This window comes from Amblyomma americanum, chromosome 6 (assembly GCF_052857255.1).
Source record: "Amblyomma americanum isolate KBUSLIRL-KWMA chromosome 6, ASM5285725v1, whole genome shotgun sequence".
Lineage (NCBI taxonomy): Eukaryota > Metazoa > Arthropoda > Arachnida > Ixodida > Ixodidae > Amblyomma > Amblyomma americanum.
Genome location: NC_135502.1, coordinates 17,611,921 through 17,756,099, shown reverse-complemented (window position 1 = coordinate 17,756,099; position 144,179 = coordinate 17,611,921). Strand labels below are relative to the sequence as shown.

The 144,179-nt window shown below is 46.2% G+C and overlaps 5 protein-coding genes across 6 annotated transcripts in view; 2 read left to right on the top strand and 3 right to left on the bottom strand.

Annotated features, from left to right (window-relative positions):
* Positions 1-6,191: 6,191 nt before the first annotated feature.
* Positions 6,192-41,861, top strand: Lac (septate junction protein lachesin). Its single transcript, XM_077668680.1, has 6 exons — positions 6,192-6,536; positions 34,016-34,125; positions 35,014-35,245; positions 36,184-36,456; positions 37,384-37,671; positions 38,541-41,861. The coding sequence occupies exons 1-6, from the start codon at positions 6,485-6,487 to the stop codon at positions 38,675-38,677; spliced, it is 1,092 nt and encodes a 363-aa protein (XP_077524806.1). The 5' UTR covers positions 6,192-6,484; the 3' UTR covers positions 38,678-41,861.
* A 12,240-nt stretch (positions 41,862-54,101) lies between these two features.
* On the bottom strand, positions 54,102-116,331 carry LOC144136393 (uncharacterized). The gene is made up of 9 exons (XM_077668678.1): positions 115,940-116,331; positions 111,260-111,527; positions 108,965-109,157; positions 80,063-80,394; positions 72,612-74,401; positions 62,997-64,365; positions 62,458-62,615; positions 58,550-58,662; positions 54,102-54,700 (listed from the first exon to the last, which is right to left on the bottom strand). Exons 2-9 carry the CDS (start codon positions 111,423-111,425, stop codon positions 54,613-54,615), a joined length of 4,209 nt encoding a protein of 1,402 aa, XP_077524804.1. The 5' UTR covers positions 111,426-111,527; positions 115,940-116,331; the 3' UTR covers positions 54,102-54,612.
* An 88-nt stretch (positions 116,332-116,419) lies between these two features.
* Positions 116,420-120,571, top strand: LOC144136394 (protein transport protein Sec61 subunit gamma). The gene is made up of 4 exons (XM_077668679.1): positions 116,420-116,571; positions 116,762-116,861; positions 117,228-117,330; positions 120,475-120,571. Exons 2-4 carry the CDS (start codon positions 116,768-116,770, stop codon positions 120,482-120,484), a joined length of 207 nt encoding a protein of 68 aa, XP_077524805.1. The 5' UTR covers positions 116,420-116,571; positions 116,762-116,767; the 3' UTR covers positions 120,485-120,571.
* Positions 120,572-127,667: 7,096 nt separating this feature from the next.
* Positions 127,668-130,458, bottom strand: LOC144094577 (uncharacterized). Its single transcript, XM_077628496.1, is given in 5 exon segments — positions 127,668-127,986; positions 127,988-128,112; positions 128,974-129,173; positions 129,790-129,889; positions 130,339-130,458. Coding segments are annotated over 5 exon segments (864 nt in total).
* A 5,817-nt stretch (positions 130,459-136,275) lies between these two features.
* LOC144136392 (synaptic vesicle glycoprotein 2C-like) overlaps positions 136,276-144,179 on the bottom strand; it is a 176,577-nt gene continuing 168,673 nt past the window's right edge. For both annotated transcript variants that reach the window (XM_077668675.1, XM_077668677.1), the window contains 3 exons: positions 143,042-143,325; positions 141,721-141,880; positions 136,276-140,884 (listed from right to left, as the gene is read on the bottom strand). In XM_077668675.1, coding sequence (XP_077524801.1) covers positions 140,704-140,884; positions 141,721-141,880; positions 143,042-143,325 — 625 coding nt within the window. In that variant the 3' untranslated portion in view covers positions 136,276-140,703. The remainder of the gene's footprint in view (positions 140,885-141,720; positions 141,881-143,041; positions 143,326-144,179) is intronic.

Genomic DNA, 144,179 nt, shown 5'->3' with positions numbered 1-144,179 from the left:
TGCAAGTGGCGAGGGACATCGCAAAGGAGTCCTTAAAGAAAGCGGCGAAGCGCAGGAAGGAGGTGCACGATCGCAGTGCTAGAGACGCGCCGTTTGATGTGGGGGACAGCGTGTACATTGAAAACTGCCAGAGGCAGATTGGGCTAGCTCGTAAGTTCCAGACGAAGTGGAGAGGACCGTGCGAGGTTGTCGAGAAGCTTTCTCCGGTAAACTTCAGAGTCCGAGACGTGAACCGGCGTTTGATAAGGATACACGCAAATCGCCTCAAGTCGGCACCGGTTCAGTATTCACGAAATGAGGAAAGGGAAAGCGCGGATTTTGATGGGGACAGAAGTGAAGCGGAGCGCGCAGATAGTTCGCAAGAAACGCCCTCTCCTGCATTTGTTCGGCAGGCGCCCGAGGTGACGGCCGGAATGCCACCGGATTTACTTCATGCATTGCTAGAAGAAGAAGCGCGCGAGGTTGCCGCGCAGATAACGCCAGGAGAGGCTCCTGCCACGAGCCCTCGCGAGTCCCAAAGCAGACAAAGGGGCACAGACTTACTTAGTATGACTCATGAAGGCCGATATCCGCTGCGAAATCGGAAAGCTAAGTCGGACTAATGGCGTAAACAGAGCGGAGTTGTGAACTGGTTAGAATTGTGTAATGCCGCAGCTCATAACATTGCTATATGCGTATGTGTTAAGTTATCGGAGTTAATAGTTAAACCTTTCTGTCATTAAGTAACACCTTCACAGGAGAGCATGCGGAGCGCATGCAGAACCTGCCCTACTTCCTTTTGTTATCTATATTTTTGTCTGTGCCGTGATCGTGCTAGAAGTGGGAGCTCCTTTGTAACTGTGGTAAATTTATTTCGTCCAGTTTGGACTAGAAAGGAGAGGCTTGGGTGCTGAGTTTCATGTTTATCTGTAAAAGAAGATCAGTGCTGCCCCTGGAGACGCCAGTATTGACAGCGGAGGCATATGGTGTTGTGCAGTGGTGTTGAGTGCAGCGAAAAGTGTTTTGTCGGACGCACTGTGCGAGGCGATTCAGAAAGACAAGGGGAGCTGCGTGGACTCAAATGTTCGGAGAACATTCTTCTGGAGGGTGAGCGAGTGTGACATTCCGTGTGTGCTACGAGGATCCACGTTCGACGGCGCGGCGTAGACGGAGACCCGTGACAGCGGCATCATCAATTACCCAGCCATGCTCTTTGAGTGACGACCAGAACAACCGGACCCGCCGCCGCCCCGGGGAAACAGGCTTTATCCTCCCCAATTTCCGGGCACATTCCAGGACAAGGGAGCTGTCAGCGGGCCAGAGCGCGCCGTACCACAGCCGACGCTATGCGCTACCGCGAAGACAACATTCTTTCCCTCCTTCCCCTTTCGACGTGGGCTATCGCCGGGAAGGCACCCACAGCTTCCCGCCGTGCCTCGTGAACAAAAGCGCATTCCCAGAAGGGCCGTGACGGACACCTGTCATGGCGGACAGGCAGTACTCGCCAAGAATGTGGAAAGACAGGCGCTAGTGAATTAGCTCCGAAGAGAGAGCCTGTGTATACTCTCACTTGAGAGAGAGTGGTGGCGTTTTTGTTGTTTATTTAGTTTGTATTGTTAACAGACTCTGGGTTCGAGGCTAAGCCCAACCCAAGGGGTGGTCCCCATCTCGCATGTTATTTTGGATTGGAGAATTGATGCTTTGGGCGGGCCACTGGAAATGACCGCCCTTAGTCCTTTGTTAATCAAGTGCTTAAAAGCACATGTAAACGAATGCAGTCGAGTCTGAGCTGAGGACGACATCGTTCGCCAAGAGGGCCTTCAGCGCCGAAGCCCGACGGCGTGCAGCTTCTGCCAGCAACCGCTCGAGCCCAACTCCGGAGCCACTCCATCGCCCCCATGAAGTCGTCGGCACGTAAGCTCGGACGCCCCAGCCTCTGATGTATAACCTTAATCATGTGTAATTATTGAATATACCTGTTTGTTTAAACTGAGCCATACGGTGTCTCTTTGCCTCTCCGTCCCGTGTGGACCTGCGCATTATGGGGGTCATCACAACGCGGTATACCTGTCGCTCATGAAAGCGTAAGGAGAGAGGGACAGGCGTGCCTACCTAAGATGTGCCGAACGTCCTTTAAGAAGGAACGGGAAGAAGTTATAGTTTTCGTTTTCTTACTTCATCGTCCCTACAGCCCCTTTCCCCTTTCTGCTATAGTCCTATAGTTGCTGCTTTTCGTGCTATAGCGTGTCTTACTCCTCGACGAGCTTCGAGAATGAAGACAATAAGGATCACGCTTCACAGGCCTTCACACCCTGCTGGCATTCCACACACACTTTGTTTACATTACAAGGGTCAAAACATAGGCCTGAGTGGCACTTGCACCGCTCGGCCTATCGCAAACGCTCGTTCGGCGGTTAACGTTTGCCTAAGCGAAATCTCTGTCCGAGGGTCCCCCCTGGGCGCCAAAAAGTAGCCCCTTGACTATATTTTAGTAAGATAGTGAGGAAATATTCTTCAACCAGTAGAAAACGACCTTCTTAGCCAAACGGAAGGGTATTATTAAAGTTGAATGCACAAAGAACACACCGGCGCACGCGAGGTTGTTGACAAGCGTGCAGTAACTCAGTGAAGCCGCTTAAGCGTTTCCGCTCATGGTTACAGCGCACAAACAGCTACAGTTGTAACAGAAAGAGACGAACACGCTGCCGGGACCGCGCATATCGCTCCAACTGCCTCCGAGTTTGAATCTGAGTGGCGGAAGAAATTACTCCAACTTTGAATCTAAATTTCCTAGAAATGAATGCTTCTTTTGCTGCAGGATACAAACGATAACAAAGACACGAAATGCCGAACCATCGAATCTAGCTGACCACATCAATTCGATACAGCGGTCCTCAGCGTCCCTTAATCCCGAGCTGAGGCATCTGGACTTGCACGGTATCCGTCCCTACCGCAGCGATTAGCCCGGCGTGCTAATCCGCCCCCCATTATTACTCGTCAGTCCTTCCGACCCACCGCAGTGGCTGGCTCAATGGCTTTGGCGGTCTGCTGATACTAAGGTCGCGGGTTCGATCCCGGACGTGGAGGCCGTATTCTAATGGAGGTGAAGAAAAAAATACAGCTGTGTGCTGTGCGATGTCAGCGCACATTAAAAAACTTCGAGTGGCCAAAATTAGTCCGTAGCCCTCTGTCGCACATTCCCCTCGTCTGCCGGGTGGCACAAAAGCGGCCGCGTGGGATTCCTGTAGTTCCTCACTAGGAAGGGGTCGGCGATCCACAGAAGCATGGAACTACTTGTCGCAGCTTCACGTGTACCAGAGAACGGTATGTTGCTGTACATATCTTAATTCGAGAAGCCTCGTTCGAAAGGCCCTCTTAGATTTCTGCGCCCTACTAATTCGTTTCAGTCTTCTTTGATTATTTTATTCCCGTGCTTCTAAAATCAGCGATTAACACTGTCCTCAAGAATCATTCCAATATTACAACGTTAATAGCTTTCCTGATGTGACAAGTGCTCAATAAGCTACGGTTAATGCGTACTGCCTAGCAAATTAATTTCCTCAAATTACGGTGCACGATGCTGTACGTGAAGTTTTAGCAGAATTGATCAGGGTTATTTTGCAGAATCAGGAGATGAGTACTGAGAGAGAGAGAGAGAGAGAGTAAGGTCTTTAACAAAAAAGCAGAGCCCTTGCCGGTGTGTAAAAGCCGTCGGAATGCTGTACTGCGCATCGGAGATCAGTATTAGATCGGTAACACTCTTCTGTATTACTGTAAATACTAAGATCTATTGTAAATACTGCAATACTGTAATGTATGAGATCTGTAATACTCTTCGTCTTGCATCTCTTCGAGTTTCTCCGCTGGCGCGCCATTTTACAGTGACACCTGTACTAAACAAGTCAATTTCTTCCCCATAGACATTCTGGTGGATTTTTGGGGGTAAAGCTTTTCGACACTTTGACGAAGCCCGGGAACCACTAACAAAAACAGCGTCATCGTAAAGTCACAAATTCCTGCCGACCGCATTTACTAGCTTGCTAGCTAATGACAACATTATTTCGGTTTGTGTGGACCATGTAGCCATCTGGGCCCTTGAAAGGACGGTGTAGAGCTATGGTGGCACCTACTACCGCCCCGATTCAAAGGGAACGCTCTTACCGTCCATACATCCGTAGGGCAGCTATCACTGTCACATCCACATCCTCCCCTCTGAGGAGGTCAAAATTTCCGGCAGTATTATTTTACTCATCAGCTGTACCCGAGGCAACAAACAGCAGAATAAAGTAGAATATAATGATCCCTTTTTACAGCGTTGAACAGAAAGAGCGCTGTAGCCTGCAGGATGGGGCTAACAATCAAACTCGAAAGTGAGCTTCACTCATGGGTGTTCCCGCACTAAAGGAATGCAGTTAAATGCCACTTAAGCGAACTTCAGGGAAGATTAAAATTTTGGCACACGTTAATTTCTTTAAATTGATATCAAAAAGAAGCTATCTATTTTGCTCAACCGCAGTAAGCTTCAAGAGTCATGTGATTTTTTACAACATTTATTTTACAATATACTGAAGCTTCACAGATGTTGTCTGCACAATACGTTTGTGAGGGTTTCACTATTTCCTGATTAACTTTTGTATTCACCATTGACAACTTCATAAATTGGGAGAGTTCATCTGTGCTTTAACTGGCGGCAAAACCTTTCAGCTACCTTTACGGATTGCATTAGTGCTTCTCTTACTAAAATCTCACGCAATGTTTAAAAACAAAAAAACGATTTTCCTTAACCTCTAGATAATGTGAGTGTGGTAAGCGCCAGCCAGCATGCTCGGCCACTGCTCAAGCAACACGATACCGGCGCAGCCATGCCAGACTAAAGCAGACATTGAATTACGAAGTTTTGCAGGTGAAACTATGGCGCTGCGAAGTTTCGTAAGCTCCGCACTTTCAGAACTGAAGTGTCCGAAGTTTAATTATGCATTTTGATACATAAATAATACACTAATACATTTATCAAACTAAATGTTCGCTGAAATGATAGTTGCCACGTTCTGAAAATCATTGAACTGATACACTTCTGCGCTGTATGCTGCGAGTTCTCGGCGGCTGATTTCACAAACGTTCTCTTAGCTGAAAAGTTCTGTCAATTGACGTTCGTCTGAGTGGTATTCACTACACTCTCTGGCTCATCTATGCGGACAGCTTCTGCGCCAGCATCTGCTGGTCTGTTATCTAAGGTTCCCTTCAGAACTGAACGTTGATGCAGGTCAAACAGCTGTCGCACTGACACTAATAAATGCTATGCTTCTCTTGTGCTGTTGTGGTATTAGATGGCCGGAAGGTCCACATTCAACTTTTTTTTTATTTTCCGTGAAAACTAAAAGTCAGCCAAACCACCACACTCGAAGTGCGCAACCAAAAGAGTGACCCTGATGTCCTTTACTGGACCGCGCGGTTCTTTCAACCCCTGGGCCCTTACACCATCACGCAACGAAGAGCCCCAGAGCGGAAACGCGATGACCGTATCCCCGCGTGGCCCACACGCTCTTTATGACCGACACATTGCCTCTAGCAACTTGAACCGGAGTCGGTGTCGCCGGCCGTACGCTCACTCGGCACCTGATTTCGAGAGTTGTTTCAAAAGGCGCAAATCACGCCCTGCGACGAGACCGGAAGCGCACGTCTCCGGCAGCAGTGCGCTAAAGGCGCGAGCGGGACGGGGACAGGGACGAGCCAGCCGGCTGCACTGCTTTCCCACGAAGAGCCTTCCGTCGAGCAAAACACGCTAGTGCGAAAGCATGTAAAACTCCGCTTTCCCCCGCTACTCCTCGCTGAGCAGATGTTTTTCACGACATCGTTTCCAGACGGCGCCACCCGTCTTCTGCCGTTTCGAACAGGTGGCAACTGGCTGCTTGCTCACGGCGAAATGCCCTCTGGCAGCAGTCTAGCTTCCTTCCCCTGTTTCCCACTTTCCGGCAGGCTACATTTCTGTGTGCGCGTTCATTCTCCCACTCCTCTGCCGCTCGCGGGGCCAACTCAAACTCGTATTGCTTTGCCTTCCTCCAAAACACCTCGCTCTCCTATTTTTCTCTCCGCCTCTTCCAGCTGGGCTTTTATGCATTCTCCCCTCTTTGTCCTCCTCGCTTTCAACGCGCACAACTCGCCCTGGCCTCTCGCTTGTCACGTGACTCACAGGTACGCGAGTCACGTGATCCGTTCGATTTTTTGCCGTGTCTTTGCTTTGGAGCCATCGCTACGTCTCCGCTGGGAGAGAGAAAGCCGCACAGCGGATCGCTAGCGTGCGTGTACGCGAGGAAGAGAAGAGAGAGGAGGAAATTGGCGGTGAGTCGGCGGCCTGCACAACGACGCCGTCGGGCAACCGCGAGAAGCGCACGAACGCAAACGATACACGGCCGTTGCCGCTCCTGCTGCTATAGCGCACAGCGGCGAGACGCTACCTTGTGACGACGACGCCGATTGCTCATTATTGGGACGTGCTCGGAACTTCATGTGTGCCATGGCTCAAGTAATCCTCTACTTCGCGGCGTTGGTGGCCTTAGGTGAGTACACGACTGCCGTGTACCGAAGAACGCCGTGCGGTGCGCGCAGCTTGCATGGCCATTGTGGCTTCCAAGCAGGCTCGGACCGGTGGTTTTCGCGGCAGGAGGGAGGGGACCCCCCTTCTTCTTCATGGTGGCCGGTGTGAGCGGTCTCTGTTGTTGTGGAACTCCGAACGATGGCCGTGGTGGCACCAGGAGCGTGGACAAAGAGGCCCAGGGCGCTCCAACAGCTCCGGCCTCTCGCTGCGGTCCTGCCCTGCTTTTTCCGCCAGCTTCGGCGTACACGTTGGGGCGTTTGGAATGCGCGCCTCGCGGACGTTATGCGCGCCACCTCGGGACCTTTCGAAATGTCCCCATCGTTGCATGTTCTGCCGTCCATGTCTGTCTTGTCGAATATTTCTTCTTCCACAGCGATAGTTGTGTTGCTGGTGTTCGCAACGGACGTTTCCCGTAACGGTTTGCAAGCGTCATTGTACTATAGCGATTGTATGTGAGCACGCTGCACCAGGCAGGTCAACCAAAAGTTCGAATCGTGCGGCGAACGTTGCGTGGGGACCTACTTTTGCGACCAGGGGTGTGTTCCCTGCGCTTGCTGTCTTGTGCCTGTCTGGCAGGTTCCGCTAACGTAGCCAACGCCTTGTTTACCTCGAGCACTTGGCACCGTTTTGAGATGTCTTCGGGGTCGAAAAGGCTTGAACTATGGCGCGTACTTTTAAACAGGTGGCAACGCCCCGGAGAGGTGAGAAAGCCGCCGCGTTGCCCTCAGTCTTTCCGGTTGAAATCGTTAGCTGCGGCTATTGTATTCTGTCGCTTGATGAGCAGGAGGGTAGGTTTCCCGGTGCCTTCTCATCTAATCCTATTGAATCGTGGTTGTCGCTGCTTGATCTGATGTCCAGGAAATCTGACATTTTCTGTTTTCGTTGTGACGTCTGCGTAATATTTCCGGAGATATGACGGTTCAATTTCTACCTCCTGTCACTTGTAAAAATTCTGACCTTGTCGCTGCCTCCAAAAAATATATCGCTCTTTGTGATGATGTGAGCGTGTTCACTTTTAGCCTGGTTCGCCTAGTTAGCCTTTTGTCTTCTGACAGATGCCCGTTATACTCAGCGGCAAGGGCCGGAACCCGTTATCTTATTTTTCCATTCTCACCATGTTATTTGTCTTCTGACAGCGGGCACAACAAAGAACTTAGCGGTGTCCCGTCTCGGTCAGAAAGCACAGACTATTTCGTGCCAGTGTTGTTTCGTTATTGTTTGCCGACATTCGGCTCCCGACCTCTGCAACAGGAAGCTGGTCGGCAAAGCGTGGTCTTGACAAATATCCTGTCCCTCAATCATCACCTTAGCTTGTTTGAAGGGGAATCGACTGCTTATGTATCTGGCACTGACCCAATGAGAAGCTGATAGAGCCACACACTTTCGCCGTTCTATGGCCCCATTCCCGTAGCATGTCCCATGGCTGCCGACAGCAAAGTCAACGACCTTATAGACCGCAACACGCATCTTCCTCCCCGCTGAAATGACAGCGGCAGCTGTCGTTCAGGTCATATATTCCTGCTCTTATACTCCATCACTGTGCGATTTTCACAAGTATCTAACACGAAAAAGCCACAGCTATGTCCATCTATAGGCTGTGAGAAATATCTTGCCTGCGGCAGAGATTCGGCTCTCTGTTACAACAGTAGGCGGAAGAAGTATACATATAAACGTTTCAGCTAAACATCTATTATTGATCAATGTTCCCAGTTGATGCTGCTAACACGTAGCATGCTTATCTATCCCCCAAGCGACAAAATAGGGCAGCTCTCTTGGAGCTGTATGGGCGCCTTGTATTACTTCTGCCATTTTTAGAGCTAAGTCCTGCGAACGAGGTGATTTCACATATGTCAATTACGAAATTAGTTTACATCCATCCTTGCTCGGGAAGCATGTTGGCTTCAGTATTACCGTGTATGAGGACACTTGCTCCAACACTGCTCTTCCACTGAAAGGGTGCTACCGTAAACGCGCCGATGAATTAAATAAAAAAAAATTCTAAGGACGATTACTATTCTTCCTAATGCGAAATTTTAGCGCAGCTCTGTCGGTGTCTCAGGCTCTGTAGGCTCAATATTTTGCTTTGTTGGGTCGTCGACACGTCTGGCGACGATATTAATTCGATAAGTAGTATCAGTTGATGAAGACGACGATGTGCAATGCACAGCGCGAGAGTGTGTTGCAGTTTAAGACCAGGCGGGATCGGCTGCGGCGACAGCCAAGTGCTCTCGTGCAGTGGACAGAGAAGCTGATCTGTTGATGGCGCCGCGCGTTTGAATCCCAGTCGCGGCAGTGCTTCTTTTTATTTATTTATTTATTTATTTATTTATTTATTATTTGGCTCGGTTACACCGACGGCGGTGACATAGCTCAACCCACAAACAGGCGCTTAAGAGCTGCGTTCAAAAATCTTGTTCCACGCCGGTCAAGATGTGCGAGAATTTCTGCTGTTAAGGTGTTTGAACAGTCGGAGTCACTTGCAGCGACTTTAAAAGTGATAGTCACGTGTTTTTCTTCCCGTACGCCTAGGATACGCAGCTTCTCCGAAGTCTGATAATTGTCTTTCAGTCAGCATATAGTAGCAGCAACTTTCGAAAATCACCTATTCGCGCTGGAAACAAATTGAACAGTCAGAATATTAACGGCGCATATGAGAAAACCGCCCCTAATTCCATTCAGAACTGTTCGCAGTATAAATAAAGATCGCAGTATAAATAGGAAAAAGTTTAACACAGCAACCCCAACGACGTGCGCGCACTGTGGTGGTCCACAGGGGAACCCGCTAACATATATTCGCGTATTGTGACACTGATCACCAGTGAGTCGATGCCCTTAAAAAACGGCGAAGGGCTGTTTAACCGGTAATCCAGAGGTACGGTATATGCCGACACTGTATGTTCCCCGGACGCACTTCACTCGTAGGGGAACCTGCTCTGCCAAGGTGGCACTGCAATTGTTCCATTCGGTGACTCAAAACTGCTTTTGTCAGCCGCTTGGGCCGCTGCCAACGCGAGAACACATTCTGCGCGATTCGATACCCGCGTTTGGCTGACAGCATTCATTGCCTAGTCTCTCTCGGCGTAGCCCAGATAGCTGACGCACGGCACGTGCGCTTTCGACAGAGCGCGGAGGCTCACGCCAATAAGCGCCTGAAGGTGGCGCGGAAAAGTAGTAAGAGTACTACCCAAAACTGCTTGCTCTTCTCGCCAGGCAGTGTGTTATGGCGCTGCAGTCGGAACCGCAAACTTCAGCGCAACTTCCCCATACTGAGAGAAAAGCACGCATGAAGAGGCAAAGCCTGAAGTGTGTGCATCTCGTGTTTTAGAACGACCGCGTGAATCACGTACTGCTCTTGTTTTTCTGGATGCGTGACTCTCGGCTTCATCGGCTTGAACTGCTCCGACGCTTTGCGACAGCACTTTGAAGACTGCCCAGCTTCCTCACTCCCGTGACAATATGCACGAAAAGCGTCAAAGGTTTCGCCTACTCAGCTCCTTGTTTGCTCCGGTTATAACGTACAGAAAAGCAGAACACACATTAAAGATGCCCGAGCTTTGATACTGATCTGATTGAAGTGGTTTTGCAAAACCCGCGAGGATTCGCTTTTTGGTTTAAGTGCCATTTCTGCATCGACAGGTGGTGCTCTGTGCTATAGCGTTCCTGACTGCTTTATTTTGCACCATCCCTCGTTCTTCATTCATGCACATTACAAGCAACCATCCGCACCGACCGGCTCGAATACCTGTCATGCCGATTTGCGCCTATCTTATAAGCGGCTTTTCTCTGCGTCCCCATTCAGCAAGGTTACTTGCAGCACAAGGTTCTACGCATATCTGTGTTACTATCATTTTATTATTTTTAAGAAGAGCATGACGTGGCGTTTACCTATCCTTGCACACTAGCGTTTTCTCTTTCCGTTCCATGATAGCTGTTTTATTTTTTTTTTCGTTGCAATAATGATAACGAAAAATGAAAGTAGTCTTTTTGCGGCCGGGAAGGACGCAGCTTTATACCGCTTTAGGGACGCCCACATGTGTTTCTATGCAGCTGTATCCGCCTGTACAAATTCCTTTGAAGTGCTTGATGCAGAGCTTGGGCTGCCATCATGGCGGTTGCGTTCAGACGCGTGCGTTCGAGCCTGTGCATTTCCTATAATTTTAGCCGGGAGGAAAGCATGGAATGTCGGGATGCATTGAATACCGTTATATTGTTACCCCCTCCCCCAATTCCTATTATGTTAGAAAGGAAAAGAAACAGCTTATGTCGTAGCTGGATGTGGAACTAAGCATGGAATGGCTAGACAATGCAACAGTATTATAACACACTTCGCCTTCGTTCCATGCATAGTCGTCACCTGTTTTCACTGCGTCATCGTCGCCTGTTTTCACTGCGAAATCGGACAATTTTTTTCGTCCTTTGGCATGCACTCCGCGATTCGCCATAGCATTAGCTCCAGTGAGAGCGCGAGACCCAAACGTCGAATGTTTAACTGACGGAACATGGATGTAATGTGTACCACTGGCTGGGCAATGAATAAATAGCTTGATTAATTCATGGCAGATGAATGGCTAGTTGCTGGAGATTGCAAGAGCCCGAATGAAACATCGTTGACGATGGCTGCAGTGTATTTCTCGCTTCAGATTGTGTCTTTCGATGTGCTGCAGTAGCTAATACAAGTTGCAAGGATCGCGAGGAAGCCTCTGCAGTGCACCCAGCAAGAGGAGCTACTAGGCGCGAAAACGTGACCCTCGGAAAGCTGAAGTACGCGAAAACATTTGCAGCGACAATCGTTTTGAGCGCAGGCGACGAAGCGTGCATTTTAACCACGGTGAGACCTGCGTTGCATCGGATGGTCCTTACGCAAGGCTTGAAGTAAAATCGGTGCAGGGGCTCTTCCATAGCGACGTCACTGGTTATGACCTTGGCACAAGTGAAGCCGGTAAACGGACGGTAACGCTTAAACGTAAAAGGAAACGCTGCGAGCGAGCGCCTGTCAGTGAACTTGACAACTGTAGTGTACGTACATTTGACGCTGCACGTCGCCGTGCCTCTTGCTTTGAACAAATAAACGTTTTTAGCATACCGGAGACGTACTACCGGCGACGTATACCGGTTTACCGGACGCCGGCTGCGCATGCCCAGTGGCTCCCCATCACCCCAACAATGCCTCTGCGCATGCGCAAGAGGGGTCCGGTAAACCGGTATACGTCTCCGGTAGTACGTCTCCGGTATGCTAAAAACGTCTATTGTCCAGCACATCACAGACCGGTGAAGGCGTCGGCTTCCGGAGTGGAGTCAAATTGTACCGCAAAGAATGGCTATATGGGAGAGTTGCTGCTGGTTCATCCCAAGAGAGACACAGCGTGCAAAAACGGAACTATAAGACGGTAGCAGCGCATATCAAGTGAGATTCGTCAGATATTTAACTGTGCCCCGCAGGTAGTTATCGATAAAAGCAAACTATTTTTCTTTCAAGAAAACGAAATGTAGGTTGACTCACTCACGTGTCACCGCACTTTCCGATATGAAGTGCCCCAGCTAACTCACGCGTCACCTGATCACAGTGTCTCAGTTACAGGCAGGCTCTTTGAATCCGGGGAACAGCCGCGGAAGGCGCAGGCTAAGTGCATGAATGGGCGTTTTGGGAAGAAGCAAAAAATGCTGCCGCAGTCATTTATTCCCGTTTACGGGACGCGTGTCTTTTTTTAAAAAAAATCATTGTGGCACTGCGTCGCAGCGAAATCGTCTGGTATTGTTTCCAGCGTACACGTGCCTTTGAACCTTAAAATAGATTTCATGCGATTGGCTTAGGAAACTGTGCTGATATAATTTTTTTTCCCCGCACGCCAGCATCCAGTAAACTTGTTGCCTATACCTATTGCATGATGATGACTTTTTATGGCGCAAGGGCATCCGTGGCCAAAGGGCTCCATAGCACAAGGTTCTTTCTTCTACTAAGGTGAGGTAAAAGACCCATTTCCCAAGCATTTCACCCTAAGCTGAGGGCCAGGCAGGGGAAGGCTTGTACCCATTGTATCACCGGTGGGTACCCGGCGGCACTGGGGATCTACACCCGCACCCCCCGCATGCGAGACAGATGTTCAAACGACTTGGCCACCGCTGTAGTCTACCCCAGGAAAAGTAAGAGGACCGCGGAAGCCGGTTTAAAATTTTCGAAACTTTTCATAGCAGTAACTGTTTACTTGAAAGACTGCGCTTGTATACGCTACAATCGTTTCCTGACTGCAGCGCTTAGCTGTACCGCAGTAAAGCTTAAAACCGTTTTCTTGGTCCACTTAGTTTTCTTGCCGAATGGGCCGATTGTTTGTTAAGCCTACTGCCGCACTTTTTCCGGACAGGGATACGAGGGAATTGCTGCACCCCAGCATACATGCTGCTGCACAGCAGATGTTGGAAGTTAGGCCGAATTCCGCACTGTCTCTGAGCGCATACGTCAGAACGGTAGGTCTGTGGCTTGAAATGATGCTTCGCAACAGATTTGACTGCAGTGCTGACTGTAGCACTCTGTGGGCGTAGAGATACGGCCAGAAGTGTGGGGTCATGACATTGGTTCAAAGTGACTCACACGACGACTCTTCCGCCAGCTCAGTATCTGCTCAGGAACGAGAGCAGGAAATGCGGCGCTCGATCGTTCTGATTGCGCAGCTAATGAGCAAAGCTTTCCACAGCGAGAGCGGGTGTAACTCCGTGTTGTTTGCACGACTGTTCGCTGCTGTATAGCGGCCGAAATCGTATATAACGGCGCAAACGTTTTATTTCAGTCACGTTGAGCCAACATACCCTGATCCTGCACTATACTGTCTTGTCTCCTAGGCGAGAGTGTTGCCGTGGCAACAGTTCATCTCTGGTGCGATTCGAGCTGGCGGGCAAATGATTTCTTTCAATGATGTATCAATAGTTCGGGCTTAGGCGTTACAAGGGACATCTTTCGGAGACTAGACATTCATGAGAACAGCTTCGCAATCATAGCGATACAAAGTTGTGTATCGTTCTGATAAAAATCATCCTTTTACAAGCTCTTTTTCTTTACCGCGTTTTATTGGGTCAGTTACTCAATTTTCTTTATCGATGTTGTTAACCGTGTAGTCTACAGCCACCTGCGATACTAAGCGAATGACATTCAGCCGTAAAGCCTGACGTGATTAAAACGCACATTATTCATGTTATCGTTGCCCTTATATAGAGCACCTGTGACAAAATTAGTTCGGCTATAGAGCAGGCAATGTTCGATTTCTGTCCAGTGTTAATTATCCAGACAAATGGGCTTCAATGAGACCATGCGTCGGAACTCGCAGGGAAGCGTCTGGGGCGCGATGCCAGCTAAGTCACAGTGAAGTTCTGGAGTTTACCGGTCTACCCAAGCGACACTACTATGCGCGTAGACAATAACGCAGCCCATTTCGTGATGCCCCTCTTCGTTCTTCGCTGCCGTGTTCGGTGCGATGTTAGAGCACGTTCAAGGACCACAGGTGGTCGAAATTAATCCGGAGCCCTGCGCTACGGCGTCCTTCTTAGCTCAAGTGCTCGTTCGGGACGTTAAAACGCACATATCGTATAATACTGTTGATCGCTTTCCGCCAAGCCACACAAAGCCATGCTTCGTCACGGTTAGGCCGCGTTTCACAGAACTAATGTGCCCAGCTTTATAGCGCTGCTGTGCAAAGGAGTCAACAACCCGTTCTCTATCCCGCGCTCCGTGGTTTGGCCTATCCGTCACAGGTCGTGACTCCCGTTGTTTTTTTTTCCTGTTTTGATTGTGTGGATTTCAGCAACGCAAGCGGGATTCGGCAGGGCTGTTAATGAACCCGGTGCGGATGGCAGCGCGACGGGAGGAAGCCTCAGAGGCCGGCGCCCGCCTTGCATGCGTGTGGAGGGTGCGATACGAAGGCGTCGCGTGCTGACTCAATGAATGATGGCTCGTGCCTGCGTGTCGCTTGCTTGCGTCACTCCCTGTGGACGCGGAAGTTTTGAAGCGATCATATAAAATATGCGCCCCGTCCTATGTTTTTTTTTTTTTGTAGTCTTGAGTTTATTATGCTTTGGGACTCTTGAAATATTGCGCAGCGAGTGCCATTGTGAGAAAAAAGAAGTTAAAAGAAGTTGGAGGAGGGTGAGATTGAGATAGTTAACGAAAAAAAAAGAAAATTCTTCAGACGGGCGCTTAGAAGAGAATATAAAGTGAGTACCATCTTCAGCCATCCCTTGGAAACACGGTGCCGCGGCTAGACAGTTTTGCAATGGATTTAGTGCTATGCACTGTACCTTTGCCTTGAGAGGGTCTTAAACCGCATTCCTGCGCCTGAACTATATCTGCATCGCTCATGTTGTGTAAGGCACCGGACCAGAGCTGGTTAGGCACTGAACCCGGTGCTTAGGCAGTCGCGCTTCTTCTCCTGCATGCGCCCTTTCCCGTGCTTCGTGAAGAAATGGCCGCCAAAGCATCATCTCCTATCCTCTGACAAAAAAAAAGTGAAAAAAAAAATGCTGGCCTGTGGGCGCAGTTTGTTTTCAGGGATGCAACAAGCTCCGTATTTTGGTACAACACAAGTAATCAATGAACGATGTTGAGGCACTGAAAATACGCAGAATTTTAGTTTCGCCCCCGGCGAAAAAATTACGTGCACGATTTCCCGCGGCCATATGGGCTAGGCTTACCTGTATCTCATGCCAGGATACATTATTGGCCACATAACATGCAACACAACCACGGAGTTGAAGAAACGAAACTGCATAACGCGCTTGGAAAAGAACCATGCCGTAGAAGGAATACGACTGTTTCTTATTCAGCAACAGTGTTGCAGTGTGAAAGGCGTCAGCTGTACGCACCCGGCCAGCCAGCAATCCATGTTTCTCCGCTTTTGACTCCTGAGCTTCCTGAAATTTCCAGCGTAAATGCGGTGCGTGAGTTTTCAGAAACCAGCAATCGAGCGGCTGTAACCATTTAAAGGACGGCTCTTTACCTCGTTTTTCCAGTAGTGTTGGATGTGGGGCCGTTGCATCGCCTGACCTCCATGCTGAAGTCCACAGGACCGGCTCTTATGCTGGTGAGGAGCTAGGAAAAGCGGGAAGGTTGCGAAGAGGCTGTACAGAAGTTTATTTCACATATTTACAGCACCATGAGAGCGCACCAAAAACGAGCCGTCCGGCTCTGTTTAGCAAGCCACGTAATCCCCAGATCCCCAGCTGTGTGATCTGATTACTTGCGCAGTGTCCAATGGTCGGCGGGCCACATCGTTAGGCATCACCCACACGAAGTTGGTTGGTGACAGCTTTATTAAAAAGTCCTGCAGAGTTTTCGCCGACGGGGCCTTAGGTCTCCCACGTGGGGACGTCGAGGTGTTGCCTCGCCGTCGCCTCGCGGGCTTGCTGGACAGCCCAGAGTTGGTCACCGAGGCAGGGGCTGCGCAAGGCAGCGGCCCACCGCGGTGGGAGGGTTCCGGAGTTAGCACCGTCAGGGTTTTTGCTACAGTCCCAGAGCATGTGGGGTCACACGAAGTGTCACTAAACATATATTCGCCACTCGTCTGATGGAGAGAGAGAAGCTGCTGCAGGAGTACCACACACCTCTGGAGACAGAGGGAGTTCCCGCCATTACTACCGCGAGTTTCCACTGTTTTCGCAACAGTGTAGCCTTGTTGCGGTCTTCCCCACAGGGAGCAAGGGAACACTGCGCGCCATTTTGGGTCCGATAGACCGTGCCGCCTTCCCCATCATCGTGGCGGTTAGCTCGGCGCGGTCACACGTTGGCTTTGTCGACACGCAGTAATTACTCGTTGGTGAGGCAGAATGGCACCTACTTTCCTGTGAACTGCTAGAAAAGACGCCGCCTTCCGTAGTGCGCGCACTGGAGTGAAAAAGTGACTGAAAAAAAATGGCCTACCGCCCTTGGAGCTACAGTCAGCTCGAATTTGAGGCTCGCTAATCTGCAGGAGGGACTCGTCTCATCGGCGGCATCTGGGACACTGCAAAATGTAAATAGCATTTTGTTTTTGTTTTGTTTTTTTCAAGTTTCAGCCGGCCGTTAGAACACACTTGACAGCATCACGATATGATCATTCATCGGAGTTGGTCTTGAATGAATCAAACTGAAAGGGACATCATTGTATGTTTAGATTTGGCTGTGTGGACATTTCTACCTACGCCCTGTGCCCCAGAGCATTCATTACTTTGGAGCGCACTAATTGGTTGACATTTAGTGATTCCATCGGCGGTCGTGTGCCGCAATTTATGTCCGTGACGTTGCAGATGTCGTCACAAGTCGTGTCGCAAAATGCAAAAGGCCAGGTTAAAGACGTTCATCTCATGAACGAAAGGCGGCTATGAAAGTTGGTAAAAACCTTGAGTACGGCCTAAAGAGAGGTTCTTAGGTGCGCAGCAACTTCCTTTAATGGAGTGGCCGACGCATATGCTATTTGGCGTTCCTTTAGTTCACGGAATAAAACCATGGTAGGTTACATAAAAATATGCATGTAGTGCCTAGAAAGTCTGCCTGTTTCCTTTCCAAGTCTGCCGGCTATCCAGGCCTCACCCGCCATTCTTTTCTTCAGTTCTGTTTTCGTCATCGCTCGCTTGCCTGTTTACTTTCTAGCAAATGCCGCGGGCGGACAGGCGGAAGGAAATTTAGATCACTCAGAGTGCGTCATTAAATTAACATCGGATTTCAGTTCGAAGCACATCTGTGTACTGAACGTGAAGTCCATCGCCCAACAATAATTTGGCTGGTAGTTCCTGCAAGCAGATATCAGCCTCAGGGAGGTTGTTAAAGCAACTTCTTAGATCCACGTGTGGTGTTTTCCTTGCGAGTACGCGTGTCGATTTGCTGTGCGCTGAAATTTCAGACAAAGGCTTCTTCTCGAACGACCAAGCTGGCCTCCAGCCATGGCACTATTGTGGTACATCACCACTGTGCTGACACTAATGGTCTTTACGAGGAAAGATGGGAGCAAAGTTACAAGTAGTAATTAAAGTGGAAGTGTGAAGAAAATGTGGCGGTCACTGTAGCTGCTCGATGGCTTTGTCGGCTACCGTTACTTGGTGGATTAGCTATATTGGTCCGGGTGCGAAAATAACGAAGACGAGCATAACAGAAATACCCGGAAGGAAGAACTTTTGGCTTATGGGTTCATGGCTAATGATTTCGTTGTTACTTTTTAATATTGCCCAGGAAAGTAGTGATTTTCTCTCTCTCTCTCTTTTCTGTGTGCAACCAAAAAACAGCTAACCACCGACATGCGACTGCTCATGTCCTAATCTGTTCCCGTATTCTTGCCTCACATCATGCCTCACCAATGACATACCTTGCACAGGTGAATGCCTGCTCCGACATTTCCGCTCTCCGCTCGCACAACAGCTCGCTGCAGGGAGCAAGCTTGATTTTGTTTTTTTGTCCCCCTCGCGGCCGATGTGTCATCCGGACGTTCCTTGGTCGCACGACACGGAGCGTGCGCTGTGCGTAAATGCGATGGTTCGCGAGAGCTCAGCGTGCGCGCACTTCGGAAGCGCCCCTGTCGCGCTTTCTCTTTCCCAGTCTTTCTCGCGCGCCTGCAGCGAAAACGCCCCGAAATTCCCGAAGCATGATGAGAGCGCGCCATGAAAAAGCGGGCCCCGGAAGGAAGAAGAAGGCATGGCGCGGAGGGGCGTTCGCGAAGTCCGCTGGAAGAAAGGAAGGAAGGGGACGACCTTCGGTTTTTGATGGCTTCTCTCTCCAGCTCCTCCTCATCTTTCTGAGAGACCGCCGAGTGCCTCTTTCTCTCTTTCTTAGACTGTCTCTCTCTTCTAAGCGTAGTCTACCGACGTTACCTTTCCCCGGGGAGCTTTCTCCTCCTGAGCGCCCTTCGGCACCAGCTCCGACTCCAGTCCCCTCTTTTTCGGCATGAGCGCTCGCTGCGTGAGCTTCAGTGGCGGGGAATGCACGTTTTCGCGCGGAGGAAAAAAGAGAGAAAGGGAAACGCTTCGGTCCTTGGACGTTGTGGACTCCCCCCGCCGTTGCAGCGACGAGGGGTGGTGGTGGGGACCTTTCTTTCGACGTTTGGACCGAAGAGGTCGCAAAGGATATTCTTGTAAAAAGCAGGGGGTATTGGAGGGAGGGAGCGCCTGCAGAGACAGACAGAAAGTAGGGGGGGGGGGGGGCTGCGGAGCGCGATGCCCATAATGGTGATCGCCATAATCCTCGCGAACACACAATAGCAGGAGCTCTGCCGCCCCCTTTTCCCATTGCTCGTGTGTCTGCGACGGCGTGCGATATCAATGCCTGTTCTTCCCGCCAGTATGCGCGCAAGGACGGCGGACCGGACGGGCCTTTCGTTCCTCTGCTCGGCTTTCGCTGTCTTTTTTCTTTTTTTTTTCACCCAATGTGTATGTCGAGCCTGCTTTTGGAGCCCTGTTGCCGAGCTAACGCTCACGCTTCCGCTAATGACGGTTCATTGTTGTTTGCAACCCGCTCAAATATGGCGCCGCGTCGTGACCGTGAGTGCACTGTTCCGCGAGTCCTGCTCTCGTATGACGACTTCCCGTCCTGCCTTGCGCGTGTCTCCGCGTTCGTCCTCTTGCGGCCGCTGCCTCCGCTTCCACTGCGCTAGTTCACTGTAACTGAGCCCCTTCTTCGGGTCGAACTTTTTTCCGGCTCTTCCTGCATGAACGGCACGCTTTTTCGCCGAAGTTGCCAGTTCGTACGTCCTGAGACAGCAAACAAATACAGAGGAAACGATGTTAGCCCCAAAGCAGATCCGTACGGGAATTTCGCCCTTGCATTCAGCTATATCCATGGGCACATTCGCAACGTTTCCGCCCGCCAACTAATCTATGACCTTTGTGGCTGTGACTGCCAGCATCCTGAACCCTCGCCAGCTGACTCTATGCAGTCTATGGGCCACATGCTATGACTCTATGCAGTCTGTGGGGTCACGTACTGTAGATGTTAGTGCGACCAATGATCCGACAGTCGCGTGCTGGTTTCGCTGCTGATTTCCCTGCAGATTGAATTCCCTGCTTTCTGAAACACTTCAGCCAGCCACAACGACAGGAAAAGAAAAAAAAAACTGCAATAAAACGCTTGCAATGCGTGTAGAGGTAGACGTCGCGCTCTTGCGTTGAGCCCGTCGTCCCGTCAGGCGGATGCGCTAGCCACCTGCGTGCCTAGCGGACAGAGGTAAAAATAAAGACGGAATACGTATCCGCAGCAACAAACTGAGATGAGGGATACGAACCAGCTGTTTGTATTGCTTAACATTTTTGTTTCGGCCACTTCATTGCTTCCCCCCCCCCCCCCTCCCCACGCTGTGGACCGTACAGTAATATTTATGGTCGGTAACCGTCATTCCATGCTTTATTTCATACTTTTTTTTTCTCAAGCGTCAGATGTCCCTGCGATTTGAACTGGATGATTCAGATCCGGTTGGTGAACATCACATGACGCGCAGAGGCACTTCGCAGGTGCGCGCGGCGCCGCAGAATCCGGTACAAACATGGCACTGCCCTGCGGTCCGTGGTGCGCGGAGGGAATGTCACGTGACTAGATCACGTGGCCGTTTTTCACATCCGTTTCGTCGTCACACGCAGTGATATTGAACATAGAATATATGACGAAGTCGGTTGGACACGGTACGTTGTATAGAGGAAGAAAATATATTCGCAGAGTTACTCTGTTCTTTGGAGAAAACATTACGCGTGCCCATAGGCTTCAAGTTTGTATTTAGAGCTTCTACTCAGAGCTTCATTGCAGACTCAGAGCGTCATTGCGTCAGCGCAGAATCGCTAATGCTGTTTCCTTTGCCGTGGATGCACGGACTTCTTGAGTGAAGTGTCGGTGTCGCTCTCTTTTTGAGAACTGTGGTGACATCCGCACCGAGGCCGGACGTCCGTTATTCAACACTCTCCTCTCCACATTTCCTGTCGCTAAAGCCCTCTCCTGCGTCTACGGCAAGCGTCTGTATACAGAGCTGGCTGAAGCCTGCTGCGATATTTCATGCCCCTTTCGTTTTTACCTGGCTGAGTCTTGAAAGTGCCGCGACATTCCCTTAGAACATTTCTTATGACAGTCTATAGACTTCCTACAGACTGCCTGCGGACTGTTAACGAAGTACTTGCTACAGTTGGTTCCTTGAAGCTATGTTGCTGTCGATTCTCGGCCTATCCGCTAAGATGAAACAATGTAGCTGCTTGCCCGTATCTCCTTCTTTGTTTCTTGACATGCTAAGGGGCTCACTGTTGTCTGCGTTCTCGTCGCAGGGTTCTAAGCAAGATGAATGCCTACAGGAATACCTTGTTCCACGCCAATTATCGGCCGGTTCGTAATGGTGTTTAAGATTCTCGCTGACACTTCAATAATTATTCTATTGTTACTTGAAAAACACTACTTTAAATTTCCGTTAAGCTGATACAAAACGTGCCTTAGCATACTCGTTTCGCATTACGTAGCCGTTGCAGCTGAACATTGAGCGTTTAGTTTCGCCAAGCATATGTGACGCATGTGGCGGAGCATTGGGAATTTTGTGTAGGCATTCTTTTGCTAGCGGCGCAGCTGTTTTTTTTTTTGTTTAACGAAGTGCTCTTGGGTTGTTTCATGTACTTGCATTTCTCCGCGACCTGCATATTTCGCCACCACTTGTGGACTGCGGCAGGCGTGACTTCCGACGCCGCTTATGAGACGCGCTGCGAATTCGCTTTTTGAAGCCATTTTTCGCGTGAAACCCGTGCCAGAAAAATCGCAACGATAACTGCAGACGCAGGCCCTATGTAACTGCACGCGAAGGCCGCACGAATTAATCAATTGTTGTTCATGCTTGCCGTATACGGCATAGGCTCCACAGCCACGAAACGCCTTGCTCGCTCTGCGTGGTCTGTCGTTATATAAACTGCTAGCTCTCGTCATTCGTGTCATACTTAAATATTTTTTCCACGACTGAGGCACGCACTATGATTTGATGTTTAGAAATATAAACACTACACGAGCTTGTGGTAGAATTAAGGTATCAGGGAAGGAATCAAGCTGTGGTTTGTCGTAGTTCTTTGCTCCGCGCTAAACACGCTGTTTTTCCACATGCTCTCGAAACGCTCGCTAGCGGACTAAGACTCCCTCCTCGGCCTTTGTTCATTTTATTTTCTGTTGTTTTTATAAATGTTTACCAGGCCACATGCCACTCGCAACGCTCGTCGGGCTATGTTTTTTTTTTTTTCATTTTCTTGGGCCATTGGTGTGAAAGTCCGGTACATCCCATCGGCGTTTTGTAGGCTGTTGCGAAGGGAGGCGCCTTCCTTAATCGGACGCCTCGAAACCACCTACTGTTCCGTGTGAATGGCTGGGTGGGTGGGAGACAACGACGAGATGATTGACTCCGCCGCAGTGATCTCGCTCCTCTTGTCCTCATAGAGCGTCATCTATAATATTGTTCTCTCCCATCGTGCCACGAAGCTTCAGGGTGTATTCTCGTCCATTGTCACCTCACGATTGCCCATTGGGGGTTGTTATGCGGACCGTCCTCCAGGGTCTAGTGAACTCGAGGGGTCTTTGACACGATCCCTACCATGGTTCCATTGGAAAAGAAACATTCAGATGCTAGAAGAGTGGCTCTGTTGTCGCAGTCTCTATTGCGTAACCTTCTTGGCCTTTTTTGCTTTTTTTCTTGCTTTCATTTCATTGGTTGTTCCAGCACATTTGTCACATTGAGGATGCGGATCGAGGTTGCGCGCATCGTGTTATGCTAATTCGTTAATGGCTTTTCGGGCATCGAAAAAAAAAAGAGTGAAATCAAATGGTGGTTATGTAGGCCTATGAAGGGGCCATAGGTCCACAACAAGAAATTGATGGAAACGTACACTGCCGAAAACTAGTTTCCTCAAAGAAAATTTCCTTCCTCACGCTCAACCCAACGTTGGCTCAAACCGCCTTTTTCAAAAGATGTCGCGCCCTCTGGGGAGTGGCTAACATTCGGCTGCTTGACAGCTACTGCCATCTGTCGCATGCATCTATCAATAACATGAACTGGGCATGCGCAGTAGGTGCAGGCGGGAGAGAGGTTAGTCAACGCCCTGTTCTGTCACTTCGTTTCTTGCTGTGTTTGTCTGTCTGCGCTGTAGTCCGTATGCACCAACTAGCCCGCAAAAACGTTCTCGCAGGTGCAGGCGGTTTCATTTTCAACCAGACGAGCTGGAGAAGACGCGCACATGCGCAGGGCGGGCCTTGTAAAATGGACGGACTGGGTGGCGCCTGTTTTGCAGACGAGCTGGAGAAGACGCGCGCATGCGCAGGGCGGGCCTTGTAAAATGGACGGACTGGGTGGCGCCTGTTTTGCTCGTGTGCGATTCGCTGACGCATAGATGCCATGCGCAAGTTAGTGAGCGGCTTTTGCCGCGAACCTTGGTCTTCCGGGAGTGTCCCTTGAGCACCGTTGTCGGGGGCGGGAGAAGTAAACACGCGGTGTGTTTACATTCTCCGTGTATAATTTGCTTTCAAGGTTTCCAGCTTTCCGTGGCGCATGGCGGTTTTTACGCTGTTCTGATACATGCCGCATGCAGATGAGTTCCCAAGGTTTCGACGACGACAGGCGTAGGATAGCAGGCCGCAATGTTCCATCCCGCATCCGCAAGATGTCGGTAGAACTAGGGTCATCAGTCGGTAATAATTAACTAGAGGCAGGGACCTCGGTCCGGAAAGTTTTCGTTCTATGCACAGCACAAAAGGGCGTCCGCATGTGTGTGTCTGTGCCCACCTTCTACCACGTCCCGCGTGGTACAGGGCGCAAAAGGGCGCACAGCACAACCACGTTCGCCGCTATGGTTGGGTGTGGCGCCGGCAAACACTCAAGGTTAGCATCTACAGTTAATAAGAACCCTCCAAAGCTGAAGAGGCAGACGCAGTCTTTGTACAGTTGGAATATCGCGTACATGCGCCATGCGAAGGTCGTGACTTTGGTTCCCACCGCCGGCAAGTTTATTCCTAGCACATTATGAATGTATATATGATTACTCAAGTTATTTCCTTCATTTGATTAATAGAAGCTTTGAGTTAACTTGTATATGTTATAATCTAAGCTATAACGATAACGACTGGGAGCAGGGATACCCATTTGGGGTCTGTGTCAGTACTGGTGGCTAATGCAGCGCATGCGGACGACAGACACAATCCGCGTAGAATACCTTTCTTTTGCTGCGCAGATAGCGACGTGTTGGAAGCCGAGCAAGCAGGCCTGCATGAAAATAAACGAGCAATAATATCGCAGGTGAAAGGCACGCTAGGTATGCGTACGTGTCCGATCGTGAATGGCGCTTGCCTGGTGTCTGTCCTGTACACGGCGCGCGTCACTTGCTCTGTATCCGGGAAAACACAAGTGCAGCGCAGAGCCGCGGTGCCGGGGGACCACATAATGCGCACGAGGCTGTTGGAATTTAGTTGTGACATCGGCCACGGAGATAGAGGCACGCATAGCCTCACCGCATATGTCACCTATAGGTGACATGACACCGGCGGCATACCGCCTCTGTCATAACAGTGTCATATGGAAAACGTGTTTTCGTCGCATTGCTTTTGTATGCTTTAAAAAAAAAGTGTTATGAACTACTTTAAGTCCAGTGCAGGGACATCCTTCTCGTGTAAACTTAATTTTTACTGTGTGGAGATATATATGTACAGCTTTTGTCGAATGTTTAGAGCCCAAGGAATTGGCTTCAAAGTCGTGTAGGGGGTCTCTTGCAGCATCTGTGGAAGTCCTGACTTTCGGAGAGGCAAGGACGAGGGTTCTTTTCTCCATCAAGAAACTTGGATCACTGTCGATGCATATACCTAGACACACAGCATAGCCGAGAAGCAAAAGCCTTGGGCCCTGAACTTTTGACAAAGGTTGTACCGTGGATGTATGTATTCATATTTATGTCCAACGAAGGTGTTACTGCAGGATCCAGAAACGAAGGCGTAACGTGTTGCTGAAGGACAATGTTCTTATACACTCCTTTCCCTTCATGGGTAGAGGGAATTCGAAGCCAATCGAAAGCTCCTCATTCAGCATTCCATGGGCGTGTGGGAGGCCACTGCTGCCACTGTGTGGACCGCTTCATTACGGTCGCATCCTTCATTCTTCCCCCGCTGTGCGGATTGAGACGCTGAATGTTGTAGGTGGTACAAGCGACATACTTTGCCTTTGTTTTGCTTCGTTTCTTTTACGTGCGGGCTTTGTTCGGCGCTGCGACCATAAAACAAACAATTCAAGCAGGAGCGCCACGCAGGGGTGGTTCTAGGAACAGCCGACAGCACGATCTCGACGGCCCACCGCCGTCGCCGGGCAGCGCTTTCGTTGTTGCTCGTTGGGCCCCGTGTTCGACGTTCCGTCGCGCATCTAAATCACCGTGCTCGTCACGGGCGCGTGTTGGTTGTGGAGAGGGGGACGCCAATTTTACACCTCTTGCGAAGCGGAGGTCTCCGGCCTCGGGGTATGCGTTCGATGGCGCACCTCGCTTGGTGGTCTCGACTGAGTCATGCCTCCACGGCGTACCGGGTACGGGCTTTCATTATTTGTTTTTCTTTTTTTAACATTCTCTTCGCGCATAGGCCTATCGATTGCTCCGCGCGCGTACGGAACCACTAGTATAGTTTGTGCTGCGGAGGTGGTCTCTGCCCTGCTGGCGTCGTTATAGCGTCGTGACAGTCAGGTCAATCACATTGGCGCTGGCTGAATTCTCTAGATTAAGGCCGCTCGAGCCGACGATAGCTTCTTTTGTTCGTGCATGGCTGCAAACCAGTAATGGTTATTCGGGCCTGCAGGCTGCTCTCCTTGCTGAGCACTCCGACTGGCGGCCATGTGCTTTGGCTCGTGCCGGTAGCAGAGATAATTAACAGGCAACCAACTATTTCTGACGACTGGCATGCGCAGAGGCCAGTCATGATAGTGATCAAGACAACAATACGCCGGAAAGTGATACGAAAATGAAGCACCCAACACTCCCAAGCAGGCAAAACTTTGCAACATGGCCGCCATGCATGTTTAATCGTTTTTCGCTGCAGCGTGGTGGTCTATGGAAGCGGCGTGAGATCGTTTTGGTGGCCACACAAATGGCGCCCTGTAAACACTCCAGCGTATGGATGAAGGAAAAAAAAAAACTCAGGTGAGGCGGTTACGTCACACTTTTTGAAGCCAGCTCCCCCCTGCGCCTCTGCCAATTGGCCGCCGTCTCAGCACGCTTGCGCATGCGCAGCAGACAATGTAGCAGACGACGCCACTGCGCCCAGCGTTGCTGTTGGCTGCGCCGTCGGCCAAAGACCCACAGTAGTCCTTGCAAAAGCGCGTGACTTCCGGCACACTTTTTGGCCTGCAGCTCAGAAGCGAGAGCCTCTCCTAAGCTTTCCTTCCTCCATGCTCCAGCGTGATGAAAACGGTGGATGGGGAGTGCCATTAAAAAAAAAAAAGGAAACAATTGGAACCAACTGGCTCCGACTGGACCAACTGAGTTTCAAAATGGTGAGCCTAATTGGTGTTACCAATTCATCCAATGGGCCCGTCCAAATTGCACCCAGTGTAATGTGATCATATATTTGACAAACAAGGCAAAACTAATATGGTGCTAGTAATAAGAGCTACCGGCAGTTAACCTACTAAATTGTATTCACCATCTGCACTACCACATGCGGTCGAAATTAAATTAAAAATTCTGAGGGCACTTAAGCCTGCTTACATGGAGGAATTCGAAATCATGGAACTAGAACGCGGGTTTTTTCCACTACGCTAGTACGCGATATATTTTGTTTACTTTTCATTTTTATTTTTTATTTTCATTTATTTTTATTTTCTTGATTTTTAATTTTTTTTACTTTATTTTACTTTTCACGTCCAGGAGCTATGTCGACGTCCGTGGCTATTGTGTCGTCGAAGTGTAATTAATTAGTTGCAATTCATCAACCAAATGTTTCCCACGGCAATCTTATCACGCACTAACACAACACAATCAAACGTTTGCACATTTATCTTCACAGAGCGGCGTAATCGTGCGGAGAAAGTTTTGCTGACGCGAAACACGGGACACAAACACGGGGCTATTGTGACGCCAAAGTGTAATTTTTTCTCTTTTAATTAATTAGCTAATTGCAATTCATCAACCAAATTTTTCACACAGCAAGGTTTTATCACGCACTATCTAACACAATGAAACTTTTGCAATACACAATAGAACGACACAATCGTGCGGAGAAGCTATGTCGACGTCCGTGCCTATTGTGGCGTCGAAGTGTAATTTTCGCGTTTAATTAACTGCTTCACATCGACCGAAATTCTCCCACAGCGAGATGTCATCACACACTATCTAACACAACAAACTTTTGCACATTTCTCTTCTCAGAACGACGTAATAGCGCGGAGAAAGTTTTGCTGACATGAAAATCGGCACATAGCCATCTAATGCCTTCGCATTAATAACTGCATTAGCGGGCATGCGCCACTGGCCCCAGCATGACAGCCTCATAAATGGGGTTGGAGCGGAAGTGTGTTCTCTGCCTGTCCATATTGAGTCAATATATTCTATTCTATGATGTATCTTATGTGTGATATGTATGCGTATCTGTTGGCCTTGATATCCATTCCATTGATCCCGCATTATCCTACAGATATCTTGGCCTCCATCTAACGCCATCGCTATCATGGGTAACTCACGTTCAAAACATCTGCGCTGCAGCCTCTCGCACACTCGGATGCCTGCGCCGTAACTTGAATGCTGCATCCCCCGACATAAAAAAACTAGCATATATAACATTCATTCGCCCAAAACTAGAATGTGCCTCATCCATTTGGCACCCATCACAAGCGTACCTCGCCGCTGACCTTGAAGCGATACAGAATCGCGCCGTCCGATTTATATCATCTTGCTATTCAAGGAAAACCAGTATCACCGCGCTGAAAGTCTCCTTGGCCGTCCCTTCACTCGAGTCACGCCGCATTATATCTCGCCTCTGTCTTCTTCATCATTTCTACTATCACCCACGCACGAGACACGAAAAGCTGCAACCCCCGCACAGGACGTCTAGCCGCCTAAGCCATGTCGCATCAACTGTCGCACCTTAGCTCTAAAGTCGTCATTTTTTCCGGACGCGATAGCACTATGGAATGGCCTGCCAAATACCATCGCATCATGCACTAACCGCAAATCATTCCGGGATAAACTAAACGACCATTTTTCATGAGGGCAAAAGGTTCCCGCCATATTCAATTCGGCACTTTGAACATGAACAGCTGATTATTTTTACTTATTTTTACTTTTTTTTCTGTGTGATGCCTTTTTCACTATATTTTTATCATGTATTAATTAAGTGTTTCATATATATATATATATATATATATATATATATATATATATATATATATATATATATATATATATATATATATATATATATATATATATATATATTCTCGTGTTTCATACCCGTGAATTTTACTTTGCATTGTACACGCGTGACACGATCATTTAAGTGTTACATACTCTTTTTTTGTTTTGTTATTGTTCTCTTTTGTCAATTTATTCTTTCTCTTATGACCTTGATTTTGTTCCCCCCTAATGTAATGCCTTCGGGCCTTTAAGGGAAAAAATAAATGAAATGAAATATTCATAAAAACTTGTGACTTTCAATTTCGTAGTAAAAAACGTTGATTGGTACCAGGCGGAGTCTCTCCCTGCAGTCCTCACAATTAAGCAGTTTTCTTCGTAGAACGTACAGAAATATTTCTCACACTGTGCCTTTTGCGTAACTTAATTGTGAGGTATATTTTGTGCATATTTTCTGGATGTAGGACCTGATGGGAAATCCAGTTGGAGTGACCAATTGGTTCCAACTGAAATTTTCAATAGTTTTTTTTTTTTTTACTGGGGTGCGAAGCAAACTTAGCTCCTTGTTTTCCTCAACACCGTCGTTGAATTTTGACCCCATTCACGGTCAAATTTCGCGCGCAAATAACGCATTTGGCGTCAGTGCAACGTACATATGTTACCTGTGGAAAAAATGGAAGACCTTGTGACAGCAGTGAGCCAACCACTTGCCTTTAGAAACTGCCGAGCTACAGTCAACTAGAATATTCTAGTTCACTTCAGCTGAGCCAGTCCGGCAAATATTGATGATGATGATGATGATGATATGTGGCTGTTCGGTTTGTATCGGGTAAGTGGCAGGACTACGCCCGAGCCGGGGACCGGGGAAAATTAAGAAAAAATGGGAGTAATTAAAAACTTGGAGTGCGCAAAGCTTCGCCTTTAAGAGTATAACGCGAAAACGTTATCTGGCCGCCGCCGCTTATCGTCAGCCGCTGTGGGTTCCGCGCGTTGACGGAGCAGCTGTGAAAGGACTCCGCCGCGGGTGCTCCTGGGATTTTTCACCACGAACGACGCGATGGGACGACGCCGGCTTCTCCGCCTCACACACACAAAAAAACGGGAAAATTGAAAAATGTGAGACGATCGTCTACCACATGCGGAGCTGGACGTTCGTAGCGTAGGTGGCGCCGTTGCGTTGATCGCTTTCCGCCGGCGCCAATCCCAGTGCCAGGGGCAGTGTGGTACCCACTCTCGGTTGAGGCGACAGTTGTTCACACTGGAGCAGGATATGCTGCGCTGTTTCCTCTTCGCTTCCACAGACCCTGCACATTGCCGCGTGTACCTCGGCTACACGCCCGTGTCTCGAACAGCTGCAGCGTGCTGCCGTCGCTGTTGTAAAGCAACTCATTTGAGATCGTCCGCTTGTGTGCGTGGTACGGCGCCAGGGTCGCCTCTTTTAGTGCGAAAAGCACTGCACTTCACTAGCAAAGCTGAAAAACAAGGGGTGTGTGTGAAGCCTCAACATTTGACGGAGCACCAGTAAGGCCTTGCGCGGCTGCTCTGTCAACGCGCGGAACCGGCAGGGAAATCAGACTTGAAACGAACTGCTATATAATGATTCAAGGGGTAGTGTCTTATTGATAGTAGCAGGATCAGGGTGCCTGAACTGGAACATGTATATGTACAAAACTTGCGGGGACACTTGAGCTCCGCCTTAAAGGGCCCCAGAAAGGGGCTCTCAATAAAGTTGCGATATGTCTGGGATGTTAAAGGACGCCGCTTCATAATTATCCTCCAGCAAGGATTTTTTTAATGAGTTTTGTGAAAGCTGAGTTATATGCAGAAAAAATTTGAACTTCCTCGTCTTCGCGCCTTTCCCTCTCCTCTCGCACGCCGAAACGGCGGCGCTCTTCCGCCGGCCTCGCCCACTCGGCCCGCTGCGGCGCGCGTGTAGTGGCCGCGGCCCTGGTGGCTCGTGACGTCTGAAAGAATTAGTGCTGTGAACCAATGATAACCCCCGGCTGCTGACGCCAGCTGCACGACGTGACGTCGTATGGCAGGTTTTCGTGCGAAAGCCCGGCACCGCGCGTCGCTGCGAGGTGCGAAAGCGGGAATTTTTAAATATATATCGTAAATTTCCCGCTCGCTTTTGAGGTCCCGTACGCGGCATGGACGCCCGGTGGCCTGTGCTCTACATAGTGCAAGCATTTTAAAACCAAGCTCAAACGCCCCTTTCTGTTCAGATCTAGCGGCCTCGGGTCCTCTTTGCCTATCACTTTGCAGGCATGGTCATTCTCCACCTTACGTTCATGGATAGCGGGGAGCCCTCATACCACTATTGGCGCAGAGGTGCAGTGGTTAAGCGATGTATCGTTACCCCGGTGGGTGACTGTTTAAAACACAGCCACCGATGGGGCTTGTGAGACTCAGGTTGCTTTCCCCAAGCAACCTCTTGTGACTAATCATTTATTTGACTGCCACCTTCTATGGTGGACAGTTTGCTCACAAACTGGTAGGCCAACTGCCACCTGCCAGAGGCAGGTTTGGATGACGTCACTAGTTCACGTGGCCTAGGCGGCAGGTGAGCCACCTGCTCTTTCATTCACAACACTGGCAATGCTGACACCGGATTTCCTGCAGAATGGGAGCCTTAATGCTAGCGCGTTAATGCCCAAGGTGGTGATTAAGGTGCAGTGTGTGGTAAATATGAAGAGAAGATTGAGCATACTTTCTTACAATGTGGCAATATCCATCAGGATGTCAGCGCAGGCACAGTCGGTGCCCCTGAAGACCGATCTAATATTCAGAAATAATGAACGTAATATGAACATATCTGTGGTAGAAACCAATAAACAATGTTTGGAGGATTGGCTGCTTAGAGCCAGTGCAGGGACCTATTGAAGTTTAGGATTTAAAGACAACTTAACCTAAAAGGAATTTTAATCTGTATTTGGAAAAGGGCAAATTTTGAGATAGCAATTTTAAGGTAAAAAAAATGGTTAAAGAAAACAGGGAATAAATGGCAGTGGCTTAGCTCGGCTATGCCAGGATCATATGTAGTGAAAGCATGTGTGAAACTCCCCGGTTGGCCAAGCTTGTTCACATATTCCACAACGTACGTATGAATTAAGCACAGGCATAAACGTCCAGTATGACCCGTAGGTCCATGTTTTATTTCAGCACCGAGGCTTTCCAAGGATTGGAGGGGTCGCGTCACTCTTACGCCTATTCTCTAGGCTAACGGCACGTTGTTCTTCGGTTTCTTGAGCCCGCCGCTGAAGTCTCTTGGCCGCATTCCATCGTTCATCACAGGCCGTCTTCAGTGAAGCAGGACTCGGGTCTCTCCTCCGGCTGCTGTCGCTGCTGCTAGCGGTCGAGACACCGGACGTTAAACGTGCCTGTCTCGCGGCGGCATATGCACGGCGGCGTTTAGCCAGTCGTTCGGCGCGCTGTTCGTCTGTTTCCTGGGCGATTCGTTTCCTCTTCATCTCGTTCCGCTGTCGATTCCAGGCCTCCTCCAGCTTATCAGAATTGTCGCCGTCCATACTGTCGCCTCAACAGTGGTTGCGGCGCACGCCAGCTCTCCTTTTCAGCCCTGTGACATCTTATCACGCATGTGACGCAGCTGTCGAAGCGAGCGGAGCTAGGTGAGCGCAACGGCGAGGAACGCGGTGTCACGTCCTATCAAACGGCGGTGGCGAGCGGCGCGGTGTGACGTCATGCCAGATGGCGCGGCGAGCGCGCGAAGCACAGTAACCTTCCGCGGCGAGGCGCGCGTTGTGACGTCACGTGCCTCGATGGAGTACCGCCACGGCGAAATCGCGAGTTTGCGGCCAATAAAGCTTTCGCTTTAAAAATACTGAGCTTGAAGGCAAGCTGCCAGAACACTGTTTCGAAGGGGATCACTTTAGCAGCTGTCCATCTGGCCATTTTAAAGGCGGTGCACTTTGGTGCTTTCGGTTAATCTCAGACGAACACCCATGCATGCACTACCAGGGCTTCACCACATTTGCAGTGTGGGCCAACAATTGATTTTTATGACCCTAATTTTATTGGAGCAATGTATTTTCGCTTTGGTGTACAAAGTGCACAATCTTAATACTCATATTAGAAATTAATGCCATAGAGATACCAGACCTGTCCATAGAACAGTTTTATAAAAAATTTATAGATAAGCAGACAATAGTTTTTGTGTACCTCAATGCTGAAAACATTATGCGAGCATGCATGACTCTTGCACGCTGGCGAAAGTGAGAAACGGAGAATGAAAAATGGCCTGTTGCAAGAAAGTATTCAGCATTGTGATCGTAATCTTGGCACATGGCTTCAGGGCTGCTGCATTACTTCTGTAGTAGTATACCAATAAACTTTATGGTCTGGACTGATGGGTAGCTGAGCCCTTGGGTGGAGCCATTTGTCCGGGGCCCCATACGTGGTGGCTGGCACTTGAGCATGGTCCTCCAGCCATTGCCAGTCATTTCTCATGCTGTTGGTCAGTTGCTTCATCCCACAAGGTTGGGGTGGGGTTGGAAATGGCTGAGATTACAAAAATGGCCTAGAGAGGCCTAGAGGCGGGGTTGAAATCGGGAAGTTGGGAAAGTATTCGTCTGGAGTTGGCACCAATCCACAGCTCATCAGCAAGTAGGGATGGTAATTTTGCATGTGTGGATGCTTTTTTACGTAAGCATGAATGCAAAAACACTTGCATGCTGCTATGGTGTGAGGGCTGCTGCTTTTCTATCATTCCACTTGTTGATGTAAAAGCAGTGCTGTTTTACAACATAAGCTTTGCTCACATCAAGAAACTGATTGATAAGAGCATAAATGTTACCAATACAACTGTCTAAATTAAAAAAATGCTCAGCTGTTCAGAACAGCTAACCTGTGTGTGTGTGGCCAGATATATTGCAGAGCATCACTTGATGTAGTTTTACATGGTACTCTGTGCTGATTATAAGATTGAAATTCTTTGTTTCACCAATAATATTATGCGTCATCCTGTATGCATAAGGCATGATTTTCTAATCTCCGCCATAATCTCATAATACATTGTGATCAATTATCGGCTTAAAGCTTGGTGCGCTTAGGTAAGTCCTGAGGAACTCTAGCAATGCCATCAGGCAAAGCTGGCTTGGTGGGCTGAAGAGATGCTGCTTTCCTTGCTGCCTTTTAAAAGTTTGATTCGTAAAAACGGGAGATGTGTGTGGTATTGTCCGGCTCGTTTGCAGGTTGTGATAGGGAGTTTCTGAATGTTTTCTTCATTTTGATGGCTTATCTCTAGCTGAAAGCCAATACCACACTCTTTGCGTATGCTTAATCAAGAGTACGAGAGACACCAGGACAGGGGGCTGCGATGCATTGTTCCTGTACTGTCTCTGTGATTGCATTGAGCAACAAGCCATGGTAATGCTGGGCAGAAAAAGCTACTGTGGGTAGCAAAATTATGTTATTACTGTGCGCTCTACTGCACAGGCGATGTGGCCAGCTTGATTAAGACAGCATGAACAGAACCAGTGGATAATTCTGTGCTTCACACAGTTTTTGCTTTAGTTATGCAAGGTGCTCTCATCTCGTACACTTGGTAGCAGCAATTTCCAGAGCTGCTAGCTCTGTTTTGGTTAGCATGGATTGAAGTTAGCATTGATTATTGTTTCATTCTCCATCTAAGGCAAAATATCTCTACTTACTGTTGAACAGCCTACAGACAGCACAAACCACAAAAGCTATAAACCTGTATGCATCACTGCACTATCAGTGGTCCGGGAAGTACCTCACAGCAAGCTTTGTAGCGTTTTTCGTACCGCAGCTTGCGAGGAAAGTTAGCTTATGGATTTGTTGTGTGCCTGGAAAAGGTGCCGAAGCTTGACAGATGTCAGACTCGTTCCTTCAATTCATTCCTTTATAGACTAGTCACAGTTAAAGACAGTGAACTATATTGATCCTGACCTGTCACCTCTGCTCAATGAGGTGTGAGGCAGCTTTACAATCTGACTTGTAGCCCTCCCATGCAACTATGAATGGTAGGTGTAAATAATGATATTGTGTCCAGTCGTGTCTGCTTGTTTGAAGTACATCCACAAATGTCTCCCATGCATGCCACTTAGTGTATGCCTGTTTAATGTGCTGTTATTTATGCAGGTTCCTGTCAGCAGAGCCCTGTGATATCATACATCAGCAAAGAAATGGTGGTTGGCATAGGGGACACAGTGGACCTGCAGTGTTCCGTGCAGTATGCAGAGGCTTACCCTGTGAGTTTTAAATGGTTGTGTTCGCTTTAATGTGCACAAGCTTTGTGGTTTGAGCCAGTTGGTTTAGCATAATGGACAGTAATTGATAAATAAGACTGGAAAGAATAAAAGGACAACAGAAGAGCTCAGTGTGCTCTTGGATAAACATTAAACAGTCAAAAAGTAGTTGCTGATGAAAATATTCAAGATGATAAAACTGTAGTTGTGTCACTGTGCTTAGATGGATGCTGATTATTAGTTCTTCCTTTCAGTGTTGTTTTATATTTTAAAGACAAAACTTTGAGATAATCATCAGCCAAGGCTGCGGCAGTTTTTGTTACTGCAGTTATTGCGGCCTGTTGCACAGAAAATGTATCCAGAATGGAGCTGGGCAGGTTTAAATGACTGCATGGTGGCAAAAGAACTGCATGGAAATGCAAGAGAGAAATGGACAGGGCAAATACACACCTAAAACCAAATTTATTGTAGTGTTCCTGCAATGTTATCATCCCTTTTACATACTTTTTCCCCACCATAGAGAAAATAACAGCAGCTTAATGAAAAGCAAGTGAGCAGCATAGTCTAAAGATAATAGAGGCAGAAAGTAACCAGAACTTCTGACTCGTTATTCAGCAGCTGTCAGCCAGATATTAATTAATCAACATTGTAAGAAAACAGTGCTAGCTGCACCGATGTTTTATGGAAAGCGGAATTGTGCCTTGCATGGCACAGAATATATTGGCTTGCAGTTCTGTGACTTTCTTTCCACAACTGCTGTGTGGCAAAAAAAAAACAAAACAAAAAAAAAAACCTGCAGAAATGGCAACACTTGGTTAATCGCCATTTACCCTCTTCGGTGTGTGTCTATTGACTTACCTTCCCTATATTTTCCTTTGCCATTTTTTTCAGATAATCTGGGTAAAAATCAATCAACACGACCCCAGCAACAATCTGTTCATTTCGTCTGGCAGCAAGGCCATCGTGCCCGACCAGAGGTTCTCCATTAGGCATGACGAAGGCAGCAACACGTACACCCTGCAGATCACAAAGCTGCAGGAAACTGACTCTGGCCTCTACCAGTGCCAAATCATTCTCGGGCCTACGAGCAAGTTAAGCTCGAATGTCTATGTTCACGTCAGAGGTAATTCGTTTGTTCACACCCACTTTTTCATCCCTGGTCACTGTTTATTTTATTACACTGTTGGAAGAAGTACGGGGAGCAGGTTATATAAAAAATTAAATAAAAATTCAATATGCAGGTATTCTTGCACAGTCAGAAATGACCAACTAGAATTTCCTAAACAGAAACATAAACACTTGAGTGCAGTGGGGTCATGTGAGGACCCAAGTGGCTGCGTGCTCCGAATTTCCTCGTTGTATTAAAAGTTTTCTCCTTCTCTGTCTCTCTCTGGGGCCAATTAGAATCCAGTTGGTTCTAATTGGTTTCTTGTTGGTTCCTAGTTGTGCTTTTAAAAGTTACTCTTTCTCTCTTCCCTTTTCTGAGACCAATTGGAATCCAGTTGGTTCTAATTGGTTTCTTGTTGGTTCCAGTTGTGTTTTTTGGAAGTTCGAATTACTTTTTTCTTTGAGTGGGTAGTATAGAGACAAAACTGCTTGTAATTTTGGCTAATGTTTCTAAAAAAAATATTGCTGTACAGTTCATGTCTGATAAATACATATTAAAGGAGTCCTTGACTCTTCAGGTGTCCTTACTACTTTAACCTGAAAACTTAATTTGTACTTGCAGATTTAAGGCACTGGCTGTGTAAAGTGGTTTTTCCCTTTCTTAAGGGTGGTACTGCCAATTGGTCTTTCAGATGCAGTCGTAATGCACCTGAAATGTCTATCTAAGTCTGTGGTTTGAAGAAGACTAAAAGAATAGCCTCTGGTAGCAATAATGGCTCCTGTGACAGCAGTGTTTTTGGTGTTTAACAGAGGTACTATGTCAAGGCATGTGCAGGACAGTGCTAAATGGGGGTCAATGGAATAGTTCCTTGTCCTGCAATCAACTTATTTAGGCCGATGGCGATGATAATGATGAAGACGATGATGATGATTCTTCTGTTTGTCTTTGCACAGTTCCTCCTATCATCTCGGACAACAGCACGAGATCTGTGATAGCGAGTACTGGCCAGAACATTACTCTCGAGTGCTATGCTACGGGGCACCCAACGCCACACATCTCCTGGCGTAGAGAGAACAACGACCTCCTGCCCACGGGTGGTGCTGTCTATCGTGGGAACATCCTCAGCATCTTCAACGTCAGCAAGAATGACCGTGGAACATACTATTGCATTGCTGACAATGGCGTCGGTAATGGGGCCCGCAGAAACATTGGCGTTGAAGTGGAATGTGAGTGGTCCAAGTTTTTTCACGTTTTGCATGCAGAGTAAAGCAGCTACTAGTGCCACTGTTAAATAGGCATGTTAGGTCAAGCAAACAGCTTTGGCTGCCTGATTTTTATACTTTCAGCATAGGTCACGTGTCAGTCAGACACACAAGGTAGATTAAGTTCTTCAATCTTCATAACTAAAAATTTTTTAAAAGGTTTCTGTGTTGTTCTGAAAAAGGAAGACTTTGCAGTGGTGTTGTATATTCTCCCTACATCTAAAGTACGGGAGTAATTCGTTTATACAGTCCTTCTTTTTTTGCTTTCTTTTGTGACATTTAGCTCACTCACGCGCTTCACTGTAATATCATGTGCCAAACGCAAGACATAACACATGTAATTGCATGCTGATCACAAAGTGCAACAAATCATGAGTACAATAAGACGACTAAATATGGATGGGCTATTCCAAAAGAAAATAACTGGCAACAGTGTAAGCACACCTTTTTGCAAATAGTGTTTAGCCCTGCTTGCTGACGAGAGCAAACATACCTGTGGTATGTGTAACACAGTCCAGGCACTCCATTCGTTTGTGGCACATAGTTCAGAGAAGTATATTACTGTGGACAAAAGTCCCTAGGACATGTGAACGGCAACCAAAGCATGTAGCTTTCTTACTGGCCGTTAGTTTCAGACCATACTTCTGGAGATAAAAGTTGGGCCTCAGTTGTTGGCCACAATCGCCAGACATGCCCCTATAGTACATTTGCGTGACATAGCTGCGTATCCACATTTATAATTTTCGAGTTTAGCCGTTGTGCTTTCACGAATGAAAAAATAAATAAAAAGATAGACCACATAGGGACTTCACTTCACTGTTTGTTTCGCTTGGTTCCTCAGCAGTGCTGCCAATAATTTGGTTCATTTGAATACTTTATTTACTCATGCAGTCGCTCCAGTGGTTTCAGTGGATCGTCCACGGTACGGCCAGGCGCTCCAGAATCCTATGGACTTGCTGTGCCACATCGAGGCCTTCCCATCACCTTCCATTGTATGGCTCAAAGATGGCTACCAGCTCAACGACAATCAGTACTACCAGATCTCCATCTTCTCCACTGCTGATGAGTTCACAGACTCCTCGCTACGTATAATTTCCATTGAAAAGAAGCAGTATGGCAACTACACATGCAAGGCACTCAACAAACTTGGTTCTGATGAGAAGATCATCGAGCTGTACGGTAAGTCTGACTCTCCCATTGAGTGCGTGCATATACTGCATAGTAATGGCGGTCCACCTGTTAGAGCTAGATGTGGCTGAAGGTCTGCTCCTCCACCCTTGTGTTAGTAATAGAAGACAATCCCATTGTTGCGATATGGGCAACATGGGTCTAATGCAAGTTCTATTAGTTGGTTGAGTGGTTTATGGGGTTTAACATTCCAAAGCAACTGAGGCTATGAGGGACGCCATAGTGGGGCTCCAGACAATTTCGACCATCTGGGGTTCTATTGGTTAACAGAGTTGTGTGCACTACTAATCACGTTGAGCAACATGTATTCTATGCACCTTTTCAAATTTACCCTTCCTGTTGCAGCCATCTTGCCACTGGGCTGTGAGAGCAACATCCCGATTGGCGCATTTCAGTGTGGCAGCTTACTGTGCAAATGCAACACAGTTTTAAATGCACCTGCGCTCAGTCAAGTTCTGCACAGTGAAAATGTTGATCTACAGCTTATATCACTTTTCATTAATACGAGATGTTTAAGAGAAATGAATATCTGAATTATTTGTTAGATAACTGAGGTGTTCTGGCAAACTGAACCACACTACCAGTCAGAAAGCTGCCCCGGGACCACTGTACCCATGTGATGCCTCCCGAAATGAGAGCTATTTTGCCGATAGAGATGGTCAGAGCATGCAGATAAAGCTTACGAAATCATTTATTGATGCAGTATAAATAAAGTCATTCTGCTGCTTTGTGCGACTGGTGATTGAGTAGCTTTTTCTGACTGTACAGACAGAGTAGAATGGAGCAGTAGTAGTATATATTTCTTGGTTGCTCTGCAGCGCACAGTGGTCTCATCACCTTTTGTTGTTCCTTACTTCCAGAAACTGTGAACGTCATCTGTCCTCCGGCTTGTGACAAGTCATACCAAGCTGCTGCTTCACACCTGAGAATCTCATTCACTTGCTTCTTGGTCATGCTTTTGACTGTCTGTCTCTTCATTTTGAACAAGAAGCAATGAGCAACTATGACTTTTAAGTGTTTAATTTTTCTATCATAATATGAGCCAGGTTGCGAACAAGAATGCTTAGTATCTTGGCAAGTTTATACAAGGCCTTTGAGTGGAGCATTAGAAGGAAAATCTGCATTATTGGGCATTTTTTTGTACAAATGTTGTTAACCTTTAAACTTGCTTAATATGGTTGCAGTACTGAGGCTACATTAAGTGATAGATGATCACATAATGTTATGCTGGCCTAGCAAGTAATGTAGTAAGAACTTGCCGGTAGTTGAAATTCCACATTGCTCAGGAAGCCCTACTTAGCAATGTAACAATGACATAAGACTTTTATGTGGCTGGTCAAAGCAGACATTGGCTGTAGCTCATATGCGATCATTTGTAAAGCACTGTTGCAGTTAATAATTCATAAGAACATGCGATGGTCCCTTGCTCAATCTCATGTTATGAATGAACATGGGCAGATAACTGGATCAATGTTTTAGAACCAAGGCAGAGACAAATATGCCTCAAATTCAAACGGCTGAGAATGACATAGTATGCTAATGCTTCCATTCTCATATGAGCCATGATCACTAAACTCGTCAGTAAGCCTGCAGCGGGCAAAACTGAAGCTTCAAAACTTATTATTTACACTACAGGCATAAGAATACTTTTGTTTTGTTTTCTGCTCTTTCGATACCTCATGCAAATTAAAGCACACCTTTGTGCCTCCTGCCATCAGCTTTCATGTCTTGGGGGCACAATAATACGTTCTTTGTGCACATATTATCCGCTGCAGTTGTTTCTGAATACGTTAACAGAAATCTGTTGTGCACGCTTTCATATACTTAGCAAACAAAGGCTGAATGAGATAATGCTTTGCTTGTCCCAAATGTGTTTTTTTTTTTCTCTTTATCATGCTCTCTCTAGAAGATCATTGCAATTTTTTTTTGTGTGTGTAACTCAATGGCTGTGATAAGTAAAGAATTTTTTTTTTTCACGAAACTACAGATCCAGTTTTTCTTTGTCTACAAATGTATGTTGGTGTGGTTAACTGATTACACTGCTTATGGTATTGCTCTTCTGATGGTGCAGTATTTCTACAAACATCTGCTGATAAGATTGATAAGATGAAGAGGTTTCTTTTCTCAGAGTGTAGCACTGCATCAGGGTAGAGCATGGTATGTCCAGGAAAAGTTTCGTTCACAAAGGCCCGTCTTGTTTCCTTTTGATCTGGTGAAAATAAATGCTGCAATATGCAGTCCCACAAGCAAGTTTTATTTTTGCACCCAGCTGCAAACAGCAGTTTGTTTGTGGAAAACTTCTGTAATCAAAGCCACAGGTTCTATTAATTCATTAAGATGGCGTATAGTACCCCCGTAGGGTTTGCTTTCCGTAACTATATCAGCAGTCATAAATCACTGCTACAGGTTTCAGTTCATTGTGCATTTTTTGGTCTGCTAAAAACAGCCATGTGTACAGTTTATTTCCTTGTCATTGAGAATTTTGTCGAGTATGTGTGCATGATATATTGCTTAAAACCTTTGATGTAAATATGAAATAAACGTGCTCATAGTTTCCATGTCAGAAAACGATGACACCATTACAGAAATGATATCTGGCTGCAAGATGACAAAAATTTTGTGGAATGATTGCTCAAGTACATTTTGGAATGGAAAAAGTGACACTGTTGGTTGCCTTCCAAGTAGCCAAGCTGAATCTCATTTTTCAATATGGCAGCATATTCCTGTTGTTGCTGGAAGTGAGCAGTGTGAGCTATCTTCATTCATGCAGTGTTCACGAGCTTCTTGACGTTAGGGCCTCTTAAAACAATGTGTGCAGTTTGTGCCTTCCGAGCTTGGAGATAGGTTAGACAGGTTTTTCTTTTCTCTGACATAAGGCTAGTTACACCTCAACTTGTACTTCTCGCATAAAGACTTCACACGAATAAACAGGAAAAAGTAAAAGACATATCTGAAAATTAGTATTTCTTGTCGAGGTCAATACTGCAGAAGCCCAACACAAAATGCTATTTTAGACTTAAGTGCCAGTGGCCTTACCTCAATCTACATGAAACACTTGATATGAAATAATTTTTACTATTTCTTGCAGACCTTAAGGCGTGCAAGTGTCTAGGTACTGCAGCAGCTCTAATAATTGTCACCGAATAAAACAAAGTGCAACAGAAAAATTTGTTCATTGATGATGCACATATAAATAAAATTCAGCTGTTAAATGGAACCATCAGCATGAAATAGATTCTAAATTTCATAAGTTTCGTAACTGATTAATGAGAAATGAGAGCATTGATTACAGCTTATGTTAAGACACAATTTAATTTCCCTTGCATTGAAACTTTTTGTAGTTTTGATCTGCAACAGCTAGGAAATGATGTCTGGTCTCTGATTCTGTTGCAACTGTGATGTCGTAATGTGTATCTATCTTATGATTCCTCTAATGATTCCTGGTATAGAACGTTCCGTGCCTTGCCTTTGTACCGAAGAAAGAATGCATATTCACCTGCAGCCCAAAGTTGCTGAGAATGATGTGTGGAGTTTTAACTTGCCTGCTCTCGAAGAGCATTTTTTTAAGAGTGTCATTTGGCTTGACTAATGGCGCACCACACTGCCGAAGCAAGTTAATCAGGCTTCGACTTACGAGGTTTTTTTTGCCTTTCATGACCGTGTATTTAACCTTGAAAATCTCATCTCTGCATGCTGTACATACACATAAGTGTGGTGCCAAAGGTGCCATATCTCATCCTAGTATATATTCAAGTAGTAGCAAACTGAAGTCATTGGCTGTCAGAGAGAGTACACCAGTCAGGCATCATTGGCCATCCTTCAGCGAAACATGCTCCATCTGTTGTTAGCCCATGCTAATTGCAGTCTTTAAAACTTTAAATACGCTGCAGACTCTGATAAAGTGTGATAGTTCGCAGTAGACCACCTTAAGCTCTCTGAGCATATCCTGGAGACAGCACACTAGCAAATCCCCACACCGCTAACCCTTTCAGGTCTAACTGCTGTGCTCTCATAAACGGCTAATCAACTGGTCAGTGATCGTGATTTCCTTTTTGAAGAAACTATGCAATTAATCTATTTTTGTACTGAGTGAACTTTTTTCTTAGGCAACTGTAGTGCGGGTCTCATGAAAGTGTGTGACATTTGCTTTATCGGAATAAAGATTTTTCTTTCTTCTTTCATGTGAGTGACGTTTACTCCACGTTGGAAAACATAATTATTGCATTGGCATGCTTATTCGGTCATTAGATCCTTTGCAGCAAGAACCAGAGCACAGTGAAATGATTCTACTGTCGAAGGAAACTGCTTGAACGAGTTTGGTGCTTGGAGGACTTCCAAGTGAGCTAGCTGTGTGTACCAGAGCAGTGTTGGCTGAAATGGCTTGTGTTGATTCTCTTCAGGATCATGAATTTCCAGTCAAAGAATACCCATTGGAACTTCCAGAAACAGTTCAAACCTAACGGAATCTGACTTGCTCCAACTGTTTCTTTGAGATGTTTCAAATTGGTCTTTTCTGACTGGATTTGCAGCATGGTTGCATCTGCATGTGCAATCCACAGTTTTGTGCATTGGCACTAAGCTGCAACAACATTTCTTCTGAAAAAAGATGCCATTTATTGCAAACACTCCTGAGCAAACACATCATGGCTGGAGCAGAAGCCTGTGTGTCTTCTGGAAAAATGGCAGAGTTAATTAGCATTCATAGAGCTTGAGGTGGTACACTAAACCCTGGCATCGTCAGTAACATAGAATACAAACTGAAGCTGATGTGTACAGACAGACAACCACATTCTTATGACAAAGACGCTACCATGACTGAAAAAAGACCTTGTACCAGCTAGCAGAGGTAAAAAAATTAAACACGGGTGTCGGTACCACTGGCCGTTTTCACAAGCAAGCTGGAGTGTGTCAAGACCCTTTCTTGTATACGAATTGCCGATGTCAGGCTACACCGCCTAACTTCAAAATATTGATTTTGAAGTCCTTTTAGGTCATGTCATGAGCTCAAATTGAATTGCAGGAATGCTTTTAAATACAAATTTCTTCGCAAAAAATGCACTTTTTGCTGAAGGCAATAATCAACATAGCCACAAAGAGCCACGGAATGTATTTTTACGAAGAATAAAGTTGGATGGAGTTGTCCTCAGTGCCCCTTAAACCTTGTAATGGAGGGCAATGAAAACGGCAGAAAAAAGTTACAAGCTTCCACCACTTGTTCCTAACAGGAGAAGCATGCAAAAAAACTAATTTAAACAAGAAACAGTTATTGCATAATTAGCATTAGCAAGTGACAATCTCTCAACGTCCAAGAACAGTAAAACTGAACACATACTCGGGTGCATATAATAGATCAAAAGCAAAATTCAAAATAATTTCACTGCCGCCCAATGCAGCACTATATCAATTTAAATTTTAAACAGTTCTGGTGGTAGGGTTAGCTCTTGGAGTGAGCAGTTTTGTAGCAGGCCTCCTGCATCTCTGGCAGCCAACACTTTCAGATCGCTTTGATCAATAGGTTAGGAAATGTAGTTTTTGCAAGTGTGAGGAAGTGATATATTTTTATGAGAATAAGCAAAAACAGACACATTTTTAGTCGGTATTGTACGTGATACGCCAGGCATTGTGTTAATCTCAATACTAGTAAGTGGAAGCAATCACTGCTGTGCTATGCAGCACTGCAGTTGCTTGGCCAACCAAGCAACTTTTGCAGCCAGCGACGTGTGCTGTTGAGTAATAATACTCATCAATTCAGTTTTGTATCTGGCATTTAATGCCCTGAACAGACGCATGAGCTATACGGGATGCTGCGGTGTACGGCTCCAGATTAATTTAGAATACCTGGGGTACTTCAATGTGTGCAGACGTTGCGCATAACATGGCAGCTTTTGCATTTCTTCACGACTGAAATTCCACTGCCACAGACAGGATTCGATTCCGTGACCTTAGGATCAGCAGCTGAAAGCCAAAGCCACTGAGCCACCACAGCGGGTACTCATAGTTCTTGGGAAGCTAGTAAATATTTGTATATTTTCGTCCGAATTTCTGAGTGAGCTGAACACTTTTTTAGCTTCTTATTGAATGAGTATAGCAGAGTTAAGCACAGGATGGCCTTTCAATCAAGTAACACTTGCTGCAGTTTTGACTGAGACAACACAAACATTACTATTCTATGCTATTGATTTTCCCCGTTTTCCCAACAAATGAGCTCCATCCATAATGTTGAGGCAACTTCTTTTACTTTCATTGCAGTACGCACACGGTGCAATGTACAGGTCTCTCTAATATGGAATGGAAACAGTTTGCAAAAGATGCACTTTTTAATCATTTACCTAATACAGTTGAAAATGACATTCGGATATGACACATTAAAAAGAAAACTAGTTAGAAAACAGGAAAAAGTCTGCTTGGCACATGTAATTATGAAGTAATCGACAACTAAATGCCCAATCTTTGTTCCCTTTCATATTGGAGGGACCTGTACATGCCTGTGCATGTTGAGAAAGTATGCACAGTCCTTGATCACTATAGGTGCTGCTCAAACATATAAAGGTAATGCTACCATGGACAGAGTCAAACGGACCCAAAAACACTTACTGATGCGCTTCAGAGCCCTTTACATGAAATTTCAAGCAGTATTAGGCAGAAATATTAATGGGAGCAAGACCGCCAAGTCTGCACCCGAAGTGCAAACTCTGTTAAAGCCAAGTAACTCTTAAACCGCTACAGGTAGGTGAAAAAGTTCGATTAGATTGTTGTAGGGCATCAAGAGGAATGACTGTCACCATAACTGCTGAAAAGTTGGCCTTGTTCTACACATTTTTCCCATGCTCTGACAAAAACACAAGATGCCGGCAGACCAGAGAACTTTATAGTGGAAGCTCTCAAGTGCCAACAGCAGCTGCGCCTGTGTGAACTTCCCTCTTGCTAGTATGAGTTTCTTACACTTTGTTCAGGATGCGTACAACTTCTACAGCAAAGCTACGAGAACAACTGAGCCATTTGTGGTTCTTTTGATGCAACAGCTGGCCAACTGGAAGTTTATGTAACTGGCGCTTTCAATGTTCAAAATGCATGCGTCTTCTACAGTAAAGCTACAAGAACAGCCGAGCCATTGTTTTTTGACCAACTGGAAGTTTGTGTATACCGGCGGTTTGAACGCTGAATAATTACAATCTAATTAGACCAGCGGGCCGCTGCGGTGGCTCAGTGGTTATGGCGCTTGGCTGCTGACGCAAAGGATGCGAGTTCGATCCTGGATGCGACGATCGCATTTCGATGGAGGCGAAATTCTAGAGGCCCGTGTACTGTGCGATGTCGGTGCACGTTAAAGGACCTCGGGTGGTCGAAACATCCAGAGCCCTTCACTAAGGCATCCCTCATAGCCCGAGTCACTTTGGGACGTTAAGCCCCCACAAACCAAACCTAATTAGATCAGCGCCAATTAAACAGTGCTCCTGCTTGCTTCAGGGCACTGACAATGTTTCAGTTTTACTGCTGCAACCAGCACATTATTTTTTTACCCTGAATCACATTAGTCGAGACACTTTATCTACCATCAGCAACAAATGATACGTGAATAAGACAACCGAACCGCGAACAGCAAAATGAGAAGCTCTTAGCCAGGGGAACCTCAATACTAGCAGAGGGCAATTTCACTTCGAAGGTGCAAAAACACTGCCCCTTAGAAGTGTTTATCAACCTCACTTGTATTCTCTCCAGGAACTAAAAGCTCGGTGCTTTTGTGTTGGCACTTCAGCTCTCTTATTCGAGCTTGTATCATTGCTGATAGTACATGGCAAGGTGCAATGTATTTATGCACATTACAGCAGATGTTGCCTGCAGTTCTCCCTTCCAATGCAGTGAGTAGACACAGCACTCTATGGTGTACCTTCCTGCAAGCGACTAACAGGTAAGGTCACGTTAGGAAAGCGGGAAATGGAAGAGAAAGGGGACTTCACTCATCTGGCCGGCACAAATATTCAGTGTGGCTATCCTGAAAACCAGTAGGCCAATATCGAGAAAAACAGATGCCGTAGCCAGCCAACACGCAGTCAGCTGCTGATGCAACAACTGCTACAAATCAACAGCAATAAAAATAACACATACACTTGCTACGATTCTAGGAAGTTGTTGCAGTGCTTTAATTGTGCCGAGTGAAGTAAACAGAAACCATTCTTTCAGTCCACCAGTAATTTCAGTCTCTTTTTATTGTTGTACTGCGTAAAACAAAATAGCATCTCACTTCCAAGTTTCCTGCCCGACAGAAAGAAAGAGAAAAAAAAAGTTGTAAGAGCAACACTTTTTAAAAACACATTGTGTGTGCAAAGTTGCACACAGTGGCCTGTGCAGAGCTAGGAAGCCCTTTTGCGCAGTTCTGTTGCAGTCTCAATGTAGGAGTTGCACAGAAAGAAAAAGTGGCTATACACACATGAAATGGCATGCCAAAGATCTCAACAATTGGGTTAAAGACAGCCTATATCTGGATTAAAAAAAAGAAAATCACAAAATGAAAAACACAGGACTGTTCACATATTGTCCCAATGATGTGCTTTCCCACAGCTCTGCAAACGGCAGTCATTCCGGATCATGAAATCTTGGGGTCGTCAAAGAAGGCAGCATAGAAGGATGTCTGATTGATAACAAGCAGAGATCACCTAAAATATTATACTGTCAAGACTTGTTTACACAAAGCAATTCATGGCACTCAAAACAATGCTGATAATGCAAAGGAAACTGAAAGAGACAACAGTGACTTCTCGCATTTCTGACTCCTGCAGCACCTACCACCACTCACCAGAACCTTGGTTACAAAGATAGCGGTACTTATCTCCAACAATCGCAATGTAAGCTTGTCTGTCAGCTGAATGACTCCTTTATAGAAACTTGAGAATATTGGTCTGAGGCAATAAGCAACAGGTTTTGTAGATTAAATGAAGTGCCCAACTCATTTTATTCATACCACTATATGAATAAGAGCAGCCAATGAAGTTACGAGACAAATTAACAGCAGGCATTAAACTTACATATTATAGTAATGCAATTCAAGAGTAAAAATCTAATAAAAAAAGTTCAATGGAATTCCTGGGACATCTGGAGAAAAAAAAGAAAACAGTGGGTCATGGTGCTAAAAGCACAGAAAAATTATTTTTTACCACAGTACTCTAGATATGGCATAAACACATCAATGGCATGGCTAGGACTCCTTTTTTTGCAATGAAAAATTTAAATTCCATGAATTCAGAGCAGAGAAATCACAAAATTATGTGGGAATCCTAATGCCATTAAACTAAATACAAGTTTAGCCTTGAAACATGCCTTATGTGCTTTAAATGTAATTTATTTTAAATTCAAGGAGGTAGTTGGAACTACATTTTTATAAGAGCTGCGCTGCTTGGATTAACATGAATGCAGTTAGCAAAGATAGACAGTAACGGTGAAGTACAAGAACTCAAACTAAAGTCAAGAAGTGCTTGAGGTAGGGCTAGTTGGAACTTCATTTTTATGAGAAGCCAGCATTTTTTAACTTTATTTAGAGTTCTTGTGCTTAACCATTCCTGTTTGTCCTTGTTAACTGTGTCCGTGTCAATAAAAGCAGTGCAGCAGTGAACTTCTTTGAAGATGCCCTGGTGTACAATCTCATACCTGCTGAAGTAACTGTGCCTACTAGCAGGATGCAGCCCTAAAAAAGACTGACACCTGCTCACTGCCCACTTCTGTACCTCAAGTGTCTGATGCTGTAACAAGACAAAGCCTCAAGAATGAATACGAGGCATCACTCCAAACTAAAACGATTTTTGCCGCTGCTACTAATATTGCATTCAAAAAGCGCCACCATTGTGACTCTCGCTATAGAAAGGTCGTGAACGTTCTGCATGCCGAAGCTGCCATACTTGAGCTAGCTTGCTCATCAACTCTAAGCATTTTCAGAACTTCTTTACCAGATACTAACTTTGAAGGGAATTCAGAATTCAGGTGGCTAGACAAAGGCTCATCATTCTGTCACTCATACTGATGTTTGCAACAATACCACCGCCAAAAAATGGTAACATTGCTGTTAAGACACAATCCCAGAAAAAAATGCTCAAATTCGCTATTTTCACAGAATCACGGAAAAGTGGGGTCCTAAAGCATGGCACACGTGCTCAAACCAAAGCAAAGAATGCTACAACAGCTTTCCATTGCAGCGCAATGAAGCGAAAAGCTCACCAGCCTGAGATTCAAAGTTTTCCGATATCCTGCACTACACCTGGAAGAAACAAACTTGTTTCTTGCACTTGTGCCCATAAAGGCCAGTCAGCGTAGGAGAACACTGCGCTCAGGAAGAGCATGCAGAAAAGGAAACTCCACCCTCTTGTATGGCATGACAGTGTAACAATGCTTCGAGCAGTCAACAGCAGGTCAACACCAGCGGCCCCTGGTGGCCAAAAAGGCAATCGGCACCCTGCACTTGCCATCTCTTTGGTTGTGCTAGCTTTTACCATCAGGCCTTTTGATGTAATACTTCCAAGCATGTACAGACACCTTGAAGCGTTACCAAAAGCTGCTACGTTTTTCTCATCGCTCCCACATCTACCACCAGGTGCCTCTGCCTGTGCTACTGTGCAGCACGATTGCATTCACAGTAATAGGGAAGAGCATCCCTTCCTGCCTGTGTTCCTATTCCATGAAAGAGTGGCATATTAGCAGCAGTCTGTAACCAAAGGAGCCACCCCAAACTTTGCAAATGAGCATCACAGCAAGTGCCATTGTACTTGGACCATATACTAACTCAGCATATTTGGTGAATTTCCTCCATTGCAAGTCTCGCTAGAAATCACTCACTTGGAACTAGACAAAGGTGCACCGGTATACTGGAACATCACCTGCAACACAATAACTTACTCGTTTTGCCACAACCAATACAGATATAAAGTGACAAACAGCTCAGTCTTAAGTACCACAACCTGATAACAGTCACTTGCACTTGTTTCATGATATTGTTCATGATGATATCTGTGTCTGGTACCACTTGTTAGGTGTTTACACTGAGATGCTGGAATAGTTAACAACCTCTCCCAAAGAAGAAAAAAGTGTCCAGAAATGAAGCAGCAACACACCCCGCTGTTAAACCCTGATTACAGGAACAATCAGTAAGACCTTTGAATTCACCAATGAATCTTTTTAGCTAGGAGAATTGTTCTACGTTCACGCTCCTGTATTATGCACACTGTGACTGTGTAATAGTACTCCTATATCAGGTGGGCAAACATGTAAGTTTTAGAGGATGCATTCTGATTTGTTAAAATCACCTTTGCTGTGCTGCTAAAAATTTGAAACTGATGACGATGTTGACAGAAAAGCAATAGGCAGTTAAGATTTTCAATAAAATAAAAAAAATACGATATCTTTTATAACTAACAATGCCTTTTAGATACATCTGACAATAAATTAAAACCTTCAGCACAACATTAGAACAATCCAGTATATTATAGGTCCCCACAAGCAAGCAGTACATTTGACAGCCAATTCTAGCTTTTATTAGCAGGTGTTGCTTGATTCAAAATGATGGGCGGCTGTAAAAAAATTTTTCACTGGTGAACTCAACTGCAGCAATTGAAAATGATTGGGGACAGTGGGGACAGATTAAGTTGACTGTATCAACAGATTACCGCGTTCTAGTGACAAACAGGCTATTTTACTAAAAATGAATCCTTTATAAGCCAGAAAAGAACAAATATAGCAAAATACAGGTTAAGCCACTGCCAGCTGCTTTCACAAGCAAACTGTGATGGTGTTTAGACAATTTTTCATTGTGGATCTCTGAGGCTGGACTGCACCTCCATCATTTCCAAACAGTGATCATAGAGTCCTTTTCGGTCTTGACAACAAGAGTTTTCATCAAACGTAAGAAAGAAAGGTTCCAATTTTTAAATCCAATTTTCTTGGTAATCAATGCATATTTTTGCTGCTGGACAAACGTGAACACAGCAATAAAAAACCAAATAATTAATTTTACTACAATCAAAAATTGGATACGTTGCCATCGTGCCCTTTTAAGCAAGTGTGTAAAATACTTTTGCTATCTGCGCACCAGCAGTGATTACACTCCCACCTTTAAATGTTCATCAACAGAAACTGATATCGTATTTAAAGCCAAGAAGGCAAAATGTAGGTGAGCGGTGCCCACGCAAAGTGCGTTGAATATGACAGTTAGGCACGTTACCCAGCAACGATGCAAATAATCCTTCTTTAAAATAACATCATCATCCTTTTCGTTAGCATTTAGTCTCACTCTTGAACCAAGGAAATAAACTTAAAAATAGAGCGCACAAAGCAGGCCTCTCAGTTGCACTCCTCATAAAGCACATTTTCCAGTGATCATCATTAAATGCCTCAATGAGACTAGCTGAGAGTGACACGTAATTCACAACTTTTTAAACAGCAATTTTGACACAATACCGTATTTACAGAATTGTGAGTCGACTTATTTTTCAAAATTTGAAAATCCGAAGTAGGGGGGTCGACTTACAATCGAAACGAAAACATGGCACTATAAGCAAAGGCGAGACAAACGAGATATCGGGCATGCTACAGCGTGGCTGCATTTTTGCTGCGCGGCTCCGTCGCATCGCTCTTGGTGCTGGCCTTGAGCAGCTGCTATGTCAACACGCAGAACTGGCATTCGCTCCCCCCTCGGGTGGCGGCCGATGGCGGCTATTGATAAGCAGCAAACTAGCACTCCACACTCCTTCCACGTAGCTGCAGACTGCGGCTGCCGATAAGTGGCGGCGGCCCGATAACGCAATCGCGTCTTATAGGAAGTTCAAGCGTCCAACACGTTTTATTTTTGCTTTCAAATGAGTGCTCGGCGCTCAAGGGAGCGTTGATAGTTCATGGAAGGGTCGCTGTTCCAATCAAGGCGGCGCCCCCACTCGGAATGGCAGCGGCACCGGGGAGTGTCGGTAGCTGACGCCATTCATGCGTAGTTTCTCTTCTTTGCTCAGACTCATTTGACTACTGCCGGCCCGATAACGCAATCGCGTTCTATGCGAAGCTCAAGTGACTAACAGTCCAGTGACTAACACATTTTCGTTTTGGAATGTGCCCACGGGCGCGGCTGCATGGCAGCCAATAAACGGCGGTCGCTGAATAATGCTATCGCATTCAACTTTCAAGGCCAAGCTTAAACAACTTCGAAGTTTTTGTTTTTTTTTTCGGAAATGTGATTTGGGGGGGTTGACTTACATTCGAGTCGAATTACAATCATGTAAGTACGGTACATTTCAAAACGCTACCTAAAAAGTAACACACACCCAGGCAAGGTGGTAAATGGTTTATGTGCTGTTAATTCTTAGTATAAAAGAAAGGAAAAATAATTGATCGACGACCACACTTTTCAGTAATGCAATTTTTGAGCGTAGCTGCTGCTGTATTTGAACCATAGGCGACCGCAGACAAAACACGCGCTGCTGAATGGAGGCGGCTCTAGGTTTCGGCCTGTACAGTACACAAAGTGATCTGCCCCAGCAGAGCCTCTCTTTGGGCGGCCGAACGACGGCACGTGCTACCCTGGTGCCGTCTCTTAACGGGTCACTGTCATGGAGCTCTTCTCCATGCTAAAGCCCAACCCTCCTCCTCTGTGTTCCTTCTCACGATCTTTGTTAGCATCGTTTTTTGTCCTCTGCTGCGCGTCATGCTCGGTTACACCAACGACGGCGAGGCACACCGCCCAACCCAGGAACGGGTGCCTCAGAGATGCACTATAAAACCATTCTGAGCAAGGGGATTCGAACTACTGTCTTTCGTATTCAAAAATGCAGCGCTAATCAATTGCACCACAGAACCAATGAGAATGAGTGCTTTTAGCAGCGTTCTTTTCTGCTCTCATAAAATTTCCCTCCATTTGCCAATAGGAGGTGCTGCTTAACTGGAAGCTGTGGGACTGTAGTGAATAATGCTAGCACTGTGCCAGGCTCGCTCATTGGGACATTAAATTTGCCCACCTGACAGGAGCATCAGTCACAGGCTGCTTACAGACAGGTCACTTAGCTGCACTTCACCACGCACAAAACAATCACAAATCGAACAATCACGAATCTTTGCCTTTTGGGCAAAGAAACTTGCATGGCTCAAGGGCATTAGCACTGGCATTGTGAAGTGCCTCGTTTCTCTGGCACTGTAACTGTGGAATAATTTAGAAGCCAGGTACACCTCACCTGATAAAGCCACTGCCTGTGTTCGTCTAAGTCTCTCTGAGCGTGAATGTGCAGGGGGCTCTAAAACCAACAAACCAACTTATAAACCAGCCACTTCTGTCTGCTTCTTTACATCACTCCCTTCATTGCAGTACCTCAACAATAATGAAAAATGAAAAAGAGCAGGTTTTCCTCAATTTACAACTTGACAAGGAGCTAAACCAAAAGCAAAACAAAGTCCATTGATGAGCATCATCCTGACCACCTTTCACATTCAATCTCACTGTAAAAAGAAAACTGTAAAAAATAAAACAACATCTAGGACTAAATGTCCTCAACAGGCAGGAAATATAAAAGGGAAGGGGGGATGCAAACAGGAAGCGGGCATCCTGCAAGAAAAAATAATCTTGAAAAGGAAAACAATCGAACAAACGACAAACGGCAAACGTCAACAGCAACGCTGTCATATATAATATATATATAATATTTATAATATTTATATATTTATTTATATATATATATATATAGCATCTGTATAAAAAGATCTCCATTCTTCATAATTTTCTTTTCTCCTTCCCTATTTTCATCATCTCTCATTCTCTCTTTGTCACTACTGTACACACGTGCAACAAGCTCAGCCTGTTCTCTACGTACTGAAGGAAAGGGAAGATGGGCGGGAAAGGAAGAACAGCATGCAGAGTGTTCAATAATGTCTTGGCGATAGTATGGAACCACAATTAAGCAAGCTGCACATTGACCTCTTGCAAGGACTCAACCAGTATATATTAAAATATGCACAGTGTCTAAGACACTCGCCTTGCAACAGTGACAAAACCAGAACACTTAAGCTGGACACTGGTAAAAGGATTAAATTACAAAAAAAAAAACAGCCAGTGATTTGTGTCATGTTAGGTGCAAAGGAGGTGAATATTCTGCGCTACCCAGGTCTTGCACAAATTTCTTTAGTATGATGCTCGTCTACAGAATACAGCATCCACATACTGCAAGGTGACCACGGTTGCTGAACACTCCTCACTAGTACCGTATATTGCCGCGTATAAGTCAACCCTGAATAAAATTTGACCCCCAAACTCGCAGCCTCACTGGCCAAAAAAATGTTTACTGTAAATACAAGTCAATGACCCCTCCCCCTGGCTAGCCAAGTGAGGATATATGTCGGCAGTGCAACAGTTTCTCACGGGATGGCATTACAGTGTGTGCGCAGCTGAAAGTTAGTCTCTGTGCCAGCCCGGCATATGTGGCCTGGGCATCCCTCCTGGGAGGGTTAACATCCAACATTACGAGGTACAAAGACAAATACATGGCCTCAACTGTCAGCCTTTTCAGGCTGCTGTTCGAAACAGAATGGGTGCTCTCAAGAGCACAGCGGGATATAAGGAGCAACAGATGCGTAACGATGCAGCTACAAGGCCAGCAGTTGGAGACGAATGGAGATCAAAGGTGATGAAACAATGCTCCTTCTACAGTCATGCGTGGCCCAGCTAACTCCGAACTTTCAAAAGTCCTACAGTTTCGCATTCTGGCGAGATGCACGCTCCGGGATTTACCGGAAGTTAGCACTTACCCTATCCACCACTCTGCCAGAAAACTGACTGCCAGTGCGAACTGGCCGGGCAAACGGCATGCAGTTCACATTTTCATTGGTAGAACTTAACTGCTTGTGAATGAACGATGTCTTTTTAAACATGGAGCCCCATATCCTGCTGGGAACAGTCACCGAAGTGGGGCATGTTGGCACAGCTGGAACTACCCCGCAAATAGGTCATCTCAGTGTACAGGCCAACCCAACACTCATACGTGGCAATATACGGTAATTATAATTTATATAATAACTCTGCAGATATTTTATAGCTTTCGTAGTCACCATACAAACTTTATAACATTTATAATATACAATGATTCTGCAGGAATTCTATGGAATATTATATCATTTATAAATTTTGCACAATATTTTAAAATATGTGCTGCAGCACCTAGCCACACCTCATTTGTCTCGTGTTATGCACAGATTTTGGCATCCTAAAACAAGTTAAACCAATATTTAAACTATGCACCAACATGCAGAATATTCCACACGGTACCAATGTGCCAGTTTACAGTTACACAATATTCTAAGACAAAGAAAAAAAGAATGTTCTTTATTTACAATTAAATAAAATGAGTACTACTATAAAGGTGCTCCGCACTTATCTGAGGCCAGCATTGTCACCATTTTTCATTTGTTTTGAACTGATGTGCAGAATGGTTACCCACAAAAACACCCTAAGCATGTCTGCTGGACACATAACTATCTCTGTGACAACTACCTTGCAGATGTTGTATGAACAGTGCACACTACATTGAACTGAATTTTCCACGATCACAATAAGTGAAGGTTTTCCTGCATCTTAAGTATTGTTGTGCAACTCCACCAGAAGCAAAGAAAAACTTCAATCTGCAGCGGAAGCCTCAGCTGCTTCGAAAACTGCATCAGCAGCTCAGTGCCCCGTGTTTCCTCATCCAAGACATTACAGAACACTCTGAAGAAAAAAACAAATGCAGTGGTAGGGTGCAGTCCAGTGGGAAACAACACATGGCTTGTAGTTAAGGGTCTGAACAAAACAAGAGAGAGAAAAGAAACAGAAGCAACTGGGCATTGATGACGAGTGGGGAATGAAAACGGCATGTGTTATGTGCGAGCATGTGAAGGATGATGACCGCAGTGACAAAGCAGCAGTGGAAGCCGCAGATGCTGTGGTCAGGGAAGCACGGTGCCACTTTTCCGGTCCAGTTCCATCATGGCCTCCTGAATGGCATTCTCCAGGTTGCCATTCAGCTTCCGACCCCTGGGCAAAAGTGGGCAAGGTGGCGACAACGCTGTTTCACCACAAACCAAGGAATGCGAGAAGAGGAAAGAAGAAAGAGCAGTGACGCAAATGAGTGAACTATGTAGTAATCTGTAACCTCATCAGAGCACTCAAATAGGCATGTGAGCGGTTTCGAGCACGGCAGCAGTGGTCGCATTTCGATGAAGGAGAAATGTGAGGTCCGTGTATTGCGCCATGTCAGTGCACGTTGACGAACCCAGGTGGTCAAAATTATCTGGAGCCCTCGACTACAATGTTCCTAATAGCATGAGTTGCTTTGGGGTTTTAAACCCTAAAAACTACTAAAACCAAATAGGCATGCAAGTTATTAGGGCAAGAAATGAAGGCTATTTTTCACATAACCTAATGACATCCAAACAAGGCCAAGAGAAGGCAGTATAACTCAAGTAAATCCAATGGGATGCAAAGAACAGCAGAGAGCAGAAGAGATCCCAAAAGTCTGCAGTAGAGTTCCACTCACCATAAAGAGGCAGAGATAATGCACAATACTTTCATATAAGCACAAATAATAACTTGGATAGGCGTTCAATCACTAACAGGACTTGTCGGGCTAGTTGGTTGATCATAATGCAAAAAAGACGAACTGCGCAACAAGAACACGGACGAAAGGGAGGCAGACACACACTAACGCAGACTTACAACTTTACTAAAGGAAGGAATTCCTTGTATTCCTTCCTTTAGTAAAGTTGTAAGTCTGCGTTAGTGTGTGTCTGCCTCCCTTTCGTCCGTGTTCTTGTTGCGCAGTTCGTCTTTTTTGCGTTCAATCACTGACTGGGGAAACATAGCAAAATATGCTGCTTAAGGTGGATTCACACAACGGACTGAATCGCAGATCTTGAGGACGAACCATGCATCAAGTGGCTTGACATCACAGATTCAGGTCACCAACTCGTCTCTGTGGACGACGCTGACAGAAAAAGGAGAGCGCTTTTTCGCTTTGGGATCTGCTGTTTTCATCCGTTGTGTGAATGCTTTTGGCACACAGATGGTCCCCCGACTTGACGTGACGCCACAGATTCATCCACGACCTCATCCATTGAGTGAATTTCCACCCTTAGCTGATGAGCATGATCAAATCTAAAGGAACACTGAGAACGAATCGAAGTTGGTCCGTATCGAAATAACACTGCATTCTAACAACAAAGAGGCTAATTTCACTGACGCTGAAAACAAGGCTTCAATTTTTAAGCTAGAAAAGGTGAGAAATGAAATACAGGTACCGCTGCTACTGGCTGTTTTGCCAGCAAATTTTACCGACAGCAAGGCAGTTTTTTATGCACGAACCTCTGAGGCTACACAACACCACCACTCCTTTCCAGAAGGTGATCCCAGAGTCCTTTTCAATATTGACATCATGAGTTTGAATCAAGTGGGAGGAAAAAAAATGTGTGATTCATTAGATCCAGTTTCCTAAGCAATAAATTTATACTTCGCTACCGAACAAACATCAACACAGAAAGAGAGAGCTATAAAATCAACTTTTACTTAGGACAAAAATTGAACACTAGAAAAAGGGACAATTTTTGCTAACAAAAAGTGGGTCTTTTGACTTTTGCATTTCTCGGTTCCTGGGCAGTATACCTGTGGAAAAATTTGTTTCAATCTGTGCCCCACACATCGAGAAATTCACATTTAATCAAGCACCCGTGATGGACACATGCCACGTTAGGTTCAAGACAATAAGCTGTAAATGGCATTTTCAAAGTGCGCACATGGGATGCAGAACAGGCTTAGCATGCCACGCGAACCCTTCTTGTAAAGGTATTTTTGTTTTTTGCTCTTTCTCATGCACATGTAATCTTTTTGCAAGAGCACGGCTAAACACTAGCAGTGAGAAAAATGGCAAACAGAATTTTATAAATAGTGGAGTTTCACTGGCTAGAAAACCGAAACTTGAGCTAGGGTAGGTGCAAATGCTTGCACGTGGTGCACCACACAGAAGATCCCTTCCACACGTCAAATATTTTCAAATTCGTGATCGTCGATGCTCCAGTGACCTGAATGCGATGTCGCACAGAAGCTGCACACTGGCACCACACGAAACTAAAACTTAGGGTTAAAATGACTAGCAATTAATTAGTCCAACTGCTCCCTTGGCTTTCTGAGTTTACTGCACTTGTAGGATCTTTCAAAGCAAAACACTGACACACAAAAACTTTGCATCCACAACAAATGAATGTACAGCCCCGGCCATAATATTAAAGAGCGCACTTCAGTGATCAAACTCTTGACACGCATTACTTAATGAAAATTAGGAAGTACTTTGTACATGTTAGCACATGCCCTTTGTGCGCTCTCACATGAATCCCAGAAATCATAACTTCGCGATGGAAGACGTGAGAAAATTTCAAACACTGAAGCATGCATAGTAATACCGTATATATAAACACGTGTAGGGGTCATGACCGTGTACAGGCTGCACCCTGTTTTCCCGAAGAAAATATTGTTAAAAATTTAAAAATCTCTGCAAGGCCTGCACCAAAGTTTCCACGACCCATGTGGTAATATGCCTTGAAATGTGCGTGCAAAGGGGCTTCCAGATGCTGCCCATGGGTAGTACACGAGGAGGCAGGTCAGAATCATCAAGTTTTCACTCCTCTGCAAACTCCCACTGTCCATATCGGCATCAGTATCTATCATTAGCTCCAGGTTTCTGTGGCCATCAATCACATTTTTGTTGTGGCTTTTGTGTGCTGTTTGTTTTCTCTTCTTGTTTTTTTCATTACCCGCCGCGGTGGCTCAGTGGTTAGGATGCTCGGCTACTAAGCCGGAGTACCCTGGTTCGAACCCGATCATGGCATGGCAGCAGGGTTTCGATGGAGGCAGGTAAGGTGCCCATGTGCTGTTTAAAGATCCCAGGTGGTTGAAATTATTCACGAGACCTCCACTACAGCACCCCTTTCTTACTTTCTTCTTTCAACCCCTCCTTTATCCCTTCCCTTACAGCTCAGTTGGGGTGTCCACTGAGATATGTGATGCAGTTACTGCTCCATTTCCTTTCCTCAAAACCAATTTACATTTAATTTTTTTTCATAAACTGCCACCCAACATTGGAATTTTTTCTCGATGGGCAAGCACCTTAATAGCTACACAGCTGGCTTTCAATTAAGTCATACAGTTTGCTCTCCAACAAGGCAAGCATGTGGCCCGAAGGAAATTTGATGCGGACAAGAAGAGTGTTTGACGCTGGTGCAACCAAAAAGGATGCACTGAGGAACACAAGCCACAAAAAGTTCCAATTTCTGAGGGAAACCGTGCAAGTTTCTCAAACTGGAAGAAGAGCTGCTCTGCTATGTGATAGAAGCACGGAACAACAGCTACACGCTGACAATGGACATGCTGCGTGTGAAGGCACACAAGCCATAGCATGTGTGAAAAGCGTACTGCACGCATACGACAATCGAGTGTGGAATAAATGCCACTCATTCCAAGTGGTGTGTTGCTTTTAGTTGAAAAAAAATCTGCATATACTGTGCAGAAGTACTGAAGTCTGGGCCAGTTGGTGTTGACACATAATAAGGATTTGTCGCAGTGCGAACGAGATGGGGATGAGGGAGAACGAATACGACAGGACGAGCGCTGCTGCATATACGACGAGCACTGCATATATTTTGCACATCTTGCACATGGGCCGCATCCCGAAAATTGGCCCTTATATCAGGAAAAAAAAGTACTATGCCCCTTTCACGCGTTTATATGGTATTTTGGCCAAACCTGTACATTCTGTGACGCTGGCATTTGATGGCACTGAAGTTAGTCACAAACTGGTGTTGCTCGTAGTACATGCCAGTCGGCTACTCCACTCACCTCCGATGCTTTTTGCGGGCCCTGTGATGAGCCTCGAGCCCCTCTGACAAGGTCTTCAGCTTCTCTGGCTCCACTTGAGTGAACGTGTGGTCACCGAACCACTGTACCCAGAGCTGTGCAAGCAGAAAGAAAAATTTCATGCAGGGGCATGCTGTCAGAAAGTTAACAGAGAAAATACTGCAGCAGACACTTAAGCCCCTGTCTTAAGGTTATGACACGATAATGTTAATGGGTTAATGCCCATACATGCACGATTTGTAATTCTCGACTCTACATTCAGAGGCCCCTGGGAGTCCTCACACCACTTCTGGCACAGTGGTGCAGCGGTTAGCAATGCGCCACTGCTCTGTGATGGGAGAGGCTGCCACCGCTGGGGCTTGTGCGAAACGGTTGTCTTCCTGAGCAACCTCTCGCAAACAATAAATAATTTAACTGCCACCTGCCACGATGGTCAGTTTCCTCACATTCCAGTGAGCAGGTTGATGATGATGCCATAAGGTCACGTGGCTTACCTAGGTGGCCCACCTAGGTTGCCGGAGTGGCCTCTCCGGCTGTGAGGATTTTAATGGCTGCCGACGGCAACGCCAACGCTGGAAAATTTTTTTCCGACATGGGGATATTAACTTTCGTCTGTTAAAATGGTACGATGCGATAGCATTAATGGGTCCCTTCAGCGACCTGGGGTCCCCTTTTCCTATCAGTTTGCGGACAAGGACACTGTTCTTTTCACCCATCACATAATGCTTAACATACCTTTCTTTGTCACCTAGTTTCTGCCTACATGCCTATATATGAATTGGTTTTTCTTTATTTTACATTCGTAAATTGCTGAAGTCGTTAAGCTATTCCTGGCACAATGATACAGCAGTTGAGAGATGTGCCACTGCCGCAGCAGGTGGCTGTTTCAAACAGAGCCACCAGTGGGGCTTGTGAGACCCAGGTTGCTCTTTCCAAACCACCTCTCGAGACCAATTATTAATTTAGCTGCCACCTGCTATGGTGGGCAGTTTGTTCACAATGCAATAGGCAGGTTGTGATGATGTCACGAGGTCACACGACCTAGGTAGCAGGTGGTTCCGCTCACAACACCGAAAATGACGACACTGGATTTGCTTGAGAATGGGAACCTTAATGCTATCAAGGCTCTTACATATGTTCAGACCCAGCCGCCGACCATGTAGCAGTCAACCTCATCACCGTATACCAAGCCATGGATGCCGCACTTCCCGCAGCTGGCTTCCAGCATCCTCCGCTTACGGATTGCATCGAGCCCATCGCCAACCCAATCCGGATTTGCGATATCAAGCTGTAGATGAGCCAACCAGGATTCCTTGGTTGACATTACCTATCTGGTCACTTCATCTTCACCTACACTTTGTGGTAACCCTTGACCCCTGTGAAGTAGCCAGGCTCGCCTCCCTGAACTTGTTTTGCACGCCCAGTGGTCCTGAAACTCTGTGGCCTGAACTTGACTGGCACGTAGAGACTTGTACATACCGCTTTTTTTCAACGCCCTTCTGTTGATCTCATCTGTACTTCTGCATTTGCGCTGGGTGGGGGGCACCTCTAGCGCCACCACTTTTCGCTCACACTATGAAGTAGAAGCACGGCGAGTGCAAGCAGAACAGATTGTGTCAGGTGCCTCGCTGGCACGGCAGCCATCTCAATATGCTCTTGAACTTGCAACGCAGTCTTCTTCCATAGCCGGGCTCACTCTCAAATAAATGTGGCCGCTCTGCATTTCGTACCTCTGTGCACCAAACAAACACTGTTTGGTGCTTAACACAGTGGCACCCTCTTTGCCCAGAGGCATGTACAGCGCAAGCATTAGTTCCCACCAATATGCACAGAGGACACCACAAATTTGTAGCGTGACAAACGGAGCCACTCTCCTTTGTTCCTCATTTCACCTCCATGTTAGACAAAGCTTAGCGAGGTAGTGTAGTGTGTCAGGTCTGTGCCTGGCGTTTGTGTAAAAATTCTTAGAGAAATGCATTAAAACTTACACTGCACTGCTTAGTCTACCGATCCCTTTGTCACACTGAGCTCGTGGCTTCTGAACTTAGTTAATTATTTCTTAAGATGAATTGTATTTTGTATTCAATAGCCAGCCGCCGCAATGGCTCAGTGGTTATTGCACTTGACTGCTGACCCAAAAAAAACACGAGTTCGATACAGGACACGGCAGTCGCATTTCGATGGGGGCGAAATGCTAGTGAACTATGCGATGTCAGGCACGTTAATGAACCTCAGGTGGCCGAAATTTCCGGAGCCCTTCACTACGGTGCCCCTCATAGCCCGAGTTGCTTCGGGATGTTAAACCCACATAAACCTAAACCCTGCACTCAATAGCCAGTAAGCCATGATGTACCACCGGGGGCAAAAGTAACAGACCCCGCCTCCAAGTTCCGACCCTGACCATTCTGCATAAGGGCACCACCTGACAAAGCACGTCTGGTGTCGAAAAGGGCCCAGTGCGCCGGTCTCAACACCACAACTGTTTTTTCAGGTGAGGCCCCCACGCAGAGTGGCACGGGCCGCAACATGGGCCTGTTACTTTTGCCCCCGATGGTATATCGGAAGGATACTGACCTTCTGGTTAAAACTGGATATTAAAAAATAAATTCAGTGCATGTTTACCTTTTCTTTAATTTAAACCAAAAACTACAGCCCCAAGCGCTGTAAACAATGATTTCATATATCACTAACACTCATTATGCAATCATAAGATGCTAAATAGCATCAAGGCCATTTAAATTGTCAATTTGTTTGAATTATGTGGAATACCCTTGATACTGACAGGACAGAAGCATTAGTTGGAATAAATTGGCTGTGTGAATTAAGTGAGATTGAAATAATGGAAGTTTAGTAAAGCCAACCAGCAGCAAAATGACATTGCATACTTTCAGATGGTGTTCCAAGTTTACTCAACAGTTGTCAGTGAAGGGCAAAGTTTACAGATGCATTTTGAAATCAAGGCCTTATTTGGACACCTTCCTACTGGTTGTATCCCCAGCCAATACTCTCCCCCACCCATGACATAAACTTGAAGTGCAAAACCAGACGAGGACGATGAAAGAGGTCAAAAGACACACGAGCGCTAACTTTCAACAATTTATTGTGAACCACGAAGCAGCATATAAACGCTAATCGTGGTCGGAAGGTGAACGTCCAAGTGGTTTTTTTCTGCTCCGAACAAGCTTCAAAAACTGCAAAATGACTAAGCCAGGCGACTCTCACAAGCTTGGGTTCAAGAAGCAGCACAGGGACAAGTTCATCAAATGTGCGGAGTGGAGGGCGTGTTAACGAACGCCTCCGTGAACATTGTAGAAATGTGAGAGAAAAGTGCGGCAGGTTCCTGGACGCGCACTGTAGAAAGCGTGAGTCAAGTGACGACCCCAGTGATGTACCCAGTTCTGGCCAGAGTGCAGAACCCTGTACGAAATCGAGCTGCATGCCTTTCTACAAAGAATGCACCATTGTCACCAGAAGTACCTGCCAACTAACGCGTGACATTATAGAGGCAGAGATCATAGATCGTTTAGGGGAAAACTGCGTGTCCAAGCCGCCCATTGCTTTATCTCCTAAGGAATTACAATACTTGCGACGTCATTGATTGGTTTGCGGACTGCGCATGTGTGACGACTGGCCACGACTAGCCTTTATATGCTGCTTTGCGGTTTTCAATAAATTGTTGAAAGTTAGCGCTCGTGTGTCTCTCGTCTACTTTTACCGTCCTCAACTGGTCTTGCGCTTCAAGTTCATGTCATATCACAAAACAGTGTTGGCCTTAAAGCAGCATGGACACAAAGCAAGCATGGCTTGTCCCCGCTGCTACCTCAAGCTGTTTTGCACACACAGGAGCCACAGCACGTAGCATCAAGCACCCTGAGCAACCCGATACCTACTTTGCCATCTTCAGAGATAATGTGGTGGCCCCGTACTTCATCTGGTCGCACCAGCTTGCCCGGCCACGAAGGAAAGCCCTTGCTCTGACCCCACACCAGATCCCCAATGTCAAATGTGCGTGGTTGAGGAGGAAGTGGAGGAGATTCTCGCTCGTCCTCTGCAGGTACAAAAGACATGTTGCAACAAACATCATAAAAGGAAACCGCACTAGACTACAAACCAAAGCAAGTGGTGTCGAATTTCCTGGTTATGCTGTTTTACTATGGTTAACTCCTGCTTTAATATAACTGCCAGATTGCAAGATTTGCAGTGCAGAAAGGCTCCCATGAAGTCTCTAAAACCAACTGCAAGCAGCAAAATGTACCTGTTGATAAGCTACTTGATCAGCTAAACAACCCGTCTTCAGTTCTTTAAAACGGTGCTAGTACAAGTGAACGTCATGACTAAAACACGATGATCCATAGCTCAAGATACGCTTTTAATTTTTTGTAATGGACACACAAAAAGAAGATGTATCAGACAACACATGGCAACTCACCAGCTGAGTCATCTCTAAACTCATCCTGGGTAAGGAAAAGCAGCTCCCGCCTCCGACGCTTGGGGTCTTTCTTGGCTTTCTGCTTGGCCACATCACTGTCCTCCAACGAATCTACACTAGTAACGTTTGTCCGCTGCAGCTCATAACACGATTCCACACCCGAGTCCCCGCTGCTTGTTCCACCCATGGAAGGCTGCCTTTCCCCCAGAGTCCCTTCACTGGCACACTCCTGCTGCTGCGGCTGCAGCAGCTGGCTAGCATCTACTGTGGTGCAGCCGGAGTCGTCAATTGTCCCCGTGCTGGACGATATGTGGCCTTCCTGCTCTGTTCCACAAGCTGTCCACTCAAAGTGCCCCCGACTCACCTCATACATTGGGCCTGCCTGAACAGGGACGGTGGACGACACCGACGGACTGCCTTCGCCTGCTTCCGCCACAAGGCTCTGCACCCCTACGCTATGCACATACATGCAGTCACTCTCTGACGTGGGCGTGTCTGCACCTGTTGTGTACGTCGAAAAATGCTCACTGCCACGCCTTGGCAGCTGCTCGTCAAAGCTTTGATGATCTGCTAGGTTGTCTTCTGCCGCTCCTGTTTCGAATGCATTATCATCATCGGCACACCCTGTATTTATCTCGTGGCACCCCATTGATGGTTCTGAGCTGACCTCAAAGCACATCATTGGTGCACCAAGATCAACCTCTGAAATGTCTTGGCCCTCTGTCGTGCTGGCAGGTTCTGTTATCACTGATGGGACTAAAGGTTCTGTGGGTGGTACAGCTGTGCTCACTGTGACAATTTTGTGCTGTTCCGGCGCCACCTGCTGCTGTGGCAGTGGAGGTGGTGGTGGTGGTGGCGGAGGAGGAGGAGGTTGCGGTGGTAAGTGAGGCCGCAGCTGTGGCTGGAGCTGAGGTAGCAGCTGTGGTTGCAGCTGTGGTTGCAGCTGCGTTTGCAGTGGGGTCTGGGGCTGTAGCTGAGCCGGAGGCTGCAGCTGAGGCTGTGGCTGCAACTGAGGCTGTGGCTGCAGCTGAGGTTGTGGCTGCAGCTGTGGCTGTGCTTGCTGTATGGCAGGGCACGGTTCCTGCAGCACAGTGATGGGCTGCGGCTGTGCCGTGACCATGTTGTGCATGGGCATGCCCACTAGCCCAAGAGATGGCACCACGCCCATTACCAGCTGTGTGGGGTTCACAGAGGGCAAGGTGCTATAGTTGAGCAGGGGCGGCTGCATAACGGAGGCCTGCCCAGCTGGAAACACTGTCACTGTAGGTAGGCCAGCTTGCTGCAGACTCGACACAGTCAGGCTCAGCATGTTAAGAGGACCGCGGCCTATTTCGGCCATTCCGCACTTTGTCTTGGAAGTGCCATCATCCTGAAAGAAGGTGAAGAGTAATCACTGGTGAATGAATTGATCACTACTCCTTAGGAACAGATATACAACAAAAAGGCATCTCTGCTCCATTTGGTAAGAGGAAGTCTATTATGGTTACAATTCTGAGCCCAATACAAGCATGCATCATATCAGTGTTAGTGCCCATGGCTACCTGAAACTGCAAGAACTGCTCTCTTGTGTACTTGCACAAAGTGAGAACCTCAAGTAATGCCTTAAGTATTCAGGCCGTTTGTATCTCTCCTAGGAGTCTCTTCTTAAAGCAATGCACCAATCTGATCAAAGCACCAATCTGAAAATGATCAGCCCCCTGCATTCATAATGCCAAATGACTCATCTAGTCACATGCATTACTCACTGAAACACTAGAGCCACATGCTAAGACGTGCAATGCCAAACATGCCAAAAAAAAAAACTTTGCATGTGCAGACCACGAAAAGGTACTGGAACAAGGCTTCCAAATGTGGTAAATTCATATGACAATGTGTACTTCTCTCTGAGGTAGTATAAGTTTTATCTACCTGGTGCAACCTGAAACTACGGCAGATATTAACAAGAAGCACTGTACATCTGAGGCCCTTTGTTTTCAGGTAATACCTCATCTCTACCCAAAAAGTACATTTTTGGCAGCGCATTTTAATGTTGCAAACAGCTGAATATAGATGCTGTGTGAAAACTAGCACCAACCATAAAGACATTTCAAAAAATTCCTTATGCGTAGTTGCAAGTCATCTAATTTTCACTAATTCGTTCATTTAATATTAGTTCCTGTCATTCAAGGCATGGATACCAATCTTAATGTAGTGAAACAGCATCCATTAAAACCGTCAACAGATTGACGGAATTATATCTTGCTAGCCTGCGCTGCGCCGTCCCAGACCACTGGTATTTGCATTTTTGAACTCTATCTGCTCTGCTCTAGAAGTGGTGTGCATTCAGATGGTCACAGTGGTGCTGAAATAAAACCTTCACAGTCGGTGTGCAGTTGCCAGCAGAAGTTTAACAGGATGCACATCCTGAAAAATATACATCTCAGCGAGCTAACGCAAGCCAATTTCATGAAACGCAAACAAGTATTAAGGGATATGCGTGCTCAATCTGTTGATATCAATGCGAGGCAGCCCAAAAGTAAATTCCTTTCCGAGCGGAAGCATGTGATCTGGAGTGAATTAAAGCAATGAAACAGTGATTAGACAGCAATTTCTGCACATCTCACACCTATCTGTGGCATCACAGTCACCATTTAGAGACTAAAACTGAACGTGCAGCTACACAGGAGAAAAAATCAGTTACAAAGCATTTACTGAGTGTAAGGAAATTCCATATGGTGGTCCATGCTTGCCGACGCCTTGACACACACACACACACACAGACAAAAAAGGAAAAAAAAATACGGTGGGTGTAGCTTTAAAAGGACTGACAAATGAATTTTAAGCACCATATTTTCTTACCACAACAGAAAACTAACTAAGCTGTTTGATTCCTCAACAGCGTCATTAAAAACGCTGTAGATCTTCATCAAGAATTTTTATCAGTGTATGCGCCTGTTCTTATCTATTCTGATGATGGAAACCAAGATGTATCCTGATGATGGAAACCAAGATCAGCAAGCATGATGGCGACTGCATGGTGGCAAAGTGACGTACCGAAATCTAATATAAATATTCACTAGACAGGAAAGTTTTGGTATAGAGTAGAATCCATTTCAGTTTTCACGAAAACCCAGAGCTATAATAGTACAGTAATATGCACTGGGCAAAAGCTTTAATGGACTGTGTTTACTACTTCATTTGAAGAAATGCAAAACACTGTGGAGCCACCCAGTGACAACAGTTAGAAGCACTTCAATGGTGATCCAATAGGAGCACTGCATTTCATCAAAGGGAGCATTTGGGAAAGCATAAACCTACTACTTTGCCTCTGAAAAAGTACTTTTTTTTTTTTCCCCTAATGTAATAGATGCATCTCTTTCTTTTGGCATGCAGTTCGCTGATGATCATCGTGAATGCTAGCAGGCACCCCTTTTTTGAATGCCGTAACAGCTATGCAGTAATCCTTTCTGAAACTGATTACGTTCTGCTATCAAGGAAATTCTGAAAGTTTATGTACATGCTCAGGACTCTTATTTCACAAGAATAGCTCGAACACTTTAGGAATTCACGCAAGTTGCACACTTCCACACTCATGGAATTGCAGCTTTGTTCGTGAAAAACTTTACGCCCCAATAATTATTTTCTTGTTTATCCAAAACTGTTTCTGCAATGAAAATTCTGCTCCAGTGTCTTTTAGTAAAACATTCCATTGCCTGAGTGAAGAAAAAAGTTACAGAACCAGACAGCATTTCTTAAGCGCACCGCTAAACTTCGTGACGCCCATTTTGTTTCCTTGTTTTTGAAAAGCGATCCTTTTTTCTAGGCATGAAATGACCCTACTATTCCGTCGAGCAGGGATTTAAAATGTAGCCAGCAGCACTGACTTCCCAAAAACACCTTTGAACTCTTCGAAAAAAGTTTGAAAAGTCACATGCACAATCGCAAATGCCGCACCGCCATCAAGAATATTCCACGAGAAATCTAAAGACCAATAAAGACCATAACTGGTGGCAAAAAGATTCTCTCTTCAATCTGCTTTACTAAGGATTGTAGCAACCTGTGGTTGAGTTTCGTGTTGAATGATATGCGTTATGCTGTAGTGAACTCTATTTGTGCTCTGTTCAGATACGACTATGCGCCGCTACATGTGTTATACGCAGGAGTTTTAAGACAAAAGTTCTTGGCTATGCTCTTGGGCATGGAAACCATGCTGACGAGTGCATTTTAGAAGGAGATTTGTACCAGGTAAGGTACTTATTCCACCAACCTATTTTTTGTCCTGCTTTTACCACCATTAATTTTCTAGTGTGTAACCACTAATCTGATAGGTGCCAACCGCGAGCAAAATTGTTTGTTGCCTGTTCGCAGCTGGTCAGTTGTCGGTCCCTTTAAGAAGCAAAACATCACAACGACCATTGTAAAGTTACTCTGACGCTTTGAAAAAGTGAGTTACACAGTGTTTTAGTGATTAAAAGGATGGTATGAAGCGATCCATGTTGAACCCCTGCCACGGCATTGAAATGGAGTGACCGCATGCAGGGTAGGCATGCGCTCAGACTTAGTGCACGGACATGCAACTCCTCTAGGATTACAGTGTTCTAGTAATGCTTTTGTGCTACCCTCCAAAAACACTTTTTTTTGCGCACATTCATGCAGAGAATTTTATTAACAACAAATTACTTAAAGCTTGCATCATCCAGTACAATTTCACACTTCTGATAAGGTTAGGGCTACTGATTTCCACGAGACCTCCAGACACTATTTTGAGAGAGCCTCCCACTGATGCAATACAAGTTATGCAATTCAGAGAGACAGCTACACAAAATGCTTCAGACATTGTACCACAAGCTTCTATCAGTGCCAAGCTTTCAGCCAGGCCACGTACGCAAGGAGAGCCCTATGCAATGCAGAATTTTAAGATGCACTTCCAGATACCCCATTATATGATTCGAGATGGATTGAGATTTTTGTCGCAGAACTGAGTACAAAGTAAAATCTGATCACCATGAAATTCATTCCAAGTTTCAAGACAGCTGTACAGTACGACTGCGTAATCAAGTGCTAAAGGTTTCATAACCATTGCACCTTGTGTTGACAAGACTTTTCCTGAAGCACGATTTTGCTGCACTCACAAAATTCAGTTCCCACTGCAGTCTTTTCTCAGGCATGCCAACTGCATGCGTTATAAGCAATGTCAGTTTTCACTAACGCACTGCCAGGGATACAAGTCCCGAGAACATCCTAGCGGCAACTGTATCTAATAGCTTAATTATCAAGCTACAGTTAAAGACCACACTTACGAGGAAAAAGTGTGATATCGGTTATATAATGTGTGCTAGTGAAATCAGATAGCCGCTGACAGAAACCATGCCTACACGTCAAGATCAACTATTGTGTCCCCTGCAGACTTTAGCCCTTAATAGTAACTGACATACCCAAAAGCAGTGTTCAAAGGGACACTGAGGAAAAATTGAAATTGGCCTGTATCTACAGATTACCCATTGACAAAGACGGCTTTTATAAGCTAGAAAAAGTAAAGAAAAAAATAAATTACAGGTACCGCCACCACAGGCCATAGTTACAAGGAAACTAGTGATGTTGGGACAGTTTTTTTTGCACAGATATCTGAGGCCACACCACCATTCACTTTCAGTTACCACAGCGTCATTTACAGTCGTGGCATCACGAGTTCGAGTCAAACGGTGGAAATAAAAACATTCCATTTTAAATCATTTTCTCAACAATAAATGCATCTTTTGCTGCCAAACAAACATCAACTTGGTAAATTTTTACCAAGAAAAAAAAATTTAATGGCACTCAGTGTTCCCCTTATGCAAGACTAAAGTGGTCAGAACAGCACATGTGCTTCCAACTTGTACAAATTCCATCTTCATTGAATGCAGCGATGTCTTTCTCTACCCATGACCCAGCAATCTCAGGCACATGCTACAGCAATTAAGAAAAGCATGCACACACAAGTCCACCATGTCTTGAGCATGCATCAGAACAGGGAAAAAAAAAAATCCAAAATGCAGTGGTGATGATTTTATTTTACTTTGAGACAACATGAGCAGCAGAAAAAAAAAACAGCAACTTCTAAAAATGCTACTGTAGGGGTGACATGATTTGATTCATTCAAGGAGCAGAAAACATCACGATACCCTGCGCAGGTAGCAATTCATCTATTACAGCTTTGAACAACTAACAAGTCTACAGCACAGTGCTTATTGTAAAACTTTTATGCCATGCATGTGCAAAACATCTACATCTGGGAGAGATGGAAGCTCTTCAGCAGTTTGTGCAGCCAAAACTATACACTTGAGGCTTCTAAGCATACACATAGTTGCAAGTGGTACAGCACACAGAGCGTAAAGAAGAGAAGCTGTCCCAGAAGCCAAACTTCATTGGTGCTCAAGTAACCTCCCTTGAATTAGAGTCTCAAAACCTTCTACTTCACTGCAGAAGTTTACACTTGGGCCTGTTACACCTTAAAAAGCGGTGTAGAGCTACGAACACAGTCTAACAAATATACAATAAATGCCAGTCGTGCAAGATGTAAAGGTGTGTAAAGGTATGCTCACAAAACTGGGTATCTTTTCTCTTTTTTTCCATTTAAAAAATAGGTCTTTATTAAATGTAAAAGACCAATGATAATGACAAACGTCAATGTCCGGCATTTCTAGCTCACCTATGAAAGCAAATCTGTTGTTGAGAACTCTTGTTGCTGTCGGCACAACAACATTAGTCAAAACTAGCTTCCTTCACTAACTGCATGACAGGAGAGTAAAGACAGGCTTCTTGAATAGCAGAGGCCAGTTTCATTGTCAAAATAAAACCTTCCTTTGCCTGTCTTGGGGCACTGCAACATATCACAGACACACGCCTCAAAATATGCTGCGCATGCACGAACTTGAATATGACGAGAAACATTATACAATGTTTGGGGTCTTAATGCGTCACCCTGTCTCTTTCTACAAGCGATAGCACACAATACTCTATTTACCAATTTTCTTACGATAAAAAAAATTCTCAAGACTTACACATATTGGTTAGAAGATTTTACTAAGCTTTAACATGATTGCAAAAATAAAAATATTCTTGTCAAAGGCCTGAAATATTCAGGGTATATATAAAAACATTGGTAAACTTCCACAATGAAAAATTCAATCTGTTTCCTATTCATGCCCAAAACACCATCAAATCTGTGCTACTTAACAGTAACTCTAAACAAAATGAATTTGACTCTAGCACTATCACGCACATATTCATGATTCACCAAAAGGGGCACTTTTTATGAAATGTAAATGTACACCTCTAAGCAGAAATGAGACACCTCCCCTCCCACTTTGAAAATCAACATGAACCCATTGGCATTAAGCAATGCTTAACGCCAATGCTTAAGAGTGCTTAATTTAGTTCTTAAACAGCACCTCAAGCAACAAAGATCACAAAACTTTGGTAAGTTTAAATAGAAAACGTGGTCTAAAAAAGGGAGTAAGTGGGGACGGAAATGTCTTACTGTTGCTTAAGTGTGTACAGTATGTTCCAGCTGAATTATGCAGATCAGGTGGTTTTAGAGACACATTTTGTAGTAGAGAACACTGCTCAGACAGCAGCTGCAAACCTTGGACAGGTATACGTTGCAAGTTGCTTTAGTTCGAGCAGCAACCCAAAAAGGTAGGATTCTAAATGAGGTTGTTACTCCTAACATGATTTGATCGCACAACTAGAGCTAATAAGCACTGGCAGTCAAAAAATGCACAAAAAATGATGACAAGTAAAAGTGGTGCATGCTCAAAACATGGAGGACAAACACTACATGATGCAGTCTCGATGCCAGGCAATACACACACAGTGGGGGGAGGGAACAGTGAGCAAACAAACGAAAACAAAAAACGAGCAAATGAAAGTTCGAAAACAGGTTTCAGTGCTTTAGGTGCATTTCGAAATAATGATAACTCAAGAAACTGCATGAATTGAACCAAGTGCAGAATGTTCACAGACGCATCCTTATTTACCAGCTCTGCACCCCTTGATGCGAAAAGGTGATATGATGATAGAAAAATATAGAACACCAGCCACGACAAGCACGTTACAGCAATGATGGCAAAGTGCAAACAGTGTGCAACGAGAGCCCAGAGATAATATTTGTATATATATACACACAATATATTTATATTTATATATTTACGCTAAAACATATACACTAAATATTTATGAGCTTTGTAAAAAAGCTGCACTGCAAAATACAAATGATAAAAATGTTCGATCTTTATCAACACATATTGGGCCATGCCGATTTGTGGTCATAAAAGGTGTCACACGGCTGGACCAACACAATCCTCTTGAGCCATTAATCTCAACGTGAGTGGTGCATAACATGCCTCTAATAAAAATGATCAGATCTGCAAGAACATTCTCTGTAGAATTGCAGGTTGCCATTCCAGAATATGTCAAGTTATAATCTCACTGCTAGAATAACAGTGCAAGAAATGATACATGCTGGATGCAGCTACCATAGCTTGTGCTGAGCAGTCTTGACTAAATGAGAAATACATAAAAATACACAGAATGAGAACTACGTCTTGCTTGCGGTGTAGTGCAGTCTGTTGTGGGACATTCTCAATATTGTGCACGTCAATTTTACAGTGGCAACACAAAAGAAAGGAACACATGTACATAAGATTAAAAAAGAAAGTGCCATAAAGTAAACAAAAGGTTGACGTCGATTTTTCTCATATAATTGCATGAAAGCAGCACTGAGTAAGCACAAGTGCGCAGAGATGTAGCAAAAGCATACTACAGGATGTCTGTGCCCCCCAGCAACACAATGGACTGATTTCCAATGGAAATGTCAAGTCAGAATATAGGGCAGCTATTCATTGCTCTTTTCAAGAGCTCAGGAAGCCAAACTGCACACAATGTCTTTAACAAATAAGCATGAGCTTGAAAACAACCTTGTTAAAAAAAAAAAAATGCCTGCGCAGGTGTATATCTACAGCAGGTACCACACTGGGCTTGGTTTATCATTTTAAACAGAAGTAGAAGCTGCTTTCACAATTGTGCCTTGAACAGCACATCACTGGAAGCTTGCAGTAGAGAAGTGCAAGCAAACAAATGCGTAATATAAAAGTGGGCACCCACCAAGAGTGCACCCATTTATGCTCCCCATATTCGAAATAAGGATGTATACACAGTGCTTTCATTCACAAAGACTAAGAGCTTCAGCTGAATTCAGCTTAATGCAGCAAGCTAAATGACGTTAAAACATTCTCTGGAATTCTTTACTGCCCGAATTTCTGTTGCCAGCCAAGAAATGGCAGTGAGACAGTGAGAAATCTCTGCTAGAGGATATCCAGCATTACAGCCTACTACTCTGCTGAGCAACCACACGCACACACTGCTCACAGCCTAGACTGCTACACCGAATAAAGCTCAGCTCACCCACACCGAGGCAAAAATGCACGCACGCACACACACACACACCCACGCAGGCACTCAAGTTCATTCCCCTGCACCACACCACAACCAGTGAGCACGTGCGGTTAGCAGCAGCAGCAGCAGTAGCAGCAGCAGCAGCAGCCACACCCTGCCATATCCTCAGCAAGCAGGTCCCCAGAGGGCCACGGCACTCACCCCATTGGACAGGCCCAGACGGCAGCCACTGTCGCACAATGACTCAGTCACCGGAACCGGCCCGCAGGACATGCACGGCGCGGCCAAAGCACTGCTGCCATGAACTGCACCGGGCTGCACCATGCTGCTGACCGCATCCGTGTAGAAGGACTGCGGGGGCTGTGGAGTGGCGGCCAGGGCATGCATGGTGCCAGGAGCAAAGCTCGCAGTCACCAACGTCCGCGGGGTGGCCGCATCGCGTGACCGCACCTGCCCCGCCGAGTCGACGTAGGACGACGGCTGTAGTGTGGCATGGTGGCCCAGCAGAGAGGAGCCGGGAGACGCATCCGAGCCCACGGGTGACCCTAGCACGGGGATGGGTGAGGACGACAAGAACGTGCTGCCAGGGCTGAAGAGGCCTGCGGGAGCCCCGAACGTGGGCAGGGTGTCCAGCCTCAGCGTTGGCAGCTGCGGGATGAGCAGGGTGTTCTGCACCGGGTTCAGGGGCAGCGGGTTGATGAGCTGCACCACTGTGGGCATCATCTGTGCCACTGAAGTGGTCACTGTTGTCACGCTGGGCACCGGGGGGTTGGAGGGGAGCATAAGGCCAGAGCCCGGGTTGCTGCTCAGGAGGACCTGGGGGGCTGACAGCGAGGGTGTGCAGAGGGCTGCGGAGGACACCGGGCATTCTGTGCAGCTGCGAGGGGCCTCCGAGAACCTCTGCTGCGGGGAGAAGTGACCGGGAGAAGCGTGCGCCTGTCCTATGATCCCCTGACTGAGCTGGGATATGAAGGGCCCGCTGGAGACTATGGTTGGCGAAGGCTCGACAATCATCGGTTGTGTGGGGAGACTGCTGCCACCGGGAAGGACAACGCTGCTCACATGCTGGAGCACTTGGCTGCCTTTGGATTCGTTTGGAGAGTAGCTGGCCACCTTCTGGCTGTACACCTGCTGCACCATGATGGCACTCCTTCCCTGATTCATAACACTGCTGGGTGCACTAGTGAAGATGAACGGCGCACTTGTCATGGCAGTACTGCATTGTGAGGGAATTGATGCCATGGGGACGCTCCCATTCAGGACTGGCAGCCCCACCTGCGGCACCTGCATCGCCACTTCCTTCGAAGAGGTCCTGCAGGCAGTGAACTGACCAGAGCTGTCCAAGTGTACACTGCTGTAGTGGCCAACTGCTGAGCCGGCCACTGCGCTCGGTGTAGAAGCAGGGGAAGAGGCCTCATGGCTGGAGCAGTTGTGTGGAGTCACATGGCATGTGTGTGTCGAGTTGGCGGCTGCCATCTGACCGATGTCCACGTTTGGGCACACAGTGCGGCTGGAGATGATGGCGCTCAGCTTGGGCATTCTGGTGCGGGGTGGCTTCTTTGGCCCCCTCAAGCGGCCTGATGTGGCACCGGTTGTTGGTCTATTTGGGCAGCAAGGGAAGCTCGGGCACTGGTAACTCGTACTGGTGCTTGTATGCACTGCAGGAACAGATGAACAGGCAGCCTGGGCAACTATCCTCCTTGTTCCATTGGGTGCCGAAGGGAAGACACCCCCTTGCTGCAGATTTGCACTGCTGCACTGAACTGTTACAGTCTCCTGGGCAGACTGGTAGTAGCCAGCCTGCCAGGGAAGGGCACCAGCCACTGTGTTGCCACTGGTGTAGTGCACCGGGGTGGTGTTCGCAACGGCACAGCTGCTGACAGCTTGCTTGCGTAGGGCGTGCTGGTCGCGCTGGGCCAGTAGCTGGGAAACCAGAATGCCATCAAAAGGGCCACGTTGCTTTGCACGAGGGCTCCGCTTCCGCACAGGCTCTGCAAAGAACAGTACGTTATAATAAAACTGACAACAAAAGCCCGCTACTGACCATGTGCATCTATTTCAGTCATCATCAGCTACATGTCAGCTATGTCTATTGCAGGACAGAGGCCCACTGATTTCCAATCACCTTATTTACTCAAATGTTATGAGTTATTTTTTTTAATCAAAAATAGAAGTGAGAAAGTCACCCCTTGCATTATAATTGAACATTTTTCAGACAAGCACACTCTATACCTTATTTACTTGCATATTGTTTGATGCGTTGCAAAGGTCAGTCAAATGTTCCAGAGAATTGTTGCCGACATTTGAAAGGCATGGCTTGGCACAGTTGAATGAACAGGAAAAGTTTCACATATATGAGGGCGCCTCTAAAGCGGTAGTCACCTGCAACTTTCACTGTAGGTTCTTTTCAGTCTTCTGATCCTTTGTGCCAAATTTCACAGCTGGGCGATGTTTTGTTTCAGAGAAAATTAATTTTAAAATTTACTGTTTGATAACCCCAATCGGAGCACTTTCTACAGGCAACCTTGTGCGTGTGATGTCGCGAGCTCCATGTCCGTAGACATTCTCTCCGCATTTGCTGTAGGGAAAAATTAGAGGGGAAATTTTAAGCACAGCCTTAAGGGCATGATGCAATAGCTTTAACGGGTTAATGCCTATATATGCGGAATTGGTAATTTTTGACTTTACATTCATGGATCCCTGAGAGACCTCATACCACTCCTGGTGCAGTGGAACAGCAGCTAAATGATGCGCCACTGACCCAGCTGGAGGCTGTTTCAAACATAGCCACCGGTAGGGCTTGCGTGACCTACCGTATTTACTCAAATGTAACGCGACCACGACTGTAACGCGAGGGTCGACTTTTCGGGTGTGAAGGGGAAAAAAAAAAACTACGATTGTAACGCGAGGGTAGACTTCGGGCGTGCGACAGAAAAACAGAAAGAACCCGAATGTGATGCGAGGAACCGACATCGCACAGTTCTGAGGGTCAAAGACAACTTTTTAAATACAAGCCAGACAGGCATTCCTATACACCCTCATCCTCACGGCAGTTGTCGTCGTCACTGTCATCATCACAGCTTGACTCTTCTTTGTCACTAGCTGCCTCCCACAACAGGTCGTCCTCGCTTCCGTCTAGAGCATTTGAAATTGATCATTTCTTAAATGTGCGGTAGCCCAAATCATGAGGCAGCCCAAACCAGGCTGCTGAAACCTAGTGGGCAACGGAAGACGCGCTTGGGCATTTCAGCCTACCTGCAGGTGCTGTTGTTGATACGCTTTCAATCCACTCCCAGTATAATTGTCCCAAGCGATCCTTGAAGGGTTTGTTCATGCAAACGTCCAGAGGCTGGAGAATGGAGGTCATGCCACCCAGTATAACAACGAGATGCGTTCGGTCACGCTATAGCTTTTGTTTGACGCCGGGTGTCAGGTGACCTCGGAAAGAGTCCAGAACCAATATTGCTTCCGGATGCAGCAATGTGCCTGGCCTTCGGCCCCACACGCTCTGAATCCAATCTATGACAAGATTCGAGTCCATCCAACCTTTTTTGTGACAGCGCACGATAACGTCTTTCGGGAAAGTTTCCTTTGGGATCGCCTTCCAGCGAAAAATGATGAATGGAGGGAGCTTGCGGCCGTCAGCCAAACATGCCAGCATAACGGTAATCCGATTTTTTTTCTTGCCTGTGCTTCTAAGGCGAACTTCATGCTCACCAGACTTGTGCACTGTTCTGGACATAGGCATGTCCAGATACACGGGGGTCTGGTCGGCATTGCCGATATGTCCAAATGGCATGTTGGTAGAGCGACGAAGATTGATGACGTAGCGCTGGAACTTTTGAAGTTTTGATTCGAAGTCCCCGGGCAGCTTCTCGCAAATAGAAGTCGTGTGTCAAAGGGAGAACCCGGCCCTTTGCATAAACTTCTGCACCCAGCCTCGTGATGCCTGAAACTGGTTTTGGGTCAAACCCGTGTCCCGCACAAGCTCCTGTGCTTTGCACTGAAGCATTTCAATGCTCACTCCAAGTAGTCGGGAACGTTGCTCGCTAATGAACTCTGCAAGGCGACGCTCCAACCCCGGGAAGTGGCCTTTCTTGGGCCCCTGAAAGCCTTTTCGCAGGCTGTTGCAGTTAAACAATTCCTCGCGATGTTTCCTCCATCCCTTGATCGTCGATTCGTTGACGTCCAGACATCTTGCAGCCACTGAATTTCCCACGTACTCAGCAAGCAGAACAGCGTTGCGCTTGAAGCCAGCTGTATACTGAGCGCGTGAGCACGCCATTACGCTTGAAGACAACTTGACCGTTTGATGGAGATAGGCCTAAGACTCGAAGCACGGAACGCACAACTACACGCACTGGCACCAAACACGAGAAAGAGCGAACAAAGCGCGCTGCTCCATGCCCTGCTGCCTGTTAGTCACGTGGCCACGTTTTTGCATCAGTTGCAAGGATTAACAGACAGATGGCGGTGGGATCGCTCGCTCCTTTGCTGGCGTCTTGGCGGCGATTGCGAGCGCTCGGTGCCTTCGAGATGGCTGTTTCATTTTGCGGTCACGGAGGCCACACAACCTCGCTACGGGTTGCGAGCATTCGTCGAGAGGTGGCGCCCTCTCATCGCGCCAGTGACTCTAGCTGGCGTTGACTCTTGTTGGCTTGTTCTCACTGGCGTCGTTTTTTTTTTTTGCATTTGCGATGAGGTTGCCGCTTTGTCCTAGTATTTGTGACCTGTGGTTCGCGTACTGGTTGACCGGCGAGTTGAAGTGCGTGATTTCGAATGACTAGTACGATCAACGCACACGTTTGACACATGAAATGATTTTAATAGTGTGTGTTTGGTGCTCTTCATAGCGTTTTTTAAACCTAGTATTCGACTGTAACGCCGGGGGTGACATTTCCTTTCTATTTTCGGTAAAAAAACTCGCGTTACATTCGAGTAAATGCGGTAGCTTTCCCTTCCTGAGCGACCTCTCACAACCAATCCTTAATTTAGCTACCATCGGCCCCGACTGCCTACATGGTTGGCGACGTACCGAGTTGGCACTAACATAGATATAGTTTCCATTTCATGCATGCCACAGTACAGTGCACTCAACTACTGCCATTGTAACACTTTTGCAGCGAATCAACACTGCTCTTCACAAAAACCAGCTGGCAATAGTAGTATTCCTCGACATAAAAAAGGCGTTTGCGTCTGTCATTCGGAATTGCTGGCAAAATTAAAAGCATGTGGCGTCCACAATAATTCTATCCAGTTCCTCGCTAGTTACCTCTTTGACAGAAAACAAAAAGTAGTTGTGAAGAACACACATTAAGCATTCTTACCCACCACTTGCGGGGTCCCGCAAGGGTATGTATTGGGTCCGGTTTTGTTTTCTATTTTCATGAATGACCTCCCACAAGCCGTTCAATTTTAAAAAGTTCTAATGTACACGGATGACACTGCTCTTTTGTTCTCAGCTGAATCGCTCTCGGTCCTGCAAAGCGCGATAACATCTGAACTGTCCAATATTTCCTCATGGTTTTCTGCAAATAAATAAACAATGCAGATAAGACTAAATATGTAGTATTCCACTCTAGGAGAAGAAACATTGACACTGGTACGATTCACATATCATAAAACAGGCACAGGATTGAGCAGGTGTCTTCTTACAAATACTTCGGCGTCATCTTTGACCAACACCTGCATTGGCAAGAACACATCGAAAAGGTGTGCAAAAAGATAGCTTTGAGCTGCTACGCATTTATTAAAAAGCAGTATTTTCCATACAATGTGCTCCGTTCCTTGTACTTTCGCTGTTTGACTGCCACATCAGCTACTGCTGCAAATCGTGGGGCCAAACATACAAAATCTATTTAGTTCCCATACAGAGGCTACAGAATGAAATGAATGGCGGCGCAACAAGGACACAAACAAGAAAGAGACACCACAAGCGCACACTACCAACTGGCATGGTAGTGTGCGCCTGTGGTGTCTCTTTCTTGTTAGTGTCCTTGTTGCGCTGCCGTTCATTTCATCATGCACCAACTCACCCCACAGGCAGTTATTCAGACTACAGAAGAGAGCATTGCAGGTAACTGGCCATGCGTCTTCAAACAACAGCTGCAGTTGTCTATACAAGGAGCATCGCATGTTATCATTTGAATCCATGCTTAATTACACACTATAAAATTATTAATACTAATACTCCTCCACCAAAAAGTTTTTTCTTATTACTAAACCGTAACACAAGACATGCATTGAATGGAAATTTCAATTTTCCTGCCTGTCGCATGTATACGGGGAACGCTTAGTTCAATTTTTCGGTGCGAAAGTCGCAAAAGTCTGGAACACAGTGCCTATTAATGAGAAGCTTACAAATAACTTTAAGCTGTGCTGCAAGTTTTTCTTTATTAGCAGCCAGGAAGTGCCCTGACCTCCACCCTTTTTTTTAACGGTTTGTTGACCTTTATAAACTTTTCTTTCCTGTTCCTTATCAGTCTGTGGTTTGTTTTTTTTAAGTGTTACTTCAAGTGCGCACTTTGTTCCAAGCCATTCTTTATTCCTGTTTGTTTGCTTCTTTTTATTTATTTTTTATATTTGCTCATTACAGCTGTCTGGTGTATTTTATTTTGTACTGGACCGTTTCACTAGCCGCACGGCTATCGGTCCAAATAATTTTTATGTAATGCCTTGTACTTTAAAAATAAAGAAAGCTTTTGACTTTGACTTTGAATACAAAGTAGACTAGTCAGGCCACCAATGTCTCAACGGACCATGCCTACTTTCTCATTGCTCCTTTTCAACCTCAGCCACTTCTGTACCATGCTCTTCTGTGCATGTGCCTTACAGCTGTGCCACCGGCCAGACATATCTGACTTTGGCCGCCCCCCTCACGCATGCTAAAAAATAAAAATAAACTGCTGGCGAATGGCGGCATTCTAACAGACTTGCATAGAGAGAAATGTATGACTGTGTTCTGCAGCCGCTGAAATCAACATGGCGGAAATTCTTGTAACTATGAATGACATGGAGCCCAAGACTAGTCCAGACGTGCTCTGGGTGTAGCAGGAGCTAATCCTTAACACTAAACACCAATTTATTAACTGCATTGGTGAGCTGAACAATGTTCTGTGCTTGCCCTTCTCATTTTTTTTCATTCATGAATTCGAAAACATGCTTAATTCCAATATTTTATGTGGTCCGACAGGCCTCGAACTAAGTAAGTTCTACTGTAATAGCAGCTTGTCTCAGCATTACCGAAGCTCAGTCACTTGTTCCCATTCTTGAGAGAGAGAGAGAGAAAGAGAGTTACAAACGAAAGCAAGGGCTGTTCACCAGAACAGTTTTCCGGTTGGCTACCCTGCACTGGGGAAAAGGGAAGAGGGGATGTCATAGGAAAAAGAGTCGAAGTAGGGACCAAAAATGTCATTCTTGGCTCATTCTCATGGATTCAGTCACGGAGTTGTGTGAAGCCCAAGTTAGCTGCCACAATCACATTAATCATATATCGTGCAGTCTCAGACTGACGAGACCTTTAAGGGATTAGAGCACTAACTTGGGCTGGCTGGTGTATCACAATTAAGAGTGAAACAGCGCTTGTATGGGTCATTTTTTTTGTCCATTTGTTCTGTCATCACACAGTTTCACTCACTGACACTTCAACACACCTTTTTTCGCAGGCCTGGCTGGTGACGGTGCCGCTGCAACTGGCGTAGTTGGCACAGAGGGCCTGCTAATTTGGGCGTCTGCAGGGCCGTTGCTGCCTGACTGTGTAGTGGTGGTGGTAGTGGTGGTGAGGCCAGCAGCTGCTGTGGTGCCGGGGGGCACCTTGCAGCCATTATTCTTGGCAGTGTGCGACCACGGCCGGGATAGAGCCGCTGCGTCAAAGCTGAATGTCTTCTTGAGGTTGAGAGGGCAGTCCAGACCACACTTGCACACCCCATCTGTCTGCAAGTACTTGGCCACATCGTCCAAGCTCCACAGCTGCTGGTTGCTTGGGCTGTTAATGCAAAGCATAAATACACAAGAGTAATTTTCATGCTTCTCAACATAAAATCCCCCTGCTATAAAAAAAAGCAAATGCCACCCCTCTGATCTCAGTTAAATATGGTGTGTAGGGATAAATGCCACAAAACTGCACATGGGCTATGAGAGACACCATAGTGGAGGACTCCGGATTACTTTAGACCACCTGGGGTTCTTTAATGTGCACCAATATTAACAGCACATAAGCATTGATTGCATTATGCCTCCATCGAAATGTGGCCGCCGCAGCTAGGACTCAATCCTGTGCCCTTGGGATGAGTAGCTGAATATGCCATAGCCACTAAGCCAGTGTGACGGGTACTGCCGCCTTGGCTCATGCTACTTGCACAGCAGCTGCCAATGCCTTTAAATCAAATGCAGTTCATATATCACAAGTTTTGTAACATTCACTTTTGCACTGCAATTGCTGATGTTACTGCAGTTTAAGCAGAGATGATGCAACAGGAAAGATGAGTCACCTGGCATCTCGCAGCCGTCACCCCTGCATTTGGGGCTTAACTAAACAGATCCCAAGACCATAATGAACATATCCACGCAGTGAACACATTCAGATTAAAGAGAGTAAAGTTGCAGGCCAGTTGGTGAGACTTAACGACTAAAACTGCAACAGACACAGGACGGAGGTAGACAACACAGCACTGTGTTGTCGCCTACCTCCGTCCTGTGTCTGGTGCGGTTTTAGTCTTTACACTCGTATTATGGGCTTAGGTGACGCCACTGGTTGGAGGGCCTCCTGTGAGTGGCACCTGCCACTTTGTTCTCGAGTTGTACTTGATTTTAATACATCCAGTGGCTGGGCTAAGGCCAAAGATAAGATGGCGATGCTGTGAAGTGGTGTTTGCAGTAAGCATAGGGGCCAGCCCGCACCACATGGGGCTCGCTAATGCGCAAACATATGCTTCTATTTTGTCAGTTTCTGACTCTAGACATTCTTTTCACATGTTAATTCATTCAATTTCTTCTATGCAAGGTGTCTACTTTGTGTAAATCATTGGTGACCGCCATACAGGGCCAAGACAATCGATACAGTTGGTCCCAGATATATCGAACTCAAAGGATGTTGCAAATGGTTAGACACATAAAAATGACAATAAATTAGCATATCTGTAGCCAGGAATCAAGAATACAGTCCACCCATTCTAGTGAGACGTTTCTTGCTGCCCGCCGTGTTGCCTGCCAGTGTGCTAGCAGTGCACCATTCACTAGGCATTCCTAGGTCTAGCCTGCTTTGCATCTAAGTTGCAGCGGAAGCTGCTTTGGAACAAGCCACCGCCTATCATGAGAGGTCCAATCCTGTCTCCAGTACACTACAAATTGAATAATATCTCATCGAAATTAAATACAGTTGGCTTCTGCAGCGCCTTAGAAAACAAAGTGAGCAAAGCATGCCAGGCGAGGGCCACCCGCTACACTTCTGTTACTTAGACTGGCTTCACCACTGCTAGTGTCTTGTTGAAAATGAGTACAAGGGACTGGGGGCTACCCTCAAGCAAACCCCACATTCATCTCGCAATCTAATTTTGCAGAGCTAGTGCTGCCAGCAGGTGCCCAAGGACACACAGCTAACCAGACTGCTCGCAGAAAGTGATCACAAGAATGCAGATTGGGCGAACGTCACTTGCAGCATAACTCGATATATTGAATGTTCCGCTGAACGCCAGTTAAATAAACGGAAACAACAATGCTACATTTTTGTATGGGATTTTCAAGGGGGTGTTCTTTCTGACTGTTTGATACAAACAATAATTTCAAAAATCTGGAATCGACAGTAGAGGCATGCTTGGTTTAAACACTTGATTCTGGAGCCACTCCATGTTTTTATATGCATTTCATCAATGAAGCTGTAGATCAGGGACTCTCTGTCAACTCCCATCGTGTCAGAGTTGACCTGTTGCAGGTCAATAAGTCCCCAAGATCATCAGTTAAAGCTCATTTGCTCAACAGTAGTAGGAACTGCCATCTAACGCCGCTGGACTGCCATTCAGTTCAATCGCCGGTCAACCGAACTGCTGCTCAAAATGCCAGCGTAGCCAGGGTGCTATGGCACAGGCACAGCACTACGGCCTCCGAGAATCAACCACAGAAAATGCTTATGTTGGAGGCCATTTTTGGAGGCCATTTTCACATTGCTATTTAAGCTCAATATATTTGAGCGATTGTCATTGATTGGAGATGGAAATTCAAATACCCTCCCAACCATTTTCACATTGCTATTTAAGCTCAATATATTTGAGCGATTGTCATTGATTGGAGATGGAAATTCAAATACCCTCCCAACCTAAATTCTCAAACAATATGTCTTATAAGGTTTCCCAATCCAGCCATGCGAATATTTCTACACACCTGAAGTGAATAACAATAGAGAGAACGTCTCTCTTTTGTCTGGCACACTTTTTTATTCTCCCAATCCCCTCATGCAGTTGCTACACACTCCTTAAAATAAATTTACCCATTTTAACATTCAATGCTGCGGATTCCCAACATAAAAAATGTTTGCAATTTGGGTAGACATTGTGATTCAATGTTCTCTGGCAGCAAACACACTTTAATAAAAGTAGATGATAATCCGTGATAATCCTCTGAGGAAAATGCACGATTTTTCGTGACATTCAGGTTTTCGGTGCATGCAGTTTTCGCGTACAGACTCTAAAGGACAATGTAGAATAGAAGCCAAAGTAAGAAATATGTATAGGTGACATCACTTTGAAAATGCACATGAAACTCCTCTTCCCGTTACTCTGAGTCATAAACGTGGAGAAACGTTTCACGATCGCACCGATGACGCGACTGCGGCAAGAACAGCCAACCACAATCACCGTGTCTATGACAACGCCACTATGAGTAGCATAGGAGAGTGGCAAAGGCTATGGATTCGAAGGAGACCACAGCCAGGCTAGCGGAGAGCATGCACAGTCACGCCATCACCGCTAGACCGGCCGTGGAGGCCCCTGCCTCTTCCGGCATGATCCTGGTCTTGGTTTGCCGGCCACAGTTGCCCTAGGAAACGGAATCTAGTCCTCGCATTGCCAGCACTTCTGCTATTCTCGCACCGATGCGTGACAGCTATCAGTGCCAGAATCACATGAGCAACAGAGTGTAGGCGATGGGCGCGCACGGCTTGCCCAAGTCTATTTTTGCTCTGTCCTATTGTCTTTCGCTGCTTTTGAGCATGAACTGTTGTAGTTTAATGTGGTGTGACATTAAAAATCAAAAGCAACGGAGTCTGCTGCGTTTTCCAATTAGAAGCGTCGACGCTGCTGGAGCACGGCACGCTGTATCAACATCAACTGCAGTTGTTCATTGCGACCGTAGACGCTCCTCTCATGGCACTTAGGTGCTTTAATGTCATGAAACTTTTGCGTGGATCAGCCAAATTTTGGTCAACTCATCACCAGCTAATGGACAGTTGGCGATATATGTTTGTTATCAATGTGAAGCAGCGGAACGCCTTCGTTACATGGAGTTCACAAATACCCGTGCTTCAATGGAGACGGTGTTGGGAAAGAAACTTCGTAATATAGAGGAATTCATTATGTGGAGGTCCGTATCATTAAGGTTTAACTATGAGGAAGTTCCGTGAAGCTAAAGACAACATGTCTGTACAACAGCTAGCCAATGCACAATGAATAGCCATTTTTTGTCGAGTGTGCACGGAAATGGGAGCTTGCGAAGGTCTGAAGAGTGAGTGAAGCTGTGGCACACAGTGTGTGCTTCTTCAGTGTTCATACAGCCACCACTTTCATCTTAGACAATTTCTGCTTGTCAGAATCTGGAAACTGGCTCTCTTAATCCATGGATGACAAAAAAAAAAAAAAATTACTTACACAAAGGCCTCGGAGCTAGCTGGCGCAACTGCATCTCATACACATGTGCAGTATCGTGGCATAACTTTGTCTTCTGGCTTTTGACTGTGAGTGATTTCCTCACTGACAATGGAACTGCATCAATGTATGCAATGTTCGGCAAGGCTTAAAGGGATGCTGAGGACAAATTCATGTTGGCCTGTATTGATACATCATTACAATCACAAAGAGACCACTCTCACCGAAAATGGAGCTTTTATAAGCTAGAAAAGGCAAAAAAATTACAAACAGGCGTCACCATAACCAGATGATTTTGCAAGTAAACTGCACACGTCGACACCGAATTTTTGTTGCGGCTCCCAGAGGCTATGCTACACTGCTGTTCAGCTTAAAACAATAGCAACCAGTCCTTCTTGGTGTAGACTTCATGAGTCTGAATCGAGTGGTGGGGAAGGTTTTTAAATTAGATTTACTCAGCCATGAATGCATGTCTTGCTGCAGGAAAAAAGCTAACATTCTTAAAAAGAGCCAAAGAATCAATTTTTACCGATAACAATTTGATGACATTGAGCACAGTGGCGTTTTAAGGATGTAAGAAATACAGTAGAGCTCACTTTAACGGCCGCAGTTATAAAGAACGCTCGTTTTTATGAACGAAGGTTGTGCTACCCTCAAATCACTGCATTTACTCGAATGTAACAAGTTATTTTTTTCAGATTTTTATCTATGAAAGCCTACACTCCCATTACAATTGAGTACCCAATTCATTTGCCCCAAAGCAGTGCAGCAGTGCAGCCACTTTGAAGCAACTGCAACTCGGCGGTGGAAATTGCAGTAAGCATCACATCACTGTCCTGTGCGCAAGCATGAACGGCAGCAAACAGTGGCTGCTGTTTGTCATCTGGAAGACTCTCAAGGAGCAGTGTTTTAGAAGCTAGGTTCAAGTACCCCACAGGTGCAATAAAAAGACCTGGATAATGCCAGACATTTTTTTTTTTACTTGACATGTGCACCAGTAGGCATACGCTTGGCAAATCTACGGGTACGACAGGTGACTTGTTTGCTGCACGACTTGCTGAGTACAACCATGATGTGGTGAAAAAAAAAAAAAATACAAAGGTCCTGCTCATGCTCAACAACCATGCAGTGCAGACTACATGCTGCCTTGCCTGACTGCAATGACTAGCCTCTTCTGCCACCGAATGCTAGAGCCACTTCACAGAGGCATAATTCACCCTTTCAAGGTGTCTTATCGGCGGCACGTCACCAGCACATACTGATAGCAATCGACAGACAAAATGCCAGCATCCCTGTTTGGATCTCAGTTACCCATTGTGGAATAAAGTTGCATGGATGGAGCTGACTGCAGAATGTGCCAAGAATTGCATCCATAAGGCAGAGTATATGGACCCAGGAATGATGGAGGTAATGTCGAACATCAATGTTATCGGAAGCATGCGTGTTTGTGGCAATGCATTGTTGATGCGCAGCTGGCCAGTCTTGATACTACCTGAGACGACTTTGTGCCAGTGATTACGCCGGCATTGGGAGAGCAATACAGTGAAGAAAAAGAAAGTACAGATAAAACAAGGTTTAACGAAGTAAAGCGCAGCCACGAATTACCTTTGTTTAATCGGGGAAACTCATAAAATTGAGGGAAGCATTTCTCCGGCCTTTGAAATCATAAACTGTAATGTAGCCAAACACAAAAGCTACCGCAAAATCGCATTTGCAGACAACCCGTGCCTGTGCGTTTGAAAAGTCGGCGAAAGCGGCCCAAATCGCTTGTGCATGTAAGTGCCATATGGTAAAATGAATTCAAAGCCAAGGTGGAGAGAACCGCCAACTGCAGAATCCTTTGTTCCGTGCAGGGGCTCAGCTTGCATCCCGTCGTTACAAAACCAGGGCCATTAATTTGGCACCTAGATGTTACTATTGGCATGCAGCCAAGAAGCTGCGAGCCATTGTGGGATAAATGGGTGAGAAATCACCATTTTTTTAAATCAATTATTCCCGAAAAAATCATACCGGTTGTTTGTTTTGTTATTTTCGGTTACTGAGAACATTGAACCCAACAGGCACTTGCCGGGCAATCAAAACTTGTTTGTTAGATCGGGAATTTAGTAAAATTGGGTTTCGTTAGGCTGAGTTTTAACTGTACTCAAAGCACGCACACTCCTACTGCCAGGACTATGACGAAGACAATGACATGGATGCCGGCCTACCACCAGCTGAGGGATGACACGGGTTTTAAAATGCAAAAAAAATGCAAAAAAGTCTGCTTTCTAATTACATTTTCACCACATTTATACATTCACCTTTCTCTGTTAAATTGTAGAAGTTCCAACACCATCTACAAATATGAAAAAAAAAAAAAACGTTTTATGCGCCCGTGCCACCAAAAAAAATGACGGTGGTTTAGCTCTGGTTAAACCTGGAGTGACGCGATAGCTACAGCTAACCGAGTGGAACTTGGTCCTGTGACCAACCATGTGACGAATCACGTGATCAGCCACGGCGCCGCGCCGTCGGCAGCTGCTCCGCACCATGTGACAGTGTGGCGGCGCAGCCACAGGGTGGAGGCGCCACGCTGAAGGCTCGAAATGCTACCGTAATGTAGCTATCGCTATCGGGGGGCAAGAGGGGGCGGCTGCACCTCCCTGGAAATTTAGACAATAGTTTTTTTCGCTCGAGACTCAGGTTCCTCATATCCGTAACAGCGCCATTCAAGATTGCGAGCAAACTTTGCACCCTGCACATTATGACATAATCTTGCTGGTGATGGCACGGCAGTGAAAGAATGACAGGCTGAAGATAGCGAACAATTCTGAGAGGAACGCTTGAGGTTTTCTATTTTGAACTTCGAGATCTATGCAGTATTATCGAGAGAACTTCCGCTTTCTCATAAATTGCCGGCTACATTTAGGAAAAAGTCTAGACCGCCACACGTAGTAAGAAAAGTGTGACACCTTCCCGTGGCGTCACATTTGATTGTAGACACTCCTTGCCGAAATGACGAAATTTCGACCACCCCGCCACCCAAACCAAGCCTATATAAATCCGCCCCTCAAAAAGCTTGTACGCTTGTAGTGCACTGCAAGCCGAGGCCAGTAGAGTCATTATGCGATCCATTTCAACGAATTAAGATAGGACCACATAATTATTTTGGTCCCAGATAAATGCAACCGCAACTAAATTTTGTGAATGGCTACCTATCAAAATAGAATAGTCAATTAAATAAGCTTTTTCATTAATGGAAGAGTGTAATTTGTACGAGTCTATGCTTTGCTTCATTTTCTGGTTATGAAAACGATTGTAAAGTGCTTCGGATGAATTTATACAGTGTAAACACCAAGAGAGCCACACTGCCATGAAAACGGCTGCAGTGCGTCTGCGGTATGATTTGGCGGAGAAAAGGGAAGGAGGCAAAGTTTTTCTCACATATAAAAAGTGTTCAAGAGAAGCACCAAAAATGGAGGCCCGTGCACTTTTTCCGTACTGTAATGAAAACAGGTATAAAGGAACGGCGCAGCTAGGCTTTGGAGAGAACGAGTAAAAGCATATGAAACGGCAAAAGAGGGGAAATGACAGCCATAAAACATAGCCGGCAATCATAGAGAACGGGCCCTGGCAAACGCCAGGACGCTCTTAATGACCAGCGAGTCAGCGACTTAACAGAGAACTGAGGGGATCGACACCGAGCAGATCCTGCTTTCAAAGCGACCGCCACACTACAGCCTTAAAACCAGCGCCCGGCCAATAACACAAAGCAAAGTAAAACCAAATACACGGTGCAGTATGTTCGTACACCATGACCAAATACAAGATCCCTCTTTCATGAAAAGGCATCCGAGCCCTCTCCTGTTGGCTGAGTGCTGAGTGCCCCTCCAGCGCGAGAGGCCTCGACACAGTGGCGGCAGCGAGTAAATGATTCCAACCATCTTCCCACAAGAGGAGCCGACACAGACACGTTTCCCAGCACGTGCATCTTTGTATAATGAGAAACCCTTTGGGTGAATCCTTGGCAGGCTCGTCTCCAGCAGAGTGGCGCCGCTCTATCTTCTGTGGGGTAGGCGTCATACACTAATAAAAATGAATGTAGCCCAAACAAGCATCGGCCTTATAAATACATTAAGAACATTGAATTAATGTTCAACCAAACAAAAAGTAACATTGCTATAATGTTTTGGTGCTACCTGGATATTTCACAAATGGTCATCAACAATGTCAGGGCACGAGAAAGATGATAGGAGAAAACTTGGAAAGGAAGGACAAACATATTCCAAGCTAGAAGAGGCAATTGCTACCTCGCACTAAAAAATCGCAAGCTACTGCCCGCCACATCTTTGCACCATATCCACTGGTATTGATCCCATGTAGGACCGAAACATTAGAACAGTCGAGAGTTAATAGTAAGTTCTTGATGTAGTTTTTCTAGTGTTTTTTCAATGTTATATATTTAACGTTTTTATAGCAATATATAAAAATCAATAAAAATAAATGCAACTTTCTCGAAAATGTTAAAGCAACCTGCCACGAGCATGCGGGTCCACCAGTTGTGATGGTACACAAGTCGACACTTTTCAAAGACAAACTGCTGGGGCAGCACTTGAGCTCCACACACAGCACAGCATGCAAACCATACATTCGTCTCTGAACGGGTACTATCGTGTCAAGCCTTAACACCTGTCACCAACGGGTGGCTGGTGAGTAATACTGACGAATGGGTAATAAAGAAAACTTCCTAACAAAAATATTGAGCTGTGCGTAGGATGCATGGCAGGCCCAATATAAGTGATTTAGTTGCAACGTACAGTTAGTCGAATATTATATTTACTGCAGGAACAGTGATAATAGGTCTGGGACAAATATATTGCACTTCTGTTTATATTTATGATTCCAACATTGTAATAAAGTTTAGAGGACTATATTAAAACAATGTTCATTTGGAACATTAAACTAATGTTTTGGCACAACATATAACATTGAATGGTAATTTTTTAAAATATATTTATATTAAAAAGTTACCATTTCAAAATAATGTTTACTCTCAATGTTGAACTAATGCTTTCTTTATAACACATAACGTTATTTAATAATGTAGAACATAAATGTAATATTCCAATGCGACATTTAACGTTACTGCCATTATTCTAATGTTCAATGTGACCCGCGATCTATCCACCTCGTATGAACGCTATTGTAATCGAGCGCCCTTTACATGGCGTCCTTTCCATGCGTATATGTTTGTTTCTGTGAGTGCCTCCTTTACATTTTGCGACCAGAGCCTAGCGCGGTGGTTCAGCGGGTAGGCGGGTAGTGCTCTCGACTGCTGAGCCCGAGTACGCGGGTTCGATCCCGGCCGATGCGGCCGCGTTTCGATGGAGGCAAAATGCAGAAGGCGCCCGTGTACTGTGCGATGTCAGTGCAAGGTAAATAGACCCAAGTGGTCGACATTATCCGGAGCTCTCTACTACTGCGTCCCTCATAGCCCGAGTTATTTTGGGACTATAAACCCCATAAGAACACACAAAACAAATCTTACGACCAGAGTGGCGAGTGTTCCTTCCACTCGGAAGTCCCGCAGTGTTCCTTTCACCCCCAAAGTGCGCACTCGGGGACATTGCCGCAAGTAAGCCCTTGCACATGTGCGCGCCTCTGTGTTCGTTTGTGCTTCAGTGTTTCTAAGTGGCCAGTTGTCAACGGAGCTGAGAACAACCAAGACAGCGGACGAGAGAGCGACTAGCGGCGAGCAGTGTGTGTGCGGTTGCTCGACTGTGCGGATGCGCGAGCAAGATCGAGCGAGGTGTATGAAGCGCCGAGCGTGCATTTATCCTGTAAACAAGTTTTCGTTGTATATATAGCCATTTTTTGTTTTCAATGTATGCATTCAACTGTTTTTCCAATCAATGTGTATATATTTTCTAACACTATCAACCACAAGGAACTCCACAGCCAGCTTTGTCTCGCGTGGTCCTGAATGATGGACATCCGACGCTTCTTCAAGCGTCAGCGGTTGTCTGACGAAGCGTTATCCAAATGCGCCCCTGAAGATTTTGGTGTGACATGTGACAACGGTGCAGCATTTGACCAGAGTGATGCAAGCTTTCATGACCAGGCAGTAGCTGATGTCATCGACTCCATGGAAGGGACACCGCCAACAGTGAGCTCCACCGATGCAGCAGGCCGAAGTGATTCCCTTTCTCCTTTCTTAGGATTGAAGTCCGGATTTGAGCAGAGCGATGCAAGCTTTCATCACCGGAGCGTAGCCAATGTCGTCGACTCCATGGAAGGAACTCCACCAACAGCGAGCTGCAGTCATGCAGTAAGCCGAGACGATTCCCCTTCTTCTTGCTTGGGATTGAAGTCTGGAGACAACAGCAAGAAAACAACTAACTCGCATCAAGAATATGACTTAGGAGAGTTTCTAGGCAAAGCTAAACTCACTGGCATCCCGGACTTTTTGAAGTTATGTCTTCTTACTAAGCCATGGTCGCCAAATGTTACATACGACTTTAAGAAGGATGTAACACCTGGAAAGAGGCCTTTTTGCCACCAATGGCTGGGAGATTACGCCCCTTTGCTTGCATACTCAGCGACAGCGAAAGGTGCCCATTGTCGTCTTTGCGTCGCTTTTCCTCCGCATGTTCACCGGGGTACTCAAGGTAGTTTTATCGTGCGCGCTCTCAGTAACTACGGAAAAATGCACAAGGCGTGCAGGGATCACGTAAAATCCCAATGGCACCAGGCGGCAAGCAGCTACCTGTTGTACAGCAGCTGAACAGAGCACTGCACGAGCAAGTTGAAAGGAATCGTGAGAAACTATTTCCAATAGTTTCCACCATTGTCTTTTGCGCAATGCATGACTTGCAAATTGACTGCAAGCAGTCCGGTAGTGGAGTCTTCAATGATCTCCTTGACTTTCGGGTAGAAGCTGGAGATACTCGACTTCAGGAGGACTTCGCTTCTGCTGCCAATGCTAAGTACACTCCTGTCCGCGTCCAGGACGAGATCATCACAATCTGTGGCGACGTCCTGAGAGAGCAGAGAGTTGCCGTAGCTAACAAAACGTTTGCTTTTTCCGTTCTTGCTGACGAAACTGCAGATATTTCAGGAAAAGAGCAGATGTCTATAGGCGTTCACTTCATTTACAAGGCAGGAGCCGAACTGTGCGTTCGAGAGCAGTATATGGGATTTGTAGAGCTGGAGCAATTAAACTCCGCTTGCATCGCCGCTGCAATCTTGAAGCTTTTGACGAAGGCCGGGCTGATTCTTTTGAACCTCGTTGGACGGGGGTACGATGGATGCTCTACAATGGCTGGAAAAGAAGCTGGAGTGAACAAAATAATACAGAAACAGTTCCCGAAGGCATTATTTTTCCACTGCGCAAGTCAAACTAAATCTCGTCATCAACGATTTGAACGTCCTCTCTGATGATGATGATGGATTTTTTTATGGCGCAAGAACATCTATGGCAAAGAGCGCCATGACCCAAGGTATTTTCTTTTTCTCCAGGTGGGGTCAAAGACCCACTTCCCAAGCATTTCACCCTAAATAAGACGAGCACCAGGCCAGGAGAAAGCTTGTACCCATTGCATCACCAGTGGGTACCTAGAGGCACTGGGGATCGAACCCCGCACCTCCCGCATGCACAACCACTTGGCCACTGCCGTGGTGAACGACGTCTCTGAAATTCGAAACACAGCTTGGATAATCAAACAAACCATAAACTTCTTCCGCGAGAGCGTGCATCGGAGAAAATTGGTTCCCAACATTCCGATGCTGTGTGAGACAAGATGGTCTGCAAAATGCAAGTCTATTTAGATCTTTTCTCAGCATTACGTGGCCATAATCTAGGCACTCGGGGAGCTCGCGTCAACGGAATCATGCTTGAACGCTGCAACTAGACAACAAGCTCACATCCTCTACTGCGCGACAACAAACTCATCTTTCGTCGTCTGCTCGCACATTGTAGCGAAGTACAGCGCTCGGCTCAAACCAGTTACGAACGTTCTGCAAGGTGCATCCATGGACTTCCATTCTGTGAATAACCACAACACTGAGCTACAACGTATTTTTCGCGGCCACCGGACAAACGCTGTAGAGCACTTCTCTGACATCATGAATGCAGAAAGGGAGGCAGCCAATCACTTAAGAGGGGACATGGGTCCTTGCGAAAAAATTTTTAATATTGAAGTTATTGCCATGAAAATTTGTAGGTACATATATTTCAGCATGCTGATCGCAAATATGAAATTAGTTTCTACAATTTTTTTTCTTTCTATTGTATGTAGTTTTTTATGAGAAGAGCTTCTGACAGGGTTTTAGAGAAAGCTGCTAAACAGATTCTCATAATCTGTATGTTGCTAGATTCTAGAAGGATCAAGGATTGCAACAAGGGTAATAGCATGTTTCTAGCTCTTCTAGTTCAAAAGTTGTGGTCATCCAAAGTTGTGGTTGAAGAACTGAAATTTTAGTTAACGTTAATTTCAGCAAATAACAAATTTGTGTTTACACCTAGCTACCATCTGAAACCCTTATTGCAATCACCACCTATTTAGCTACTAAACGATGCAAAAGTTACCAAAATCTGATGAGCAGAAGCAGAGATAGGCTTGTCAGTGGACTGCCATGTGACTAAAATAATTGAACTGAGAAAATTAAAAAAAAAAAACATATTACAATGCTTTCAATGCTTTCTTTATGCACAGTTGTGTAAAAAATGTAGCGTCTAGCTTCAGAATGCCCCAGGCGAGTAATGTTCATCAGTTTTTCTTTGGTGACGTCGCTTTGCGGCAGAGATGAAGCAGGCTGAGGCTGCACGCTTCCGCTCAGAGCCTATAGCTCGGCGAGAGTCTTTCTCCTGTGCCCTCTGGCTGGCTATGTGGTTTTGTTCCACTTGGAGCTCTTGCAGAATGCGCGACGCAGCCTCCTGTGTCCCAGAATTAAACCACATGGCCGCCTCAGCGACAGCCGCTTCAACAGATATCAGCGAAGCATGCTTTGTCTTAGGCATCAAGGACCAAATCACTGAATGCAGTGCCTCATTTGCATTCTGCGTTTGTCCTCGCTGGCATCTGCTGAGTAAGTCTTTGTGTGCAAAGCGCTGCGCTTGTACACAGGTAGCAATGCTTGGCTGACGTAGTCGGGCAGGTTGTAACGGTGTTTTGGTGGCTGCTGTCCCCTTGCAATCGCCCCATTCTGTTTGCACCACAAGTTGGTACCTTGTGGGCATAGGCCACGGTTTGGGTGCTTGTCGGTCAACGTCACATGTTAATATGTGGCCATTACTGCCCGATGCATTTGCTCGACATCGCCTGCATTAGATTTTAGTGCCCAACCATAGTAATTGCTGAGTTTGGTGATAAAGTCTGCAGTCAGTCGACCTTTACCACTCAACCTTTCACAATCCTCTGCTTTGTGCTTTTGGAGAAGATTGCGCAAAGCACCACCCATCCGCTTTTGTACATGATTTGTACAATCTTCTTTTTCAACTGGTATAAGACCATATACCTTTGCTTCCTCTACCGCACGAAAATGCTTGCTATCTCCATCGCAGAGCATTGTGGTGTAGCGCAGGCCGTGCCGCTCCAATGATCGTTGGAAGAGCATCAGAGCTGCATCCATCTCCATCTGCCCAGATTTTGAATCTGTATTCTTTTGGCATACATGCTGTGCCTTCCATGCGTTGTACTGGGTGCATTTTTGCAGCCAAGGCAGAAGTAGCACAGCACTACATAGTCTAACACATAGCCTGAAAAAAGCTCTATGACAGAGCCCACACCAATGTGGGACTGGTGCCCTCTCGTCATCCACGTTCCATCGAAACAGACTGCGATATTTCCGGGATTACCAAAATTCAGTTCTCTGTATAGTTCTTTCACTGAGGAAGCACAATCAGTCAGCACACTTTCAGCAGCTAGCATCGCGGCAGGCTTCAACTTAGACTTGAGATGTGCTTGGTAGGTCTTGTTGTGAAGACGCCTGTGGGAGATTCCCATGGTTGAAAAAAAGTCATTCAGTGCTGTTTGGCAGTTCCCTGTAGTTAGCGCAGCCCGGGCAGCAAGAATATTTACCTGGAAGGGATTGCACTTTGCGTTTCCAGGTAGATGCTGGGAACTCCACTCGCGCACGACATCGCCGCAATCAGAACACTCCAAGCACAACTGTACAGCAACACCGTATTCGCGAGTGCTTTTCTGGATGGACGCGTCGCCACCGCACTGGCGGCACACGGTTTTTTCGAGCAGCCGGTTGATTGCTGACAGATCGACGATCATGTACGTTGCCGCTGCCGTCGCCGCCGGGCCTGAGTCGCCTCTCTCAGTGCGAAGAGCCTGCAGCTTGCGCTCGGTCGCAGATATAGAAGAGAGCTCTGAATTTCGGGCGTCAGCTCGTTCTTGGGGGCTCATAAACGTCGTGTCGACGCGCGTTCGTTGCTGGCGGCCACCCGTGTCATCGGAATCGGCCGCGGAGACGCCCGTCGCGACACTTTCAACTGTCTCGCTTCGATCACCTGCTTCAAGAGCGCACGGACGACCTTCCACTGCATCCTTATGCTTGTTAGAAGGCTTTTTACACCTTTTACCGAACTTGTGCGCACTGCGGAACTTTCGGTACGGTGGAGACAAAGCTCGCTTCCGAAATCAGGCTGAGACTTTTTCAAAATGGCGTCGCGTCCGTCGGCAGTGCGGACCCTAACAAAATGGCGTGGGCCAATGAGCTGCGCCAGTTTTGACATGTGACAGGCAATGACCAATGGCACAGCGAGATTCCATTTTTTCCTTTTTCTTCTTTTCATGGCTAACAAAGCGACACGCGTGCAGCTCCGATGGAGAGAAAGAGACGCTCTTTCAAACGAGACCAAGATGGCAGCTTTCCGGCGTGCCATTTGAAAATGGTGCGCGGCGCAAAATGAGCATTTTTGAGACTTTCAGTCAGAATACTCCTGTTATTTGGCTTTTTCTGAAAAACTATGGGTTTCTCCGCTTTGAAACCTTGCCCACATATAGAGAATGACCTCACGGTCACGAATAATCCAAAATTGAAAAACTGATTTTTTCGCAATTTTTCGGCCGCAAAGAACCGTGTCCCCCCTTAAATGTGGTGATATCTGTACCAAGACAAGTCTCTCGTCAGGCCCACCAAGACAACTACAGAATTCATTCGCCGGAGGAATACTACCGTGTGGCAAAATATGTGCTGTACTTGGACTCTCTCACTGCTTCTTTAGCTTGCCGCTTTTCTGAAAGCAATGAGAGGAGGTTCAAACTTCCCCAGCTGCATCTATCAAAAATGAAGCACTTGAGCCGTGTTGAGTTCATCTCTTGGTACGAGATGTGGGGCAACAAAACTGGAGACCCATCAGAAATAACTTACTGCGAGCTTCTACATCAGGCCAAGACACATTCTTCCCCGGTTTTGCAAAAGCGATTGAGGTGGCCCTGACTTTGCCAGTTACTACCTGTACAGTCAAACGCTCCTTCAGTACAATGAGGAGAGTGAAAACCTGACTACGCTCAACGGTGAAAAACAACAGGCTGGACAGCCTTTGTATGATGAGTGTGCACCAGAGCGTGTAATAAGCACGGAAACGACTTCATCACCCGTGTCATCACGCAATTCGCCCAGAAAAATCTGAGGCGTCTGCAGTTGCTTTTCAAGGAAGACTGATTGAGCGACTATAGTCGCGTGTTTGTGAACATATTGTGCTGTGTGCTGGTCATCAATTTGCGTGAGTCGAGAACCCGCATGCAGCAAGACTCAGCACTCTTCTCCACGAAGTGATAGTATCTTTTCGCATTTTTAATTAAGTTTAATTGTTTGTTCGTTAATAAACTCCAATGTATCTCTCCAAGCTACGCATTAATTTGCTGCTTTGTAATTTTCTTTCACGTGTGTATTTTACTTAAATAAATAAATAAATTTACTCCGCAAATAATGCCTCCCCCCCCATCCCACCCCCACCCACAAGCGCCAACAATCAACCCCCCCCTCTTCTGCAAGAAATTCTATGGATGCCCTTGACCCCCAATATACACCCGCTGCTTATGTCACATAATGAAAACTATATAATCGACCCTCACTTCCATTCATTGTGGAAAAGGCCCCAGTAGCTGGGCTGAAACGTCTTTTATTTTAACAAGATTGGTCGGCACTCGATACTTTACTGCCCTTTTTTATTTATTTATTAATACTGTAAGCCCTGACAGGCTCATACAGGAGCGGGAACAAAAACACACATTTCTAGGAATACTATATATACATTCAAACAATAAATCTAAACGTAAATAAAATACAAAAATAAGAACAGTACAGACTAACACAAAAGGGTACACGTTACAGTCGCCGACCGATTTTTCGGAATCGAAAGGACCCGAAAAATGGTCCGAATAATTGAACAGTCCGAAAAGTACAAAAAAATCACTTTAATGAGATGAAATCGGCTTAAAAATGTCACTGATTTTACCTTGCGGCCAATTTCTCTTGCTGGCGATGATTTGCGCCTGTATTTGCGCCAAAGTTGTGCTCTCACTGTACACGCTAGACAGCAAGGTCACCGCATTTAGTTGTGATACTTCCCACGCTTCTTTTGACGGACCCGGTGGGGCCATGTTGTCCACAACCCGAGTGTGCACCACACCACTCGTCAAACACACGCAAAGATAAGGCACTTGTCGTTCAAAGCGGCGGAACCGCCGGACGCAAGCACAAAACGGTGAACGGATGCAACTTCGTGAAGACTGAGCGCCACTCGGTCGACGCGGTCAGAAAGACCCAAGTGACGAAACGGCGAATGGCGAACGTATGAGACCCGCCGCGGTGGGTCAGTGGTTAGGGCGCTCGGCTACTGATCCGGAGTACCCGGGTTGGAACCTGACTGCTGTGGCCGCGTTTTGATAGAGGCGAAATGCAAAGGCGCCCGTGTGCTGTGCGATGTCAGTGCATGTTAAAAATCCCCAGGTGGTCGAAATTATTCCGGAGCCCTCCATTACGGCACCTCTTTCTTCCCTTCTTCTCTCAGTCACTCCTTTATCCCTTCCCACCGTGATGTGAGATAGCTCCTGCACAATTTTCTTCCCCCAACAACCAATTTTCAACGTATGGAACCGCCCGCGACAACATTGGCGACAAAAGAAAGTTGACGGCAATGACAATCCGGCTGCCACCTTGAAGTGTCGGAGATCGCAGGGACCTCCACTGGCAACAATGAGGTACCGAATGTATGTCAAGCCAATCCAACTGCAGCGTAAATCCACCTCAATCCAAGCTGGCGCCTTTTGCGCCGGTGAGAAGACGATTTTGGCCCGCAGATGACTGAAATTAGTCCGAAAAATCGAACTTTCGGACTTTTGAAGTCCGAAATATCCATCGCGAATATGTATGCGCTTCTATGGGGTGACTGACGGTGCCTCATCGAGGTCCGAGATATCCTACAAGTCCGAATTACCCATCGGCTACTGTTTTCACATCTAATTAACAAAACGGACTACGAGCGGCATTCACAGGAAAACGTACACTGTTTTTTTGCCCCCAATAAATGTTTTTTACAAAGACGCATCCTGTTCCTGAAAGAAGCTTTCAATCTTAGCGACATGCATCAGCAGATATCGAGGTCACAAAGTCGCGCACCAGTTTATTCCATAATTCTATGACTGATGGAAAGAATGAATACTTGAATGTGTTAGAGCCGGAAATGAATGGCCTGATACTCTTATCGTGGTTTGTTCTGGCTGAGCGCTGGTATGGCGTTTTTGCGATGCACCAGTCGGACACATCACTCCAACTGCTCGATGTATAGCCTCTTTCACATTGCAATTATGATTCATTTTAAAAAGTTTCGTGCCTCTGATAACCATTCACACTCTTGGACAACACTCATCGGCTAATAACCCACACCTATTAATAGTAGAAAGCCGCTGATAAACATCTTCCCTTGGCTCACTAGCATGGCGCTGTGGGAGCTTTCATGACGGGGATGCAAAATTGGCCGTGCGGTGGCGCTGACCGTAAGCCAACAGTGGAAGTGCTTGGCGGGTGTAGGGTGCCTATACCTTCGCTGAAAACCGAGCTTTTTAAGGGGGGACACGGGTCTTTCGGGCCGAAAAATCTCGAAAAAATCAGTTTTTAGAAAATGTTATTTTCGAAATCAGCAGCCATTTATCTACCTCTCTGTTAAATTTCTCGCCTTTAAGGTCAGTATTTTACTCACAATACCAATTTATATAATCCATGTCGCCCGAATTTGAGCTGAAATCGGCGCCGAAACAGCAGTATTTCGCAAAGCGTAGCTCCCGTTTCATGCGCGGCACCGCAGCCATCTTGGTCTCATTTGAAAAAGCCGCCTTTCGCCTTCAATTTCCCGCCACTACGGCTTCCGTTCGCCCATTGGTTGCTGAGAAAATAGCAAAAAAGAAAAGGTAGTATTCAAAATCCTATTGGCTGCCGCGGATCACGTGACAGCAGGTCGTCATCCGATTGGTGGAGCTGGCTGGCAGCGTCTGCTTGATGCGCCCGAGCCGCGGGGAGACGCGACCGTGCAGTGCAAGAAACGCGCAGCGATGCCTGGTTCAGCGCGCAAGGTGCACTCAAGGCATACATTCGGCAAGAAAAGGAAGAAGTCGCTGGTCGATAACCTCAAGAGACGCCCTGCTGTGCGCCCCGACAATGATGAAACTCCTGCGCTGAACGATCGTGTCGGCGAGGCCGCGCAGTTAGGCCTAACGCGCTCCGCAGCACGGGAAGCTGTAAGCGGCAGCGCCCGCATCCGCCGTGATACAGTGATGCTGGAGCCCTCAGATGTGCTCCAAAATAAGACGAAGACTGAACAAAAACTGCGAGAACTCGCCTCAACTCCACCAACGGAGCGGAAGTCTCGTTGTTTACGTGACGGCAGCGCGTCGGACTGTCTGCTCGACGAGGCAAGCTTCACGATCGTTTGTTTGGAATCGCTCAACAGTTTGTTGAAACTTGTGAAGTGTAAAACGTGTGGCGGCAATGACTTGAGCTTCGTAAAAGATGAGCGAGAATACGGCCTTGCCGTTAAACTTTCTCTTCAATGTGCGAGCTGTGGAGACGCATCGCCTGCATGGAGTTCGCCGCGGGTACGTGGCGATCAGAAGATCAACCCTTTTGTGGTGAATGTGTTCGCTGCTCGTGCAATGCAGAGCACTGGCAACCAGCAGACAGCTCTAAATGACATTTTTTCATCGCTGAACGTTTCGCACCGCGGTCTCCACAATAAAACGTGGCAAGACTATGTGAAAAAAAAGTTGACACCTGCAGCAGCTCGTGCAGCCGAAGTTGCACAAGAGTGTGCGCGGTCGGTTCGAGAACTTTATAATGAATTGGACCTTGGGAACCCCGGCAATATTGCAGTATCATACGACGGCACTTGGATGACACGCGGCCACACATCCCACATTGGTGTGGGAACCGTCATCGAACTGTTTACCGGGCTTGTGCTGGACTATTGTGCAACTTCTGTGCCGGCTGCGAGCGAGGCCCAAAAGAAGGTGACCCATCATACCAGTCCTGGAGGGCTGGGCACCTATGCCAAAAAAACTCAGAAAAAAAGGCTGGAGAGATGGAAGTTGAGGCAGCCCTTATTCTTTTTGAAAGGTCGTTGAAGAAGTGTGGCCTTCGCTATACCACAATGCTTTCGGACGGTGATAGTCGGGCTTTTCTAGCTGTGCAAGAGGCAGATGTGTATGGATACATCAAAGTAAAAAAAGAAGACTGCATAAACCACGTGCAGAAACGTATGGGAACAGCGTTGCGGACTTTGTTGTCCAAACACAAAGGTGCCGAAAACCTTGGAGGAAAAGGCAAACTGACAGGCAGCCTCATAACAAAGTTAAGCTCCTATTATGCCTGGGCTTTAAAATCCCATAATGGGGATGTAGAGGCTACGCAGAAGGCTGTGATGGCCACCTACCACCACATTACCTCTACTGATGAGGCATCAAACCATAGCTTCTGCCCATCGGGACTGGACTCTTGGTGCCAGCAAAATGCGGCAGCAGCCCGAGGCGAATCTGCTCCAACGCATCGGTACAACATTCCACCCCATGTTGCTAAAGCATTGCTCCCTGTCTATGAGCGACTGTCGGATAGGAAGCTCTTAGAGCGGTGCCATACGGGTAAAACCCAAAACAGTAATGAAAGCCTACACTCTTTGATATGGGCCTTGGCACCCAAAGAGCGCCATGCATCATTGTTTACTGTTGAGGCTGCCGTGGCTGAGGCAGTAATGCGGTTCAACGCAGGCAGCAAAAGAACTTCTGCAGCAATATTACAGGAACTGGGCCTCAATATGAATGCTATGAGCGCAAAAAGAATGCGAGAGAAGCATGAGCGCCAAGAGCAAAAGTGCGCTCGAAAGCATTCCATTGCGGAAAATATTCAAGGAGTGCTCAAGAAGCGGCACCTGGATACTACTGGCAATCAAAAGGACTACATTCCTGGTGGCTACTAGCCATTTCCTATTGTAAATATATTACTGCACTTGTAAATATTTATTAAACTGTCCCCTGCTTGTTTTTGGGGCTTTTCTCAAAATGCATATGGTTGACTGCTAGCAGTCTTGAGGCCTTGATATCTCAGCAACCAAGTCACATAGAGCTGAAATTTCGGTTGCAATGGAAAGCCTAATGTATGCTGTGTGAAATGTTGGGAGCAGATTTTTTCATTTTACCTTAAAAAAATTATTATTTTCGTTAATTTACCATTACTTGGTACACACATTTTTCATACTGAAATTCAGAAGGTTGTAAAATGAGTAATAATTGACATATCAAAAATCTGCTCTCAACATTTCATAATTCACTATTCTGGCTATCTAACCATGCCTTAAAATTAATTTTAGATGAAATCATTATTTTGCTATTTGGGCCTCAAACAATGGGCATTAATTGTTAATTATCTTGAAAACTAATTGGCCTACACTTAAAATAAATGCATATTTAAAATCAGCATAAAAATTTGAATAAGTCTATGCATTTTTATTAAGATTGGTCAAAAAACAACAAAAACAGCTTTAAGACCAGTGTCCCCCCTTAAGCTAGAAATAAGGCAGAAAACCAAATACAGGTGTCATCAGTTCAACACCACCAGCTGTTTTCAAAAGCAAACTGCTATGTAGCCGCCGCAGTGGCTCGGTGGTTTTGGCACTTGGCTGCTAACCTGAAAGACGCGAGTTCAATCCCAGTCGCGGCGGTCGAATTTTGATGGAGACGAAATTCTAGAGGTCCGTGTACTGTGCGATGTCAGTGCACGTTAAAGAACCCCAGGTGGTCGAAATTTCCAAAGCCCTTCACTATGGCGTCCTTCATAGCCTGAGTCGCTTTGGGACGTTAAACCCGATTAAGGGGGGAAGATGATCTGAGAAAAATTTTTCAATATTAAACTTAGCAAAATGAAAACTTCACCTATTATGTATTTTAGTGTGCTGATTTCAAATATGGTGTCCATTCTTGTGTATATTATGTCGTTTCTTATTAATTCAAGAATTTCGGTAAAATTATTCTGACAACTTTTTGAAAAAATTGGCTACTCTGATTTAAATAAATTTTATCCCAGTGGATTCTAGTATTATTAATGCTTGCAATAAGGGTACTTCTATTGTTCTATCCCTTCTGCAACTAAAGTTACAATGTTTTGGAGTTCACATAAAAGTGGCGAGGAAAAAGGTGATTTTTCTTTATGCTGTTTAATATTTTCACATTTTATTAAGAGTGCTGTTAATGGTTTTATTGCAAGCTTCAATCATTCAGCTTTCAAATAAAACAAGAATGGTGAAAATCACGCGAACCAAAGCTGGGAAAAGCTTGTCAGCAGTGTGTAGGGTGGTGCAAAAAATGAAACTGAGAAAAACGGAAAAAAAATCACATTACAGTGCTTAATTTTCTGAAACAAACAGCTTAGAAGGCCCATAGTGAAAAGTCTGAATCACATTTTTGCCGTTGCTGCCACTTAGCAAGCTGCAAAAATGAGGTCGAGGATGCACACTGTATTGTGAAGCAGTCTGTCGATCGCCACCAAATCCACGACCACGTCGGTAGCTCCACAGGCAATGGTGGGTTGGCATCTACATGCTCGTTCGCTATCGTCCACATCTTGCGCTAGGTTGCAGAAATCGCTGCCGAACTGGCGATTTTATCATCAGCGTGCTTCGCAATTCCTCGTGATCAGCGCTGGGCAGAAATGTGTCTACTCTGACCCGCTGCTGCCAATCTCGCCCGAGCCCGCGATTTGCACCGTGTCGAAGGCGGACGCTGAAGCTGGTAAAGAAGCGCTTATCACAACCGCCGGCTTGTGAAGTAAAACCATCCTCCGGCTGTCCATCATCCGCTGCAGCCGTGATGTGCACCGCGCTCGGAACGAACGTCGGAACGGCTGCCAAGGTTGCGTCATCTGGCGCTCCACGCTCAGGCACTCCGCTGCTGCTGGTTGAAATCACTGCCAATGAACTTGTGTCTTCCGCTTGCTTTCTGCAGCCTTTTTCACATTTTTTCCCAAACTTATGCGCGCTGCGAACTTCCGATACGGTCTCACACCATGGTGGTCTTTTTCAAAATGGCGTCGCACGAGCGCTAAAAAAAATGGCGCCCGCCAATGAGGGGCGCTTGAATTTCACCACGTGGTCTCTAACAGTCAACAACATTTCCGCATTTTATATTTTGTTTTCTGTCTTTTTCTCGGCGACCAATCGCAGTAGACCTTTCGTTCTAGCGGGAAAGAAAGCTGAGGCGTCGCTCTTTCAAACGAGACCAAAGTCGCCTCGCTGCACCGGCTACTTTTGACGCGACGCGCGAAGCAAAACGGGTATTTTCTAACCGACTTTCGCGAGCTCTCTTGTCAAAATTGCATCTTTGCATGTTAATTTCTCGTAAACTACGTGGCATTCAGCCATGAAACTTGAAATTAAGATGGAAAATGATGAGGCGTAACCACCTATGACAAAATTGAAAAGTCAATTTTTTAGAGATTTTTTGGTCCCAAAGACCCGTGGTCCAAGGCTCTTTGCGGCCGAAAATTGGCCAAAAAAATTGGATTTCTGATCTTATCTTTTTCGCGACCCTGAGGTCAATGCACAGCTATCTGCAAATTTTGGTTGAAAAATACAGCCCAATTCATGTGTTATAGCGTTCCAAAGACGTGAAACCGTGTGCGCGGCCCCTTAAATTGAGGTCTACTCGCACCGAACTTTGATCGCCCGCAATTCGAGAAGTACGCACTCTGTCGGCACCATTTTGGTTTCGTTCAAAATGTTGCTATTCAGGCTATTCCCATATTCCGGATGGCAACCATGAGCAAACCCTGGAAGCGGTAAACAAAGAAACGAAATGGGCGAAACGTGCGCTGTTATTGGTTTTCCAAATCACGTTGGGTTGGCTGGCGACGTCGACCGCTCGCAGCCCGGCGCCATTTTGAGTTGGCCGCGCCGTGCCGCTGCCCCTGCCAAGTGCGGTTCGTCGGTCGCTAAGTGCGAATTACTTCGATTTGCAGAACTCTTAGGCTAAAAGCACTAAAAATGAGCGAAAAGTAGAGATCCGAAGCACACTGGGTATGCTGCATCGTTACTTTTTGGTGTCAACAATCAGAGACGATGCTCCGCCAGCTCCACGATGGCCCAACAGTGCCGTAACTTGCGGTGCTTAGCACGACAGCGTGGAGTGAACAAACATCCTGAGGGAGCGAAAGGTAGAGATCCAAGCACATTGGGTATGTTGCAGCATCGCATCCCTTTATCTACAATCAGCGATGAAGCGCCAGCGCTTCGTGATGGCCTGATAACGCCGTCACCTGCAGTGCCTTAGCGTGACAGTGCAGAGTCATCAGGGAGATTCCTGCCGCGAAAAGGCAGCGTAATCGTGACTGTGCAGATGAAGAAATACCTAAGCAGCTTTCGTTGACAGCCAGCAATGGCGCGATAGATCGAGCTTTCCGGTGAAGCTGGTGACGTGGCGCCAGCGGCAGTCGTAAAACGGTGTCCTGCAATGTGTGGAATCGGAAACCTTGACGAAATAAACTTGGTTCTGAATGTTTTGAGGGGCAAGATGAGCAAAGAACACGCATCGTTTGTTAAGGGCTGACTGTGACCATAGCGCCGTTGTGAGATACAACTGCGTGCCATAACTTCAGGGAGGTCGCAGTGCAAAGGCCCTCATCTCGGGTTTCAGCCTACCCCGTATTACCAAAGGAAATATTTGAAAAAAAAAAAAAAATCCGTGTAAGGGCCGCACCCAAACTTTCCAGGAAACACGCAAGAATAGCCTTCGAAATACATGTGCACAGGAGCTTCGAGGTGCCGCCCATGGATGGCGACCAAGGCCGGGGGTCACCATCATCATCTTTTCTTCTGCCGCGAGCTTCTGCTACTGTACTTCCGCTATCCGTATCGGCATCAGTATCGCCAGGTCTAACTTTGTTCTGTTCTGGCTATCAAAGCATGCGTTTTTTGGTGGTTGTGTTAGCGTGGTCGCTCGGCATAGTTGTTGCTCTCGTGCGCTGTCATTCTTCACTTTTTCATGAACTGCCTCCGAGCATTGTCACTGTTGCACGATGGGCAAGCACCTCAACAGCTACATGGCGGGCTTTAAATTGAAAGTAGTGGAGTTCGCTCTCGAACACGGCAAGCGTGCCGCGGGCAGAAAATTTGACGTGGACGAGAAGTGTGTCCGACGGTGGTGCAGAAAAAGGGATGCGTTGAAGAATACCAGCTCCAAAAACCGCGCTTTCCGAGGCAAGCCATGCAAATTTCCGGAGCTAGAAGAAGAGCTGCTACGCTATTCAATGGAAGTGCGGAACAACGGCTATGCGTTGACAACGGACATGTTGCGTGTGAGGGCACAAGCCTTGGCGCGTGCTAAAATCATACCACAAGGAGACTTCAAGGCTAGTGCCGGCTGGGTACGAAGATTTCTGAAGAGGAAGGGCCTATCATTTCGGCGAAGGACCACACTGTGCCAGCGGCTGCCCCCCCGACTACACCGACAAGGTGCTCAGCTTTCAGAAGTATGTCATCGGTCTGCGTCGTGAGCACAACTATATATTTTCGCGGATAGCGAACGCCGACCAGACCCCCGTGTGGTTCGACTGTCCCGAGAGCTGCAGAGTTGAACTGAAAGGAAAGAAGAGTGTTTTCGTGCGGACAACCGGCGCAGAGCGCCAACGGTGTACCGTTATGCTGTGCGTCACCGCGGACGGGCGGAAGCTGCCCCCCTATGTCATCCTGAAAAGAAAAACGATTCCTAAAGGCGTTTTCCCCAAGGGAATTGTAGTTCGCGCCCAAGAAAAGGGCTGGATGGACGATGAGCTTGTGCTCGACTGGGTAAAAAGCGTTTGGGAGAAGCGCCCAGGCGCCATGCTGGCCCGACGATCGCTCCTCGTCTTGGACAGCTTCTGCGGTCACTTGACGGGTAGGGTTAAGGAACGTCTGCGCGGTATCCGCACAGACATGGCCGTGATACCGGGCGGCCTCACCGGCGTGCTGCAACCCCTAGATGTAAGCGTCAATCGGCCTTTTAAGGTTGAATTTCGAATGCAGTATTCGGAATGGATGGCCAATGGCAATCACGACGAGACGCCGACAGGGCGGCTTAAGAGGGCATTGCTCGCGACTGTGCTTGGATGGATTTTGTCCGCGTGGAATTCCGTGTCGACCAACATTGTAACCCAGAGTTTCAAAGTGACCGGAATTTCAAACAGTTTAGACGGGACCGAAGACGACTTTCCGTGGGCTGAACATTTACCTGAACATAGCACCAGCTCGGAGTCTGAAGACTCCGTGAGTGATGCCTGAATGGTAAATAAATGCCGCGCATTCCAGATTAATTTGCTTTCACTTAAAAAAAAAAAATTTTTTTCGAAAATCGCGTGTATGGGCTGCACCCCGAAATTTGCCACCCGAATCTGGGAAAAAAAGTGCGGCCCTTACACGCGTTTATACGGTAAATCCTTTATCTCGGTCATCAAAATGAGTTTTTTCTCCGTAAAGCTTGACCAGCTGTAACTTTCCTCCAAGTCATCCTAGAATGCTCATTTATGCCTTATTGCATTCCTTGGTGACACTACATCATTTATATATAGAAATATTCTCCACAAGATCTTAGGTTTAACCAAGCTTCCTCCAAACAAAAGACAATTTCCATGTTAAGTCTTAAACTGTTTGCTGCAAGAGGAAACCATTTGCAGTGTTGGAATCAGCACATGGAATTGTACAAACAATGAAAATTTGGTGTAAATCTGTCCATAAATAAAGAAAATAGTTCTAAGAGGGGTGTCCCCTCTCCAAACAAAATCAAACTGCTATGACTTCAAAAGAGTTTTTTTGTGTGCAGATCCCCGAGGCTAGGCTACACTGTCGTCATTCACTTCACAAGTGTTTAATTTAATTAGAGTGGTGGGGGGAAATATTGAACCCAATTTTCTCAGCAACAAATGAGTCTTTTGCTGCCAACCAAAAACATTGACATAACCAAAAAGGAGCCATAAAATTATTTTTACACAGAGCAAAAGATACTAGATTAGGCTGTCCTCCCTGACCCTAGGTACATCTAGGACAAAACCATCTGACTGTTTTTAGTAAAAACTGATTCCCTATCTCATTCTGGCTTAACAGTTGAATCCCACTACAACGACATACCGGGGACGCGTGAAACATTTTGTTAAAGCAGAAGCTTCGTTGTCATGGAATCGAGCCAGAACATTGCCAGACTGGACGGGATAGCTCATGAACAATGCTTATTTTTCAAAAATATGTCAGCTTAGGCCTTTCCCCAATTGAAAATAAGCGCTGTGGCATGATTTTTGTGGTACTCCAGAAATCTCACACAATAGATGCATTCAAGTATTAAAAACACTCGCTACATTTTCCATCAAAACTTTCTTTTTTCTGCAACCACCCTTACTTTCATGTCGCGAGAATCTGTAGCGAGACCACGCTGCCTGGAGGCATTTTGGTGCGGACAAGGCGCGCTGCCCTTGCATCACTATGCGTTAAACAAGGTCACCTGCACCTCGAAATCGATGTTTCAGATGACGTGCTAGAAATGAAGTTGCTCCAGTTCTTTGAAGACACTTTGTGACACATGGTACGAACATGCTGATGGAGTGTTGTTCTGTTGAGACTATGCCTAGAACCACTGTCACACTGCCATTTACGCAGAAGCGCCTCTACTAGGGTCAGTGCCCAAGTCCACCACAAAGAGAAAAAATAACTAAAATGTTATCACGATGTTCGCCTGTGGTGCAAAAGCGAGACTAGAGTGCACCCTAGCTGGCAGCGTTCTTCTGCAGCAACGTGCCACTTGCCGGCATGCCGGGCAACAGCAGATTGTTGCACACCGCTTGCTTGATGTTGCTAGGCGTAACGTGATCTGCCATGAAGCCTCGGAAAAAGTGTTTTGCAACTAGCCGCGCCCCGCCACAGTGGCTAAGTGGTTAGGGCGCTCGACTACTGATCCGGAGTTCCCGGGTTCGAACCCGACCGCGGCGGCTGCGTTTTTATGGAGGCAAAACGCTAAAGCGCCCATGTACTGTGGGATGTCAGTGCACGTTAAAGATCCCCAGGTGGTCGAAATTAGTCCGGAGCCCTCCACTACGGCACCTCTCTCTTCCTTTCTTCTTTCACTCCCTCCTTTACCCTTCCCTTACAGCGCCCTTCAGGTGTCCTACGATATATGAGACAGATACTGCGCCATTTCCTTTCCCCCCAAAACAAATTATTATTATTATTTAACTAGCCGCCGCTTATAATAATAATAATAATTAATAATTTATTTCCGTCATTGATGGAGGAGATTGCGGGTAAAAGTCGCTTTAGGGGGAAGTTTGCGTTCACACAGTGTCTTCACAACTGAAATGAATGAAGAACTGATTTCCGTTATGCCTTTGTCAGTAAAAAAACTGAAAGGCCGCCTCGCAACAGCAGCCACGGTTCGCAAACACAGAGCCAGAGCTGTCAGCAAAACGATCGTAGGCAGACGGGCGCGCCGCATCTATTTTTATGCGCACGTGTGCACATTAATTCCGATTTCACAGGAACTAACGCTATTGAAAGTGCAAACTGACTTCGGCAGTTGTTTTCGGTAAAATCTAACAAGATACGGGCATATGTGAATGCAAAAAAAAAAAAGGAACGCTGCTTACTCAGAAAAAATTAACTGAAGCGGAATTTTGCTCTGAAAATTGTCCCTTGTGAGGGGAAACAATTTCACTGCCTTGCATGGTTTGCTGACGGGGAATCAGAAATACTTTGTTGTGAAGGAAATTTTGCTGTAGCGGCATTTGTTGTAGCGGGGCTTGACTGTACTGATGTCTGCATGGCAACAGAAAACGCATTTATCAGTGAGAAAATGGATTTTAATAATCTTCCTTTGTATTTCGTTTTTTGGTCTCTTCCGGCTTATAAGAGCTGTGGTTTTGGTGAGAGTCGTTTTTTTGTGATTGGAATGCGGTACCCTATTGTTACAGGCCAACTTAAACTTGCCCTTATTGTCCCTTTAAAATATGATTACATTGCCACCTACAAAAGGCAAATAAATCAGCTTATAACAGTACTCCTGCATGTTTTACAAGTTACATTAAACACAGCAAACAATCACTTTAGCTTGCAAAAGTGACATTACGAGCTCACAAAAAAAAAAAAAAGAAATAAGTGAAACATTGCACTAAACTAAGGTAGTGCATTACAACTTTATACGACCAGTGGCTGACCTGTAGTAGACAATCCTTCCCTGGACAAGGCACCGGCGCCACCCAGGGGGCACATGCACGGGGGACGAGAGGGCAGAGCCGGATTTTCTGCTTCCTTGGGTGCCTGCTTCCATCGCAGCAGTGCCCCTGAAATTCGCTCCTGAGTCATTCTTGGAGCACTGCAGTGTCTCAGGTGCTGGACTGCACATCGGACCTGTGTCAAGAAATTGCTTATTTCATTTCATTTCATGTGCTCAACGACATGAGCACTAATAACCAGAACATCTTGTGCACACAATACGACACCTATCTACTTGAAGCCCACCACGACATGCATGAGTGACCAAGTACTTCACCGGCCTTACCTCTGCTGCTTCCAGCACAGCAGCAGCGCAAGAAGGTAATCATCAAAGATTAAGAATCAGTAGACTTCATAAAATTTAGCTTAGGGCTCCATTATGTTACGCTCCTTCCCCACACACTTCAATAACCTCCACCGGCCACTTCCTTCACAAGCACACATGACATGTTTCTTTCTTTTCTCAGCTTCCCTGCGAAGCCCTAATAACGGCATATCCACATCTCTTTTATTTTCACATGGGCTCTACGAGGCACTATAAAGACGTCTCCTGAGCTCTTTCGTGCTCCACAGGCAGGAACCTACTAGCCTCTTTCATGCAAATAAAATATGTCAATTCAAAAAGAAATTCCACTTATTAAAACTGCATACATGCCTGAGCAGTGAGAAATATTAAGGCATGCAACAAATGGTTGGCACGAGCACAAGTGGTGAGGTTTTTCAAACAAATTTAAGAATTTTTTTAATGTGCAGTATGTCAAACATGCGTCCACAAGACTTTAAGTGAACAAATTCCATAAGCTCCATAAGCTGTATTAATATAAGGCAAATTGATACACATCAGAAACCTAGACATCTGTTTGATAGTGCAGTTCTAATATTAAGTTGCCGGGCGCTGGTCCAAATATAATTGCCTCCCTGCTGTGGTGAACACACATGGTCACACTTTGATGGTGGTGGAATGCAAAATGTGCGAACCAAGATAACGGGGTGCATCAAATAACCTGGCTCGAGATTACTTTACAGCCCCTTCACCAAGGTGCACATCATACATGATGTAATGTTTTGCATACTTGCCAGCCTGAAGGCTTTCAAATTCGTAAAAACCTTTGCAACCGGGTGGGTGGGCGGGGGACTGGGGACGAATATTTGGGCGACCGGTTTGTTGAGCACGCCATAACGCAACTCGGCACCACTTCGAGAGCCCGTCCAAACTGACCGATGCCAGCCCCTGGGCATCTGAATAAGTGAGCTCTCAAGGCCACAGTCCAGTCTGTTTGGCAGGACTCTGGCGGCAGTCCGGATTATCCGAACTAACGGGGGTTGACTGGTTGATGGGGGTTTAACATCCCAAAGCGACTCAGGCTATAAGGGACGCCACAGTTAATAATGAGGGTTGGGGAGCAGGAATAACCGTTTATTTAGTTCAGTCACATTAATGATATTTTACTGCACAATGTTCTAGCTGCTGCTGCTGATTTCACAAAAGTACATACTCGTCTCTCGAGATGGTGCAAGGTACCATCAGCAAGTGTTTTTTTTTTTTTACAGAATTTCAAATGTTTTTTGCAAATCAAATTTACTTTCCGTAAAACTTGAGGAAATATTTGTAAAATCATAATAGGGGACCAAATTCATACATTTTACAGAAAATATGGAAGAGTTGGCAGCTATGTGTTCAGGCATGCACGACTACCTTTTTCTTCTTCTACACCTAATTGGCCCAATTCTTTTTAACCCAACTGTGCTTCCTTTTTTTTTTTGCACCAAAAGGCCCCCAAAGTCCCCTTCGTTAACGCTACTCACACATTTTTTAAAACGGGCACCAAACTTTAATGAAAGAAGGAAGGCAGTGCGAGAGCACCATCTCCTTAATTGAGCTTTGACAAAGCAAACACACCCGTGGCCTGTTGCGGATATATTCAATCAATGTTTTCTGCCCTGTTAACGTTGCACTTCCACAAGGACAAAAAGTTATACATCAATGCAACTGTCAAGCAATTAGGCATATGTGCACTACATAATAGTGAATGGATGACACTGATTTCACACCCTTGCTCTGCCTTCTACACAAAATGACCCTGTCTATTTTTAATTAATAAATGCTTCCCCCTAGCCTGGAGCTTGGCTTCTTTGGGGTGAAATGCCAGGGTAAATGGGCCTTTGACCTCACCTTGTGCAGTCCAAACATGTTAGGCATGGCACCGCACCACAAATGCGCACACATGCTCACACACCTGTAGTGGAACTGCTGCTCCCGCCAGCTGCATGGTTGTGGTGGTGGTGGTGGAGGTGGTGCAACTGTGGCGGCCAGGCAGCTTCCGTGGCGGTGGCGTTGCCGGGGGTTCCCTCCTCGAGGGGGCAGGGCAGGGGTGCTCTCAACTGGGGGCCGTCTGCCGCCATCGAGGGGGCCACTGGGCCATGCTGCCTGCGTGGGGCCCCTTAGCCCCCACCTCGAGCTACCATGCCCCCGGGGGGCACAACTCTTTACAAGTGGCACTCCACCTGCGCACAATGCACGGTTATGAGCGCCGTCACGTTGTCTGTAGTAAGTAACAAGAACAAACAATTCACTCTGCTCACTCCCACTTTCATTGCGAATGTTGACTGGCTGCTGCGACACTGTATGATGAAATGCCAAAGGCGCCTGTGTGCTGTTCGATGCCAGCAAACGGTAACGAACACCATAGAGTTGAAGTTAATCTGAAACTGTCTTCTACAGTGACTGTCTCCCTCCTTCATACCCTCCCTCGAGGCCTTGGTTCAAGCGTCCACTGAGAGTGAGAGTCACTGTTTTTCTTTTGCTAACAACCAGTTACTATTATCAGTTGGAGCAACATTATGTTGAGAAAACAGCACATGCAACATATTGCCACTGAAGATAGCCATGGTGCAGAATGCTAAAATAGGAAACCATTTTTGTTTGCATAAAGAACAAACTTATTTTGGTCGTCAAAATGTAAATTTTATTACCCCGCTTAATAAAAACATCACCCCCCCAAAACTTCGTTCATCTAGCAAGTAGACATGATACTGTTGGTCTGATCAGCAACTGTACGCGTCTTTAATTGTTTAGATTGGTTTTATAGGGTTTAATGTCCCAAAGCGACTTAGTCTATGAGGGATGCCGTAGTGGAGGGCTCTGGATAATTTTGACCACCTGCTATTTTTTAATGTGCACTGACATCGCGCAATACACGAACCTCTAACATTTTACCTCCATCGAAATTTGACCGCCGCGGCCAGGATAGAACCCGCATCTTTCGGGTCCGCAGCCGAGCCCCGTAACCAGTGAGCCACTGAGGCGGCTTGCATCTTGAATCGTGCCATATATCACAGTATGCAGGTTACTGGCAATAAGAATGAAAACAGAGCCTTGGAAATATTCACTGGCTTTTTGCAAGCATGCAAACCCTATGCGGCCCGAGTTATATGCGTCCTGCGCACATAGCTTAAAGGGACACCGAGGACTATTCCGCCTAATTTTTGTTCTCAACAAGAGATGCACCTTTTGCCGCAGATGTTGCATTAAAAAATTTTCCTGCTACTCAAATAAAAATTGAGACGTTTACACTGAAAAGAACTTTGTGGTGGCCATTATGAAGTGAATGGCAATGTAGCCTCGACACTGTGATTCCACACGCAAAAAACTGTATAGATGTACAGATGCACATATTCTGCTTGCAAAACTGTCTGGTGATGGCAACACCTGTGTTTAAATTTTTTTTTGTGTCATTCTATAGATTATAAAAACTCCATTTTAAGTCAAAGTAGCATCTTCGCCACGAGAATGCGGTAAAATATCAATGAAGACCAACTCCAATTTGTCCTGTGTCCCTTTAAATCGCATGCAGAAATTACACGGCCTTTTGTCTGTATTTTTCTGCCTAACTAGTGTCTAGCCCTTGCTTACTGTATCACTGCGCTGAATTCCTTTACCACTATGTTTGCTGTATAATTATTTTCATCTACATGTTTGCTGCGAGTCATCTGCTCTGATATGTAATGAGGAGGTTAGGTCTTGTCAGGACACATCTAAGTCTCCTTTAGCCTCTCCCTGCAGACACCATGCAATGTTGCCTGAAATAAACTGATTGATTGATTGAAAGCATAAGCCCTGAAAGTAGTTTATAAAGCAGGAGGCTTTACGATTTGTGCACTGGCAAACCACTTAAGGCACACAAGTGGGGAAGAAATTTCTCTGCGTGAAAGCACTACATTCTTGGCTGCCTTAACCGGTGCTGGATACATAGTGTAACATGATGACCTATTTCACAAGCAATGAGTTAAGCTTGTTTACCCGAAAATCAAATTACGACAGATGCACGCTGAGACATCCAGCTGTGTAGGTATTTGGCTGCCAGCATTCTACTGTAAACTTCAGGTAGAAGCTGCTACTACATTCGTGCCCAGTTAGTTTCAATGTAGCATCAGTGCAATCAATGGCTTTTTGTACCTAAAATAAAAAAACTTGCAGCATTGGCTTGTGCAAGCTGGCGCAATTTATCGCAACAGTCTTTTATAAGATCCAGAGGGACAGTGCATGCAGCTTAATGAACCAGATGACGTCAATATTTTACACGAAAACACTCTTGTAGAGAAAATCTTATGCCACTGCCAAGCAGTGAGAATACTAAGCCCAGTAAGATTGAGTGATTAGTGCCCCAAGAGTGCATGTACATAATTTATACTCAGAACAGTGCTTGGATAAGCCAGAAAATTTTGTAAAAAAAGGAATGAGTGTAGCGATGTCCCTAGAGAATTAGGGCAACTGCACCTGGCCAAGGGAATTTGTAGGTGACCACAACTGCCCTGCTGCTTTCATGTGCAACCCTGCTTAATGAGGAGGGCCACTAAAATAAGAAAGCAGCACGGCAACAGCTGGTGCGGTATGAAAAGCGAAGTGTCGCACTTACATCGCATGAAGGGTGGCAAACTAGACTGTATAGTAAACGTAAACAGTATGGTGGTGTCATCTTTCCATCAACAATGTAAAGCCAGTTTTGTTTTTGTTTTCTTTGATTAGCTTGTGAGTTACACACAATAAAAATGATGCAACAGCAACCATGTTTAGTGCAAACTAGGGAGGAAGTCAGGGGCTTCGCTGGCAATTTTCTCAGCAACGCAGAGACCTTATAACAAAAATAGGATGCTGGTAGGGTTCCCAAAGGGTGAGCTCTCAGTCTAGCCTCCTTTTTTGTTTGTTAATATTTCCCCTTAGTGTAGTTAAGTCACAGCACACATCAGCCAAATCCCAAGTCTTGCCTAACATGCAGAGCGAGTAAATAATAGCAAATAACCTGCAAGGTAAAATAAGAGGTGGCTCTAAACACTGATGATGACAGAACGACTACAATGCAGAAGAATACAGAATCACCCTTCTTGGCAAATTTGTAGCATTAGAAAAGCACCAACCATGCTTTACTTAACACTCAAAGATGCTTGCTACTAATCAGAGTTGGCTCCTACCCGAAAATTGCTGAAATGCATTTTGCCAACCAGAACAGCTGGAATGATGCACTTTACAGAGAGCAGCAATTAATGTAAGGCCATTTCAGAGCAGTAGCCTGTGTTAACACTGCCCCTCTATCTCGTTTTAGCGCTTGCCGAAACTTTACTTCTGACCCATTTGTAACAAAACAATGCCCAGTTTTTACCCCCCCCCCCCCCCCCCCCCACACCTCCACCTGCCCCCTTTAAATTTTGGTGAAGGCTTACTGCATGTGACTTGTGAGCGTAAAAAGCGAGGGCTAACTACATAGCTTCGAAAATTTAGACATGTGTGCTAACGATGGACTTGTTTTCACGTTTTCACCGCTCCGGCTGAACTTTTTAAATGCGAAATGTTACGGCAAATGCTACGCGAGGACGCTAAGACACACACACACACACACACACACACACACACACACACACACACACACACACACACACACACACACACACACACACACACACACACACACACATACGCAAACACACACACGCGCGCGCGCACCAAACAAACCAATGACAAGGAAAAAAAATAAGCTCTTAGAAATGCAAGCACAGCTGTACACGCGTGGACCCACATAGTGCCATATCTCTAAAGCATACACAAAAAGGTATCGCAACATAAGCTGCTCAACCATTACACATGAAAGGTTTTGCTCCGTTGCAATAAACAAACGATCGAGCGAAAGAGAAACAAACACGAACTTTACGGACGGTCCTCTACCAGCCTTCGCAGCGCCGGTTGCGCGCGCTGCCGCAACGAAACCAAAACTTCAAAAGCGAAAACGCGCCTGGCTCGCGCAGTGCGCGCACCACATGTCGGCATGACTGTGCCCGTCCAAGCGGCAAACCAGCTCCTGGCTACCCGCGAATGAGTCAGACGACGGAGTGGTAATGTCAAACGGTCGCAGTTGGCAGCCGCCAAACAAGCGCCCCCCCCCCCCCCCCCCCCCCCGCTCTCCCCCTCGATAAGGTTACTATGTGCTACCGTTCGCGTCGCGAGCACCACCGACAACACCACGACCACCACGCACCCACACGGTTCTCAACCTCGCCTTTATGGCGACCACAGCAATCAATAAAAGCACGAGGAACAACCGCGGCGCCGACGCCGACAGGCCTGTCAGCAATGATACCGCGCTGCACTTAAGCGATTACGTGTTTGCGCTTCTATACTTCACGGCAAATCACAGTTTACGTTTCTGCGGGCCTCCAAAACAACCCGCAGCCCCCTACGCAACGCACCCACAACGAAGCCCCACCGCTGTCATGGTTATTTTGCAGGATGAAATTCGAGAAGCAGTCGCAGAGGTAATCCCCATTAATACGTAATATAGGCCTACTTATAAATGCTTCGCTTAAACAGCTTAAGCCTATTCATACGTAGACGTAGAAACGAAGCAAGGTTAGACTCGGGACAGTACCTCACACGTCGATGGCTTCTGGGCTCATAAGGTTTGCTTCGGAGGTCAGTCCTGACGTCCGGCTGAGTAACGAAACGTGGACTTCACATGAAGACGAAATTAATCGGTGTCAAATTAACACAACACCTGGGCCTAAAGTGATACTACGGGGTCAAAATCGGCGGATCAAAAGCAAAAGCGCGAGCGCCGAACACAGCACCTCCAGGACCCAGCATGGCGAAGTAAATTCCAGTCGTCGGGGTCCACACGTACTGTCTTTACACTCCTCACTAATCCCACCGAACTGTCTTCACACGGTGCAACAAATGGATTATAGAAATCTTGTTTGCTACTCTTTCGTGTACATCACATTCAACCGTAAAAACATGGCTCGTTTACCCACAATGCAGCGCGGCTTACTCGCGAACGAAGGGCATCATTAACTTCCCACAATGCATCTCTGTGACTGGCCCGCCTGGAAACGAGAGGACGAGAGTAGATAACTCGTGGCACCAACGCAACAAGCCGTGTAGCGCAGGTTGTGGGAGCCCTTTCCAGCGCAGGCGGCGCAGGTCTTGTAGACGGCTCACTTGGCGTTGCTCGTCACCCTGCTTAGGTCCCTTTGACGTCCGCGGACTGCGCACATACAGAAGGTGAGGTGTCGCCTTCGGAACTTACTTCACTTGCTTTGATTGCTTCTGAGTTCACTTCGACAACTTTATTGTGACTACTTTGAGTTGCGGAAAACTTCTCGCAGAGGTCACCCTTATTGTGCACTTAGAGACGTTTGACGGCCGTTTTTGTCTCTTGTGTTCGCTTAACCCTGCGTTGCTTTTTCTACAGAAAACCATGGATCAGGTTATGGCATTCATCGACCCGTTCAAGCAGCTGTCAAAGGACTCCATCAGGCTCATCAAACGTTGTACTAAGCCGGACCGTAAGGGTACGTCCTATTTCTTGGGTTCTCACGTCGTTGCAGCTTGAACTCTTACCGAAATTTGGTGTGTAAACTCTGCGTCCACAAAACAAGTGCTGTACAGAATTTAAAGTAGCCAGTAAAGATGACCATCATTAAATCTTTGCGAGGGAATGACCGGTCCAACTGGTTGGAAGAATGTGCTCTGCTGAGAGCAGCTGGATGCACTATGATGCGTCACATTCACGATTACGACCGTAAACCCATTAAATTTGTGAATACTTTTAACTGTAGAGAGTCAGACATCACAAAGGAGTTTTCTAGTGTGCCTGTTTTTTATTTCCTGTTGTGTTCCCGGAACCAACTGACCCAGTTTTGTTTTTTCTATCACAGAATTCCAGAAGATTGCTATGGCTACAGCCATTGGGTTTGCCATTATGGGATTCATCGGATTCTTTGTCAAGCTCATACACATCCCCATCAACAACATTATTGTGTAAGTATTAGAACCACTTACAAACATATCCCATAGCTTAGTTTTAACAGTTCTGTGCAAAGTTCTAACAAATATGCCTTTCGTAGAAAGCGCGAGCAGTGTGTTAGCAAGCTGCAGGGGTACGCTTGTCAACTTAATTGTGCTGAGAAAATGCATGAAATAGCAGATAGTGAAAATTAGTCCCGATTGGATTTGTGAAAGTCTGTAGAATTATTGTATTGCTGGCCTAAGGTATGCAGTGCACCAGTTTTGTTCCTGGTATGGATTGTATTGTCAAAGTACCTTCACGTTTGCTCATGTGGTTACTGTTGGTGTTGGCCAAGTTCCCCTTTGGAGGTTTACTATCTCTGTCTAAGCAACCTGGCTGCATGGTTTTCTCCTCACTTGTATAGTGGAGCCCTTATGGCACCCTTAAAGATAAAACGGTCTCAAAAGGTAAGGACAAGTGTTCTCCCTACGTTACGGAGGACGAGTTTGAGGGGTGCCATAAGTGCTCCACTATACGGCTGAGAAGCAAATCATGCAGCCTGATCATTTCAGATGAAGACAGTTCTTTCGATGAGGCAATAGCACCATTTTGGAGAAACAGTAGAGGATTTCAAAATTTTAAGTGGTGGGGTTTAACGCTTCAAAGTGACACCTGCGTAGTGGAGGGCTCCAGGTTAATTTAGACCTTCTGAGGTTCTTTAACGTGCGCTGACATTGCACAGCACACGGGCACCTTTTGCCTCCATTGCAACATGGCTGGTGCATGCTTTTTCAGTTCAACCATTTTCTTTCAGAAACATGGGATCAGTCTAATTTTTGCCAAGGTCTAAGGCATGACCTGTTTACTGTTTCGCCAGTCTCATGTATTCTAAATGTATCTGGCACATTGTTTCTGCATGCTGTCTTAAATCTCCTGCTGTGATATGTGCTTTTTGCTTACCACCTGCCTTTACTTACACATGTTGGATGGTGGTTTTTAGACTTTATTCTTGGTTTGCACTTTTCTGATATCTTACAAATCTGCCATCTCTTTTAAGCTTTCTGTCTTCCAGACGAACACTTTCTTTTAGCATGTTTTGTTTTGTTTATGGGGCTTAACATCCCAAAGCAACTCAGGCTATGAGGAACGCCATAGTGACGAGCTCCGGAAATTTCAGCGACCTGTGGTTCTTTAACATGCACTGACATCGCAAAGTACACGGGCCTCCAGAATTTCGCCTCCATCAAAATTCGACCGCCACGGCTGGGATTGTCATAAGATTATTATTACTAATATTTCACAAGGACTTTAAAAATTATCCCAGAGTTTGATGTTAATCTGTACCACTTTGCATCTTTTGCCCATTTTCTAACAGCTGCATGTAACACAAACACATACAGTATTAACCTAATTTCTGCTCATAACAAAGCTTGTAGAAGTATATTCAGCTAGCATACACAGCAGTACATTAAGGTAGTGCTATAATCTTGGCACTTCGCAAACTTGCTTTATTCATATAGCTGTTGAAGGGATTATAAAGCGAACTTTGAAAGGCATGTTCTGATTCAGTGCAATTGGTCAACTAGTGCCTTGTTAAAAATTGAAAAATTTATTTAGGCGGACCTGAAAGGCAGTTTTTAAATTTTTGCCTTTGTTGGTTAGTTCCACTTTGCCCACAAAAGCGCCAACATACTGAATTCAGTCATAAGAGCTATCTGTATCACTTCTGTCCTTCACACAGTCTCTTGGAATGAGCTTTGCACAGCAACTTTGTCTCCAAGTTCTTTCACGGCATAAAAATTCAAGAGCAACAATAGTTATCGATTGGCATTATGGGGATACTACTATACCTAGGGATCACATCAAATGCTATTTGTTTCTTGCTGGTGTGTTCTGCTGTACAAATCACATTGCTTGATCTTTGCATTTATTATGGGTAACAACACTAATAATTGGAAAACAGTGCATGTCACGTCCTTTGTCCCAAAAGCAATTATTGGCTAGGTTTAGCAATTTGTGGCATGTTAAATGGCTACCTCCCATTGTTGAACTGTCACTGATGCAGTGTTAAAGTGTACTTGGTTGCTGTATTGCTCCTATTTGACATGCGTAGCAAACTTTCCAGCCCTCAGGTATGAACCAAGATGTGAATGATAGGAGTCTGAAGAGGATGGAATAAGTGGGGAAATGGGAGACATATTGATGATATTGATGACGCATGCACCAAGCAGTGGCTGGCATATCACCAGCTAGCTGTACATAGTTGAGAAAACCCACACAGAACAGTTTTCTTCTTTTTGCTTGTTTTGCCCCTGTTAAGAACTTTGCGGGTACTGATCTTATGGAAAAGCAATGCTGTTGCAATATTTTCCGTTATATTACTTTCTGTTCTTACAGTAAACTTTACGTTAAACAAGAACTGTTCAGGGTCATTGCGGATGCTGATGCTTGATTGGTACTTATAATAAAACTACTGTCCCTAGATTGAAGCCTTGCTACATATGCGCTGTTGAGAGAAGCAGACTTACATATGCTGAATTAGGCATTTGTGCTGTTGGTCAGAATGTGACAAAAAGTGCCAAGTGCAATATTTATGCTATTTATAGGCAAATTTCTGTCATCCCTCTGGCACCCACCATACTTCTGTGATTGAGGTCAGCACTGCCAAGTTTTTCTCTTCAGCACTACGAAGCAACTCGGCATTCAACAGGATGTTCATTGTGCTGGGTCAGGCAGCATGCTTGCTGCAGATGCTAACTTCACTTTAGCATGTTGACGCGGTGGCTTAGTGGTTATGGCGCTCGTCTGCTGACCCGAAAAACACGGGCTCGATCCCGGCCGCGGCGGTCGAATTTCGATGGAGGCGAAATTCTAGAGGACCGTGTACTGTGTGATGTCAGTGCATGCTTTATAAAGAACCCCAGGTGGTAGAAATTTCCAGAGCTCTTCACTACGGTGTCCCTCATAGCCTGAGTCGCTTTGGGACATTAAACCCCCATAAACCAACCTATCTTCTTTCCATGTCAGGAAATCCTTTAACAGCTAGTAAATGTATTGCTTTTATTACCTTTTATATTTTATTGAGGCTAGCTTTTGATATGAGGAACAATTTTGTATTCAGAACTATAGGTAATGCTGATATGTGTGTGTGTGTTCTTTTTTTTTTTTTTTTTCAGAGGGTCCTAAGAAGTCCCAAAGGCCACAGCTTATCTCCGCCCCTGTATATTACTGCCCCCATGGTTCCCTCCAATAAATGAGCATATGTCTTTTTCACTCAATGCATTTGTGAAATGATTCAAATATTAGTTATTACAAAATGTCTACAAAATATGGCTTACAATGTGTACTCAGCCTCCCACGTACGGCAGTGCACTCTTGCTTTTCATGCTTTTATTGATGTGAAGGCTGTCGTGATCTCTGTCAGTGTTACTTATAGCATGATTCGAAAAGACCAGCGCGGAAACAGACAGGGACACGAGAAGAAAAAAACACTGACAACAGGACGAGCGCTAACAACTCTTTATTGTCGAGGAACACCCAGCACAATATATGCCAAAACACCACGTGACAGTCAGGGGGCCAAAGATTACAACCTAATCCACAGTCATCGAGGGGCGGCCAACACATGCTTGAACCAGAAGGAAAAACCACAAAAAGTGAAAAAAAGGGGTGAAACCTTATGCAGTGAGCATATCAAAAGTACTTTAACCAGCAAAAAAAACCAAGGAAAAAAAGTACTTTTGAGATGCTCACTGCATAAGGTTTCACCCTTTTTTTTTCACTTTTTGTGGTTTTTCCTTCTGGTTCAAGCATGTGTTGGCCGCCCCTCGATGACTGTGGATTAGGCTGTAATCTTTGGCCCCCTGACTGTCACGTGGTGTTTTGGCATATATTGTGCTGGGTGTTCCTCGACAATAAAGAGTTGCTAGTCAGCGCTCGTCTTGTCGTCAGTGTTTTTTCTTCTCGTGTCCCTGTCTGTTTCCGCGCTGGTCTTTTCGAATCATGTCACACCAACTCGCCCAAACGGTAATTTTGATTACTTTTAGCAGTTTACTCAAGTGTGGCTCAGTCTTTTGTGTCTATTGTACTACATTTCTAGCACACACAATTACTGGGCTGAGTTTGCTTGGTGTACAGGGAGCTTTACCTCATCTTGTAATATTTTGGCATTGGATAAAAAGCTACAACGCATACTTAGTTACTCGAGACTGCGTGCACAAAAATCATGCCGTATTAAACTCTTGTCCTCAACAACTTTTATTGCCGAAGCCATTCACGGGACCATTACATCTAATCTACCTAGTATAACTAAGCTGGTTGGTTTCCATGCCTTATGATATTTGGTCATGGAGGAATGTGTCGGGTAGCAATGCAGAGCACGGCCATGATCATGGCGTTGATTGGCTGACAACAGCTCTAGTTTCCACTTAAAGAGCAGCAAGCTGTGAGACACTAGTTATGGCTTAAGCTTTTGTGTTTGCTAACATTCACTAGTACCTCTGTCATGCGGACACTCTTGCTCCCAAACGAATTAATTAGGATCAGGCTTAGTGCAGGGGGAATTGATGGTCTGCATGGTTTTCCTATGTAAAATTTCTCTCGCCTGGCCGTGGGGCCGAGGGGGTAGGCGCCAACCCTCCCATAAAACTGCCTGAATTGGTGCAGATCCGCCATTGCTGCACAGGTAGTTTCATTTGCGATCAAACCTAAACCTGCTAGATGCTCTAGGTTTTTGATCTGAAATGAGCTGCTACCATTGATACCCCTTTATGCAGAAAACATTCAATTGCAAATGAGAAGCCAAACTGCTTTCTCATTTCATAACTGGGAAATTATGTGGCAGTGTTCCAATTAGGTGTTCTTGTTTGCTTTTTTTACTTCATTAGGAACCCATTTGTTCGCTGCAATTTATACAACTACAGGTGCATGCAGTGTCACCTGGCATATGATAGACAAACACATTGGTCACCATTTAAGTAGGAACATGTTGCAGAGTTTCCGAAAATTCTAGTGGGATTGGTCTCAGCCAGTAGCGAAAGCACTAGGTATGTATCAAATGGTGCCCCCCAACTCGAGAAAATGTCTCAAAGAAATAATTACCCGCTCTAACTTGGGCCAGAGATCTTTGGCAGACATGGCACCTGTCCACTGCAATGCACCAATGGTACCTGTGGGATGCACATGACTACAGATTGCCTTTGGGTTTACATATTGCAGTGTATTCACTGCTGCACAGTCACAAGCAGTGTGCATGTTTTGCACATAACTGTTGTTCCTTTCATCAGTATTGCTCTTGCGTTTTCAGTGTACATGCCAGTGGCCCACCAGGCTCTATAAGGGCACTTGAAATTCAGGCATATGAGCATTTCCTGGAGCTTATCAGTTGTCGTGATGCCTGCATTTTTATACACGCATATGAGAGGTTGTGAGTAGCCATAATAGGAAATGGTTAATGAGGGGAAAAATGGTGGGCAGGAACCGGGAGTCTTGCTAATAATCTGCCGTAGAGGCCGTTCATGGGGCTGTTGAGGTGAGGAAAGGGCTCGCCAATTTTTTTGTAACTGGAGCTTCCCGCATTGATGTGTTTCCGCCTTCATTTGGGGTGATAATCTTGCTTGAGTTTATTTAGTGGTGTGAGGGATGTGCTCATTTCCTGGCTGAAAAAAGCAGCTTCGTGCTGTCAAAAAACGGAGACAAATGCAATGGGCCCGACCATTTGAATGCACTGGAAAAAAAAAATATTGCCCACCTCAACGGGAGAAGCAGTGAAAGCGTATAGAGTTGTGGATCGGTAAGCATTTAGTGCTTGATGGGGGACAGGCAAAGTTATGTGTGAGGAGCCATTAAAACAACTGGATGACAAGCGATGGGCTGTGGATATTTTCAGGTGCTTGCATCATTTTAATGTGGATTCTGGGTTGAGAAGGAAAAGAATCGAAACAAGTGTAAGCTTGAAACAGTATGAAATCGTTGCGGAAAAAACAAGCAGAAAAGACGCATTCACAAGAAGGAGTAGGCTGGAAGCATCTACGCCTTCCTCTTGTGAACACGTCTTTTCTGCCTGTTTTTCCCCCAATCATGCACCAACTTGCCCATCAAGCTATGCTTCTTCAATAATATAAAGTAACTTCACAGAACGTTTAACAAGGATGTAAATGTTGGAACTGTTAAGGATGGATAAAAATAAATTTTGTGTTCCAAGGCCAGCACTTTGCTTTTGATACTTGTGCTGAAAGCTCGAAATGCTACGTGCAGAAATTAGATGATGTAGATGCCTTCAGGACAAATAAATAACGAACTGTGTCCTGATAGAGGTAAAGGCTCTGCAGCTACAAATAAACTAGGGAATAGCGGAGATCCGCGAGGCTTTGTGGCCTAGAGTGGTCAAGGTGCAAATTGTGCTACATCCTGTGCTACAATCAAGTTTTTACTCGCTTTCGCGCCAAGTTTCGCCAAAAGATCTATGTAAAAATTTTGCGGACACGAAGCCGAAATTGAGGCCCGCGCTTTCAGATGTTGGCTTTGCGCACCTTCCACTACGATGTCACAGAGAAGTAGATTTACGGGAATATTCGAAATTTGGAACAGTTTCTAAATAGAATCTGCTGTTCGATTGGAGACGCATCTTGCGTTCTCCATCCGAAGTAGTGACCAATTATCCGCAAATCACGGAATTTCTTGCTCACCTGGAGTCGCGGTCAAAAACTAGCGTTTCTAAACAGCGCTCACTATCTTGACATACACGATCTTGCACTTGTCCCATTAATGAACCTGCGCTTTCCTCGTGTCATAGGTCGTAGGTGGTTGATTGAGTGAAAACTTTATGAAAGAATGGCAATCCTAGAGCTCTGGGTGGTCCGCCTATTCCGGCAGCCCATCGGCCTGCGCCGCAGCGCGGGCCCTGCGAACCAGTCCTCGTTGCTGGTCGGGGTCCTCGCTGTGCAGAATGGCCTCCCACTGCTCCACATTGGGATTATGAAGTCTGTCAATAGCGGTTGGATTGTCATGCCCACACCATGTGAAAAGCCGTAGCTATTTCTCCACAGTGTGGACACTCTGGTTTGCAGAATGATGGGTATCATTGGCGGAGTGTAAGTGGGGTTACGAGAGTGTCTGTTTGTAGTCGGCGAAGGGTTCTTCCGCCCTGTCTAGAGTTTTGTGCGGTCGATCGCCAGCAGGCGGCAAAAGCGCACGCGCGGTAGTGCTAGGCCTTGTATGAAAGGAATCCATTGACGGTCATTGAGAGCCGCCGCGCTACAGTGGACCAGAAAATGGAAGTGCAGCTCCACACGGCACGCCATTGCGTCGTGCCACGACGCAGCCGACAGTTAACTGTATGCGAACCCGCTTACGAAGGATGCAAATAGGCGCCAGTGCTCCTACCGTTTTTTATCTCTATACGATGCGTTGCGCGCGCGGAAACGCGGCTTGCAGAGTGTAGCGGGACGGGCGGAGCTGCGGTGCGCGCTCACTCCAGCGGTGCATTCGCGATGACCGCTTCCACCCTGCACAGTTTTCTTCTGTTGGAAAGGTCTTTTAGGGCCACATGGGATGGGAAAAGGCCCAAGGCGGGAACAAAAGCCTTGGAGCTCTTTTTCTCGCGGTATAGTTTCGTTTCCGCACTTTCGGTCGTGCGCGCCCTCCTGACTGCGTCGACGGAACTGCAAGAAAATATTGGTTGCCGTCAGTTTTGTCTCAACTATCTCACGAACCCAACCAGACGGACTTCCGTCAAACTTGTTTTCGTTCAAACTGCATCTATAGCAGCAATAAAATTAAAGCCGCGCGTAAACACGTAGAGCATCATTTCAAGTGTGTGAAGCTCAACCTGTCTGGCGTTCTTGTCAAAGCGCGCTTAGAATGCGTCCGTCACTGTTGTGAACAATGCAAAGCACGAAATCATTAATGTGAAGTTTTAACTAACTGCCAAAGCTGAAGGCTGAAATCGATCGAGCATTGCTGATGCGCTAATAAAAAAAAATAATCCTGCCAAAATCACTCCTCTCATTAGCGTTCAAATGCGAGAATATTTATGAGCCCATTACAGGGTTGCGTGCTGCGGAACCAATACGAGAAATCTAAGCGGGCTGCCCCTCGTCGAGAAAGCCGTAGTTGGGCGTAATTAATTTGTCAACGCGGTTTTCCAGGCGCTGTAAGGGAATGTATAGAAGGGGTGGTGCCGTTAGCATTATAGCCCGAGCTGCCGTTTCTCGTTCGTTTGGCGAACTCTATCGTTCCCTTTCACCAGCAATGAACCATTTCGTGCCCCTTCGCTAGCAATATCCGATGTCATTCCGCCTGTGGCATTGCCCAAGCTAGAATCACTGGGGAAAAAAAAATTGACAGTGGCTTAACTTGGCTAACCCTGGAATTCAGCGAAAAGCAAGGAAGATTGAGGCTCAACCATGGCAGCTCCGCTACAAGCTCGCGACAGCCGTTCTATATATACCCACACGACCACGTGGCGATGACGTAGTATCACATGGTCTTACGACAACCCTGTCATCACGTGGATGTCATCACGTGGCTTCACATCACCCCATCGGATGTTCTTAAGGTCAATGGTCAACCTATGTCAAAGGTCAACTAAAGGTCAGGGGTAAAGGGTTCGACGCCATAACTTTACCACATATGGTCATACACGGCTAACGTGCCTGGGCTGAAGGTCGTTCAAGGTCATTCTCTGGCCCACGCGACGACTGGTTTACCTAGCGTAGTGAAGATTTTTGCTTCAAAAGACGGGAAATAATACCTGGAGGCTTTAGCTTCAAAGAGGCTACGATTTTTTTTCGTATGTCTTGTTATTTTTCACTGTGAATAACAACTACTGTGTTCAGCAAAATCTTTTTTTTTCCCGCGTGCTCATTTCAGGGTGTTTTTAGAGAAAGAGCGCTATAATGACGACGTATCTGTTAAAGGGGCTGTGAAAGGGGGCCTCAACAAAGATGCGATGTGCCTATCATGCTTAAGGACCCCGCTTCACAAATATCCTCCAGCAAGAATTTTTTAGATGCGTTTTGTGGAAGCTGAGTTATCTGTAGTCAAAATTTTGAATTTCCGCGTCTTCGTGCTTTTCCTTCTCCTCTCGTCACTTTTTCCACGTTGAAATGTCGGCGCTCCTCCGCCGGCCCCTCGCACTTGGCCCCCTCCGCCGGCCGCCGACGCGCGCGAACCAAAGCTAGCAGTCCGCTGCTGACGTAACGAGCGCTACATGACGTAACGAGCGCGCATTCGGGCGAAAGCTCAGCACCGCAGGCAGCCGCTAGGCGCGGAATCGGGAGTTTTAAAAATTTTATTGTAAATTATCGGCTCGCTTTTGAGGTCTTGTACGAGGCATGAACGCTCGTTGGCATGTACATAATTCGAGCATTTCATAGATAACCTCAAACAACCTTTTCAGGGACCCTGTAAGGGTATTTAATTTTTAATTTTTTTACTGTAATTATAAGGAACATCTGAACTTGCCGGCTGAGAGACCGAAAATTTTGCTACAACTTTTTTTTTATTGTGCTGCAAGAGCTGGAATCTAGCTACAGCACGCATATATTGTTTTGCCAGAGAACGCCATTTCCTCCTACAAAAAAAAATAAAATTTCTGCTACAAAAGGTGCTACAAAAAACCAGTTGTCAGTTCGACCACTGACTAGTAGATATACGTGCAAATGAGAGTAGTAGGTGGAGAATTACGCGGAATGTAACTAAATTTATTAGAAGAGGTGGTGGTCACTCAGGTTATTGTCAGGATTTGTAGTTTAAGGCAACATTTTCCCGCTGTTCAAATGGGAAAGTCTGCGTACGTCCACGCAAATAATTCTCGGTGACCTCTGGGTTTTGGAGTAGAATACATCGGTGTGCTCGCTGGCGCCAAGTGTTTTTTTTTTTTTCTGTCGTCCGATGTCATTATTTGGCCACACAGTTGCAAAACTTTTGAGTGAATGGCAGTTTACCGACTTCTTCAGAACCGTATGGGGCGAAATTCAGCTAACTGCCGTGCGCAGTGAATTCGGCTGAAGTTCATGAACGGTGATTTTCCACCCTTTTCATTGTCATCGTTAGTCAGTACCTCTTGTGAGTGGAATGAGGTGGAAAAACGCTTGCGCGGGTTACTGGAAAAAAAAAATATAACCTCGAGATTACGATCGGAAGTATAGCCGAACACACCATGTTGAATGCTACTGCAGCATGTTATTTATTTTAAGTAGTAACAGTGTGTGCAGGCCGGCAGTTAGTGAAGAACAGCGTATATTGCCGATAGGAAAGGGGTTTATGAAGAGTCAGGAACGTGACGTAATAGGTCACGACGCTAGGGTACTGTCAGGGTGACGTCAGAGTGACTCAGCTCTGCTACATCTTCCTTTTCATAAACAGTTTAACGTCTCTCCGGCAGTGGGTAGCGGCAGGGCGGGAGACGTTGTCGTGTGCTTCGCCGTAGCTCTGGGGGGTCGTGCGCGACGTCTGGGTTCTCAGATGCTGGAGGATCGTCTGGCCGAGGTATTACGTCTCGTATGTGCTCCCGGGTCCTCCTGATCTCCCGGCCGTCTTCCGTTTTCAGGATCGCGGAACGCGGTGTCTCCGCTGGCCTCATGAAGACAGCAGGCGCCCATGTCCGATGAAGCGTGTCGTACGCTGTTATCTGCTGCCCCTGCGTCAGGGGAGGCAGGTGTCTAGAGCCACGGTTGTAGTAGGTTGCGCTGGCGAATTTCCTGGAGTCAGTTGTGCACGGTTCTGCTGGGCACCGTCTCTGGAACCAAGTGTTCTGCCGATACCGGGAGCAGAGTTCTCGTCTGCCTTCCCATAAGCCTCTGCACAGGGCACTTCAGCACAGGATCCTTGGGGGTATTTCGCCACTCGAGTAAAGCCATTTGGAAGTCTGGCATGCATCCTACACGAGCACTGCCCTCTCAGCCATTGCGTTAGAGCGTGGATGATAAGGGCTCGAGGTGACGTGCGCAATACCTAGCGTGGTTAGAAATTCTTTGACTTCTGCGCTGTTGAACGGTGGGCCGTTATCACTGCACAGCTTTATGGGCAGTCCATGAACAGCGAAAATTTCCGCACACCATGATTTGAGCAGTTTTGCTGTGAAGTGTTGGAATTCATGTATTTCGAAGAAGAATGAATAGAAGTCAACGATTATGGCAAACTGCTGGCCACCGTAAAAGAAGAAGTCCATTCCTCCCATTCTAATTTCTTCTTCCCGCTCTCAGTCAGTACGACATTGAAACATTACAGGCATTCTATACTATTACGCACATTAAGCCATTGTCCAGTCTTCGATCTCCAAGTTAACTGGACCTCAGTCCTTCCCTCTTCCAATCTATCAGGCTACATCCTATTACCACTCCTTTTCCCGTCAAAACTTTCCTGTATCCAGCAATTAACCGCCTGTGTCTTGGCCACTCCCCCGTAGTGGGTATGTGCCAGCAACGTCTGAGGCCTTCCTTCCTTCCTTCCCATGGTAAGCTAGGTACTTCGTGGCTCAAAAGTGGCATCTTCGCATTGCGTGGTAGATGCGTTTGGCAGATTTTGCAAGCTTTGGAGTACTGGTCGATCTCCGCACACAATCTTGGCCAAAACATGACACTTCTCGCCCGCTCTTTCATTTTATCCGCTCCCGAATGTGCGGCGTGAAGAAGACGAAAAATTTCCGCTCTCTTCGAATGTGGTACGATTGCCTTATTACTGCGAAATAACAGGCCGTCCTGGGTGTGTATCTCCTCCCGGTATGACCAGTATGGGCGGACGGATCCGGGGACATCACGCTTGTCGTCCGGCCAGCTTGTTTCCGCGTATCCACGTAGCTGGAGCAGAGCCGGATCGCCATCGGTTGCTGCAAGGAGGTCCCCGAGACGTTCATTTGAAGCAGAAACAAAATCTAGCACATTTACTTGAAACTGCTCTGTCTCTTTAGCCATGCATTCTTTGCTGGGAAACCGCGACAAAGCACCTGCGAGAAATAGTTCTTTGCCCGGTTTGTAGATAACATTGATAGGATATCGCTGCAGGGTCAGTCTCATGCGTTGCAATCGAAGAGGACACCGATGCAACTGTTTCTTGAACATCGGCACCAAAGGGCGGTGATCGGTCTCAACGGTTACTACTGGCTGGCCATAATTGTAATCGTGGAATTTTGTGCAACCGTGCACAATAGCGAGAGTCTCTTTCAATTTGCGCATACCGCTGTTGTGCGCCTGTGAGCGACCGAGACAAAAAAGCGACAGGACGGCCTTCTTGAATAAGAACAGCGCCAACTCCCAATTGGCTGGCATCGACTGAGAAGATGATAGATTTATTCGGGTTGAAGTAGGATAGCACAGGTGCTTCTACCAAGGACTGCCGCAACTTCTTAAAACTTCATTCCTGCTCTTCGGTCCACACCCACGCAATGTCTTTGCTCGGCAATGTTCGGAGCGGTGCAGTCACATCCGATATACTGGGAATGAACCGCTGCACAAAATTAATCATGCCAAGAAATACTTGTAGCTCCTTACAGTTCTTGGGCGCTGGAATTTTTAGCACATCTTGAACTCTTTGTGGGTGTACTCGCAGGCCTTCTCCAGTGAAGATGTGGCCCAGGTAACGCACTTGGGGCTGCAAAAACGCGCATTTCTTCAGGTTCAGCCTAATATTGTTCTCTTGACAGCGTGTCAACAGGAGTGTCAAGTGGTAGTCATGTTCCTCTTTAGTTCTTCTCCAGAACAATATGTCGTCCATAACTACCGCCACGCATGGTGATCTTTCTAACAAACGGTGCATTGCCGCTTGGAAAATCTCTGGAGCAGAGGAGATTCCGAACGGCATGCGAAGAAACCTGTAGCGGCCGTACGGCGTGCTCATTGTGCAGTTTTGAGCTTGCCTTGTCCAATTTAATCTGCCAAAATCTTGATGCGGCATCTAAAGTAGAAAAAAAAAACACAGCCCCGAAAAGTCGCGGAACTACGTCCTCTATTGTCGGCATCGGATAGTTTTCTCGCAAAAGCGACTTTGTTCTTTTTCACTACTGTGATCATGGGACCAGACCGGTCAGTAAGCTCAATTACCTTTTTTATGACGGCTTGTTCTTCCATGCGCTGTAGTACCGCTTTCACCTTGTCTTGAAGGGCCACAGGAACTCTTCTAGCTGGCACGACGACACCCGCGGCACCAGGCTTCAGCTTCATGTTGTACTAGAAGTATTTTAGCTGGCCGAGCCCTTTGAAGACTTCTACAAAAGGCTGTGCTGGTGGGTAGAGTTGGTCATGCTGAATGCTCTGCAAGCGGCTGATAAACCCCAAACTTTGGGCTGCTGTACCACTTAGTGATACCGGCACGTCCTGCTCCACATTGAAAAACGTTTCTTCGTGATCTTTGTCGTTTGCAGAAAGCAACAGCCGTACTTTCCCACAGGAAGTGGTTTTGTGCCCAAAAAATGCCGTAAGCGTGAACAGGCAGGTCAGTTCTGGCTTATCTGGTAGTTTTCTAATGTCCTTTCTTGAAATCACGCAGTAGTTTGTCCCCGTGTCCAATTCGCACTTCATTGGTGTGCCTTCAATGTCCACAATCGCACTCCAGTTGTCTGCCGTCAGTGTGTGCACCGTCAAAGTTTCCAAGAAGTAATCCTCGTCTTCTACTTACAGCTCCCGCAAATCTTTTCTTCTCTGAATCGCGCCTCGTGATTGCGGCAACGACTTGCAGACTTGCGCGAAGTGGTTGCGCCTGCCGCATTTCTTGCAAGTTTTACCATTCGCGGGGCATATTCCGCTACGGTGCGTCTGATAACCGCATATATTGCAGACGTCTTTTTTAGCAGCTACTGCACAAACTGTCGTTTCATGGGTGGTTCCTGCCGCTTCGCTTATCTCGCGGAACTGTTCTTTCCCTTGTTCTAAGGCGCGGCAGATTTCGACCGTCTTCTGATAGGACGGGTTCTCAGCGACCAACTTTTGCTGCAAGTTTCTCTCTCGAATACCCAAAGTAATGCGGATACGCAGCATACGGTCTTCTTGCTCTCCAAATTCACAGTTTTTTGCCAGTATTCGTAGTTCTGTGAGCCATTCACCGAAGCTTTCGCCTTCCTTTTGGTTTCTTGAGCCGAAGCGGAATTCGTGAAAAGTTAGGTTGGTTTGGGGATTATAGAAATCCTCAAACTTTTTTAGCAGGACGCCGACGTCGTTTTTGCCTTCTCCTGCTTCAAACTTGAACGTGCTGTACGCTTTTCTGGATTCTTCACCAACCGTCACTAGCAGTGTGGCTGCCTGCACTTCTTTGCTCTGCTTGTTCAGCTGGGTAGCGATAGAAAACAACGTGAACTCACTCTTCCACGTTTGCCATCCTAGCCAAGCGTTGCCTGATGTGTCCAAGGGCTTCGGTGGCGGAAGAAGGGTCGCTGGCGTCGACATGCCGACTAGGGACCGCTGCCACCATGTGTGCAGGCCGGCAGTTAGTGAAGAACAGCGTTTATTGCCGATAAGAAAGGGGTTTATAAAGAGACAGGAGCGTGACGTAATAGGTCACGATGCTAAGGTACTGCCAGGGTGACGTCAGAATGACTCAGCTCTGCTACAAGTAGTAGCAGTGTCCAGGAGGTGTGTCTGCCCTTTTATTCTTGCTCCGCGTCCTTATTTCTCTGCTCATTCTTTGGCAGTGCGCCTACCAGTCGAACAACGTACAGCCCCCGTCAAAAGTGCACAGCCCAAGGGGTTAGCTTCTAAGCTGTTTAGCAGTGCTGCCTTGCACACCCAGCAGCCCAAAGCTTGAGAGGATTGAGGACGTGAAGCCATTCCGACTATTTCGAGTGATAATGGTCTCTGAGGATGCATAATGAGGCATGCTGCAGGCCTCAAAAGCAAACCTCTTGGGCTTTATACTTTAGACAGGGGCTGTACCTTTTGCCAGTACAGTGGAACCTCGGTATAACGAAACGGCTTGTAACGAAGTAATAGATATGACGCTGGAATTGCCATTCCTCTTAAAAGCTCCAATGGAAGCCCGTGTGTTTGATATCTCGTTTTTACGAAGTATAATTTTGTCTACAACGGGATATAACGAACCATTAATATACCTACTGGTAGCTTAACCTCAAGTATGCAAATTTGTAGCGATGCCTAGTATTTCCGTAACCCTTCGATGAGGTGAATTGCAGCTGCCCCGTTCTCCAACCTCCACTCCGCGCACGGCCCGTGGCGAGCGGGCTCTGCTTCTCTGGTGCCACATGCGCTCTTGCTTCCGTTTTCGCAGCATGGTCGCATGGTTAAAGGTGATGGGAAGCGCGCTTGGTGCGCTTAACTGCATCGCGATCCCACTTGTTTTTAAGTGGTGGAAAACGAAAGTGTAAAACAATTTCAGTCGGCCCAGAATCCGGCCACCATGAAAGCCTTTGGGCTGACACATGCATTCTCCACCAGACACTCCCGTCATGCAAAGAAGTGTTGCGGCTCCCGTGCTTGTGAGCTGTGCGGCGAAGCCAACCCAAACGGGTGGTAACGAAGAAATCTCTCATCACCCCCCCCCCCCCCCCCCCCCTTTTTTTTTTGCGCCGGCCCGTAAATGTTTTGAATAGGTTTACCAGTTCCTTCTGCGGAATTATTTCGCCAAGATCCGCTTTATAGTGCTGAAGCCCATGCGGGCTGGGGAAGACACGGGCGCGCGTTTGCAACGTTGTTATAGTCGGTTGGTGCGCGCATTATCGGGGTCAAAAGTAACGACCCCCTGCAAGTTTTGATCCGTGCCGGACTGCATGCGGGCGCTACCTGACGATGCACTCCCGGTTTCGGTACCTGCGCAGTTGGAGGGGGGTTACTGCATGCAGTCTGGCATGGTTCAAGACTTGCAGGGGGGTCAGTTACTTTTGACCCCGATAGCACGCACATTCGGTGACATGGTGCCCGTTCGATGCGAAGTGTTGAAGGCTCTCGCAACACACATCGGTGACACTTAAGCTTCAGCTATGTTGTCCTCGGTGCACACGGTGGCAGATGAGGCCATTTGGCATGCGACAGTTGCAACCAATATCGCGTACCGTTATAACGAAGCAACGGCTATAGCGAAGAAATCGCGGGGCGCCTTTGACTTCGTTATAACGCGGTTCAACTTTATTAATTTGTTGTTAGTGAGACTTTTAGTGAAAGACAGTATTTGGTTTGCAAAGAGTGCCAGAAAATTGCTTCGCCTGTTTCAAAGGAGTGTGTATCCCCGGAACAAAAAAAAAAAAAGAAACACGTTGAATAACTTAAGAAAAGGAGCCAGGCGAATCTCACGCGCCAAAACGACTGGAGTTGGTACGAGTCGCTCGGAGTACGGGCTAATACGTATATCCCGCGATTTATGCGACCGGTTCTTAAAAGATTAATCTGCGTGCGCGTACGCCTCCTTTAGTGCACACGGAACAAACAGATTTTTCCGGCACTCCAGATGCTTGGCCCACATAGTACGTGGAACAGACCGTAGGGCTATCAATGCCATGCAGTGGCTTGCACTGGCAACCAGATAACCAAGACATACGCCGACGTTCACAAGAAGACGCGCAGGCCACGCGCAAGCTTTCTTCAAGGCATCGGGCAACCCAGCCAGGCGACCTACTTTTAACAGCGAATAAGACACTGCCTTGCTGCACACCTCAACATTACTTTCCCTAGTTCCACACTGCATGGTCTAGTCATTGAGGGATGCGAGCATAAAACAGGGATACCTCGTAACTTTCAGAAGAAGCACTTGGTCAGTAACATCGTTTCGATCTGCGAAGTACGCCTTCGTAGAAATATTAACAACGTCGATAGTTCATAATCACACTAGTGTCATATTTTCAGATCAGGCCAAGGACGTTAGCACAGAGGTGGTGTCGGAAATATAGTCACACACTGCCCTGCTTCCGCTAAGCCACCATTGTTGCCTGATTTGAACAAGTTTATCTATTAAAGTTAGCCGTGCTTAAGGTCTTCGCAGCCGCGCAGTACGATACCTGGCGATGCGAAGACAAGTTTACCCAACCGTCAGACTTTTTCGAGGGCGGCACAACGCATGTTTTCCATTAGTTATTATTGAAGGACGTGAAGAATAACCTGCTTTTAAGTGGCAAGTTTAAAAACATTTTTTTTTACTGGTGCCGTCGGGGTCCAGTGCACAAACTCCTTGCAGAAAACCGACTGCAAAGTGCAGTTCTTTAAACAGGAAAGCGGCATCCTTTTCGAACTTGTGAACACCTACAGGCCTTTTTCACTATTTACAGCTCAACCGACCGCATGTGCATTTTGGGCTGACGCTTGCCCACTAAGCTGCCCCCTAAAACCAGTTAGCCGGCATGCACCTGCCACTGCTTAGTGGTAATATGGCCGCGCCCAGAAGGCCAAATTTAATTAAAAATTTAAGGTGAATTTAAAGCTTTTACAGGCAGCACAAGAGTCGAGTGGTTCAGTTGAGGTACCAATGCTACTGAGCACTCACCAAATCCACATCAGGGTAAGTTCGCCTATGCTCGCATAGAAAACTGTCCACTGTGGTATCCAGAGCGTTGCCGCACACCCTCAGATCGCAGAATCGAGTCTGCCTAACGCTGCTTTCAGAGTTGGGCTTCATCCTTGAGAGCAACCGCTCTATACTTGCGGGACACAAGCTCGCAAACGCAGTAGCATGAGCAGAAGAAATCAGACAGACTCCACCACATCTGTCCTAAATAATATGCAGTCAATTTCTTTAATACACTAACCATGTACAGCAGGATATGTACGGACGTACGTATACACATGTGTGCGTGCAGCGAGTGTTGCCAAAGATGTGTATGCGATGCTTCAATTTGTTTCTCCTCGCTTCTGTTTTTGTGCAGAGACAATGTCATATGTAAACTATACATTACAGCAACAGTCACAAACATGGCACGAAACCTCACTAAACACTACTTCAACAACGTTCCGTCACGAACCAGGACAGACCAGTCGGACGCAGAGGAATGGCACCCTGGGGGTTCTATCTCCCATAATTAATTAATCACACTTTATAGTTATAGTCTCGAATGTGGCCAGCACTTCGAACTGTTAATTCACTGAGACGAATGTGCCGTCAAACCGACCACTGCTCAGCCTTGCTGAATGTTTTGCCTCTGCACAACACCTCAAACAACGATCACGAACAATGCATGAAAATATACACGTCTTATTTACACATTGAGTGCAAAACATCTGTCAGCAAGGCAAGCTTGTATGCTTGTTTCTTGGAATATTTGGATTTTTGTTAAAGTCAATACTGAGCAGGGAACTTCGGAAGGATTACACATAAAGCCCGAAGTCAAAGTGTTCGTTTGTGACTACTAATGTATTTGTGGCTGAGAAAATTCACTACTCTCATTTTTTTATGTGAGTACGTGATATAATTTCTCTGCTGGCTTTTTCTGTGAACTGCCCACTAATTATGGCAACACTGATTCCGGTCACAGCAAATTAAAGATAAAAACAAAAATCACTTGAACAGTCGCAAAATGTATTCACTGCAATGGGTCCTGCGCGGAAAATTACTGTTCGAAACAATTCCGCCATGCGTGTGAAGTGTTAGACGGCAGAAGGCTTCGAGATAGGTGGAATACTTTTTCTATCTTCTGCGATTACTTCAGGCAGACCATTAAAGAGTTGAGCGTAGGTAGCCATAACACCCGTGCCACGCGGGCAAATTTAATGCCATTATAAGAGCTTACTACTGCTTTAAGTTTTAATGGCATTCGCGCGGTGCCGCAAGCATAAATTTAATGACATTAGTCTTACTGCCATTCTCGACCTACATAGCTCGCCGCAACTCATTCGACCGAACAATGCGTACTCTCGTCACCATTCCACACTCAGAAAAGCATGCAAATGTGTTAGTACCAACTTGCTAACCAGTAGCAAGTGGTTAATTCATAACTTTCAGTCATATAGGGCATCTCTACTGCATTTTTGATGCAAAAGGCGCCATTTTTATCCACACTTCTGACCAACACGTTTAGCTTATGTGTTGACTCGCGTGCATATGGCTAATTACTTGTCAAGCAAGAACAGCGGTATTTTGTGCAAAATAACTTTTATAATACATTTGAACAACATTCCCGAGATATTGTGCCCGTTAACACTGTTTATATTCGGATGAAATTTCTGACTGCCTCGCAAGGTCTGTCGTGATTGTGACTTTCGTATAATGACATTAAATGTGGATGTGTAGCACCAACTTCTAAAGAAACGGCAGTAACAAACTTAAGGCCTGAATCATTTACTGCCATTTCTTGTGCGCGTGTGGCACGGGTATTAGGGCCGGGTCTGAATTAAAATCACTGTTGACTACGTTGCTGAAGTGATTGTAATGGTTATTTCTCTGAGCCAAAGCGCGTTTCAAAGGCTGGCCATAAATACATCGCGAAATTTTCTTCGAGACAAAAGACGTGCCTGCGGCGTTCGCGTCATGTAGCCTGCGGCGTGCGCCGCGACGTCGGGGGTGCATCTACTGAACATTGCGTTTGTCTTCATCTGACGACTGGAAACTATCATTTCAGTATTTCTGCACGGGTTGCAATAAGTAACGTTTGCTTGCAGTAACGCTTTGTTCTGCTAGCACCTCACGGCTGTATCGTTTACTCGCTGTTCTCCGGGAAACGCACTATAGTGCTTGATAGAAAGCAATGTAGTCATCCTTCCAGCTACTGATGTAAGGGAAAAGTCCGAAACCGACAAAGCGCGCGACATTTTTCGCTAACGATGTACCGGCGGTTTCATACTTAAGCCGAGCGAAAAACAAGACCAAAGCGAACGAGAAGACACGACGCGGGTCTTCTCTCTCGCCCTGTCCTTGCCTTTCGCTCGGCTTAAGTGTGAATCCTCACCAACTTGCCCAGTTTTCCAGCCTCATTAACCGGCAGTTTGCCGGGTACGGTATTCAGGTGCTGCCCTTGTCAAAAGTTTCCGAGCCACCCAGCGCATCACTAGAGTTCTATCACAAGGGCTTTCTCTGGGGTCTTGTGATGGGGGTGGGCCCGCGCGGTCTTCCCAATACATACGGAGCAAAATCACACAGTTGCAGCAAATAACTCGACGACTCTTATGTTTACAGATGCAGTCCCTTGGAAGCTTTCGACGAAGACGGCACGTCTGATAGGACAACGAAGGTCTACTAGATTTACAGCACACACAAAACGTCCATGTAAAAAAAAACAAGAAACGTGACGTTCTGTCGACGAACGCGGGTCATCCCGTGGTCGTCCTGCTTAAATTAGCTAAGAAGCGCTGTGAAGGGATATAACGCACTCAGTTTCCACTTGAAAAAACTGCGCAACAAAAAGAATGCCTGTGCTTCTTTAGACACACACCTACACAGCATATATAGCATGGTTGTTGTCGTTTAGCCTCTTATTGCCCTAAGTGAAAACAAGCTCGGACAACTTTCCTGGGTGCCTAATCAGCTCATGCTATTCAGTGATAAACTCGTTTTTTTTTTGTAGCAAATGAAACGCGAGAACATAATATCGTAATCACGCAAAGTTTCTGACCAGGACAGAAAGGTCGCCAAGATTTTTCACTGCTCAAGCATAAGATTTCAAACGTCGCGCATGTATTTCAAAAAATGAGATTTCGCTTCGGTTTTTCCTCCTGCTCATAAATCACACTCGGCCAATCCTTGCAAGCAGAGAGCGCTGGGGCACCACGCATGCCCATTGGTAAGTGAGAAAAGGGTGAGGGGGGGGGGGGGGTGGGGGAGTGAGAGGAAAAGACGATAGGTTGTTTAGGCAGTAGCAAACAGCTTCAAACGACAGTGCATCTACAATCAACACGCTCAACTAGGTAAGAAGAGAGCCGTGACCAACTTTGATACTCAACAACATTGTAGTTAGACGTTAGTCCAGAGTATTGCCTGACTCAGACGCATTGGTGGCTCGAACGCTGGCGTTAGCGTGCTGAGGAAACGAATTTCGTGGATGCATGAGGTAACAACTTGTAGTTCAGCCACGTCCTCTTAAACGACGATCCAGCAGTGGTTTCAGCGTGGACTCAGATAAAGAAGTGTGCGGGGAGGAGTGTCCTGACTGTCTTCAAGCCTAGGTTTTGTGAAGTGTAGCATAATGAGCTATGGAAAATTCACGCATTACCTATCGTTTCTGACTTCTACATTCACGAGAAAACTCCTAGAGAAAATTAATGCGCACTTAGAAGTTGCGCATGCTTCCGTCCGCTTTCTTTCTTGTCGTATTTGAAAAGCGTATGCTACATTGGCTGCCTGAGGACTTCGCTAGAGAGCACATGCAGCTGCTTCATCTGAAAGAACTCAAGCGACGAAACAGCGTCAGTGCACACTTAATCTAAAGATAAGTTACTGACAATTTTTTAAATCATTTTGAATCGATTAATTCCGCTAAAATGTATTGCACCTAGATTTCATGTGAGCCGGTTGTTGCTTTAACTGCCGTATACGTCACTGTGATATGTAAATTCTTACGAAGATATGTGGTCTTCACTCCTTCGAAATTGTGGTTACCCTCATTAAGAACGTTGCTTTCGTTTTCCTGGAAGCATCCTTTCTCGTTGTTAGGGAGATGGAGATGGTTCCGGCAAAATAATGGCTCTGACGGCAGCCACTGATATTATCGCAATCGGAACCCCGAGCGCATCAGTTCTAACGCCGTGCCCCTTGCGAGTTTGGCTAGCAGAGCAAGAAATTTCAGACCTGTTAGCCAAATTGTTCAACAGGTGCAGAATGTGGAGCATAAATGCCTCCCGGCCTTATTTCAAGTCGTGCAACTCATGACATTTTCTTTCGTACATCGACACCACGTTTTTCAAAGCCACGTTCTCTGGTGCAACTTATTTCCTGAGTGTGCCATGCGTGAATGACACCTTGTCGTCATCTGCGCACTCATTATGCGGAGCAGTCTAACACGCCTCGATAAGTCGGTCATTCCTCGTTGATGTCAAAACGTGGTCAGTCACCGTTCGAACAACTGGCGTGCATTGGTGATGTCGATGAAAGCGCCGCGCACGATATATTTGCACAAGGCCTACTATACTGAGCACGATCAATATGTAGAATCTTGGCAAAATGTCCTCAGGTTATTGAGGATACTACTGGGCCGCGGATTTCGGGTGGTAATGTGCTTTCAGCGCTCCAGCGCGACGAGAACTCCAGTCTTTGCATCTCCGGAGCTTGAGAGCGCAGGAATTAAGAGTCTCACAGTACGAATAAAAAGAAAGCAGAAGGCCTGGGAACTTCTCAGCAAGCCTGTAACTCCTATAAACTCACAGCTCCGTGCATTGTCTGTGACCATCATCCTTGCAAGCTGCAACCTCTGCGCACCATCGCAGTGAGTTGCGCATAACTAGAGATAAACGGAAACATATCACATCCAAATGAAAAGTTATCACGAAAAACTTCAAGTTTAGCCATGCTAAGTCCTTCGATCTGCTGAGAGCACAATTTGTTTGTGTCACCTCTTTGTATAACAAAGCAGTGGCAAACACGGATGAACATATTCACAAAGACGCTCGAGACGCGGTTGAATGCTTGAAGTGCTGCTTGTGTCTAATGCTGACTTGTGTACTAATCTGACCCGTCGCGCTCTACGCGAGACGAGACGAGTTAGCAGAGGCGCAAAAGCTGTCCTCTCTGCGCTTGTGATGCGTGTTATCAGATATCCTGAGATCGAATGGCTCCATTAGACAATGTGCGTGTGAAACAAGTGAACAGCTTACAGTCGGGGGACACGCGCCTTGCTCACGCCGTGCCCTATCGTCACTGCGTTGTGAAAGTGGCTTTCGTTCGTTCCCTTGTCAACTGAGGACGTGAGGAGTGTTCCCTCCTGACTAGCTCTGTGGCTTCCGCAATGTGGCTTGGAGCAAGACCTCTGCGAAGGTCATAAGTAATCCCAAGGATCACAAACGGCTCTGCGCATAACGGCTCCAGCAAGGGTGCGCAATCATCGAAAGTTGGCGATGGCCTCCATCCGAGAAGCTCCACGGCGTTGTAAACGGCCGATGACCCAAGCCATCTGTGTTCGCTTCTAGACGCTGAGGCGTGGACCTATTCACCCTGGCCACGGACTGTTCACCGGTAATCTCTGTTCAGCGCATGAGAGGTCCATGAGAGTATGCGAATAAGCCGGAATGGCAGCGGGCAGGGTTTTGCGCAGACGACGTTCGAGGAAGAACCGCTCGAAGAAAGGAAGGAATCAGAGGAGTCCTTTCCGACGCAGCGTCATGGGGTGCAGTCCCCGAGAAAAGGTGACACTCCTCGAGGCCTTCCTTGGTTCACGGCACGACGTCCTCTGCCGAACAGATGTTATACCGGTGCGCGAGTTGTGGCGTAACCTCTCTTGGGCGAAGTAGCGCTTCTGCCGGACGCTCTTGTTCTCGTGTGCGGATGGGGCGGGCGCTTGGAGATGTGTACTTTGACTTCTCATCGTGGTGTCGCTGTGGCAGATGCGGTGCTCACATGAGCACGTCCCTGGTCTCTGGCAGGCGTATCGACGCAAGACAACCGACCAGGAGCACGGCGGCGGTGGTCAGGATGGGCACCGACCGGCTCAGGCTGATGAAGTGGCCAAAGGTGAGGCTGCCCAGGAGCGCCGCCAAACGACTGGCTGCGCTGAGGAAGCCGTACGCTGTGCTTCTGCGAGGAACAAAGGAGAAGGAAGTCGATGAGAAGGGCGAGTGAACGCAGGCGGTTTCCGTTTGAAGACGATCTTTCTTTGTCATAGAGAACTGAGCAAAATGGGTGGCGTCGCTTGTCTGAGACAATGTACGATTACATTGCGAAGCTTTTAAGTGTACAAATGAGACGGTACGACAAAACAGCGCATGTGTCTGTCTTGTCTTCCGTCCCGTCTGTCAGCCCTGTTTTGTCGTACCGTTCAACATGAGCCAACTAGACCGACTCAGCCCTCTTCTTGGACACCTGAGACCTCGTGGCTTTTGTTTCCTTTCATCGGCATCGAAATTCTAGTGATTGGTTGGAAATTTCGCATTGGTGACGTCTCAGCGGACGCCATAAACATAATTTTATATCATATTGATTTATCTGCCTATAAAATTACACGGGAAGGGGAGTGGAAGAAAGCTGCACGGGTCAGCAGGGCACACTCACTGCCTCCGATTACGCATGGCAGCATATATAAGCTATCGTACATCTGTTCCCCGCTGATGCTAAATACAAATGGTTTGCAGAGCATAGACATAACATATTTCCCACTGCATATAACGAAATGTGCACAGAAAATACGCCATGAAATATTATACAATGTTAAGCTTATTACAACTAGGGGCCATGATGACAAAATGCAGCTTACGAATGCAGTTGGCTGTGAAGTCGTCATTTATTGCAATGATACTACGGCCCATTGTTGCTAATAAATTAGCGGCACGGTGCTTCGGTATTTGTTTCCGCATTGCATGTATGAAATAGTCTTAGATCTTTCCAGGACAGAGTATCAAGGCACGGCTGCTAACCTGAGTGTCGCTGGATAGGATTCAGTGGTTGCGACGTCCACTGCGTTCCAGGCTGATATGGAGACGAAGTTGAAGATGGCTTGGAATGTGATCACCGAGGACCGTGCCACTGATAACCAGACGAGCAGAATGCTCGCGCTTGAGAGAAAGAGAGAGATTCCTGGGAAAGAGATAATGGATAACCTGGTTAAGGCATTCCGCTGGCAGCATAAGTGAAAGATCTTGTGGCAAAAGTATTGAAGGAAGTATAAAACCGGCTTTCCTGTGAACATAAGCAAATAAAAGCGGATTTTTTGTATTGCTCTAAATATTTTTGCCTGAATAGTTTCTCTTGTAAAGGATGAACAATTCAGATATGTTTGCTCACACAACGAAGTTTATCGTCAATATGGGAGGGCTAACTTTTAATGCTGCTGGTTGTACTATAAGCTGTTAGCGACAGCATCTAGGTGTCTTATTATAGCTTTGCTATCATTTCAACTTTAAGCATAATATCTGGACCTTTCGGCTGAGATATTACATCAACGCTGTCACCGTCGTTGTGAAACTTTTGATTTTGTGGCCTCATACCACAGCAAGAACAAATTAATTACCTCTGTATGTTATGGACAGTGAATTAGCGAACTTAGCAAACTGGTGTTGTCTTGTACGCTCTGAAAAATGCTCGTCAATACCAGGATGCTTGAGTGCGTTTGGTATGGTTACAATACGGCCCACGAAACAGTCAAGAACCGCGATTCCAAGCAAACGGCGCTTGCCAGCAATCAAATATCAAGTTGCGAGAAGAAAAAAACAACATATGGGGGTCAAAGAAAGACGGCTGCCGAATATTATTATGAGCATTTATTTGTCCACGTAACAGATTTTTTTTATTAACGTTAATTTTTGTTTCCGTCTCTTGCTATACGCTCACAGAGCGTTCCGCTTCCCACAGCCAGCTGCTATTGAGCATCTCGCTAAAACCATCACCATTTTCCGCGTTACTGTGTGCTCAGCTACTTAAAGGGCTCAGTATTTTACGATTTCGAAGTGCATTCAGTGGTTGCTGAGTCATTATGCTCTCCCCTTACGTCTTGCCGGTCGCGATTTTTAAATTAAATTAAATTGGTTATTGGGGAAAGGAAATGGCGCGGTATCTGTCCCACATCTCGGCGGACACCTGAACCGCGCCGTAACAGAAGGGATAAAGGAGGGATTTTTACAATTTCCATTTTCCCACTACTGTAAAGCGTGCTTTACGGATTACACGAATGCTGTAGAAAAAGCCACACTACAAAGAAGCATGTGGGTTGCGTGAGTTGGAAGGAGAGGCTCAACAGACCTAATGTGCGCACACGACCGAGCCTGTCGATGACGCACGAGGAGATGATGTTTCCAGGGATGATGGCCAGCTGGGCGAAGAGGTTCTCCACGAACACATCCGAGAGGCGGAAGTTGACGTCGAAGTCGATTGGGCAGCCCGTGCGCCGGTTCAGGAACGTGGTGCTGTTGTGGAAGGCGCAGTCTCGAAAGCGGAAGTCGTAGAAATCTGTGTCCACGAAGCGCACGCGCCGGAAGTCGCACTGCTCGAAGAAGCTGCGGCTCGAGCGCACGTCGCTGAATGTGCTGCGAGAAAGAAGGGCGGAAAGGGTGCAGTTACTCCGCAGTACTCTCAAACTTCGGGTACACTACACCCAGAGCAAGCACGGCAGTGGCTACACGACAACAGTGGAGCGGCTACGCTGATAATACTCAAACAATATGCGACTGCCAATACGTTTTCACAACCCTCAACCAGAACCTGTCTGCATGAAATCCCACGCAACTTACTTCATGATTGAACTGGATAAGTTCGACACCGGAGCTTCATCGAACATACTAAGGAGCCCTCATTAAGAGCAATGGAATTGTTCTGCCTTTTTACCCAGGCGCCTCTATAAAGGCATAAAGAATACGTTAAAAAAACGCCTCGAAACTAGTATCAACGGGCTGCCGAAAAATTCAGACCTTGTTTCGTGTCAGATCTACGTGTCTTTTGAAGAAAGTGTTGTTCTTGTGTGTTGCTGAAGCAGTGTGCAGACGGGAGTGTGACATAGAATTGCGTGAGGATCGGCATATGCCAGCTAATCAGTCTGTAATAAAAATCGCCGTAGAAAGTCATAGTGTATCTGGTTTTAAGAAAAAACCTGAAGATTCTTTTTCCTGTATAAATTCAGCTAACTTTGTATATTTTGTCTTTTGCGTTGATTCCTTTACTGCCGAGTGTGCATATCGTGTTTTATGCCAATTGCTGTTTATTATCTTTGCATCGTTTTTTCAGTGTTTGCTACTTCTATCGTATAACTTTTGTTGCTTGTTTTGAAAGTGTCTTTCTTTTGCCATGCGGCCACTGTTCGATGTATTATTCGGGGTGTAGGCCTCGTCAGGAGGTTTGCCTCGTCTTCCTCCTTTTGCCTCACCTCGAGGGCATATTGTATTAT

Excerpts from the sequence above, each read along its gene's own strand:
- Lac (XM_077668680.1), top strand. The coding sequence starts at position 6,485 with ATGTGTGCCATGGCTCAAGTAATCCTCTACTTCGCGGCGTTGGTGGCC. Across the intron at positions 35,246-36,183 it reads TGTCTATGTTCACGTCAGAG|TTCCTCCTATCATCTCGGAC; the intron begins GTAATTCGTTTG and ends GTCTTTGCACAG. Across the intron at positions 36,457-37,383 it reads CATTGGCGTTGAAGTGGAAT|TCGCTCCAGTGGTTTCAGTG; the intron begins GTGAGTGGTCCA and ends TTACTCATGCAG.
- LOC144136393 (XM_077668678.1), bottom strand. The coding sequence starts at position 111,425 with ATGGCGGCAGACGGCCCCCAGTTGAGAGCACCCCTGCCCTGCCCCCTC. Across the intron at positions 109,158-111,259 it reads GAGCAGCAGTTCCACTACAG|GTCCGATGTGCAGTCCAGCA; the intron begins GTGTGTGAGCAT and ends TTCTTGACACAG. Across the intron at positions 62,616-62,996 it reads GTTTAGAGATGACTCAGCTG|AGGACGAGCGAGAATCTCCT; the intron begins GTGAGTTGCCAT and ends TTGTACCTGCAG.
- LOC144136394 (XM_077668679.1), top strand. The coding sequence starts at position 116,768 with ATGGATCAGGTTATGGCATTCATCGACCCGTTCAAGCAGCTGTCAAAG. Across the intron at positions 116,862-117,227 it reads TACTAAGCCGGACCGTAAGG|AATTCCAGAAGATTGCTATG; the intron begins GTACGTCCTATT and ends TTTCTATCACAG.